The 143,900-nt window shown below is 33.6% G+C and overlaps 2 protein-coding genes across 2 annotated transcripts; both read left to right on the plus strand.

Moving 5' to 3' along the window:
- The first annotated feature begins 10,941 nt into the window (after positions 1–10,941).
- Positions 10,942–113,797, plus strand: LOC126979061 (DNA-binding protein D-ETS-3). The gene is made up of 9 exons (XM_050828250.1): positions 10,942–11,261; positions 13,461–13,825; positions 22,369–22,449; positions 59,718–59,771; positions 71,032–71,103; positions 96,848–96,895; positions 109,680–109,869; positions 110,007–110,215; positions 112,869–113,797. The coding sequence occupies exons 1-9, from the start codon at positions 11,179–11,181 to the stop codon at positions 112,991–112,993; spliced, it is 1,227 nt and encodes a 408-aa protein (XP_050684207.1). The 5' UTR covers positions 10,942–11,178; the 3' UTR covers positions 112,994–113,797.
- On the plus strand, positions 32,503–35,470 carry LOC126979029 (dynein regulatory complex protein 11-like). Its single transcript, XM_050828186.1, has one exon. The coding sequence runs from the start codon at positions 32,652–32,654 to the stop codon at positions 35,358–35,360; it is 2,709 nt and encodes a 902-aa protein (XP_050684143.1). The 5' UTR covers positions 32,503–32,651; the 3' UTR covers positions 35,361–35,470.
- Positions 113,798–143,900: the final 30,103 nt, after the last annotated feature.

Consider the following 143,900-nt stretch of genomic DNA (forward strand, 5'->3'; position numbering starts at 1 on the left):
TTTTGGGTATTTTTTTGATTTTTAGTGAATCTGAAGTACTTTAACTAATAATTTGTCTAATTATGTGTAGACCTCCTAAATTTTGCAATACAGCAATGTACGTAAGTGCATTGCACTTTGATTACAGACAGTTAGAAATTCTGCCACAGATCGCACCGTTACTGTAAGTCTTTTAGGATTTCCATTGATCATCATATTCGACAGCGACAATTATTTGACCATAACGACGTTACGGTAGGTGACTCAAATATCCGGCTAGCGTAAAACAATTCGGCCGAGTATCGTTAATTTGCTCCTAAGAATGGAAGAGTTCCGTTACTTTGTCATAGATCACACAATCAGAACCTTACTAACTCTCACCAACTTACCTGTAAAGCATACCCTTTTCAATAAAAAAAGAATTATCAAAATCGGTTCGCCCAGTCGAAAGTTCTGAGGTAACAAACATAAAAAACAAGTTAATTTCGTTCGTTCTTCAAAGTCACGAGGCATTACTCTTATACGTTCTTGATTATAAGTTTCAATAAGCGAACTCTAAATACAACATTTTACTTTGTATATCAGTTTAACAGCATTATATTAATAACTGTGATATTAAGTTCACCAACATTAAACATAACGCATGTAGCATCGGTAAATACATTCAAACAATAATTAACTCAACATGATTTAGGTGAATATTATTCTGAGTGCTGTCTTGCGGGGCGGATTTATGTGTGTATGTTAATGCATGCTGATGTCTAGAATATATTTGCGTATCAAAGACGTTAATGGTTCATGGGGGTTCCTTTGCAGTTTGCTGTCCCAAAGGTAAGGGACGATTTTATTCGTTTTACATTAATTAATAGGTTATCTGTATCTGTACGAACAGCGTGATACACAAGTAGAAGTAAGTACTTAACCGTTATCATAAAAAATATACATATTTCACCTGAATCAATCAATTTTCCATAATATCATTTCGGAACAACCTGTAAGAAATCTAGGAGCCGCGTGCCAGCATAGGCACTGACGCCTACTTCGTGCCATCTCGAGCGACCAAGTAAGGGTGATAAAATTGTGTTTCCTAAATATTTAATATGTTTGTTTGAAATTTTCAACTATTAACTTTAACTTTATCCGAGTGTATATGGCGTCGTGCTACTAGAGCGATTTTGCAACAAACCACCAGTAGATGCTTTATAGTTAATTTTACTAACGAAAAACGATGTTTAATATATGCTTTTGCAAGATGCTCCCAAAACATGTCCAAAGCAAATGTTTTACGAAAATAAAAAGAACTGATTTAAAGACGTTTATATGTTTAATGTTACTGTAACAATTAAATATTTTCTTAATGATACCAGAGACAGGGAATGGAGCTTTGATCGTGTATACCGTCAGGTTATTTAAATTATAAATTTGATAGAACTGAAATTTTATTTAAAATAAGAGCCGATGAGTTTCTTGCGGCCGTTCTTCTTATGTCTTAGCAGTGAACGCATTGTTTTATATGCGTTTTCTGTGTCTGAGGCACTTTTAACAGTGGGAGGCTGCTTTGCACAGGATGCCACCTAGATTTTGGGTACCACAACGGCGCCTATTTCTGCCGTGAAGTAGTAATGTGTAAACATTACTGTGTTTCGGTCTGAAGGGCGCCGTATCTAGTGAAATTACTGGTCAAATGTGACTTGACATCTTATGTCTCAAGGGTGACGAGCGCATTTGTAGTGCCACTCAGAATTTTTGGGTTTTTCACGAATCCTGAGCCGCACTGCATTGTAATGGGCAATTATCATCAGTTTAACGTTCTGCTCTTTTCGGCCCTTATTATCATTTAAAAAAAATATATTCGGATGGGTGGTAGTTTTTGAGTTACAGTAAGTGATTTCATATCCTATTTTGAATGGTCATGTTATATACTGAATGAAACAAACACTAGATGTAATGTGGAGCTAAGCGCAATGCTTCAGTGAAAACTCATACACGCTACAAATTTAAATAAGATTTAAATTGTAAAAACTACAAGAGCGCCTAACAATAGTATTTCCTGCATAATTGGTATTATAAGGTGATACATAAAAAATAATCTTAGAACGAGAGGAGATTCGCGGTGATATAATTAGATTTAACATGAGACTAGACCCAAGATATGTCAGGGAAAGGATACAGGTGAACAGAAATATATGATAGGTAAGGCGGATATGATCCGTTTCCAAGGTATCACAAGTTTTAATAATGGGTTCATTCTTCTTAACTCATTGAGAGCTGCATTGAGGATACAGGCCACGTCACGCATCCGTTATTCGTTTCCACATTGAGACAATGAAGCGCAGTTGGTCGAATAGTATCGCAATCTATCTACCTATTGAGCAGTTTTAGGCTGGAACAGTTATGTTGTATGGGAATGGAAAAAAAGTAATCAACACAAATGTAAAGAAAAGAAAAGAAATATATTTTGTTGTTACTTATATTATTATATAGTGACAATTTCTTTCGTAGTTTTTCATGAAACGATAGTCAAACTTATCTCTGACGTCGTTTTTGAATAAAGTGGCATTGACCATCGAAGGATTGCCATTAATTGTGAAGTTTTTTTTCGTAAATCCCTTCTAGCCACATGCAGGATGCTATGCTAAACTATCTATAATGTGCATAGTTTTGATAATGTTATGTAACGTATTGTATTATTCTCAGAATCACGAAACAAAATTGACGGCTTCTTAAAAGAGTTGCATTCATTTATTGCATGATGTTATGTTAAATATGTATATCTCAACGTTATATTTACTCTAAATATAGGCTGATCCGTTGACCGAAATAGCTGCCAGCACTTGGCTATCAAGTATTGAGACGCATAGATAGCGTACGCGTACTTTTTTATGTTCTTCGGGCCTCCGGGACCCAAGTGCCAGGTATCGCAACACCAAACGTCACAGAGATGTTAGATACACTGAGACCGATGTACTTGCGACGCGTCGTACTTCGGCAGTCGTAGCAGCCCCAGTACCAACTGTTGTAGCCTGTACATGAGAAAAGCCAGAAGGTCTACGCAAATCGCACCCTTTGCTGTGAAGAAGTCACTAGATCTATTGCATTAGATTTTTCGTTTTGAACGTTTCTATTGTGAAGAGTTTATACCATTTGTCGTTAAATTAGCTATGAGAGTGTCACATTGGCAAATGCCTTTCGGATAACTTCATTAATGTCGTCGTGATACATATAGCCGATTTAAGGCTTGCAACGCCCGTAATCTCCTACAGCATCTGACTGCATGCCCGTCGACATTGATGTGGTTCATTTAATTTTATTTCTATCCGTTGTTATAACATGTATATTGACAATATCATATAATCAAGCAGCGTTCCAAATGGCGCAGAAGGCAACGCTTGTAACCAAAAACACGACTCATTTCTTGTCACGGCCTATAGACGAGCATGAAAAGCGAATAGAAAAGCTATTATGTAGTTTTGCCCTGTAATTTTCCCGGGGTGTAAAAAGATTAGGAGAGTCCCACGCCCATGGGTGTCGTAAGAGGCGACTAAATGCTTTTTAGAAGTGGGAGAGTCACGCTGCCGTCTTATGACGTCCGTGACGGGTTAAATCCCACACTCGCACAGAATACCGGCGTGAAGTAGCGGCCTAGTGCCTCTATGTTTCGCATAGGTTGGTGTCGAGGTCCGTCGGCTATTCCCATTGGTTGAGTCGCCAACGCGGTTCCCGGATGTGGATAGCCACATGCCGTCCTTATTAGATCTTCTGCTAACCACACATCCCAATGGTTACCAGCTGTCTGTCGACGCCCCTCTCGGAATGCCCCACCATTACCTGGTCAGATACCGGATCAGAGGTCAGTGCCTCCAGATTTTATTTTTTAAGCAGCAAATCGCCCGTGCAATATCGAAGCACGTCGTCAAAATCGGCGAGCAGCTTTCCATTTACCCGACCGAAACACGCAAGTTCTGGTCGTTGTCGAAAGCTGCTCTTGGTAACTTCAACCAGCCGTCCCTGCCGCCGTTGCACACGAGGTATGACACCCTGGCCCATACGGCAAAAGACAAAGCCGATCTTCTGTGCGCTCTTTTTGCCTCCAACTAGACTCGTGACGACAACGGAAAAACACCGCCGACCATCCCGCGGTGTCAGAGCTCTACGCTTGAACTACAGTTCAGACAGAAAACTGTTAGGCGAGCTCTGTTTTCATTGGACGTCAGGAAATCGAGCCCGCCGGATGTCATTTCTCCAATCGTGCTTAAAAGGTGCGCCCCTGAGTTGATGCCTGTGCTAACGCGTTTATCCCGGCACTCATATACAAAAGGTCTAGTCCCTGACCCATGGAAGTCAGCCATTGTCCATCCGATCCAAAAAAAGGAGACAGTTCGAATCCGGCAAACCACAGGCCTATAACTATTACACAAGGCGCTCCTTTCATAAATTCCATCGTTTGGGCTTCCCGAGAGCTTATGCAAGTGGACCTCCAGCTTCCTCAATGGGCGCAACATACATGTCGTTATCGACGGTTATTGCTCGAATCTCAAGCCCATGAACGTTGGAGTGCCCCAAGGCTGTGTGCTATTTCCCACTCCCATTTCTACATATCAATGATATTATATTGGACACCTCCAACATAGATTGCTATGCAGACGACAGCATGGGCGATGCTGTATACACGGGCCATGCAGGTCTCTCTAGGTAAATCGTCGACCAGAGCTATCTCGAGCGATTGCCAATTCCACGGCCATCTGGAGAGCAAAGCCAAATCAAGGCTTCGAAGAAACTGGGCGTCATAAACAGAGCACGGCAATACTTGAAGCCAGCCCACATTCTAGTGCTGTACAAATCGCAGGTCTGGCCACATATGGAGTATTGCTGTCATCTCTGGTCTGGCGCACCCCAGTATCAGCTCAATCCATTTGACCGCGTGCAACGCAGAGCAGCTCGAATTCTTAAGTAACGCAACGAATACGTAAAATTCGTAAGACAGTCGGGGAAATTGTGGATGAAAGTTGATTTTTTTGAGAGATAAAAATAATGTAAAATAATTGTAATAGTTTTGAAGTGTAATTTTTTTTTGTAATATAAATTGTCATTTTTGTGTACGATAACGTAGTAATTCAATATTGTATTTAACCAAATAAATGCTAGTACTTTTATACTGAGAAATAAAGCAATTTGAGCGAAATAATTAAACAAAAAAAATATTCAAAAACCATTAATTAACTAATTCAATTAAATTAATTAACCATTCAAAAATATTCAAAAATGCACAACATTAATGTTCAAGTTTTCACTTCTGCCGGCACTCCCGGAGTGCACCCCGTTATTTTTTTATCATTGTACTCACTAATGCCGGTGAATGAGGCAAACATTCTTCTGCTTCTGCCGTTCTCGTTTCAAGTCTTTGTTCATTTCAACCTTTCTTCCGACACCAGGTTGTATAAATAAAGAACAATTGTACCTCAAGATTGGTTATCAATATATAAAGCTGTCTTACCATTATTTATGGAAGGATACGTTCATGTTTTCTGTGTGCCACTGTATTTATTACAGGATAATTACGAATTGAGGTGATTGAAGTATATGTTGTGTTGGGAGGCGATGACGAATATAAACCATACACAAATATGAACGTAACTTCCTTACATCAGTGAGTGCATCTTTCGGCTTCAGTTAGCGAATCACCTATATATATCCGCACCCGTGATCGTTGAACATCGATGGCTTACATTAAAAACAGTGATGACAATTTACAAGACTTTCGCTATTAATTCGGTTAGACAGATTTAAAAAATTCCACTTATGCTAATGCATTATAAATGACAAAATTCATAACAAAATCTAATAAAAAACTAAATAATTTTAATTGTACAAATTGAGCTGACAATTATTATTTAATGGTATTAAGTTTGTCATCGCTGCTAATTTCCAAATAGCAATTATATGTATTAACAACAACTTAAGGTGTATAAGGGTTGAGAAATCGGTTTAGGATAATGTCTATCAACCACGTGATCAAAAAATACCAACCGAGCCGTACATTGTCGTACCATAAAGAAATATACTCCCAATCGCCTATTAAAAGGTCGTCAAAAATGTCCGAGCGGCGTTGTATATACATATACATTAACTTACACATATAACACTAAAACATTCATTCAGATTAACACCTTATTTCGTTGCAGTAATATTTAAAGTCTATTGTATATGCTCATTAGAAGTAGTAACACGACATCACGCGCGAGTCGGACGCGAACACAAGGCATGAACGTTTTGTTTTAGCAGTTGAAATGTAATTGTTAAGCAAAATGATTAAAAACGTAAAGTTAGTTACACAATTTTAATTGCTATTCAGGAGACAGCATTGGTGATGCCATATACACGGGCCATTCAGGTCTTGTATCTTCTATCAACTCCTCTCTTGAGAAGGTCGCGGAATGGGGTAAATTGAACCTTGTCAAATTTAACCCCTAGAAAAGCCAAATTGGCTTCGAAGAAACTGGTCATCATAAATAGAGCACGACAATACTTCAAGCCATCCCACATTCGTGGAAAGCGCAGGTCCGGCCACATACGGAGTATGGCTATCGTCCCTGGTCTGGCGCACCCCATTGCTCGAATTGTCGGGGACCCAGTGCTCTGTGAACGGCTGAATTACTTGGCGTTGCGTAGAGACGTCGCTTCATTGTGTATCTTCTACCGCATTTATCATGGCGAGCGTTCCGAAGAACTGTTTCACCTGATTCCTGCCGTCGAATTCCACCTTCGCACGACACGCCACACACGTGTGGCGGTCGTCCACAGTGCGGTTTTCAAGGAGCTTTCTTCCACGCTGTGGAATGAGCTTCCCTGTGCGATGGTACCTTCAAAAAGCGCGTATTAGTATCAGCCCTTCTTATGATTCCTCTGGTGTTGCAAGAGAATGTGGGCGGCGGTGATCACTGACTACCAGGTGACTCATAGGCTCGTTTTTCCTCCTTTTCCATAAAAAAAGATTGCTGTTATTTGGACAGTTTTTCACTGAACACTTTGTCATTACGTGGCGTTGTATTTAAAGCGCGGTCCATACACAATCGAACGAAAATTTGTTTGTTTTTTTCCGTTTGTTTGTTTCCGAGTCATGGATGTTTAAATGTATTTATGTATATATGTATGTTTATATGAATTTATGTATGTTTAAGTAAGCATATTGTATTAAATATATCATTGTCTTGTAACACATAACACAGGCTATATATGCTTAACTTGGGGCAAGATAATTTGTGTGAAAAGTGTGGCAATATTAAGTGTGTCAAAATATTATACTCGAATATAGTTATAAGCTATTATTACTGCAATGGGCCATCCTGTGTGGCCGTATTTAGATATTCCATAAAATTTACTCAATGTTGTGATCAAGTGTGTTTTGTCACTGTTTTCACTAAGGGCTATTTCGAACTAGTAAGCTAGTAGTTTTCACTGCTATCAAGTTACCTCTACACACAGTTTGTTTTATATAAGAAGTGACGGTAGATTAATCCTGGTGTTCACCCATATGATGGTGACGGTCACGTTGAAGTATCTACTGCGATGATGTTGAACTTCAGGAATAGGACAAACGGTGCTTGCGCTTTGACAGCAAAAAATCCGGCGCTATACTATCTAGAAGAGTCCTATGCAAGCGGTAGAAACCGCCTTCACAAATTTTTAATATTTCTATGATTATTTAGTTTGCCTCAACATTATTTTTTGTGTTTACACACAGAAAATATATTTTACAATTTTACTTATATCTAAGCACAAACATAAAGATATTCGGGCTATACTGTGAACTGCAATCGTCGACCGTTATAAATGATTAATAAAGAGAAAATTTAATATATACTAAACTTAAAAATATATAATATATTTCTTTTATCGCAAAATTGAGAAAACCAGAAAGGACCAAATTAAAAAGCAAACCAGCTCAAAAATTGTATATTTGTTTGATATTATCATAATAGACAGTTCTACGGATATATAATTGTGCAATTTATATTATTTTTTATGAGATTTGGGATGGATCGAGTTCACGGGTCTTTTACGGCCGTTTTCAATAATCAATCTATCCTTAGTTTAACTTACTTGAAGTAGAAATATCTATCCTTTTATGCTTACTTACATTTCAATGACCTATTGACAAATAGCATTGGAATTGGACTATAACTAATAACAAACTAATATTGAACCTAACTATGGATAGCTAAGATTTTGTCATTAAACCGTGATAGAATTGATCCGTAACTAGCGATACGGTATTGAAAACGGCCGATAATGATAAGTAATATCAATATGTCTCAAAATACCAATCTATTTTGCAAAACCACAAGGATTTTAAGAGCTCTTGCCGAATTTATTTTATACATAACAAAGTTGTTCTTGTTCTGGTAAAAGTCATATTTTATGTCTTCGGTATCTCCAACTCAGTGAACAGAAAAGCAGTGCAAGGTTATTTTTAAACGACATTGACCACCGGATGAAACTTTTTGTAGGATATAATAAGGTAATGTACAGAGCACAGACTTCCTGCGCTAAAGTGGCAAGAGAGGCGCCCACGCTTGAGCCATCTGCATACGAAACAAATCATTTGACTGCGCGTATCGTACATATTGTGGTTCAGAATCGCTCAGCACACTTTCAGGAAGTTGAAATGACACAAATCGGTTTAGTCTATACTTCCATCCTATCGTGATACTACTTTGATGAAGTTACCTTTAGTTTTTCAGAGATTCAAAGCATCACATTTGCTTTTGTGCTTTGGTTGTCCAAAGGTAGCTCCCATTACATCGTCCTTTCTAGCTAGTTTGGCAAGCGAGGACAAATTTACGTTTGTTTAAAGTCGAAGTCAAATAAACTTTTTTCAACTAAGCGCTTTTGAATTGTCACTACAAATATTTCTTATAAAATACTGATATTATTATGTGCCTAAAAAGTTGAGCTCGTGAGAAGAACACAGAAGAAACTCAACGGCCACTCTTTTCAATCAAATAGAGTATCTTACAATGGCTGTAATATACATGATAAATGAGTTTTGTAAGGTGCTACAGCTGCATTAAATATTTGAACATGCATCACTAGGATGTTATTATCAATAAATAAACAACGATTATTTTTTTCCGTATTATTGATTGATGTAAAGGTGTTGTGTTGTGATGCTTATTATTATTATGATGTTGATGAAAAATCAATGAAAGAATCTGGGTTACATACAATAAGTATTTATTTTTCTATCATATATATTATTATAACTATAATAGCCACATAGAACAACAGAAACTACAGAAGGATTAACAATAAATATCAGAACGTAACAATAAAAAACAAAGCAGTGATAGCACGAAAATATCAAGACATGTACCTACCGGTAATGAAACCGTACTGACACAACAGGACGAGCTCGAGGGGGTGAAAGAGGAACGGGGGGGGTGTCACGATACAGCGAGGTCCAGAGATAATGTGGCCGTGTAGAATAAACAGCCTTTCCTATTTAAAACCTACCAACCATCTGTTTTTGATATTTTAACAGACTCGTGAGATTGAGAGGTCGTATTCCTGATAAAGATTTAATGAGCTTAGAGAATTAATAGATATTTAAAAAAAAAAAAAATCCGAAGCCGCTCCTCATTCTAGTTTCTGACATGTAGATAGTAAAATAATAATTATAAACACACAAATTATTTAGCACCACATAGGGAATATTTAAAAAAATTGGCAGACAAATTGACAAACAATTTAATTATTAATTTCAATTTATTTTTTAAACTTATTGTCAATAATATATAAAATCAAACAAAAACACTATTTCAACAATGCCCAATTTATATACACATTGAACTTTTCACTAAATCCATTCAACTTCACTTAAAATAAATTTATACTAACACTAATGTTGCACTGTGCAACTTGCACAATACGTCAGCTGTATAGCAACAGATATACTGCTATAAGTATATCAGTGACGCGAACTTACGAGATTTTACCCATCCAACAAGTATCTTTAGATATTTATATTTATTTTAGTAATTATAATGATGATGTCATGAGAATGTCGGTGACGCCAACCCAATAGATTTTCCCTTAAAGCCACTGTTACTATTGTTTACCGTACATTATGTTGCCAAAAAGCACAGTTGTTTTGGTACCACATCTAAATCTCGGTAAATAATGGTAGGTTCATATAAATATTGGATAATACTAAGTACTTAAACATTTTAATATCCACCTAAGAAAAAACACTTGTTAATATAATTTGCTAAGATGCTGGTATATTCTGTAATTTTCACATTTTCCGCGTTGGCTGTATGGGTGTACCTTTGCCATTCGTTGAAGGAAAAAGGAAACCATTGCCCAGAGATTCGATTCCCGCCTATTTAAGCGGCAACTCGAAAACTTGTGGTATTTGTAAGAAAGAAAAATATTTGTTTGTTTAATTTTTGTTTTAATTAAAATTACCTAGTTGTAGAAAAAATATTATGCGACACGTTGTATAATCAGGTCAAAAAACGGTCGTGGCGTCATCTATTGTGATGAGAGCCGCAGGCGAACCATGCCAGTCGTGTTTTTTGATCCTCTTTATACAAATGTGCATTAAATACTATTTCACCCTCGCTTAGTGCTACTGGACTCAGCCAATATGAAATGGTACCTTCATAAAATACGGCTTTCGCACTTTAGAGCTCTGACGGCTGTGAATCTTCACCTGATGACTTGTACGCTTGATTGCTGATAAAAAATTGTCAGCGATTTAATCTCAATTAATTGAAATACAGTACTTGAGTAAATATTAGTATTATAGTGTATAAAGACTGTGGTCAAATCGACCAGCAAATAAATTGGTTATACGACACATTTCCCTTGTGCCGGATGCAATCAATTTGAACATTGCGCATGAACGGTGTCTGTAGCCGTAGTTGTTCGCAGTATACTGTTTTGTTACTATCATAGACATCGAAAACGGCTAAACGGTCGCAGTAAAGTTAAAAATGTGATTACTAGTGACGTGAATTCTCGCTAAGCCTTGCATAACTAAATTATACATTTAAATTTTGCAATACTCAACTGGGTTGTATTCATTGTAGACATAATGACGACATATAATAAAATATATATTTTTATTAGGAGTTGATAATTTTTAAGTGTTCGGTCGGGGATTTCAATTAAAGTGGGTGGTATCACTGATATGTGATGCCACACTTCTCGATAGGCAAGACGGATAGAGATAAGAAGAACGAAAAGCGACAAAAAAGGAAACGAATATCAGATATGAGGTGAGGCAAATAGTATTAATTATTTAAATGAAACTCAAATTCTAATTCTAATATTTTAATTCAAAATAGGATGTGATTTCACTTATTGAAAGTCAAAAACTACCACTCATTCCAAAGAGTTTGCCTCAGACCTGAGAAGAACGAGCGCACAAACTAGACGGGCCTCTTTTTTTTTTCATAAAAATTAATGTTACGAAGTAATATTGTACAATTAAATTTAGTATTTGATAGCGTGAGGGCGGTCGCTCCATTCCCATTCTGTGGTATCATTAAGAAAGTCATGTTAAAGTAAAATTTACCACATAATGTTTTTTTTTAATTTCGCAATATACTTGTTTCGAATTTTTTCTGGGCCATGTTGTAAAAACATAATGTACCTACATCGCCCCACAAAAGACATAACTAACTCGACTTAGCCGAGTAGTAGGCATTATAAGGTTATGTCTGTTGCTGGTGTTAACATTATGGCTATGACATTCACTTGTGTGCCTATGTACATAAATAACATTATCAAGAATATATTGAGAAGCAACAGTCAAGATGTTAATTTCTTTAAATTATTATTCTCTCTATGATTCTTTAAGACCTAGGTTATAAATAGCGCGAATAGCCCTAATCTGCAGCACAAATTATTAAATTATTGTATTAATATCGGCAGCGCTGCCCCATACCAATATACCTCGTCTATTTTTTTAACCTGTATGCTGCAGAGCTAAGTCTGTTCGCCAATCCTTCACTATAGGGGCCCGATTGTAATTTGTAATCCAGAGTAATGCCAAGAAATATAGCAGATTCTACCGGTTTTATCACTTCTCCGAATCTTCTCTTCTAAAACAATTGGTGAAGTGCTGGTGAGCTTGACTGTTACAATTTGATTGAAATAAATATCATCACACCATAGCAGTTATAAAAATATTGATCCCTAATTTTTATCCGTATCAACTATAATTTTAATTGGGTTTTACTAGCTGTCGCTTGGACCACCAAAACGTCATTATTTGTGTAAACTTTTGGATGATTTAATAGGTGATAAGAATGAAAAATAATATATTAATAAATTATAGATTTTTACGCAGAATAAATAATCAAATTTTGTAAGTGTAATTAACTGTCCACATTTTCATGTCTTTAGACCAACTTATCCAAAATCAAATAATAAAAACAATAGCCCTAATGACTTAAATAATTATATCAGTAAATAAATACTTATTTCATGTCAGTATAATGAAATAACCTGTATAATAGCCCATCTAATTAATTCCATTAACTGACTGTATTGACAACAATGCTATGATTGCTGATTTTTATGTGTATGTGACCTATTTTATCTCAAGGACGGCTTAACCGACCATGATGAAAATAGATACCGACGAAGTAAGAACATGTGATTTCACAAGTGATAAGATGTATAATATATTATCAGTTTACCTGCCGTTTGGTGTACTTAGAACAAAAAATTATGCATATGAAAGACTAGATATAACATGATATTCTGAGCACCTTGTGGCACCATAAGATATATGAATGCCTTAGGATTGAGTAAATAACTTGTGGTCATTTGTTATTATAATTCCAGAGCGAATGGCGGATAAGCTAATGTTATATTATATTCTATTGTAAAACAGTAATTAAGTTTGACCAGTGGGAGTACCACAACGGCGCCTATTTCTGCCGTGAAGCAGTGATGTGTGCCTCACTGTGTTTCGGTCTGAAGGGCGCCGTAGCTAGCGAAATTACTGGGCAAATGGGACTTAACGTCTTATGTCTCAAGGTGACGAGCGCATTTGTAATGCCGCTCAGAATTTTTGGGGTTTTTCAAGAATCCAGAGCAGCACTGCATTTTAATGGGCAGGGCGTATCAATTACCACAAGCTGAACGTCCTGCTCGTCTTGTCCCTTATTTTCATAAAAAAGGCTTACTTAACTTTTTAAAGAATAACCAGGAACCAGGTTATGATATTTAAGCAATTACTGACGTAATGTAATTAAAAACAATAACTTTGAGAGGTTCTTGCGCTGTTTCTTTTCTCTCAGCTTTTTTCTGTAGCTGTGGTAGTGATTTCATCAACAATAATAAGTTATCTCCAAGAAGCCTTTTGAAAAAATATATTTAAGACTTAATCTCTGTATGTTGCGGTAATCTTACTCGAATATCATCCTGTCCCAAAAATGGAAAATAATTATTCTCTTTTCCCACAGGGTCGATATTCGCGGCCTAAAGTGCGCAAAAGCACTCAGAGCTGTAAAAGTTGCCATGTACGAAAGCAGTTGCTCCTACACCGGAGCCCTAGAATTCAAGAGAAGTGCTTTGAAAGAAGAACCCTGGCCGGCCACAGAATGGCCACCTTATCGCATTCACCAGTCGACTTTCGAGCAATTAAAACAGAGTGTGGAGAAAGCCAAAGCTGCGTTACAGGATCGATCTGGATTTTTGGGAACTGCTTCTGCTTTCGGTGACTTTTATGGAGGTCAGTTGGCACAGGATGGGTCAAACACAATTGGTTTTGGAAGGACATCGAGAACGGAAGACTCAATGCTGGGAATCGATAAGAGCAAAAGTATAGGTAAGATATTTGCTTTACAATTAAGTATTATTTATATAGAAAATGTTTACATGCATGTATGTTTTACTCATTAATCTAACTACCAAGTAGATTTAATAAACTGATTCTTAAGAATGGTACAAGCCTTAAATCTAGCTAAGTGAATGTGTAAACATGTTATTAAAATCCAAGTGATAAATTATCAAACATTCCGAAAGATTTTCACATACATTTGGTGGGTATGCTCCGCCACACACGTAACGAATCCCACAAAACAATTACGCAATATATTTATTGATATATTTTTTTTAAATCAAAACACCCAGATTTTTAGTATCGTGTGGCTTCATTAAATTAAACGTAGTTCACCAGCAACACTTTACTTCTAAAAGACACAAAAGCTGTTGTCAAAAAATTATTTTCGGTGGTTCAAACAAGTTGTATTTTTTTAAGGAGGAATTATGAGAAAACACAACAACATAAGTGATACTGATAGTAAAGTTTGTGAGTTTATCTACTGAACCGATTTCGAAAATTCTTTACCAATAGAAGGCCATATGATTTGTGAGTGTCATAGGCAATTTATATATTTATGTATCTATTTGGATTGTACTAGATATTCTGGAATGATTTAGAGATTTCTAGAATAACTTGAAGACTTTTCAAATGTAAGCCTATATTGTAATCAGATGAATATGCTTTAGAAAATTTCATAAAGATTTAATAATTTCTTGAATAATCTAGAACACCTCAGAATAATTTGGAAATCACTGAAATGTATTTCAAGGCTGTGATATCGAGCTCTGATATTTGAAAGGTTAGAAAAAATTCTAGAAAGACTTAGAAATTTGTCTATCTAGAATATTTGAGAATGATTTAGAAAGCTGTAAAATAGGTGCCACGGTACTGAACGATCAAGAATATGTTAGAAATTTTGTGCAATTGTGTCATTGAAGGAAATTAAAGGTCAGTTACAGTTTGAACAAAAGTCATCATGATATTAGTGCGTGCGTGTTTAAACAGAAACAAGTAAAATTAATTTATGCAATTGTGAAGAGTTGTATTTAGTTAGTTTTTTCGGATAAATCATAGCTGGATGTTTACCAGTGGCAAAAGAGAGGGTTGCCACATACTCACAATTAAATTTGGATGAAAAAAAAATTCACTCAAATCAAATCGATGGCACTACCAAAGCAGAATTCCCAAATCCGGTTGATAATCTATAATATGAAATAAACGTGAAAAAAATTTTTGAAACTTGTAGATTGACCATCAATAAGACGCAAGGAATGACATCCTGATTTTGTAGAGGTATTTTAATAAAAAAACTGTTTTTCACATGGTCAAGCTACATGGAGTAGCTTTTTCACGCGTACGGGACAGATAGAAAATTTATTTGTTTATCCACCAGAATGCGAAACTGTAAACGTAATATATAACAATGTATTTAAACAAAAAGTTTGTTTAGTATATCAGTAAATATTAGATGATTTAAGATATTAATGTCTAGTCATAAGATATTTATGAAAAAACATGTCTTTTATACGAAAAGTTGTGAAGTAAGTTGTGATAGATTATAAACATTAACAAAATATAACTATACAATTAAAAGTGACCTAGCGAAGCGAGAATAAAGTCGGAGAAAAAACGGTCCAATGAAAACTTTTTCTTACGAACGCTGCTTCAACTATAATATTTTGTATAAAATGTGTATATTATATTATTTTTTTTGTAAATATACGTGTGGCACAGTCGCAGTGGCACATATGGTTACACTGGTAAATGCGATTGAAGTCGCGGGTACCAGCTAGTAATTAAATTGTACTATATCAGGGTTAGTTCGGATACAAAATAATTTCAGATAGTTCAGTTTTTGAGTCACACCACACACAACCAGCGCAACGCATTGATAGACAGGGAACATAAGTGAGAGGCATAACGAAACCACGTTTCGTGCTATGTTGCCAGATAAAAAAAATATAAAAGGTGGAGTTATCCAGACCTTCCCTGTATCCGAACTTACCGTAATACAACTTATTCCACCGTTATTATGCACAAAAATAAATTGCTTTTTTATATAATTACTCGCTTATGAAATATAATTGGGTTATCTAAAGGAAAAACGTTGAATCTATAAAACTTTATACCCAGTTGTGAAATTTATCGACTCTTAATTCCAATTTAACAACTCAGATAAAGTAACAATTATTATTCATAGTCAGCCGAACCCCTTTGCTTATATACAGAAGCTGTAGGTATCGTAAGGTGGGGTGTTTCTTCGGATAACAATCTCTGAAAGGGAGAAAATTCTGGGCGTGTGAGTTACCCTACATCCCCACCGTTGCCATGGAAACACAACCGCCCAAGCCCGCCCTAGCTGGATCATCACAGCTCTAAATACTGTCTGAGAGAATAAAATTTTATTATCTCAGTGGAGTTCATTATTACGAAAGTTGCCCCGGGATGCCGTTTCCCGAAGCTTAACGAGGACGCCGATTGTCGAGGCAAATGCATTTCAATTGAAATTTCCAACTGCATTTTTAATGTTGACAGTTAAGTCGTTACTGAAACAAAATTGGAGGTAACATTCAGGAGCAGTTGGAATTTGTGGTTAAAAAGAGAAAATGTGATTGTAAGATTATCTATTTGTCAGATTCCAGCTGAGTTTTGTATTCAAAAATTCAAAAATTTCATTCCACCGCTTCTATAATAAATAGGCTTTATTCAGATCAACAGAAATATTACTTAACTGATATTTGATTCTTTTGAAATCTCCTTAATTAACCCTACTTTATTGAAATCTTTCTTTGACTTACTTTACTGAATACAATAATAGTATTATATCCACATATTTTTATTAATTAAATTTACATAAAATAAGATTTGGCACGATTTATTCTGTGTAACAGTTGCAAAGCGAAGTGAAAAGAAATATGAAAAATCTCTCATTACTCTTAAGTTATCTTGTATTAAAAGTATATCGCTATTTGTCTCATGAAAATATGTTTACACTCTTAAGACAATTTATTTAATCAGGCGTTATTTTATTTCTATAATTGTCTAAATATTATTTTAGTGTCAGTGTATGTGTGGGCCGGAGTTAAGTATATTCCTCTTATAAAAATCCTTAAAATAATTAACACGAAACTCATAATATTGAGACACTTCCAAGACGTTACCTTATAGGAAAATTGATAAAGGGTAGGCAAATATAATATATAATATTATATTCAAATATAATATTCACACTATAAATATGTGCATATATACTACAAGTCGCGCGAATAAGTTGATATTGTAACGGGGACAATACCACTACAATCTAAAATGCATAACGAAAACATATTATCATCCACCAAAAAATTCCTATATACATTCCTTGAGAGGAGTGCTACTCCACAAAACACATAGTCATATATGCCATTTTTAGTGATTCGCCGAATGGTGTTGGAGTTACACGAATCATGTAGCATACTAGCTGCGAGTGCCCGGTGCGTTCATTCACCTAAAAAAATGCATAATATGTATAAAATTTCGACCGCTAAAATGGTTCGAAAGATAAAAATCACTGTCAGCGACGTCCACTATCCTTTATGTGTGGTAAAGTTTTATTTCAATTTAGGTGAACATACGTACATTCTCTTTTATATTATAGCTCAAAAAGCACTGCACCGATCTTCATGCTTTTTTCACCAATGTATAGATAGCATGGTTCTCGAGGAAGGTTAAGATATACATATTTGTATACGTTAACGATATTTGTTGGAGGTGTCGGAAAAAAATAAGCCGTCTGGGAGCTTTCAACGAAAACGCTGTCTTAGCCCTTTGAGATATAACAAAATAATGTATGGTGGAATTGTGTATCTTATATACAGTAAAGTCATGTCACTAAGTCATAAGGATTACATAATATATCCACTTTAATACTTAACAAAAATGGCAATTATAATCTGCTATAAAAACCTGTTTACACAAATAAGATATTGATCCTTATCAATTTATCACTACATCTATTATATAAAATTCTCGTGTCATGGTGTTAAACTTTGAACTCCTCCGATACGGCTTGACCGATTCTCATGAAATTTTGAGTGCATATTGGGTAGGTCTGAGAATTGGACAACATCTATTTTTCATCTCCCTAAATGTTAAGGGTGGTCCACACGAAATTTTTTTTACATTTTTTTTAAGTTTGTTTGATTATGAGTCAGCATTCAAAATACATGCAACTTCAAATTTTCACCCATCTACGATCAACAGCTACTTTTGTATCGCGATTTTAATATCGGCAATGCAACGTTGACTTGCAATGCTGACTCATAATCAAACAAATTAAAAAAAAATGTCAAAAAAATAAAAATAAAATTTGGCGTGGACCACCGTTAATATTGAGGGGAATGAAAAATAGATGTTGTCCGATTCTCAGACCTACCCAATATGCACTCAAAATTTCATGAGAATCGGTCAAGCCCTTTCGAAGGAGTTTAACTACAAACACCGCGACATGAGAATTTTATATATTAGATGTACCCGAGGCTGCAACTAACTTAACCATTATAACATCTAGTTTTTATTTGTCAAATTGTATATATATATATATCTGTGGCTCTTTGTCACATTTGGTGTTTCTTTTTCAATTTCATTTATAATTAAGAAATCTACGTAAATATATTGGTTGGCTGATTGTAAAAAATATAAATATATAAAATCAAATGTTCACTACCGATTGTTTTGAAATTTCTACACAACATTGTGTTCATATCGGAGCATGTTTTATCGACTTATGAACGAATATATATAAAAATTCAGAAAATGTGTCTTCCCCTAAGATTAAGGAATGGTCTCTGCTGCGCTCCAACTGATACCGCACTACTTAAGAGCAATAGCTTTTTTATTGCGGCAACTAATAGATGCTTGTGTGCGTGGCATCTTGACACTCAACGGCATCTTTCAAATTTTGTAACATACGCTTCGTGTTACTGTAAAATACTTACTGATGATATATCCAAGTGTCCAATTTTTACAAAATTTTACTACACAACCCGGCTTTTCGGTTTCAATTATAAGCAAAGTTAACAGAACATGTGGCACGTCAATGTCACACATTGTTCGAGACTTGTTCGTGTACGCCCACTTGGGCGTAGTAATAGTTGCCACACTTTGCGACTACGCCTGCGATATCTAGAGAACGAAGAACGGAGTCTTCCCTTTATGTTTGAGAAACTGTCAACATGAAATGAGAATATTCAACAAGAAATCAAAATGAATACAAACGAACACATTTACATAAAACTCAAATTAGCACAAAAATCCACGTGCCGTTTTAAAGGGAGCTACTACCCCACTTTTGAGATGTTATCATTTCTCCTTATAAATATTATGTTCCTCTTAAAAAGTTTTTATTTTCACATGCTTAAATGCATGGGAGTGCAGTAATATTTGCGAAAATAGTGGATAACTCAGAAATTACGGAATTACTCTTGAAATAATTTTTAAAATTAGTTAAGTATACAAATAAATACCTAACTCAAACCCTAAAAATCTTAACTCTTTCTTATACATAGGAATTCATAGATGAGTAAGTGTTTTGTGCGAGTTTCGATATTATATTATTACTAGCTGACCCAGCAAACGTTGTATTGCCGATTTTAATATCGCGATACTAAAGTAACTGTTGATCGTAGATAGGTAAAAATTTGAAGTTGTATGTATTTTTAATGTTGACGCATAATCAAACAACTTTAAAAAAAAAGTCAAAAAAATAAAAATTTGGCGTGGACCACCCTTAACATTTTGGGGGATGAAAAATAGATGTTGTCCGATTCTCAGACATACCCAATATGCACTCAAACTTTCATGAGAATCGGTCAAGCCTTTTCGAAGGAGTTTAACTACAAACACCGCGACATGAGAATTTTATATATTATATGATCAAGTGTTATTTATCTCTAATTTGTTGTCATTTATCTTAATAGTGATTTTCATTACTATAACAATAGAAATAAGGGATTGCTTGTAATTCTAGTTGGCTTCATAAGATACGTTAAATAGCTTTAAGGGTAAATGCATATAAACACTTTTATAATAAAGTCCCAGCCATTGTTAAGGCACTATCTAGAAATAAATTTAAATGTTTTACTAAAAAATGGCTCTGTTGTAAATCCTACTACTTCACAGCTGAATATCTAAGCGATCGGACAGCCTGGGGCTAGATTATGATTATTTTGATTGCAATGACAATACAAAAATAATGCTGGGAGAGTTTCGGAATAAGCATCATGTTACTTCATATTTTGTCAAGCGTAAATCGGAAATTTCCTATGAAAGTGGGAATTTTGAATATAGTTTGAAGGCCTATTCTATGAAAAAATTTAAAGACTAGCAGTGAGACTAGTAACCATATAAGTTGGTGATCTAAAGCTGCCACTACCTATACATTTATATAATATACAGAACAATCATAATAATATATCTCCCATCGCTAAGGCAGAGTTCGTAAGAAACGTTTTCGTTTAACTGGTTTTTCTCCGAATTAATTTACAAATACCAATCACGAAAAAGACTCATCTGTTTTGGGATTAATACGTAGCCACAAACAATGTGCTTTCAATTGGTAATAGAATTTTCAAAATCGGTTCAACAGATCCAGAGATTACCTCCTACAATCTCACAAACTTTACCTCTTTGTGATATTGGTATAGATTGGGTGGTCGGTACTTTAGATATAATCACGATAAAATATACCAATAAATAACCCGTACGATGTGAATATTGATTTTTTAATGTTTATTGCGTAAGGGCTGGGGTTGTTTCATAATTCATATTCATTAGTGGATCTGGTTTGAATGCGGCGGACTTAATCAAAATCAATGGAACACACTTTTTTGCTATAACCGAATTCATTTAATTATCTCTATTGATCGCAATCGTTTACCATAGTATGCTTTATTTTACAACTTTTAAACCCAAACGAACAGTTTGTTCATATTATCTTGTGTTTTCACTTATTAATTTACATTTATTTTACGACTTAGGTACTCGTGTAAGCTTGTAAGGCATTGAGTGTTTTACACCTTGTTTGATAATAATTTGTACAACGATGAAGCTATTGATTTAAAAGAAAAGTAATGAGTTTCTTGCGACTTCTTCTCATAAAAGCACATCCTATTCCGAAGTGGTGGTAAACGCTAAAAAAGACTTTTAACATTCGTAATTGTCAGCCATCCATCTATTATGAAACCGGAGCAAAAAGTTTAGTTTTCATGTAACTAAGTATAAGTACTAGCACCAAAGTCTCCATTCTCCAAGAACTTGGCATAAAACAAAGCCTTTCGGTGTTAATACAGAGTCGCTTTCGTAAGTTCTTCGGATACGTCTCCTGGCGCGAGAGTGAGTCCATTGAGCGCCTTGTCGTGCAGGGCAAAGTGGAGGGCACGAGATGGCGAGGAAGGTCGCCCATGTGATGGTACGACAAAATTAAGTCTGCTGTGGGTGTTCAATTGAACGAGTGTACCAGACTGTCGGCTAGCAGGAAAAAGTGGGGAACGCTCGTGGGGCGAATCACATCTGCCCCAAAAGATTTCACTTCGTGATGACCACGGCCGCTCTGTCAAGATTGTAACGAAGAAGAAGTATAAGTAGATAACTGTACTTTGATATTTTAAAGCAGGAATTGAACACTTACGCCAATAAGGCAATCCGCAACCACCACTCAACCCTCGAATAACAAACAAACAATTATATCACAATCATTGCGCACTCGAGCGAAATGTATAAATCAGGGATGATAATGGGGTTAGATAGTGACATCGTTCTTAACGCGTATCAGTAACAATAGATGGCGCGCGTCGCAATTGCGCAGGCGCACGCCGTTGATGTTTTGGTGCCATTTCATGGGAACCATGGCGAATACAATGAACACTTAATTGTGCGAATGGAATACCAGTAATGATGCGACCCCTCTCGATGTTCCCGAGCCGTTAAGTGTTTCGGCATATTTATACAATATAAATAGCAGAAAACATATTGCACTTCATGCAATTTTGTGCTCGGACTGACGCGTAACTTTTTAGCGTGGGATACTTACGATTAATTGTCAGTCTGTAGGGAGTTTACTGACACTTATTGCAGTTCAACGTATTAGTGTAAAACTGATACATTTACGGCCGTTCCCAATATACTATCTACAGATAGAGATAAATTACTACCTTCTACTGTCAGTAATTAGCTGTCAATAATCTGAAGCTGTACCAATATATCCGATAAGTCATTCTTATCGCCTTATAATGGGACGCGTGAATCGCAATTTTCATACAAACTTCTATCGCTGGTAAGCTATACGTATTGACAGACATAGTGTACGGATGAGTTCCCGTCGCTAAGTTTATTGGGGCAGAACAGTCAACGATAGTTACGATTTTTATCTCAAGTAGGCGACAACCGTAGATAGACTGAATATTGTGAACGGCCGCTAAAACTCTTTATAAATCGACACATCATTGCTCAAGATACCTAGTGTGTGTTTTATAAATTGCAATAAAATATAATGCTAGTATTGTTTTCAGGTACAGATAAACTTAGCGGGCTAAGTAAAGGTTATTCGTCAAGCAGCCTCACAGAATCATTGCGTTCAACGAAATGTACGGGTAAGTATTAACATGTGACTTACAGAACTAAAAAGGAAACATTAGCAGCGTGCTTCTATACAATTATCTCGATTATTTCCTAGGTTTGGACGCTAGATCAATATTCCTTTTAAATAAGATTAATATCATCATTATCTGTAAGTTTCTTGATGTTTTTATTTTTGTAAGCGCAAAATTACTTCAAAAAGTATTTAAAACGGATTAATCTTATAGGCTGTAAAGGAAGTCTCTAAACTCTACTGAAAAATTCAAACGGTCCATCACACAATATGTCCTTCAAAAATATTGTTAAGATTGGTCTTGTTATATTAAGCATGTTTTATAGTTTTTTTTACAAACGTACACATAAAAACACAAATGATTCCTCTTTATAATATTACTTTAGATAGACAATGAAGTATTTATATCTGGAACCGGCTTAAACATAAAAAGCACGACTCGAGTTCAACTTGTTACATGATTGATAGAACACATTTACTAACACACACAACACCAACTATTGTTTTACATTAAAAATATTCGTCGAAGAAATATATATAGCAATGTAGTTTTCTAATATTCTGTTTTACTAAATTAAGCCAGATTTTCTCTTGTTTTACGCAAAAGTTTTGGTACAACCTTAGATTTGAACCCGTTACTTCAAAGATATTGTTATACCTCCCAACTACCCATCTCGTTATAAGAAATACCATGATACGACACGTAAATGTCCCACTATCTAATATCCCCTAGGATTTATAATATCGACACCACGACAAGGCGACTATATCGAGCTACATTCACTGGTGTGTCTTTAGAATAAATAACTTTTCACTTATCTCACCCCTATGACGTCACCGGAGTAGGCTGATTAATGACGTCACGCCCCTCGCCTCATAGCAACGTAGGTATACTGCAGTTATCACAACAACCTTCATATTAATGGCCCATTCGCGTTCATGTTCATATATTTATAACAGTTTATTTGTATATGTAAGCTAAGAGCTTAGGATGATATCCATATAAGGCGATAGATACACTATTTATATAAGAAAGAATATATAATGTACTGAGAACCTCCGATTACATTTATTAACAGCTTTATAGCTAGTCTAATATATAAAATTTTCGTGTACCGGTGTTTGTTACCAAACTCCTCCGAAACGGCTGAAACGATTTGTATGAATTTTTCTGTGCATATCGGGTAGGTCTGAGAATCGGACAACATCTATATTTTCCCACGTGACCCACGCCTAAATATATTTTTTATTTTATTTTATTATGATTCAGCATTGAAAGATACAGATAACTTCAAATTTCCGCCATTCTATGATCTACAACTATTTTTGTATCGCGATTTATATATTATTCTGTTCCATCCACAGATCCGCTATAGGATTGCAAGATGGCAGTCGAATACATACATATATGTAATAAATACATACAATAATTGTAGTACGATATATTTGGTACGTCTGAGAATCTGTTGCATCTATTTTTTATACCCCAAAAAAATTATAGCACTTGGAGGACATTTTTTTAATTGAACATCTTCATTTTTATTATTTGTTATTTTAGTAGCAAAAAATTAAGCATTTTAACTGTTGCCGTTAATTAGATGCAACCCACCGATAGACGCTAAGTACGAAACCCATACATATGTACTTAAACACATTAAAACACAGTCAAATTGTAGAATCACTAGTTGCTAATAATAGAACCCACATCTTCAAAGATCTAACCAGTATCGGCTCCGATTTACATCAAGAATGCTCACTGCTCAAATTGGCCAAGATGCAATTATTATTGTTGAAATAATTAGTTCACCACAAAAGCATTAAAAGATTCAACGGAGCGTTACTTCAAAGCGGCAATTAGAAGTATTAAGCTCAGAACTGACAAAGAAACGCTTAGTTCGCTTCGTGAAGCGATGACACCAGTCTAAGGGTTAGATGTCTCATGTTAGTAAGTTACAGTGAAGGGCATTCACTTAAATCAAATCTTACAACAAACTAGGTACGAGCTTTTAGTTGCACTTAAGGCGCAGTCACACCTCAATATCCACAAAAATTGGTTTCTTTGAGAGTCGATTATAACATAGCATATTAAAAATTTTCCGACGCAAAAAAAACAGTGCCCAAAGAAGGACTTAAAGAACATCTTGAACCATATAGAATATTTATATGTAATTTGAAATATCCAATAAAAAATTTAGAAGTTGCTCCCCAAAAATAAACTTTGGAGTCGAAAATGTCTGAATTTTCAGCTATAACAACATTCTTTTTTTACAGTATTTAATAGAATTAGTACTTTTCTAAAACATAAACCGAACGATTTTTCAATTTAATATGTAAATTTTGAGTAAACAAATGAAAATCAGTAAACTAAATGCCCATTTGCAGCTTAGCCACGTGATCAACACAAATATTGTAGGCTTTGTTGTAGCGCTTACAATACTAGTCAGTCCGCGCCTTAACTGCACTTGTTTAGGTATTTTTGAATATAGCTTAGCTTTATTTAATTCCTCAATAATAAAATAATATCTGGACGACCGAGCCTTGCTCGGATTTTTAATAATATACAAAACTTGAACAAAAGAAAATCTAATCCGGGGTCTTCTGCTTTCCTGATCACCCAACGTCCCATCTGAGCTATTATAGTCTTGTATATAGTGGCGAAATTTACCTTCATTCATTAAAACACGTATAAAAGTACATTTATTCAAAAACCTAGCTAGATCTATTTCTCGCCCCCAAAACTACCTGGATACTCAATATCAGTAAAATCATCGGAGCCGTTTCCGAGTTTCAGAATATATATACCTATATTTATACAGGAATAGCTCGTTAAAAAGATATAAGATAAGATAAATTTACTTCGGGGATCCAGTTCTCTTAAAACGGCACAATCGTTTGACGTGCAAAAGTTATTGCTTCGTTTAAGTTTTTCTGCTATGATGATGAATAAACAAGTCATTAATGTTATAGTTTAATATATATATATATACTAGCTGACCCGATAGACGTTGTTCTGTAGATGATAAAAACAATACTGTTTTATAGGAATTTGTCAATAATATTTCAAAGCATCAAGAATTATTTCGTAAAAAATGCTCCCTGTTGTTATAATAAAATTCTTTCACAGCAGAACTGTCAAACCGTGCGCCAATAAATTTTCTCACAGAAAATATGTACATACAAAACAAATATTGGAAATAAAAATAATTATGGATCCCAAATCGAAACAAAAACTATCCTATCTCTCAAGTTGGACTAAACTGCCCTCCATGAAGTAATCCCCATTGAAATCCGTTCATTACTTTAGGAGTACATTGCGGACAAAAAACGTGTCACGTAATTTATATATATTATTAGATATTATAGTCAAATTAAGACATATAGTACAAATATACCTAATCTATTAATAACAAAATGTTAAAATACACACGTGACCTCACTCGAAAGTTCTTCGCAGCTCTTAATTAGAGTATGCCTATCACATTGTGGTGCCACGTGGCTCAATTTAGTTACAGCCATCATGTAAGGACTGGTACCTACGACGTCGACATTTGTATTATACAGGGTGTTGCAAAAGTAATGTTTAACAATGACATCATTAATTTGAAAAAACATTAAGGTAAAAATGTGGACATTTGGCCACTTCCCGTTCACATTTCTGGTCATTTTACAGTATTTTTAATTGTTCCTGGTTTATGCAGGGCCACGCTTATCTTTGAATATTTTTGGAAGTCTATCTACAACATACCACAGACCTCGCAAACTTTGAATATAACCTTAAAAAAGAAATTGGCCCCTTTTTTCAGATCATTAAAATATGTTTTGCGAGCAGAAATTCAAAATGTATTTAAACAATATGTTCATCAAGAACAAATCGAAATTATTTATTTACATCAACATAAAATTCAGAAAAGAATGAGTAGTCAGCATAACCGAGAGCTACTGAGATAAAATCAGAGTACATCGTACATTTTTAAAGTTTTTTTGACATTATTATAAAATAAAGGAAATGGAGGTCTAACCTACATCAAGATTATTTTGCTCATAAACCTAACGAGGGTTTTTCCAGGAATCGAGTACATTAACAAATGGTTGAAATATTTATGACGACCTGTATAGCCGAGTGGTTAGCGATCCTACCTACTAAGCTAGAGGTCCCGGGTTCGAATCCCGGAAGGTGCAAACATTTATATGATGAATATGGATGTTTGTTTCTGAGCCATGGATGTTTAAATGTATTTATGTATGTTAATATGTATGTATTTATGTTGTCTTGCAACCCATAACACAGACTAAATATGCTTAATTTGGGGCAAGATAATTTGTGTAAAAACTGTGTCAATATTATATTATATTATATTCATCTATATTACGTTTTGGATTGAATCTGATGTTTTTTGACATTACCATAGACAATGACATAGTGGGACAGTTACTGTAAGTATGTTTAGAATCCAACCTGAATGAAGTAGTTACTTTAAATAGAGTACATAAAATAACAAACATGTTATAAGATAATAAGGGTCAGATTGAACCACCAAGCGTGTCGAATGCCGGCGCGTGTTTCATCGCATCGATTCTTCACAAATTTGCGGTGACAGCCGTGATTCATCCTCGTTTTTTCTCGTAGGGTACAAAGGACCCCAATTAAGTGATATTGTGTATTTTTAATTGCACCTATGTCTTTCCTATCATGATATTAGCACTGGAACAGAAAGGAACACTGTTTGTCTTAAACAAATTAAATTTTAATCATTTTCCACTGATTTTTATTACACTCCGACGATGCCAATCTCCAGAATTATTCTATCATGTACAACGAAACAATGAAATAATAGTTTTTGGAGTGTTTCCAGGCCCTGTTAAAAAATTGAGGTGTCAATACGAGTATCTAAAATATTAAAAAAATTCTATTCAATTCAAAACAAAAGTGACGCTCTCCCATTATTTATAGAGGTTATATTGTCTTCAATTATTAATATAATTTTGTCGTTCATATTTTAAATAAGACATGATTACATTTCTTATAATTTTATTGTTTTGTTTTTCTTATTCTATTTTCAACATAATAAATAATTTTAACACATCCTCTGATATTCCTGCTTACTTTAATTTTAGAAGTAAAGTTGTAAGTAAGTATAGTAAAGTAAAGTTGTAAGTTATAAGTAAAAAAGTGCAAAATCTATGGGAATATTCCTGTGGGATTAGTTATAGTCAGAAAAAGACAATTTGTCAAACGTTTATTTCGCAAAACTTTTTTACAAAGCAATGAGGATGTAAATACTACGTAATATTACAAAGTATGTCCAAAGTATATTTTACCAGTGGGAGGCTCTTTTGCCCAGGATGCTGGCTAGATTAAGGGTACCACAACGGCGCCTATTTCTGCCTTGAAGTAGTAACGTGTAAATTTATGTCTCAAGGTGACGAGCGCGATTGTAGTGGATTTTACGAAATTCCAAGTTTTTTTTTATTATGATCAGAACAACGTCGGTCGGGTCAACTAGGAATTTATACGTCTAAAGAGCCTCTTGCTATTAGGTATGACAACAGGTCAGGTTTATTACTTTGTTTTAGTGTGCTTAGGATTGCTGAAAATAGAGGCTAACAGTTTGCCGCTATATTTCTCACCATGTTTACACTTGTCACATCTATTAATTATTTACTATCTACTATGACTACAGTCTCTCTACTCATTATCTCAGAAATAAACAATGAAAAATATGAAAACATTCTGAGTACGAAGTATCGCATGAGAATGTATTCAAGATGTTAAAACAAAGACAATTGCTAGTACAATGACGTTCCAAAAACGAATCTTAAATACATGACATTGTGTTGTACGTTTCCTTTTAAATTAATGACGTATCGTACGCATGAGAATAATTATTTGAACACGAGGGTGAAGAGACAGTACTGTAGATATGATCATTTGGTACGGTTCCGGAGTGAATGTTCGCTAACTGAATGGGTGGAGTGGCTAATTCGTAACGCTGCCAGATTTAACATTAATGAAGATAGTACCGTGGGAAAAATAATAATAAATTTGGCATTACAGTGATAAAGCCATTCCGAAACGCATAAAATATTCTTAAAAAAAAGACCATTCGTAAGTTGAAGAAATTTAAGTTTGCATATCAGTTGGAAGACGTCCACTGCTGGACAAAGGCCTCCTCCAAAGATTTCCACGATGATCGGTCCTGCGCTGCCCTCATATTACATATTGCCGTGATTTTGACCAGATCATCGGTCCATCTTGCAGGGGGCCTACCAACACTGCGTCTTCTGGTACGTGGTCGCCACTCACCATTCGAGGATTTTACTGCCCCAATGGCCTAAATATGCCCGAAATATGGTCCCTGCCCACTGCCACTTCAGTTTGGCAATCATTTGGGCTATGTCATTGACTTTCGTTCTCCTACGGATCTCCTCATTTCTGATTTTATCTCGCGGGTAAATCACGAGCATAGCCCTCTCCATTACCCTCTCTCTGAGCCACCAAGAGCTTTCTCATCAGGCCCAAATTTTCTGCAGATCTTCAATCACCTATTATTTATTTGGAAATGGTACTTTTTATTGTAATGAAAACATTTAATTGCAGAACCGTCGAATTGAATCTATACTAATAAATTGAGAACCGTTGTTTTCTGCGGTCGTGCGAACCGATCGGAATCATACTTACACAATAAGATGCAGCGTGTTTCGGAGAAGACTTTAGTATATATTTGCTGGTGTTTACCTATATTTTCGCAATACAAATAATTCAGTAAATGACATATTATTATGACAGTTCATACAATGATCGGGCGCGGGGTACCTAATTTATGTGGCAAAACATCGTTTGCCGTAAGGTTTGCCGGGTTAGCATTTGTAACGAATATAATGTCTTAAGTTTTTATTCTTATAAAACATTACGGCCTATCACTACAAGTATACAATCGCAATCCTAAATTGGTGGGCTGAGCTTGATATTTTAATCTAATTCCTACTATTGCTACTGCTATTCTTTTTTTGTTTTGTGCTTGTCATTCTCTCTCTCTCAGCAGAAGGTTCTTATGATAGAAAAAACTAATAAAATTGTGGAAACCTTGAAAATATCCCGTCTTATCATAGGATTGATTGTCCGATAAGGTTGTAAAAGTGTATACTTAAAAAGCTTCGCAAAAATAACTAAATTGGCACAAATATCAATTTTTTTAGAATTATTTCAACCTTTTTCAAACACTTATAAATCGGTTTGTATTGGATTATTCATATATATTAATAGCATACGTTTTATATAAAAATACATCTAAAGGGTATTTGCCAACAAATTTCATCGATAATATCTAATGAATCTATTATATTTTTACTTATCGTTCAAATCAAATTACAACCCGTTCGGTTAATAAGAAAATAATCTCTCAAAATGTCTAAACTAAATACGACCCCTTGCACCCCAAGCAAGTTTTATTGACCGAAACAGAGTTAACAAAATTAATGGCTTAAATTTCTACACCAGTAATGAATACATAGGAGGGACTGAATAAATCATTGTTACGTTGCATTTTGGACGATGCTGTTTTTTGGTTGAGGTCCCAGTTATAAGACTAGGCGATTATTGTTAGAATCATATTAACATAGTGTAAGGCCTAGTTATACTAGTTCTTACAATAAGATATTAAAAGTACGATTAGAGATCACCTTGTACAAGATTTCAATTCACATTAGCTCTGTATATTTGTACAATAAATCTACTTTCATACGTTCCCTTTACCAGTGGGCTTCTTTGTGGCTAGATGCGGGATAGGTGGGTAATACAGGAGTGAAATTTTTTGCCGTCCAGCAGAAACTACAGGTATTATTGCGTTTTGTTTTGAAAGGTACCGTAGCTAGTGAAATCACTAGACCAAAGAGAATTTAAACATTACGTTGTTACTACTACTACTGCACTGGACTAATGAGGCCTAACGTCAGATGTCTCAAAATGACGCACGCAGTCGCAGTGGCACTCAGATTTTTGTTTTTTTTCAAGAAACCTGAGTAGCAAGTCAATTCTACTCTTTTTTCTCATAAAAAGTCCTCTGTATATGACCACAAAACCTCACTTATAATATTATAATATGTGTAATAAACATAGTAGTACATAAACACTAGTAGACTTCACAATTTATATATTGTTTCAAGTTCTATACACAAAAATAGTGACCTGCATATTGGATTTTTTTTATCTATCAACAGGTCCTGTGAGGAATGTGATTCAAGAGCAAGTCAGGTAGCCGTCTGTTTTCACTGAGTTATTGTTTGACTGTTGCTAAGTTGCGTTTTGATATTCCAAAATCTATATTGGAACAAGTTTCCTTAAAAAAATAAATCGCTTCCGCTTATGACAAAGTTCAAACACGGAAAATCGACACGCGTACCGGATACGAGCTACGAACGCGTGCGTCGATTCTAATGTTCAATGAAACGTACGGAGGCGCACTTGAAACATTTTTATTGTAAGCAGCGCTCAGGGCAGAGCCATCATTGTTCAGCCCCCCTGATACACGTAAATATATAACATAATAATATGTATCATTATGTTATGTAACAAATACATACTATATTCTTATTATATTGAGCTATAAAAAACTTAAATTATCATAATAATTAAACAATGAAATGTTATCAAAACATGATTTGCATCCTTGACTGTCTTTAAGCTGAATTTATATTTTGATGCTTGGCATTTTATGATAATTATGGTATTAGTATAAACTTTAAGATAGGACTTAAATAATTTAACTTTGAAATTACCTTCTGAAGGTCAAGACTTTTCTAGGATATCCTCAAGAGCTTATTTATATTTTAACTTATAACAAATTATATTAACAATATCACAGTTCTTGAATAAACCATAAACTCATTCGAGTTTTACAGTGTACCTACGAGGGTCGTCAAAATATACAATATTATTAAAATTTAAAGTGTAATACTACATAGTAATATTAATTATGTAAGAAACAACAAAATCATAAATATTATTTTTATTATTATATATTTTGAAGGTATTGAAAGAAACCGTAGGCTTGGCTTTGATACGCTCGATAAAGGCGACCTCAAGTCAGAGCAAAATTTTTAAAAGTAATACATACCTTTTACCTTTAAATGTTTTCTAAATAGTTTTTATTCATATTATCAGCCTCATCATGATGAATTTTTCACTTCTGTCGTGTGCCGTAGCGTAATTAGTAATCACACGCCGTTTTTTTTACGGAAGATCACCGCTGTTTCGCGAAACGCAAGTCACCATTCGCATTCGGAGAACGGAACACAATTTTGCTTTAATATTCAGTGACGTCATACTCTATTAGAAAAATCGTTGATACTATACTATAACATAATACTAGTATGAAAAACAAACAATTTCAATACAAAAATCTTCAAGTATGATTGTTGTAGGTACACATAAAAATTTCTTCTGTGATTTTTTTTATGAGAAATAGTTAAGAGATGAAGAACCCGTTACTAATGGTAAAGCATACGCCCTGCGTGAACATTGCCGTAAATTCATTTCATTAAAATCCCGCTAAGTATATCAGTGAAAGTGAAACTTATGCTTCTTACTTTTTGCTTACTTACTAACTTGTGAAGATTTGATATCATTTAAGGTAATTTTTTTTAATTTTGTTTCTAGTAGCTTCTTTACCTATTTTCAAAATGTTCTACATTTTTCTGAATTAGGTCATATTGGAAGCAATGTGTAATATCCGGACCAGAAGGTGTCACAATACGTAATTCATGATTAAGTATTTTTACTTATGCAGACATTGCAAAACGGAACACGTACTCTTCAAATTAATATACAAAACATTCATACGATGTTATAACTGTGTCTCTTTCTAGGAAGTTATCCGATTTACCTATCTCCTTAATATAAAATACCCATAGAAAAGTAATATCATCTTTCAACAATACTTAGAAAAACTGTTTCGTTAACTTTCATCTTTGCTATTTTCTTAACTGACGTAATGCTGACATATTTCTTATAATCATCAATCGAAATATTTGATATTATTTTTCAGATTGCTTTTGATTTATGTAGCTTCAAGAAATTTATATTTTTATAATAAGCAAAGTTTACTGTGATTTTAAACAATAGTAAATCTATAACCTTGTAATATCTTACATGATAGAATCAGTACTAATCGTTTCAGAACAATAAGTTTAAATTAAATTTATAAAATGTCCAGTAAAGATTATTATGAGCAATGGCTAAAAATAAAAAAAGAGATAGAAGCTGCTTTAGCTGAAGATAAGCAATTGCAAGAACTTGCAGTTGGTATGGTTGGTATAAAGCCTCAGCTAACTGCAGTCGAAATTGTAGCAAGAGTTTATTGTAAGTACTGTAAACTTTATAATCAATTATGCGAGTGCTATGACCAAATGGCACAAGTTCAGCGGCGACCTTCTATACTTAAAATAATTGATGCAATAACATGTCGGCTAATGGAACTCAAAGTATCTCTTCAAAATGTTGAATCTTTTGAATACACCTACCCAGATAATGCACTACAACAAATGATCATTGTCCCACAAGATATTGAGGTTCTGTGTCCTTTTCATTATCCATTTGAAATTCGTCAAAAAGAAATGCAATATATAATAGATGAAATCTTTTCTAGCAATAGAATTGGGGATCCGGAACCTACACCGTCTGAAATTGAAAGGAAAGAACAAGAGAGACTAGAAGAAGAAGAAAGACTAAGAGCTGAAAAAGAAGATGAAATTAAAAGAAAGATGGCAATGGGTGAAGATATATCCACAGAAGAATCAGTTGAGAAACTCTCCCCAAAGGAGTTAGAAGCAAGAAGATTGCTAGCAGAATACCTTGAACATGTTTTAAATATTCAAAGAATGGAACGGTCTCGATCTATGATTCTCGAAAAAACACACAAAGAAAATAAAGATGCCGATTTGTATCTAGAGCTTGCTGGGTTAAAAAAACCTTTACCAAGCGAACATCTGCAGATCAAAGCTGCATCGTTCATACAAAAATTATATAGACAGTTTATGAAACTTAAACGTGAACATTTGCGTCTTTATAAGCTGAAAGCTAAGTTAGGAATGATTGTTCCTTCTTGGTCACCACCATCTGCAAAACAAGCATTAGAAAAAGTAAAAGAACATAGAAGAAAATTTAGGCATGATTATTATAAAAAGTGGATAGAAGAGTCCATCAAAGAGAAGGCTCGTGTGCTAAGATTAAGGGAAGGTAATATAATGGAGGACATTTCAGATCAAATTCGATTTTGGTTTCAACAATGGTATCGTAATTTCCGGGTTTTTGATGAGTTTCCTTGGCCTGAAGAAGGGGGTTCTATATTGATTGTGAAGGGTGAAACTATGTCGATAGAAGAATATGTTGATTGGAGAACTGAAGAAGAGAAGAGACTTAAAGCAGCGGCAGGAACAACAAAAACAAAAGAACAAATCAAAGCTGAAAAAATTGCTGCTCGTGAAGAAGCGAAGCGATTAGCTCTTGATGCAAAATTAAAGCATCAAAAATGGCTTTTAGATTATAAAAAAGCCCGCTTGAATCCGGATAATGATCCAGGTATATATTATTTAGTTGGTACCAAATTAGAGGCTTTTAATGAGGCTTGGAATGACTATCAAATTCAATGGAAACTAATTGATAATGCGCCTTGTCCAAATGAGGATGTTTTCAAGGGATTCATAACCTCTATCGTTACGGAAGATGCATATTTTGATGCACAATTGAAATTGCGGAGTGTTGTAGACGATATGATGCGATTGGAATTAAATCTGTTGAAAAATGCCTTAAAAAAAGATTATGCGTATGTAAATGCCAAAATTCCGATAACTATGAAAAGGATAAGACCTAAAAAGGTCAAAGCACCTAAACCTGATAAGATGAAACCTGAAGAGATGTTTCAGATATTAGCAGATGAGGGTATCGTGCGAAAATATCCTCGCGTTGTACTTGATGATTATTGGGGAGACAGAAATTATGGTGCTGCTGATTTAAGAGGTGTTCCATGGACACCAAGCTTTCCACCTCCCGGTATAGGTGATGTTAAAGAACAGATTAGGCTCAAATGTATTCTGGCGATGGGATCTTCATGTGAAAATGCTGAAAGATCGCATTTATTAGTTGGGCCTAAGGGATCTGGAAAACGCACTTTGGTTTACGCTATCGCAACTGAGACAAATGCACTTCTTGTAGACTTGTCACCCAAAAATGTATATAATAAATTTCCAGGACCTAAAAATCTAAAGGAAATGTTTAGAATGATTAACATTATAAGTAGACTAATGCAACCTACAGTTATATTTGTGGAAAACGCGGACAAAATGTTTTATAAATCAGTGCCAAAAGAAGAGAAAGTATTCGATCCCCAAAGATTGCAAAAAGATTTTTTCAAAGACATTGTAAAACCAATAGACTCAGAAAAAGATAAGATATTGGTATTAGGAACTGCGTCAGAACCATGGCTTTGCCGAAATGGACCAATGTTTAAAGCATTCCCTTCAACAATATTGATACCGAGAACAGATTTTGGAAGCATATCATATATTTTGAATAAGGTATTAATGCAGTATCATGGAATGGATAGAGATTTTGACGTGCAATGTGTTGCGCAAACATTACGTGGTTTTGATATAAATTCAATAAGAAAAGCCTTGAACTTACTGTTAAATGGAAAACGAGTTGCTGCGCTGTATCATAAACCCTTGCAACCAATGGAAGTACTGAACAGCGTCATGGAATACGAGGACAAGGTGTTTACTTCACTTCAGGACTACGATATGTACTGGCAATGGTATATAGTTTATTCGGCATGGGGAGCAAGGTACACGGATTTAATGCAGATATTGCAGTCTCAGCTTGCTTATAAATTAAAAGCCGATAAGAAGAAGAAAAAATAATATCATTCGTCCTTTACAAAATTACTACAGACCAGTGTTGTAAAATTTTTACTCGACTTATTGGTTAGTAATAAATTAAATCTTTGAGTCTGCCATCTATGTAAAAAACATTCTGTTGTTTTATTTACCAGGGGAAGTGCCAAGAATCAACCCCATAGACATCAGCCAACAGGGTTCATATAAACACTTTTTATTCAAGGAACAATCCAAGTTCACGATACCAAAAATAGATGGCGTGCTATTAAAAGTTTCAATGCATTTGTTGTAGTACAATATTTATTATTTATACCCTACACTTGCCATTTTAATTATTTTTAAAGTATCAAAAGTTGTGATTTTCTTTTTAAATTGTACAAAATATACAGATACATACTGGCTTTAGGATCTTTCTTAGCTTGTAGTATCGTAGTAGTTCAAACATGTACAACTATTATGGGTAAAACCCATAATTAGTTTTGGATTCTATATAAAATATCAGTTTAATATATTGCTTGATAATTGAAAATTTTGCTTACTAGCAAATGAATATGTAAGTGGTCGCTTTCCCTACTCAAACTCAATCGATCGAAAAAGTAGTAATTCATTTCAGTTACAAATAGCTACTTATAAATATCAAAAGTTACATTTACACAAGCTTGGAAAATGATGAGGTTTAAGGCCTGTATTGACTCTGAACACCAAAAATTCGCACTAGATACAACCGTTTTACTCCAAATAAATAATAATATTAACTAATAAAATATACCTACAAGTTCTACAAATAGTATATGTATATTATAGGGTATGTATATATACATATTATATATATATGGTTATTGAACTTTTAATTTTTTTCAAATATCTTGTTATTACTAAAAATTAATAAATTAAACTTGGTATATTTAGTTTAAACCTAAACATAACAATATCATAATTTTGTTACCAAAAATGTAAAAAATAAAAATTCATCGGGTGGTTGTCTTAATTTGATTCAAAAATTACTATTAATTAATAATTATTTTAACCTTTAATCCGACTCATACATCTTGGTCTCCAGCCCTTGCCCAATGAGCAAGATCACTAGCATGTATTAAAGCCCTAATGAGAAGAAGTGGCAAGAAATCCACATACAGAAGAGTTCATTAAAAAAACTATTTACAGCTTCAGCTTTTTCCGTTGTATTGATATAATGTATGCTAAGTGCTGCAACAATAATGTTTCAACATACTTCAGTAAGTGTAAAAAAGATGATGTAAATAAATCATCAGTGGGGGTTTTCAAGGTACTTCTTCCACGTACAACCAAGCTGTGAAATGAGCTTCTCTTTTCTATATGACTACTTAGGAAAAAAGATTTGTAATATAGTTTGCCAAGATGCTGGTCGGTATATTCTGTTATTTTCACATTTGCCGTGTTGGCTGTATGGGTGTACCTGTGCCATTTATTGATGTAAAAAAAACACTCACCAGAGATAAGTATGTATTCAATCTAATTTAATTTGTATACTTGAAACTTTAAGAAGGATAGATAAAATTTTTAGACGCGTCATTGTAATTTTTAACAAATTACGTTTTTCTTGAATATACTCATAATATCATAATATGTATCAATGAGAGTATTCTATCTTTTCGGCACAAGCAATTATGGATATTCTTTATTTTCGACGCGTAAAGGTAGTTTTAAGCTCATTATAGCCAGATTAGCGGTGTGAGGGTATAAAGGAGGTAAATGTAGACCCTCGGAAACCCCCAGTAACCCCTTACAGCCGGGGCTTACGGAAATAGCGGTGGGGAGCGGAGACACTGGGTTCCGGAGCCCCGTTAGAACGAGCACACCATTGTTCAGACACCAACGACACACTTTGGAACTTACCTCAACTTAGTTTGAGAGCTGTTATCCAAATCTGCATTTGTATTTTATTGATTTTGTTTCGCTTTCTATTGGGACCAAGTTGTCTGTGTATATTCCGGCCAATGAAAAACAGATCTATATGCTACAGAGCTCGATACAATACATCAGTAATAGGTACATTCAAAAAAATTAAAACGTTTCTGAGAGAAACGTGTAAAAAGAAAATGAGAAACAAACAATCAGAAAATAATTCTGAAAACTATTTTTAGCTTCAGGAAATTTAAAAGAACTATTAAGAATAGTTTGTGTGTGAAATGTTATTATAACATGAAACGACTTTCTCAATGATACCTCAGACTGGGAAGGAAGCAAACACCCTCAGGTTTTTTATGTATACATGTTTATTGGAACGAAGTTCCTTATTGCGCGCTGCGAAGGGGAGCTAGACTGAAAAAATTAAGACTAAAAGTTCTAACGACATATAAAGATATATATATATATATATATAATATATAAAATTCTCGTGTCATGGCGTTAAACATTGAACTCCTCTAAAACGGCTTGACCGATTCACAAGAAATTTTGAGTGCATATTGGGTAGGTCTGAGAATCGGACAACATCCATTCTTCATCCCCCTAAATGTTGATCCACACGAATTTTTTTTTATTTTTTAGACATTTTTTTTTAATTTGTTTGATTATGAGTCAGCATTAAAAAATACATACAACTTCAAATTTTCACCCATCTACGATCAACAGTTACTTTTGTATCGCGATTTTAATATCGGCAATACAACGTTTGTTGGGTCAGCTAGTATAATATATATAAATTAAGTGACACGTTGTTTGTCCGCGATGGACTCCTAAACTAATGAACGGGTTTTAATGGGGAGTACTTTATGGAGAGCAGTTTGGTCCAACTTGAGAGATAGGATAGTTTTTATTTCGATTTGAGACCCATAATTATTTATATTTTCAATATTTGTTTTGTATGGACATATTTTTTATGAGAGAATTTAGTGACGCACGGTTTGACAGTTCCGCTGTGAAACAATTTCATTATAACAACAGGGAGCATTTTTTACGAAATAATTCTTGATGTTTTGATATATTATTGGCAAATTCCTTTAAAACAGTGTTTTTTTTATTATCTACAGAACAACGTTTGTCGACTCAGCTAGTAATTATATAAAATTTACGTTTCCTATTTTCCCAACTGATATCGGTACAAACAAACATGGTATAATAAATAAAATGGGTATAAATATTTTGTCTATATGTATCTGCACACTTATCTCTTAAACGGCTAAGCCGATTTGAATGCGGTTTTCAACGAATTATGGCAAGCTATCCGTAATATAATATAGTGTTCCTTCTTCCAATCGGTTTAAAAAATACGCGCATACTAACTAATAGTCTGAATTAGCTAAAATGTATATCATCTATAGGTTTATAATTCTTTGATCGAAAGTGCATTCATGACATTTGCTAGTATCTTTTCGTTACGGTTTATTTTGACATTAAAGAAAAACATTATGACGTTTACAGTACCTTTTTGATGTCATTGAAGATAAACTTCTTTGACCATTACATTGCGCGCGCACAACGACATCTAAAAATAAGAGTTTTCAGAAATTTTCTGACGTTTGCCACATTAATTATTATTATTTTTTGGTTTCTTCGTCCGTTATAAGGGCAGGCAAAGGTTTCAAGTCAATACAACCGTATTCGTTAATACGAGGGCGGCACTGAAAATTACGGGAATCAAGGAAGTGACACAACATTACTATTTAAAAATGTATTTATTGCTTTTCGAACTATACACCGCGAAATTTGACACATTTTTCCATACGATGGAACCAATCATTGAAGCAACCATTCCATTCGGAAGTTGCGGTCTTCAAAATGGCGTTTTGTAGGCGCTTTTTGTAGGTTTTGTAGCTTCTTCATGTGATGAAAATCTTTGACCACGCAATTTATTCTTTATTTAAGGGAAAGTATAGAAATCACTAGGGCTTAGGTCGGGGCTGTACGACGGATGGTCTAATAATTCTAATGTTTTCTTGCTCTAAAAACTCTTTTGTTCTGTGCGCAGTGTGAGAACTCGCATTGTCGTGATGGAAGATGATGCGGCGGTTGCAGTTCTCTTTACGGAGTTCAGAAACGACCTGTGGCAAACAAATGCTAGCATACCATTCTGCACTAACCGTTCTATATCCCTCAAAAGGAATAGTCGCAACATGGTTTTGGAGACAAAAGTAGCCACCATTTTTTTTGCAACACTCCGTGAACGAACAATTTTTGTTGGCTTTAACTCATTTTCGAACACCCAAACTCGTGGCTGGTTTTTTGTTTCGGGTTCGTACGCATATATCCAGGATTCGTCACCTGATACGATGTTGTATACAGCATTTGAGGGTCTTGCGTGGAATCTTTCGAGAGTTCTGACGCACCAAGTAACGCGAGCCGCTTTTTGCTCTTCACAGATCAAATGCGGTATCCATCGGGAAAACAACTTTTTTACACCTAATTTTTCATGCAAGATTAATTGTATTTGACTCATGCCAATGTCTAAAGTTGTCTGTATTTAGCGGTATGTCACATGTCGATCTTCCTCAATCAGTTTACGCACAGCATAAACGTTTTCTTTGGTGACTGCAGTTTTTGGACGACCTTGACGAGGGTCATCACTGAGCTTGACACGTCCACGTTGAAATTCAGCAAACCAGCTATAAATTTTGGTTTTGGATGGTGCTTCATCACCAAATGCAGAAATCATCCGGTCAACACACACTGTTTTTGTGTTAAACCACTTCGAAAGTCATAATAAATCATCGCTCTAGAATTTTCTCGAGTCAATTCCATTTTCTCAACGACTAAACAAGTTTGACAAGACCTTGTGACAAGACCGAGAATCTTTTTTTTAAATAAATAAATGGTATTCGATTTTTAAAACCAAGGAGTTTTCAATTAAAAAGATTTTAATATGACAGGAACAGTGGAAATATTCCATTCCCGATACTTTTAGTGCAGCCTATGTATTCAATAATTTATTTCACGATTTTTACAATATTGTTCTTTCTACAAACGTAGAATAGCACGACGAATAATAAATTTTGAGGATTTGTTTTGTTACGCCAAAGAAGTATAACTTCTTGCGTGCATATTTAAGTATACATACACTTTTTTTTTATTTTAGAAAGTGGATTCAGTGGAATCCATTTTTTTTACTAAATCTGTAAAATTAATACTTTTATAATAAGGAACTTCGTTCCTATCTGGTGTCCCACGACGGTTTTTTTTGTACAATATTACATTGTAATCCATATTTTTGTATAAAAAATAATAGTTAAAAAAAAACTAAAAAGCACGCTTTAATAAAATTCGACGTAGATAGACGATAGACGACGATTGTAGTTCACGACGAACACATCATTTAATTAAAAAAATTTGTCTGGGACCATAGCATCATGCAACTTAACTATAAGCTTGCTTTAAATTATATTTTCGGCTAAATATTTACGGCCCTAAATCCTGTTTTATTATGCTTTTCTATAATCTGAATAGAAGGGCATTTAACAGTGGGAGGCTCCTTTGTACGGGATGCCGGCTATAGTATGGGTACCTCAACTGCGCGTTTTTCTGCCGTGATGTAGTGACAACAAGTTTCAAAAGACGAGACTTATGCAGTACCGCTCATGATTCTTGAAAAACCCAAAAATTCTGAGCGGCACTATAATTGCGCTCGTCACCTTGAGACATAAGATGTTAAGTCTCATTTGCCCAGTAATTTCACTAGCTACGGCGCCCTTCAGACCGAAACACAGTAATGTTTATATATTACTACATCACGGCAGAAAAACGCGCAGTTGTGGTACCCATAATTTAGCCGGCATCCCGTACAAAGGAGCCTACCACTGTTAAATGCCCTTCTATTCAGATTATAGAAAAGCATAATAAAACAGGATTTAGGGCCGTAAATATTTAGCCGAGTTAATAATATTTGTGAATAAAGCAAGCTTATAGTTAAGTTGCCTGATGCTATGGTCCCAGACTAAAATTTTTAATTAAATGATGTGTTCGTCGTGAACTACTAGCCTGTTTGTCTTTCAGTTTGTTTGCCAACGTGGGGAGACTACCCCTTAACTAATTTACACCAGCGAGCTCAAAGTTTTTTAATAAAACTTTATCCTTCGACGTATCATTGTTCACATTTCTCGAAGAGTCGCTACTTATAATAGAAATATGTATTACTATAAGTTCTTTGTTTATATATTTTCTTTAATATCTGCATTTTATTGCGTCCAGCTATAAAATGCAGATAAACAAATAAGTAAAAAGAAATGAATCTACTAAATATTATTTTTCTAATTTATAAATAAAACCATCTGGATGTGTAGCGGTCCTCCACAGTGCGGTTTTCAAGGAGCTTTCTTCCACGTACTACAAAGCTGTGGAATAAACTTCCTTGTGCGGTATTTCCGGGTCGATACGACATGGGTACCTTTAAAAAAAGCGCGTACACCTACGTTCCCTCAAGGCCGGCAACGGTCCTGTGATTCCTTTGGTGTTGCAAGAAAATGTGTGCGGCGGTGATCACTTAACATCAGATGCCCCGTACGTTCGTTTGTCCTCCTTTTCCATAAAAAATTAAAAAGAATAAGATAGAGGTATGAAAAGTAAATAAGTATCTGCTACGTTACATTGGAATATTAGTTAATATTTTCATGATGATCTATTTAGTACCTACACAATCTGCCTGTAGCCGAAACATTCATGCGCCCCTCAGGCAGTTAGATTTGGTTCATTGCCTGGGCTGTTTTTCATTTAAATTTCTACCAAATAATAATAGGTTAAAAACGGGTCTCTCTGGGAACGCCCGACAGAAGTGATAACTTAAACTAATCTCACTTAAACAATATAATATTGGGAAAAGTTTAGGTTATATAAGATAATGTAATTAAAGGTTATTTATTAATGAAATCTTTAATTGATTCTTAAATATATTTCATTTTTACTTGAATATGTACATTAGAATTTTGTACATTTTTAGTATCATTATTTAATCCTATAGAAGTAACAATTGGTTAGAGTGAGAGAGGAGAGCCTGCATACCGCTGCCGTATGTTTGAGAGAAAGGGAAGCCAGACAGAATGGCGCCGTAACGCGTTACGTTACGATGCGACTTACCCTCCAATAAGAAGATATCACTTCAAAAAGCATCAAGACACATATAACTACTACCTACTATCGTAAACACGAGTGTGACATACATATTCGAGCTTTGTAGTTTCATATTATGGCGTGAAAACTAAAAAAGAGGCACTCATAGGGACTACCGAGAAAACTTATTAAATATATTCTACTAAATTAAACTACTGAAAATATTACTAAATATTTTCAGTTCCTTATAGCGATAAAGTAACGTTATTTCGGAAGTTCTTGCTTTTATACGAAATAGACACGACGTGGTAGACAATGAAAGTTTGATAAAAATCTGTGCATCGCAATTTTGCTCAAGAAGACATCGATGAAGCTAAGAAATTCTTATTTATTTCTACGAAGACTAACCATAATACATAAAAGAAACAAGTGTCAAGACGTAAAAAAAAAAACAGAAAGAATTGGAGGATATGATTACTGTGTTCAAGACCATAGATCCCGAACAAATACCAATGTTTGTGGCATATGACCTCCACAAATTGCCACCAGTTTGTTTTGATCATGTAGATGTGACGAAATTTTTGAAGGATTTGTTGGTTCTACAGTCTGGTGTTAACGCTATCAAAAGCGATTATGTTACTAAAGAACAGTTGAAAGACATGAAATTAGATGAAAGAAAATCCAAATCAATAATCTCGAATAATTATATTAATACAAAAAGGGGAGGGTATATCGAAAAAGACTGTTCAATAGTGGATGTAACGTCTAATGTAGCCTAATGTACGACCTTTGTAGTTTCATACTGTGGCGTGAAAACTAAAAAAGTGGCACTCATAGGGACTACCGAGGAAACTTATTAAATATATTCTACTAACTTAAACTACTGAAAACATTACTAAATATTTTCAGTTTCTTATAGCGATAAAGTAACCATTATTTATTTAAATTTTATTAATTCCTTGTTATTAGTCAGTCGCGCGCGCACTGTTGAGTGTTGAGCGGTCGCGGATTGAGCGCTATAGTGAATATGTCTGTGTCTAGTGCAAAAGCGGTTAAGTGTACGAGCTGTAATATAGTTATTTCGGAAGTTCTTGCTTTTATACGAAATACACACGACGTGGTAGACAGTGAAAGTTTGAAGAAAATCTGTGCATCGGCTTTTGCTCAAGGAGAGATCGATGAAGCTAAGGAATTGTTATTCATTTATACGAAGAGTAACAAGAAACAAGTGTCAAGACATAAAAATAAAAAACATAAAGACTTGGAGGATATGATAACTGTGCTCAAGACCATAGATTCCGAACAAATACCAATGTTTGTGGCATATGACCTCCACAAATTGCCAGTTTGTTTTGATCAGATTGATGTAGATGTGACGAAATTAGACGAATTAGATGAAAAATCCAAACCAATAAACTCAAATAATTATATTAATACCAAAAGGGGAGGGTATATTGAAAAAGAATGTTCTGTAGTGGATGTAACGCCAGATGTAGCCTGTGCATCGGTTCAGAGTGAACCGAGTGCCATCACTGTCGCGGCCGGGTCAGAACGTCCGGCCAGTTTCGCGTCGACAGGTAAAATACCGGGTTGCGTAATAAACCTTTCTAAAAATAAACTGGAAGAAATAAAAAAGAAATTGGGATCACATATGATCAGTAAGTATTTTGTATTTTATTAATTTCAATGTAAAATAACATGAAGCGTATGTTACAAAATTTGAAAGGTGTCATTGAGTGTCAAGATGCCACGCACACAAGCATCTAATAGTTGCCGTAATAAAAAAGCGATTGTTCGTAGGTGGTGCGGTATCTAGTTAGAGCACAGCAGATCTAAGATTATATCAGTTATCATGCTTGACGCAATGCGATGTCTGTAACGTACTTTAAAAACTACAACTTTAATGCGTTTATAGAAGTTTTAATTTCAATAGATTAGGTCGGTGGCATATTACGATATGAAATAAGTTATCTAAAATAAATTACTCATTCAATTCGAGCTCACGAGCATTACGTATGATAGGCGTGACGGCTCAGCCTCATTCATAATCACAAAATAAAGAGATCTGCAAACCTAAACATCTAAACGGGAGAAATTGCGGGCGTCCGCTTATTTACTAATAAACGAATATTAAATTTCAGTAATTTGAATGCTCCATTATATATCAAACTAATTATCAGCCAATGACCATTTACCTACCGAACAACTAATTCACTCCAACCCAGAAGTTACGAATGAAATTCCCCCATTTACCGTGCCCGGGGTGGGCCTCCTGTACCTCCCTCGGCTGCTCTCTGAGCTTATTTCCGGTGCGCCGCCTGTTTGTATTAATTTTAATTTAAATACGATTTAACCTTCTACACGTTGCTTCGCAAGAATCAATTCAGTCTCGCACTCGAGATTTTCTATTTAATCGTAGATTGTGTTATACAATTCTAAGCGGTGATTGCGATTCAACGGTTACTAACTCTTCTGTACACTTTATCGACTCTCGGATATTCTTTTTATTATTTATAGAATATTGTGTTACAAAAACTTTCTTTAATCTTATTAGATTTTCCGGCGACTGTCTTTGAATCAGCTCAATAGATTGAATGAAGTCTTTTGATGTAAGCTAAAGGTGTGTTTGTTTTGTTTCCATCTCTTCATTATTAAAAATGATTTTTCAAACTAGATAATTACCTCTAATCATTCTTTATTTTGTAACTGGATTATTTTTATTGGATACTATACTAATGGATAATATAGTGAAATTACTGGGCAAATGAGACTTAACATCCTATGTCTGAAGATGACGAGCGCAATTGTTGAACCGCTCAGAATTGTTGGGATTTTCAAGAATCCTGTACCGGCACTTCATTGTTATGGGTAGGGCGTATCAATTACCATCAGCTGAACGCCCTGTTCGCCTCATCCCTTATTTTCATAAAAAAAAATGTCACCGAAAACTTGTTTCAGGCATAGGTATGTTTTAGAATTTACATTTTAGTTGTTGAATATTGGAATAGAGTTTACACTTTCAAAACGTGATCAGAGTTTGTTATTTCAATAATAATTAAACAAAATTTATTTTTTTTATTTATTATTGAATTTAAAAACACATTTCTCCAACTTATTTTATATTTTGTTAAATCTTCACAATGCTATTTATAGTATGGCATTAATAAATGTGATATATATTCAAAGCTACATTTTAAAAATATTTTATATTTATTCTTTGTAGAATAATATTTAAATCGGATTTTATGTTAAAAGAAGTTTATCTTTTACTAAAGAAATACACTATGTTTTGCTTAACTTCGTATATTGATGAAGTTTATTTCACTATTGACAATATTTATTTATAAAACTTATAACGTTGTCTGAAACGAAAAATAATATTGTGCGCATATTGACAAGATGAAGCGAGTTTCATTTGAACTACCTACACAAAAATATGCCATTTTATAAAAGCCCGTATGTAACGATTATTGACAAAATCTTTTATTCAATAGTTTTTATTTCAGATTTAAATAAAATATATGTAAATTCTTTTGTATTAATTTTTAAAATCACCTTAGTTCATTGAAACACTTATCGCTTATTTATTGTGCCATAATATAGCTGTGAAGTAATTGTTACATACACTTTATTTAAATAGAATGGATTGTATAAATTATTAATATCTGGACGACCGAGCCTTGCTCGGATTTTTAAGAATGTACCTAACTTGAAAAAAAAAATACTATAGGACATCTGGATTCGAACCAGGGTCTTCTGCTTTCCAGATCACCCAATGTCCTATCTGAGCTATTATAGTCTTGTGTATATAATATATATATATATATAAAACACGGATAAATTACATTTTTTAATATTGAAACCTAGCTAGGTCGAATTCTCGCCCCCGAAACTACCTGTATACTAAATTTTATTAAAATCGTTGGAGCCGTTTCCGAGATTCAGAATATATATATACACAAGAATTGCTCCTTTAAATATATTAGATATATTATTATTATTATTGCACTTATTCTTTTGAATTATCAAGAATCCATTGTTATATCAGCGGCGGCTCGACACCTTAGCGTAGCGTAGAATCGTTGTTTTATTATATTATATAATAAATTTATGCAGCAAGTGAATTAGATTTGATTACTGAAGTAGATTTCGAGTATGCATCACATGCGTCATAAACATAAATGTATATATATATATATATCTGGATTCTAGCAAAAACTGGTTCTACCACGATTAATTATATCACTATTATGATATATTGTGTCACGTTAAAAAACATTACCTGTACTTATCAATCTTCTAGCAGCTATTAGACAAATATACTTAACTATAGTACGAATAAAAAGTAACAGAAAAGACGCGAGGAACATCGTTCCTGACGGGGTCACCCAACGCATATTTCTATCTATGTATTATATTACCTTTTGGCGATCATTCGTTCTATTTAATCGCTACATCTTAAGCTTATCGCCTCGCTATTATGCATCTATGTGGCGTATAGGCGGGGTGGCAACATTACGGAAAACCGGCGCGGCAACCGCGCGACATAATCGATCACCACGCACACATACAACCTTATTACACAGACACAACCACTTACACACACAACTACAGCAAGTCTTAGAGTCCACAGTTTCTGTGAAAAGAGCTATTCATCTGTGTTATGATTGTTTTTATATTGTATAAAAGAACATGTAGACTAATGATAGCTAATTCCCACTAATTTCAATTCTATTTTGGTATAACAATTATGCGAGTGGAAAATCGAGTAATTACATCATATTTAGAACATAATTATTATGAACGAAGCCTCACAGTGAGATTCTATTTTCAGAATATTATTTAATTGATCGTTGCATTGCGTGATTTTTCTTTCCTTTTGTGTTGAAAGAGCTGTTATTTGCTAACGTATGGATAACCGATAAAATAGCTATAAACAGAATAGATCTTTCATTTTCCTACGATATTGTCAATTAAACAGACAATTTCAGCATCTCTACTGAAAAAAGTGAGGACCAAAAGCATTCAGCGCAGCACTGGCCTTCTGAAAGTTTAATCGAAAATCGTGGCTCAAATCAGATTTTTCATTAAAAATTCTTCGTTCTCGCCTCGAGGGCTGCGCCAGATGGCCTTTGACTTGTTTTAAAAAAAATATCCATTTTCATTACGATAGCGTTGGCTTTATATCTTCGATATCGAGTTAAAGGTTATTTTTGTGTATTATATTTGGTATTATAAAATCTGTATTTTTACCAAGTGAATTATTATTTAGAAGAATGTGATTTTGGTCGGGTCAATAGTTACGTTATTGCCATATAGTTATCTATAATTTATAACTTACAATATTCTCTTATATTATAAGTTACATACATATTTATATTTATACTAGCTGACCCAGCAAACGTTGTATTGCCGATATTAAAATCGCGATACAAAAGTAACTGTTGATCGTAGATGGGTCAAAATTTAAAGTTATATGTATTTTTTAATGCTGACTCATAATCAAACAAATTAAAAAAAATGTAAAAAAAATAAAAAAATAAAATCGTGTGGACCACCCGTAACATTTAGGGGGATGAAAAATAGATGTTGGCCGATTCTCAGACCTACTCAATATGCTCACAAAATTTCATGAGAATCGGTCGAGCCGTTTCGGAGGAGTACGGGAACGAACATTGTGACACGAGAATTTTATATATAAGATTACACATTTATCTACTACTATTACGTTCTCGTTCCGAATAGTTAAATCTTCTCTCATTGGTAAATATTGCATTAATTTTGCTATTAAATCTAAAATTGCAGTCAAATCATACAACAAATTCGTGTCAAAGTCATTAATTTTCCACACAACTTCGAAAATGTTGAGCTGGAGCAGCAAGATCTCAGTCATTCGTGTAAATCGCCAAATATTTTAAAAAACGTACCCTAATTGATCTGTCCAGGCTTTTTGATACGAAGACAAAGAGCAACCGGACAAAGGAAATACGTTCAGGTGTAATTAATCGACAAATACATTTGTTCACTTGGGAACATTGTCCTATTGTACAAGGGTGGCAATAAAAAAAGTCGCGGCTTCACAAAAGACTGTGAAAACAGATGAATTCAACGATAATTTCCCATACAATATGTTGTCATAATTGGTAAAGCGCAGATTTCTGCGTTCGACTAATTCATTTCTACTTTATATGGCAATTGACTGACGATTTTCTGTATTCAGTTGATAATATAATAAAATAAAAAAATCATTACTTATAGCATCAAACAAAGCACTAGGGAGAATTGTACATTGATACACGAATGCAATACAAAACTTGCATTCCGCATTGCTCGGCACTAAATAATTTGAAACATTCTTTCATTGTAATGTAAATAAAGGCTTGGAAGAGTGGATTGTAGGTTTCGGTCTAAGGCTGTCATAGAGCGTTCTTAGACTCTGCCCAGATTTTACTAACGTAAGTGTTATAAAACGCTAACTTGACTTTTGTATTGAGCTGTCTTAACTTAAGCTCAACATAGTTTCAGCTGTCATCAAATGACTACAAAAACGAAACTAAACATAATGTTTGGTTTTGTTTTCGATTAGGCTTACACTCTGCTAAGTTTTACATAAGTAAAGTCTGACCAAAGTCTAAGTGAGCACTATAGATCTCAGCCTTAGTTTACGACAGGTCCGGTGTCAGTTATTAATTATTGTTCAAATAAGTGGAGGCGTTTGACTATCAGTAGGTTGCGCTTGTATAGATAGGAGGTACTTCCAAAACAACTGCGTACAACACAACTATACTACATTAATATATAGATTTACCTTGGTGATTCTTCTTTACTTTTCAGAAAAGCTTTTCACATTATTATACGTGTGATTTCCTTGACCTAAATGACTAACGTGATTTGATTTTGATTTATATTAAATAATATGATAGTGATAGGCATTTCCTGACTGTAATGATGTTTTTTTTTAACTTATTGTACTCATAACGAAATATAGTTTTAGAATTTTTGCCTGTTTATCAGAAATACCTCCGATTTTCACTGTTGTATTATAGCTAGTTTCGACGTTACATTTAGTGTTTGTTCAATTAGGTGCAGTCGGTTCACAATCAAATAGGATAAGTTATTTAAAATTCAGCACCTTAAAAATTAATTTGTTATTTGACATTATAGTTCACGATATATGATTGCTTTTTGCTTAAACGCTTCAAACATATCTGTGTTATGTGTATTAATATATATTAATTTAAAATAGTGGTCATTGAGTTTCTTGTATGTTCTTCACACGATCTCGATATTTTCCGAACATATGGTAGATTCAGTAATTTAAAAGAAATGTTTATTGTGACGATTCAATGATTGAAAAAAGTTTATCTGACTTTCAGTCTCAACAAATACGCCGAACTTCTAAGTCTATTTATGTAAGTACCTAAATACCAACTAGCGAAAAAACATTCGCAATTGGTAAGAATATCTATTAAAATAGCAAAATAGGTAATTCAAACTATAATAATATATCTTGGTGTAAAAACGACTCAATAGTGTTCTTTCTACAGGCTTACGTAGATAAACATAAATATGTCTCGGCAGTCGACAGATAGGTACTAAGTTAAAATTATATTTAAAATCATCATTAATTATTGTGCCTAAGATACATATATTATCGAAGTACCTACCCAACCATATTTCGTTGTTATAAAGTTTTGATATTGTACAAAAAGTATTGAAAGAGGCACAAAGCATTCAATTTTCGCCAAACCGTAGTCGGATAAGCTCGCTAACAGGCTGTCGCGGCCCACAAAGCCTCCTGATTACCAACACCAGAGTGTCGTCATTCTTCTAGTCATTACCTCCCCCCCGTTTATTTTTCTCAGATAAAGATTAGCCGGAGTGTTTTGCTATTGGTTGCTTGTGTTGGTAATATTGGTGGGGGTCGCATGGGCGTGTTTCTGAGTGAACCGCCCCCGAACTGCGAATATAGTCGGGTGCAGATGTTAGTCAGGTGTGTGACACCGCGATGCGTACCAAACGCACCCACAATATCATGTCTGTTGAAACTTACTAATATCGCCATGCTCGACATCAAAGGGTCTGCCGACTACCTAAGTCGGTCGGGGACTTTTACCAACTTCTCCATGCTCTTCGGTGAATATAATAATTCTTTATTTGTGATTGTGTTGTGAATTGTGTATGTATTGTAGTTACTCAGTGCTTGACAATCTCGGGTTTTCCTTATGATTATTACGGTAGCAGATTATGTTTTACTGGCTTGGTGATGTATTTAGAATATTTGATTATATCACTATAATCAATTGAGCTTTAAAATGGCATTAGAATTATGATAAAATAGATTATGCATTTAGTAAAATAGTAGCTCCAGGTTAGAATGAGATAAGGTATAATTGTTTCAATTTTAATTTCTCTTTTAACATTTTTACTAACAAAAAATTAAGTCGAGCCCGTTTGTCGCAAGATAATTATAAATAAATCATTTATTATTGTTAAAATAAACATACGAACATAAATAAACATTAAATTAACTATTGCTAACAAATATAAAATTATAATCAATTTTAAATTGATTATTTAATAAAATAAAGTTAAATATAAAATTGAAATAATGTGAAAGGTATAATTCACTTACATAAAATTTGTATTCAATAAAAATTCATAAAATGGGTTGTAACAAATGCCATATTTAAAACAGATATGCAGTTAAAGTGTATTTATTTATCTTATTAACAAAAAACATATTTCTATCTGATAAAATTAGCTATTTACCTCATAAGCTTTTAAGATGAAAAAAAAAAGTGTTGGTATAACTTTCTACTATATGAATTTACAATGAACCTATAGCAGTATTGATAATAATAAAATAATATCATAGAATTAATGCTAGAAGGATCCATATAACCAATACATATTGATTTCCTAACTGGCAATGATACCACACGTTGTAAAATATAACTATTTAATTACGAATTTGGAAACTAAATGTTATTTTAGTTAAATGACTGCAGAATTGTGTAACTGGTTAACGCGTTAATCCCCGTTGGGAACATTTAATGTTATTCCCCGTCTCAATATTCAAGTTACCGATCCTGAGTTGTTATAATATTTATTTAAGTTCCAATGGTACAATAAACCACAGCACCATGAGCCTTCAGAACTCACCAGACTTCACCCATCCAAAAAGTGTCTAACTATATATATTTATTATTTGAATTATTAATTTATCGCGTGCTCTAGCCATGAGCATTTTGGTGACGCGAACCCATAAGATTTTCCGCTATCAAAGAGTGTTCACTTTAAAATATACCTGATCATTATAATACAGTTAATTTGAAGTTGAATTCTCGATGGTAAGGATCAAGCTCAAAAACACCTCTATCTTTCATTAATTAACATCATAAAATGGTATAATAAACATAATAAGTACCTTTATTTATTTACAGTGTGTCATCCATCTTGTGGTTTTTTCTTATTAATTTTATTTTACTTTCTCGTGTTGGCATAAGGCATTCTGCATTGAGTATTGGACGTTTGAGTATTTTTGTTGCATCGCTTTTCATATATTGTAATTGAAATGATTCGTGAAACGATGAAGCTGTTAATGTTGATTTGATAAAGTAATTGCCGCTTCTTCTCATTTAAGCTCAACCTATTCCAAAGTGATGGTACCTACATGTAAAAAGAAAAAAACTTTTGACACTCATATGTGTCATTTCCTTGACCTACTCGTACATGAATAAAATGATTTTGATTTGATTCGATTTCATCCATAAAAAGAAACACCAAATTATTCATTACGCGATGTTTTTTATTACTACCCACACGCTAAATATTTACAAGAAGGTATTTTCTCGTAATAACGATAAGTTATATTACTTATACAAATAAAATTTGAAATACAAAAAATTTATGAACGATGCGGGACATGCTCAGTCGGTTAGAGCACCGGCACGGAACGCCGGAGGTCGTCGTGGGTTCGTGTCATTTTGTTTTTCAAATTTTATTTGTGTATTAATCCTAGAACTGAGGGTTGTTACTTTAAGAAAACATAACATTTTACTTATTATTATTGAAAAAATAGTAAACTTCGCTTACGGAAATTGTTTTTTGGCAGTTTTAGTCACTGGTATTTTTTTGGTATATTTTATAAATAATTAAAAATTCGAGCGACGGTGCTTCATTGATGGCAATTAGGTACATCCCTATGCGAGCATAAATTAAAGATACATATTTAAAAAAATCACATAAAAATACCAACATCAATACATATCTCTCAAATGAATAAATTATGCTAATACTCAGTAATATTTTAGATAAAAATATGAGTTTGCATGTTTAATATTCTTACCCGCCTTCGCTACTAAACCGATATTTATGAAATTTTGCACACACACAGGTATAGAAAAGAATGTCGGATACAAGTTCACTTCCAAACTGAATTTTATTCAAAATAGGATTTAAAATCACTTATCGAACGTCAAAAATTAAAACTCCTATTTGAAAATTTATGCTTTAGACCTGAGAAGAATGGCTTCATCTTCTTTTTTAGACTTCTAGAGGGAGCGATAAATAAATTTTATATTACTTCCACATAGTTAATAAATGACGGCGAAAGAAAGAGTGTGTGTAACGAGGATAGTGTAAGAGAAGAGATATCTTCATCGGGCTATCGAATACAATTTTCTTTTATTCAATCTTTTACGAATCTTGTATCATTTTTGAAATCCAAGATGGCCGCCGTTCTCGGGGTGGTTGCAGAGAACGAATATACTACACGGCCACATTATCTGTGGACTTCGCTGGAGCGTAAAGCCCCTCCCGTTCCCCTTTCCCTCTCTCGCGCTCGTCCTGTTGCGGCAGTACAGTTTGCAGTTTCATTACTGTTAGGTACAAGTCGTGCTATTTTCGTGCTATCACTGCTTTGTTTTTGAAGTGCTCACTTTTGTTGTTAAATAGTACTATAGTTTTTGTCGTTCTGTGTCGCTATAATAGTACTGTCAGAAAAATAAGTACTCTTTGTACTTTGGTATTAGAATAATAATAATCAGAATCGCAACACACCACCTTTAAATCAATAATAAAGAAAGAATATATTATAGTTTATTTATATACTAGCTGACCCGGCAAACGTTGTTTTGCCATATAAAGTATAATTCACGCGATAGTTTTATAAGTAATAAAATATTGCCTATATTATAGCCTGTACATCATTTTGTTCTATTGTCAATAGATTTTGCAGCGCACGCAAAAATAGGTTTTCGATTTTACACCTTGTGTTACATAATAGCAATTTTATTACGGATCCCTATAGCCTTCCTCGATAAATGGACTACCCAACACTGAAAGAATCATTCAAATCGGACCAGTAGTACCAGAGATTAGCGCGTTCAAACAAACAAACAAACAAACAAACACTGCAGCTTTATAATATTAGTATAGATAATAATATTCTAGTGATGTTTGTTTTGCACACCGTAACAAAGCGACGATGTGACGTTATTGACGTCAGGTGGAGAGAAAATGTAACCGGATAGTACCTACATGTATATTGTTTCCAAGAATCTCCGTTGCGCAGAGAACAAAAAGAACATAATAACTATTATAATTACAGCTACAAATTTGTTTAATGAAAATAAGAGACGAGACGAGCAGAGCGTTCAGCTGTTGGTAATTGATACGCCTGCCCATTACAATGCAGTGCCGCTTAGGATTATTGAGAGACCCAAAAATCTGAGCGGCACCGCTCGTCACCTTTTGAGACATAACATGTCAAGTCTCATTTGTAATTTCACTACCTACGGTGCCCTTCAGACCGGAACACAGTAATACTTCCACATTACTGCTTCACGGCAGAAATAGGCGCCGTGGTGGTACCCATACTATATAGTCCGGCATCCGGTGCAAAGGAGCCTCCCACTGGTATGATATGATATTCTTGATTTAAAAAATGTACAACATAGGATTTAAACTTTCAAATGTTCATTCCGCTTTAAAACGAAAGATTGACGCATTTAAAATTAGTTATTCATTGCCTCTGTTATTTATTACACAAACATTTTTCTTGTTTAAAAACAAAGATTTCTTCAACTTGGCAATCTGACCACCGAATCTGATTTGGGTCACGATTTTATAGGTTTTAATGTTCTTTGACGAAATACTTATAGCTCATACCTTATGGACAAGTAGTTTTACTTCTTTAGACTCTTTGCGATAGTTGAAGTACTGTCAATCTAGCTATGAAATCTTTTTAAAACTAAACACCATATTAGTGTATGTAGTACCAGTATCCTATCCAAAGAAGCCTCCCACTACTAAACAGAACCTTTTGTATTCTTATTCATCTAAATGCGTTATTACACTAAATAAAGCTGATATGTAAGCAAACACTTATGTTTCATTTAACGTATAGTAAAGATATTTAGATAGAAACATTTAATACAGGCATTTAAATTTAAATATACATAAAGCTATTTAAATAATACGATAACAACTACGGCAGACAGACTTGGGCACCTGATGTTTGTATACATATAATAATCCCGCCGGTTAATACGGGTCAAATTACATTAAAGTGTAATAACTTTTTCTTCATATTTGGAGAGAAAAGTGAAAGAGGGTAGTTTGAAAAATCAGCCAATAAACTTATTTACTACTCTCACTTTAGCCGTACGCATAGATAGGCAGTCCGTGATGAACAAGTTTGCAATATCGGCAAACAATAAAATTTTTATTTAAAATTGTATCTTATATGATTCAATTAAAACTAGAATCGGAAGAGGAAGCCCGAGATAACAAAGAGCTCAGCGGGACCTTTTTCTTAAATATTCAAATTATAATAGAAATAAATATATTCAATAAATATTAACAATCACGTCATCTACAATTGGCTTGATTCTTTGACGTAGAGGTAGTATCACGAGGAGTGCTTAGAGGAGTTATACCAACACCCGAATCCCACCAACGGACATTACCTCAAAATGCGAATTTCCACCCACAGTGTCTTTGTGGAATCAATAACCGGCTGCGGCTTTTCCCGAACCGATATAACTTAAGGATCTTCAAGCTCAATACTCCCAATTTAAGGGCATCGCAAGTATCTCTTGACCCTTGGTGTTCCGGATGTCCATGGGCGGTTGCCTCACTCCTTCCCATTACTCCTCTTGCCCGTTTACCTCCTCTTATATAAAAGAAATAGACTCTTGTCTTCTCAGCCGTTCACTCTTGACACGGTGGTTCTTCTTCTTGTTACTGTTGATGTATTTTCTTTGTCGATTTGTGGCCTTGTATGATCATTGTTACTCGTCAGTTTTAGATAATCTAATACTTACAAGTATTGACGTTGTTCTGCCATTTAAATTAAGTACCCCATGCCAGCTCATTGTATGAATTGTCATATGTAATGCAATAAGGATATAGGGGTAAGTAATCCAAACAAACATATCATATACAAAAACCTACTCTGAAATATGGTAGAAGTATTATTCTGATCTATTCAGTAGTTTTTGCAGTATAACCGAAGGTAACAACCGACTCTCCATTTATTAGTATAGATTTTTATTTTGCTTCTTATAAAATTTAAAGCTTCTCTTTAAAGGACAGGCAATAAATTTAAAGTTGGATTTTGTTTAAAAATATTACAAATAACATATTGGTAATGTCTTCTCATTGGAGACTAATTCCGATTTAGAAATGACTCTAAGAAATCATAGATTACATGAATAAAGAAAATTTAAGTTCAATGTGTTAAATGCTGTGTTATTAGGCACATTTCTAGCTGTGTGTAAGCATCTAACTAGAGTGTTAGTGTGAAACGGCGCGGAGATCGCATGAAAGGCGCTAAATGGCAGATATTCGCAGGCTTAAGACCAATTTTACTCTTGAGACACCCTACTGACACTTTCCATATTAAGCGATCTGCTTTTAATTGTTACTGTTTTTGAGTGTTACTTATTTATTTCGCCTTACAGTGCCTATTTACTTTTGTTGATGTTATATTTTTATCATACCGCTAATAAAATCATTATTCATTAATAACAGAGATAAATGACCTCAATTATCACTCATTAATGTCATACATTCAGATATTTTGATGTTGTAACTTGTAAGAAATTATGTCAATAACAATTGATATATGTTACAATATTTTTAATTTTAGCTTTCTGCATTCATTCTCTATGTGATCAGGAGGGATCCAAAGTTTTTGCGTCATGTTTTAATTACTAGATTATGTGGAGTATGATTGCACGTAAATTTTAAATCAAAATCAAATGCTACTCATCTATAGCACAATCATATCTCCCGATTTTTTATGCATGTTATAAGTATCTACGTTGCACTTTTATGATGTAAATGTGTATTTTACTTTGAGATTTTTCACCATTGTGACTGAAATGACATGTTCTTTTGATTTTTTATGGAAATTAGAGGATAATGATGCGTACATGTCACCTAATTTTAAGTGATCACTCACTTTCCTGCTCTTTTGCAACACCATCGGTATCACAGGGCTTTCGCTGATCTTTTAGGTAGGTGAACACGCTTTCCTATTGGTTTTGAAATGAGTGAAAGTACATACATATGCATATATTCCGTGCAAATTGTTAGATCTTCCTTCCAATACCAGAGATACAAAATAGAGGAGCTTTTGCTGTATTTTTTAAAAATACGTTAAATATAACTGAAAAATAGTTTCATGGAATGTATATATGTATACTGCAATGTCTAACGGTTGTCCATACACCAAAAACAATGTTTTGTACAATAAAGTATTAATATCAAAGTAAAATAATAGGCTAGTTATCCGTTCTATGCAACAGCAAAAAATAAACATCATAAAAAGAATATAAAAGCTATGAATCATATCCATTGAGTTGTTCACACTGAAAAATAGCGTGACCATAGATTTAACTCTGGGGTCGACTTTTGACCACGCGCCGTCACGGAACAAACGCACCCCAGACACTAACTAGAGGGGGTTCAACTGATTTACGTAACTCCGTCTATAAATATACTTGACTAGTTGATACCCGCGACGACGTCCGCGTACACACATGATTAAGCACGTAGTACTTATAAAAATCTTTATTTCTAATGACAAAAATTAAGATTTATCGTTCATAAAACTTTTGTTATCATATTTTATTTGATCTAAAATTACGTTTATATTTTACTTGCTGAGAAATTTGGAAATATATTAAAATTCTTATTAATTATTCATTTTAAACTATTCTTACTGATTACTGAACGACAGGGAACATCAAAGGAAAAACAAAAATATTGTTTTTATTTAATTCCAAGCATTTTTATATTTATTCACCTTTTAAACCTTCCCTGGACTTCCACAAATAGTTCAAGACCAAAATTAGCCAAATCGGTCCAGCCGTTCTCGAGTTTTAGCGAGACTAACGAACAGCAATTCATTTTTATATATATAGATATACTACGATAACTATTCTCTCTAATTTCAAATAGTTTAAATAGTTTTTATGTGTATTTCTATTTACACGACGTAACCATCTCAGTGGAGTGACACGTAATCTCTTACTCGATATATTTTTTGACAAAAAATACAAATACAAAACAATTTTGTTATTTCACATACTAACTATTATAATTCAAATTTTGACAATTTAAATTTCAAAAGCATAATAATGCAAATAATACTAGGCTTAATGCAAATAATGACAATGAGATACAAAGAATTGAACATTTTGACTATGATCAATTTGTTTATGGATTCGACTAATTACACAAACGTTACAATTTTTATCAAGAAACGTTTGTATGGTAAAGGTTACTATAACATAAATGACTTTCTTAATAATACCACTGATTGCTTTGCTTCTCTCGATCATAATGAAATGAAATTTATTTGCAGGAAACATTGTACTTAAGATGTTAACAAAATATTATTGATAATTCAATATGTCTCGTCAATTCACATGACAAAAAAATGTTATAATATTGTCTAAATACAAACACACTACTGTTATACAGAAACATGTCGGATTTCACAACGCTATCATTAATATTTATAAAATTAAAATTTCAAGATATTATAATATAAGACGTAAATAATTTAATAATAATAAGAGTATAATGTTAACAAATTCAATCTAATAAAAGTATATAATTTACTTATATTATTATCAAATAGCCTAATTCATAATAATAATTCATTTTGTATTGAGAAATTCATTTAAACTATAGAAGCACTTATTTAATCCTATTATACCACTGATACAGTCTTCTTTTAAAAACTTTCAAACGTAAATATTTCAATTCATTAGATTAGTTTGTTATATACTAGCTGATACCCGCGACTTCGTGCGCGTACACACATTACTTAGCACGTAATACTTATAAAAATCTTTATTTCTTTAAACATTTTTAACTTTATCTTAAATGAAGATATCGCCATATTTTATCAATTTATATAGAAATAATCTTATAGATAGTTAACAACTTTAAGTAATCTACCAACTATAGTTAGCTACATTTAAGTTTATTTTTTACCTTTTGAGAAAGTTGGAAAGATATAAAAATTCTCATTAGTTATTCATTTTAAACTAATCTTTCAATTTGTTTTCGGACCGACATACATCAAAGGAAAAATGAGATTGTTGTTTTTATTTGATTCCGAGCATTTTCATATTTATTCACCTTTTAAACCTCCTCCGGACTTCCACAATTAATTCAAGACCAAAATTAGCCGAATCGGTCCAGCCGTTCTCGAGTTTAAGCGAGACTAACGAACAGCAATTCATTTTTATGATGTATGTTTGTAAAGTGTTTGACGATCAGTTTTAGATATCATTCATCATCAATAACCATAATTTACTAGAAATAAGGGATTGCTTGTAACTAATTCTAGTAGGCTTCATAAGATACATAATAGCTTTATGGGTAAATGTATACACTTCTATAATAAAGTCCCAGCCACTGTTCAGGCATTATCTATAAATAAATTTAAATGTTTTATAAAAAAATGGCTCTGTCGTAAATCGTATTACTCCATTGCTGAATATCTAAATGATCGGACAGCCTGGAACTAGATTGTGATTATTTTATAGCGTTAGAAATGACTGTACAATATTGTATATTTTTATTGAAAAGACCGCAAAAAAAATGCTGGGTTAGTTTCTTGCGCCGCTTCTTCTCTCTCAGAGCGCCATTTGTTTCTGAAGCGGTAGTAGTATCTAGTAGTTATTAGAAATGACATCAAAGAGAATTCTGAAGGAATCAATTTTGAGAAAATAAATGCCTTTTTAATGACGACCACTGTGCGAATAGTTCTTCTTATAAATGTCGTAAGAGTGTCGTAGACTTGAACAATGAAGTTGATTTTGATTTGGTTTTCAGATGCGTCCTACAAGAGCTCGTGGTCTACACATGCGTCGTCACAGGGTACACAAGGTTAGTTATAAATATACATTATATAACTATACAAGATGACCAGCTGTGCGACCCAGGGGCGTGCATTGGTTTTCTAGTAAGGTAGGCACTGGGGATCTAAGTAGTCATAGTTGAGTTTTTTTATCTAGCGTAAGGAACAATTTTATGAGTGGGTGTTCAACAGAAGTTTGGTAATAAAAAACGGAACGAAGTTAAACTAAACTAACTTTAACACTAGTACTATATTTATTTAGGTTCATAAGGAGGTAGGCACTGCCTAATTACCTAATTGATACGCAAGCCCCTGGAGCGACCTTAACACAAACATCGCAGATCAGCTGGTGCTGTTCCATGTATCTCAAGAGCTGGCGGTTGATAATGGACTCCATGACTTTGGAGGAAATAGAGCTGTTGGCAATGGGGTGGTAGTTCGGATGCATTAAGGATTTAAAATGACTTATTTAACGTAAAAAAATTACCATTCATTCGAAATAGTATGTCTCAGACCTGAGAAGAACGGGCGCAACAAACTCAAATAAATAGACTGAGCGCGTTCGCTCCATTCCCAGTCAGTGGTATCAATAAGAAAATCATGTATGTTATTTAAATATATATTTTTTTTGTTACCACTTAAACGTTTTTCAGGATTTCTTGGAATTTGGTAACATATATTTTGTTTCGTACATTTTCTGGGATCATGTTGTAAAAGCATATAAAATAAAAAAATTAATAAAAAATTCCAATAAAAGACTTACCAACCCGACTTAACCGAGTAATAGGCATAAGAACTTTATATTTATTCATCGTGGTAACAATATGATTGTCACAGTTTCTAGCAAATTCGTCACACTCACATTATTTCAGGCCTACGCTTGATGAGCCGGATGTAGATATATTTTGTAAATTATTTTTTGGAAAAATTCGTCGCGATTATTAACAATGTCGTGTTGATTCACTTTGAATATTGTTGACCTTACACTTTCATCATTAGATTATTAACATCTCTCTATATATAAGATATTATCCATAAATTACGTGAGGTGTGTTTTTGAATTTTCTGTACACTTATTTACACGACGATTCATAGCAAACCTCAGAGGAAATTTTTTTGATTACCCATAATCAACAACACAACAAAAACTCGAACAAAGTTAAGGAAAATACCGAATATTTGATATTCACAACCTTATAATTTTTTTGATAAAACTGAATGTTTATTCTCCTATCGTGTTTTATATTATGAAGTATTTGATTTGTTTATTTGTGCACGTACGTATTAAATATAAATTCAGAATATTTTGTCTATATATTATGTTTAACGTGCAGTGACGTACCAACTCAATTGTGATATTATGATGAAGCACAGGAATTCTGAAAATGGACCCATGTGCAATATTTTGGATTATGACTCTAACCGCGACATTATATGGCATAATAGGCATTTATTTTCTCAAAATTCACTCATTTATTATTCTTTTTGATGTCAGTTCAAACACTACCACTGCTTACGAAACAAATGGCGCTCTGAGAGAGAAAAAACAACGCAAGAAACTCTCCCAGCATTCTTTTTCTGCGCTCTTTTTAATAAAATATTAGTACAATATCATTGTTATTGCTATAAAATAATCATATCAGCGCTTTCTGGAGGACAGTCCTCCAGCGCTGGGTGTACTCTTACTCAATGAGGCGAAAGTGGTATGGTGGCTGTCTGATAACTTCCATATTCAGCTGTAGAGTAGTAGCATGTACGACCGAGCCATTTTTTAATAAAACATTTAACATGAATTCCACATAGCGAGCAAGTGTATAGAAAAACAATTTACAATTCAATCCAACACATTTACGAACAGTTTAAGTATTCAAGTTGCATGTACATTACGTTTTACGCTTTTAACGCCGAAATCATAACAGCTACCCTACACCGTATCACGCAAGAGAAGACAGGCGCGTGTCGAACACCCGCCGACCAATGCGAACAATGAAACTTTAATTCTTTGATTGACGTTTACAATATTTCGGTAAGTGATGCAATATTGCGATTATCGTTGGGGTGATGTGTTATCGTTGATGTCTCTCGTTTTGGTCCGCTTGACTCTTTTGTTAGAGACTTGTGACTAATTTGACTCATTTTTGAAACGGCGTTTCAGTATAGTTTCAAACAAAAATATTAATTGTCATTTTTGTGTACGATAGCGCAATAAATGAATATTGTATTTAACCACATAAATGCTAGTACTTTTATACTGATAAAAAAAGCAATTCGTGCGAAATTATTCCCTAACCATTCAAAAAATATTCAAAAATGCACAAAGTTAAAGTTCAAGTTTTCACTTCTGACGGCACTCTCGGAGTGGCATCCCCTGACTTTGTTAGAGTGTGAGGAAATAAAGAAAAAATGTAAATAATAAGTATTTTATTAAATCACTTATAGAATTATAATTACTAAGAACTTTCGCATTATTACTATCGCAGTACATCAACATTTTTGTAGCTTATACTATCAGTATAAATAGATTAAACAATGGACCAATACCAAATACCCAATAATGGGAAATCTTAAGAAACTTGTGACCAATTTGACTCAATTTTGAAACGACGTTTCAGTATAGTTTCAAACTAAAATGAAAATTGGTACTCGAGTTATGAATGCATCTTAATTTTTTACTGTCTAGAATCTATATTACATTGAGTTACTATTTCGAGAGTAACCAAAAATTCTCGCGTCGCTATATATTATCCTACTATTATGCAAAATATGTGAATGTACAAACGCAAACCAAAATAAAAATAATTTCAGTGACAAATTGTAAGGTTAAAATTTTGATGATACACATAATTTTCAATAACAAACTTATGTTTTTCACGGAAAAATAATTAGGTTTGCCTTTATAATTTTGGTATTACACTCATAATTTCAAAAATAAACTTATGTTATATTTTTGTTTTGTTTTGTATTTATGCATAACCGGCCTAAGCTACTTTGATTGTTTAATAATTTAAATTTTAAATTTCCAAAAAACATATAAAAATAGTTTCAAGCCTTTTCTCTCTACAATCAATCAAAAATATCCAAAACAAAAAGCTTAAGCCCGTTATATCTAGATTCCAAGCATCAGCTACTAGACTCATTTGTTTTGCTTGGATGATATAATCTGATAAAATTTTTATAAGTATTGATCAATATCTGAACGTAGAGGTACTTATAACACAGTCGAAAATGTCGTATATTATATCCACGTCGCGTTGAACCGTAACGATTTATGCCCTCGTACAATAGCTACAAACGATTCTGTGTCGCCCTAGGGAGCGATTATTATATCTCCTATTACGAAATCAGTCGATAACTAACGATCGAAAAGGGGTGAAATTTTGTCACTTGTCTTTATAGTTCGAAGTGAAATACATTCCTGATATATTCCTGAATTCTTAGCTCTTTTATGAGTGAATAAAAACTTGGATGAAGAAAATGAGCTTTTTGATACATTAATAATTTAATATTTTTTCTTATATTATATTAGATTTGTTTGCGGGATATGATTTAGGTTTGTTAATTGTATCACAATTAAAAATAACGCTAGAAACGTGAAATGAGCCATAAATATCAATATTATTTAAGTTATACTTTTTATAATTTTTTGTAAGAATATGTCAAACAGTGTCAATATTTTCATTCGAATATCTTGCGACTAAAGATAAAAAAAACAATTAATTGTTTTTTGCCGATCTTATTTTGATTTAAGAGAATTTTTGTATCTAATACTACTAGCTGTGAATAAAATTTCCCGGAGCGTAGAAGTTTGATAATAGGACCCCAAAACGTTCACACTGCACTCACTATCCCTCAGAGGTATACGATATGAATAATAAGTAGAGGCGACATTATTTAAACTAAACGTTATTCATTATCTGAGATTTGTTAGTCGACGCCCCTAATGACTAAATTCACTAACAACTAAATAGTTATTAATAGCTGCCATTATATTACAGTTGAGTGAAATGTTGCTTAATTAGGAAATCACTGTTAGACTATGGTTATTATAGTGAAGTGAAAACTTCAGATAATATCGTCTTCTGCGGAGATCTTTGCGGGATGGGCCTTTGTTCAGCAGTGGACGTCTTCCGGCTGATGATGATGATGATAGAATAAGATTGAACCATCACGCACGGCTATATATTCGGGTAAGGTTGGTTCGAGGCGACTAGAGAGATTTGCTGGGTGACTTAAAGGAACTTTCACTTCTAACGTGTTGTCTTTAGTAAAAACCCTGACAATGTACTTTTAATTACTATATTTATGAATAGATTTAGCCTGTCCTGTTAGTTTTTTGGTCTACTTCAGTAAAAGATATTTTACCGCTTTTCTGTTAACAGATTTATCTATCTGAAATTTGGTACACACCTTTAGTTCTGATTAAATTGAATATATTCATATTAAGATTCGGAATTGTTCTAAATCCAATATGGCCGCCGTCACAAAATTGAATTTATTTAGTAGGAAACAGTACACCATGAAATCTGGTAATTAGGCAATAAATAAACTAATTAGAATACAATATAATAACCAAAACATTCATATAAATAGCTAAAAACTTTCAGTTTTTATTGAAAAGTAAGATAATAATGATATTTCAAAAGTACTAAAAGCTTAGTAACGTAGTTCCTAGTAGACCTTCACCCTACAGCAAACAACTTCCCAATATAGAGCATTGATTAGATTCATAAATAAAATTGTGGAACGAGTGAAATTTCTATCAACAATAATGAGAAATTTAAAATTTAAGAGTGGTAGAAAACCGACTGAAATATTTATTTAACCAAGAAGAGTGAGAGATATACTCCGATGTTTCAACCCTTAATATTGTCTCGCTCTTTCCATATCTTATTGCAAGAATAAATTAGAAATATCTCTGGGATTGGAACATTGGTGTAACAGAATAAGATCTTGAAAACGAAACGGAGCTTTGTTGCAGACGAGGCGAGCAGTGGCAAGGAAAATTAACTAAAAGTAGAACACGGTTCCAGTCTGTATTCCTCGCTCTTACCTAGTTTAGGGGAGTGTGAACGGGATAGGCTGTGAAGGAAAATGCTTTAGGCGTTGAGGGAAACCATAAGCGCCCCTATTGTTTTGCGTGCCGTGAAGCGAAAATGAGTGTTGTACATTTTCTGGGGTATATTAGGCGGATTGTTATTTAAAATAAAAATCGAAATTTCCGCATTGTACTTATTTAGAAGGACAGTAAGACTTATTTAAAGCTTACTGAAAAGGAAAAGCTATAAAGAAATTGTGAATAAGTTACACTTATTGATTATTTTATTTTGTATGAAGTAAAATAACTGTGTTAGGGAGTTTAAATGACACTATTCTAAACAATTTGCTATTTTTTAAAGTCATAAACGTCACTTCGGGATTAATTACACAAAATATAAAAATCTAAAAAAAAATATGAAGGATGCGAATTGTTAAGCAAAATTTGAAAGAGCTACATCTTAAGTAAATTTTCTAATATGCAAATATAAGTGTAGAGCAGGTAAAGTAGATCCTGTATACTGATACTTTATTTGACGAACCAACAATATTCACGAAGAATAAGATTAAGGTGAAGCCACAACCTCAGATTTGAACAAGAAATACAAGATTTATCATCGATACGTGACTCTAACGGTTGACGCACGGAACGCAAGAGGTAGCGGGTTAGAGTCCCGCATCGTTCATAAATTTTGTTTACAAATTTAAAAATTGTGTGACACTATTCTGAATATTTTGAGTAGGTATACAAATCTCAGAGTGCACACATAGTATACACTCACAGTATAAGTAAAAATATATACGCATAATAGAAGATTGAGATACCACGTTGCTAACGTTGTATTTATACACATTATTTCATCATAAGTATTTTCGAATAGATGCCATGTTCAAAAAACAATGTAACGTATTTGTCTGTAATACAATCGAGAACTAAGTAGACGATATGTATTTAAATAATCCAAACACAGTTTCAGCAAAAATACTTATTGAACATAAACTAAATATTCTACAATAAATCTAATCTAATACACAATATCTTTCTTTTTACATCTTCTTAAGCGTTGCTCAAATTATTTAACTATTTATTGGCAGATAATAATTTCCACTTTTTAAATACCCCTTGCAGCGCTCGAGCCGAATGATCAGCTTATCTGTATGCAAATTTTGACTAAGTTGTACGGAAAGATACTTCCTGGTACAAATATGATGCACACGAAAATTAATCAACTGCCAGCATTATGATGTCTTTCAATGTGAAATTGAAGAATTTTGATGTGAATGTTCACATACAACTAATAATAACTGTGAAAATTAAGAACAATAAAAACAAAAACGAGTCTCAATGTGTTTAATCGAAAAGTAAACATTTATACATGAGAGTGCTATCCGAACAAAACAAAAAGATACATTTTCACTCGACATATGTAGAAGTAAATATAAATATTGTTGAGTTTCTTTTAAGCCACCTGCCGCATATATACATAGTGAATCTAAAATTAATAATTATAGACTGAAGAAAAAAACCATATGTATATATTATAATCATTTAATTTCAATTAATTTAAGTACATTTTTATATATATTTGCAATTAATAATCACGAATGATGTCAATGAATCATGGAGCAAAAATGGTGAAGATTGATTCATGAGTCGGGGCTGTTCCACTGCTAGTTTTGCTATCATTGTTCAGGGTTCCGCACACTAGACATCTGCTATTATTGCTTGACCAGATTGGAGAATGCTATAGTGATTAACACCACGCTGAGTATACCAAACAGTTACAATTACCTCTTAATTGGTAAGCTTTGCTTTAGGACACTGTTGCGGCGTTCGACCTGGGGACAGCCATTGCATCTTTCGCTTACGGTTATCGTAAAAAATCTATTGTTCATCGCATGTCACAATTTGATCTAATATTCTTTCATTTCTGTATCGATTCAACAAGGCAACACAAGTTTCAACACTCGTTTTTTTCTGCAGATGAGTCAAACCATGAAGTTATTTTTTTATTTTATTGATTTGACGCAAATGAGTCAATATTGTTGCTAAGGTAATCTTAAACCATGCCGCCATTTCCTGGGTATTTTGGCTCGGATCGGCTTCCATCATCTCTTTTAATTCATTATTATTCACCTGTGTGGGCGGTCTTCCACGTGGATCGTTCTTCAAATCAAAGTTTCCATCATGAAAGCGTTTAAACCAAAATCGCACGGTGTGTTTATTAGCAGTCCACTCTCCAAACGCAAACACAAACGCGAACCTGTTCCTGCCACATTATTTCCTCGTCGGAACTCGTATTCAAACCTCACTCGAATTTTCGAACAATCCATCTTTCTTGTCTAAGCTGAATAAAAAAAACAACTAAAATTCGATTATCGAATATTGCACATTTTTTAAAAGCAGAACTACAATATCTAACATGTGAAAAAGTTTCACTCAAAAATCTCAAACCATGAAGGTTCTATGTCAATTCAAAGTAACAGTTACAATAAAACGGCAATGTCATACTTTAATACCTTTTATATTATTGATACAACGTCAACTTTATATTTTTTTTATTTAGATGCGCGGCCACATTTGTTTTAACAGTTAAACGTAGGTCTTGCTTTTTTACAAAGGTAACATGGGTTTGAATATAGAGATTGTAACAATGATTGAAAAGAGGTTACTGAACTAAAACATAATATGATTAATTTAAATTATTTATTGTCATTGAATCTTTAGCTTTATTAAGAGCAGTATTACGTGTACTTGTTGTAATTTTTGTAATATTATCGTAGCAATGTATCAGTGTCTCACTAGCAATTCAGATTATTGTTCGATTATCCGCTGCTTTTTTTACATGCTTTTTATTAGCTTCACCTGTATGTATATTTGTTTGTAGCCGACTCATTTGGGCGTGATTTTGAACCACTTTAAAAGGCCAGATTTAGTTCAGACGTCGTAGATTTATCGAGGACCGATGACAATACATTAATTTGATAAAATTATTCAATTTTTCGATTTGCAACATTGATTTTTGTTAATTTATATAATTTTCATCATTGTTCTGTTTGATGTTAATTTTAAATTTCAAAATAAATTAATAATTTTCCGTTCGTTTTCTGTAAAACCGTGTTTTTTGGTTTATTTTTAACTACTATTTATAAGATTCCGGATGTCTAATGCTTATTCCTTTTCGCTCCAAAGCTAAACATATAAAAAATGCACGTTTAGACAGTAATAAATAAAATTGTAATGTGGTAATTTACTAATAAAGCAATTGTGTTACGTTCACAAGATCTAGAAAGACTGTCATACAGTTTTCTCAAACCCATTAGAACATTAAAGTTCCTTGGCAAATTTTATCACAGAAATACTGCTATTCGAGCATTATAGTGTACGATAATAGAGTATTGTGTTACATGATTGATGTCACATAGTGCGGCGAAAGGCAAACACACATCCCCTAATAATAAACCGTAGCTTTTACGTTTAGATTTCTGTGCACAATTTATATTAATAGTATCTCTTCTCGCGACTTCGGGTGCGTGGATTCCAGAATTGATAACATCCGGCAAGACATGTTATTTAATAGAGTAAAGAGTTTGTAAATCAAGAATATATTTACTACACCTTTTCAGCACATTTCCTTGCACGCGCCTGTTTTTAATTTGAAGCAATAAAGTATGTATTAGGTAGTAGGTATATCATAGGAAGTATCATTGTATTTAGGCTTGACGACTTAATAATTTACATTTCAAAGTAACGAGCGAAATTGCGATGCAGAATTCTGGGTTTTACAAGAACACATAGCATCATTGTTTAATAATTGGTTTGCTTGTCTAGGTACTTTTTCTCATTTAGAGTCAGGTACTTTACCCAATCAAAATATCCAAATCTGTTTAACCGTTTTTACTCTAATAGATAAATGCTTCCACTGTTTAAAATAATACTATAGTCATAAATGCTAATATTTTACATTATTAATTTGAGAGTTGCACTTACAAACTTTATAATGTGTTAATAACGTAGAAATATATATAATTTAATATTGTCAATCAAATATTTGTATCCCGATTTATTGGCGAGTAGTGCTGTGAACTACTATTTGGATTGCAAAATAAGTCTGAGAACACTAGTTCGAACGAATACGTTACACTGGTAAATTCGGACGAAGTCGCAGGTAACAGCGAGTATTTTATATATTTTATATTTTATTGTAGCTACTGTCAAATAGCCAAAATACCATCAGCTACCCTTTAGAGAGGATTGTTGTAGCTTTGGCATATAAATTTAAATCACGAATCCAAAATGTTACACGATTCAGTGGAAGATGCATTGTACTTGATAATAATATCAAATTATAGAGGCTGCAATGTTGCAGCCACACTCATAGTCACAGCTACTGTTAATACACTACTCACACGACATGCATCTCGATTTTCATTGGACAAATTTAAATATTTAACAAGTAACTTTGAACACACATATAATATTCACGTTTAATTTGAAGGCCGTTTTAAGGGTTACGCATAAAAATAATAACCAACGGCATCATTTCATCAAGGCTTAGGGCTCCCGGTTTGCCTCTGAAAACAATATTCCGTATGTGAGTCAAAACAATATTCCGTATGTGAGGCCGAATTTGCGCTGTAATATATAGTTGCAGTCGGTGGCTTCAAGTGGAGTATTATTTCGCCTTAATGAGTACGGTAGTTTTTAGAGGCCAAAGAGTAATGAAATTTTTTCGCATTATTTTTCGAAAACCATTGAAAAACACGGAATGTACATGGGGTGTATGGGGTAGACCTAGGCGTGTTCACGTCAACATATATACATTCACTTGAAATATTTTTTGGGGAATATATGTCTGTATATCGCTATATATTTTTTAAGTATTCTGTATTTCTTTTAATATTAGAGTAGATTTTTTAACTAGACTTAAAATACTTGGAGATATTTGTAAATTTTGGAATATGTTTTTAAACTGCAGTTAATGGGTCGTTCTTAATACTTGTTATTATTTACTTACTATGTTTTACTGTGATACTTCAGAAACACCTTGGATTCAAATAAAAAATTTGTCACTATTCGAAACCAATGATTCTAATTAGAAGTACATTACTATTGCAAAATAGATTATGTCGTTACCATCCCTTATTGACAATGTACTTTCTGCACTGATGAACATTTTCATTAGCAACACAAAACTACGTATTTTAATCTCCAATTTTTTCAATCTGGGATCACGAGTAATAGCTAGTTTTCTCCTATAAGTTAGATAAACATTCCTTAACAATCACGATCAGCCCTTCAGAATCACGGAGCCATACAACATGGAATCAAAAATACACCGAAATCAAAAGGAGTTTCCAGAGTGATGCTCTAACACTAACAGCGCGTGAAATCTCATTGTGAGCATCAAAGAGACTGCAGTCCTTGATCTCAATGATTCAACAAGAAGTGAGCTTTAAACATTGAATACAGAGTGCGAATTTGAATGGCAGGCATTGTCCATAGCACCGCAGGCGATGTCATCCCCTTTTAGAACATTGGGCCGTATTATCTGTACAGATTGTGTCGCCCGGGGCGCGTTGATGAGGTGGTCGTAATTATAAAACAATTTTCAACGAAATATGGCTTCCTTAGCACTTAATAATTGTGTGCTGTTTGTTTGATTTTAATAAAAACACATAGATAGTATTAGCTGCTAATATACATTTCTGCTGCTTCAACTATCGAAGACAGCAATTGTCGCAAATATGTCGGTCTCAGTGAGTCTTAAATCTTTGTGCCGTTTGGTTTTGAGGCACTTAGCCAGAGGAGCGGAGAATGTACAAAGTATGATCTTCGCGCCTCAATTAGGCTATTGGAAACCAAAGCGCTAGCAGCTATTTCGGTTAACGGTACTCTTCCCCGTAATGATAGTTAAACGTAATCATAGTATTGTAAATATAGTCATAAGATTTGTTTCATTCCTATCACCGTTTTTCTAGTTAGCTTCTTCTGGATTTTTTGCATTGAATGTCTGAAGTTACATTTAGCAAGGTAAACAAGTCGCAAGGAAAGTACCTAATTTCAAATATCTACGCCTTATGGTTCCAGAGATATCGTGATGGGTCAAGGTGGAAATCTCTTATTAATATTATTGCAAGATAATGTGGGCGGCGGTGATTACTGTAAATTAGGTGACGCGAACACTTTTCCTTAAAAACTAACAGATGTATTGTAAGCTGTTTTAATTAGATAATTTACTTACTTTGTTACAGGATATGGAACCAACTCTTTATCAGCGATGTCGAAATCGACTCTTGACGCCCACACACACTTGCGCCAACCGGGTGAGTAAAGTTCTCCATAACAATATTGAGATAAAGTTTAAATTTCATGTGAAACAGCTCGAAACACAATCATATTATGTGTTTGATTCATTAACGTACAATAAATAACTAGACGTATAATCACCCTCAAAAATTGTCTGAAGCAAAACTCTGCCTACGCGTCTGTTAGGCAGAGTATTCGTTCAATTGTGTTTTGACCGCACTTTTAATACAACGCCACGCAATGACACTGTTCCGTGAAAAACTGTCCAAATAATTTCATATTCAAACTTGAAAAGGAGGGAGTCTCGTATTTAGTTTTTAGGTAAGTGCCCCTTTAATTTAACAAAATTGTTTAACTAACTTGACGTCTTTAATGATTTTGCTAAATAATTACATTTAAATTAAAATACTTCAACGACGAAATTTCGCACCATAATCAATGAGCTGCTTATGAGCGTATACGATAGACTGAGAATATTACTGCAACGAATTAATGAGTATATTTGAATGAATGTTTTAATGTTATCTGTCTAAGTTACTGTATTCGCATATACAACGCCGCTCGGATATTATTAACCACCTTTTAATAGGCTATCGTGAGTCTAGTTTTTTGAAGTACGTCAATGGTTTACATCATCTAGGTGAATAAAAATGTAGGTTAATAGCGCTGTGTGATCTGAATTACACCTTATTACATTGCCGCAAGAGTTCCTATTTCTTTAATTGATTTTGCGGAGTGAGTCTTCTGTACTTGTACTACTACATATTCTTTGGTGATAGGTTAAAACTGGCAAGGTTTTAGTCCCCAAAAATCTATAATTTGTGTATATAATTTCATCAGAATTCATAGAGCCATTTCTGAAATAATTTAAATGTTAACTTATCAGAGCTTGTGAGAGGCATCGTTGCGAGCTAATCCTTGATATACACAATGTTATTATTGTTGTGTAGTCGTATTGAAACGGAAATCATTCAAGCATAAAGAGATACAAGCGTCGTACCTACAGCATACTGTAGGTACTTATATTAATGTCAAATAATTTGTGATAATATCTCTTATAATTCATGAAGTGTAAACATCATAAGCGGCGTTGAGCTGTTCTTGGGATGATGAAAATTCGAAAGACAGTGGTTGAAATTATGGATATATTTGATTTTTCTGAGAGATACATATTACTTATCACTTGGGACATCTTCTTTAGTATTTCTTAGTTTGCAATAAAAGATTTTCAGATTTAATAATTTGTTTTATCTGTTTAGAAAAAGTTAATCTTTACTGTCTATAAAATTGCGTTCATTTAGTTAAAAAGTGACTATTTTTAACACTTTTGTACAAGTATTTTTTACAAATTATATTATTTTAGAATTCGAATTATTATTTAGAATTGAACAATTTAATATAGTTAGACATATCAAGTCCATACAATTATTTTACACAGTAGCCGATCGAACTTTGAACAAAGAATTATGCAAATGGTAAATTTAATAATAAAGTACTGTGAATTCAAAATAACGTGATTTTGCAAAATAATAAGTTAACAGACACACACAAACAAACCCCGACAAAAAAACGGGATCTTTGAAGGATTTTATGGTAATAGCAACCATTCAACGACCGCGAGGTATAATTTTTACCATATTTCAAAAAAGCTCAATAACTCAAAAACTTTTGCCCAACTTTTTTTAGCTTATCTAAAAGCTCATGGACCATTGTCATTTCGATTTGTCCTTATCCCACCTATTCTGGGACGCCCAGTATAATAAGTTTCGTGATATATTACTATGATAACGTCATATTCTAAAGCCTATCATCAGAAGATGCCACTTAATAAGGTGTATCCAAAATTTTTTCCGTCACTTAAAGAACAATCGTTTTTCATTACATTAAATGAATCTAAATAAAAAAAAAAACTTAATGGAAGCTTAATGCAATAATTGGAAGTTGATTTCACTTACAGCCCCAAATTTATAAAAAAAAACATTGCAAGTACAAACACAGCACCGGGATAACGAACTATAAATTTTATTTCATTCATTTTGAAACGGGCACATGTTTGTAGTCCACGGTCAGTTACACTGAACATATTTATTTGTGCCTTCGTCCATTTTAACCAAATATATTCTCTAAGGGTGGCTCCGGTGATTCGAATAAAATATTGCTTCATTCCGAAATGTTCACAGATTATTACTTATTTTGCTTGGCATAACATTTGTAATATCATACTTTTTTTTTCGTAATATACTAGATTTTCCTCGCAGTTTGACCTATTGTGGCTTTTATTACACGCTCTATTATAGCTTCACTTGTATGTATGTTTGTTTGTAACCGACTCATTTGAGCGCGATTTTGACCCACTTTAAACGGCCAGATTTCGTTCAAACTTCGTAGATTTATCAAGGACCGATGACAATATATTAATTTGATGAAATAATTCCATTTTTCAGTTTGATAAATACGATTATTGTTAATTTATGAAATTTTTTCATCCATCGTCGATAAGGCAGGAATTGATATTAATTTCAAATTTCAACCATTATTTTTTCAACTAAAGCGTGTTTTTTAGTTTTTTTAAGCTATTTTTATTATTTTATATCGTTGAATAGAACAATTTTTAGATGAAATAAGCATAAAACATGCAATTTATGAACTTTCACGACACTTTTAAAATACAGTCTGTTTATAACTTTGCTGCCCGCGCTTTTTTTTTAAATAACTTATAAAAGATTACCATGATCTTAAGATCTATAAAATTAAAATTTTATGATAGTTATGTTGTAGTAAGTAGATCACAACTAAATAATATTGCCAATATTTTGCAATTTCACTAACGAAAAGAAAAACAAATCTCATTTGGTAAGGGAGAGTTAGAGATTTAAATACCCTGTGCTTTTAAAACCTTTAAGATTGAGAGGAAAGTTTGGAACCAGAACCTTTTCTTTCTAACCCTCATAACCTAAATAGTGGAAGGCTCATTTGCACAGGATGCTGGCTAGTTTATGGGTACCACGGCGCCTATATCTGCGGTAAAGCAGTAATGTGTAAGCATTACTGTGTTTCGGTTTCAAGGGCGCCGTAGCTAGTTAAATTACTGGGCAAATGAGACTTAACACCTTATGTCTTACGGTGACGTGCGCAATTGTAGTGCCGCTCAAAATTTTTGTGTTTTTCAAGAATCCTGAGCGGCACTGCATTCTAATGGGCAGGGCGTATCAATTACCATCAGCTGAACGTCCTGCTCGTCTCGTCCCTTTTTTTCATAAAATAAAACAAAAATAATAAAGAATTAGAACTTAATTAGCTACAATTCTTTTGTTAAGAGGTGTGTACAAGTATCGATTTAGCGATTCCCCTACTTCATCGTGTATGCTACGTGACTGCTATCTTCATAATCTCCTCTCATTGATAAATGTTCGCTTGTTGTATGCATTATTGTATTCAGAGAAATATCTGGTAACATTTTCTAATCTATATTATACGAATACACGACATAATATATTGAAATTGCGTGACACGTTGTGTGTCCGCGATGGAATCCTAAACTAATGAACGGATTTAAATGGGGATCACTTCAATTGCAAATTAGTCCAACTTGAGATATAGGAAGAATACTTTTTATTTCGATTTGGTACCCATAATTATTTTTATATCCAATATTTGTTTTGTATGGACATAATTTCTGTAAAAGAATTTATTGACGCACGGTTTGACAGTTCTGCTGTCGAACAATTTCATTATAACAACAACGAGCATACGTTACGAAATAATTCTTGATGTTTTGAAATATCATTGGCAAATCCCGATACAACAGTATTTTTTTTATTATGTACAGAACAACGTCTGTCGAGTCAGCTAAAAGTATATATTTTCTTTGATCAACCCGAGCGTTACACATTTAAATAAAATACTTTTAAAGGATTAAAACGCGTGTAGTTAATTCTGTGTTTTCTACATTAGATTTTAACGTAAAAGTTAACCTTTTTATTATTATTTTAGATAACCCGACGTTTCGTGACCATTCCAGATCTCGTTTTTAGGGGCACTTTCGGGTTTATTAAAATAAACAAAAGCAATTGTGTGATTTTATGAAACCACGATGCAAGTGAAACTTTTTTTCACAATAAAAATAAGTATGAATATATCAGCATATAAAATATATATTATGCTTTACATTTCCGTAAAATAGATAAACCTTTATCAAGTGTGTGGGGTTCGAACCTACTCTTCCACCCATACGCAGTTGGATCCAATATGAGAACTATAGGCGCCGCCCGACCGTCACGCGACATGCAACACACAGTCGAAAAAGTTTGAGACGATGTAATAAAAGTTTCACTTTAATAATCAAGAAGAAAGAAGAATTTAGAATCTTGGGTTGACTAATAATAAAAATATAACTTTTACGCAAAAAACACAGTTACAATTGCATGCGTGTTGCGTTATAACCGTGTTAAGCATTTTTTGGTAGGGGAAAATCTTATGGAATTGCGTCACCGACATGCTCATGACTGCCACACGCAATAAATAAATAATTAAAAAAAAATTATATAATTTATATAGTTAGATACTTTTTGGATGGGTGAAATCTCTTGATTTCGCGACACCGAAATACTTATAGCAGTATATCTGTAGCTATGCAGCTGATTGATGTATTGTGCAACATTAGTGCTGAGTATATCTTATAAGTGAAATTGAATGGATTTTGTGAGAAGTACAATGTGTATATACTGTGCATTGTTGAAATAGTGTGTTTGTTTGATTAATAAATTAATGAAAATAAGTTTTAAAAATAAATTGAAGATTATGAAATTTTAAGTTTTAATACCACAAGGTCTAAGTTTTCACTTCGATAGGCAATCTCTACAACTGCCAACTTTTTTTGTTTGCATTTTGTAAAAAAAATTGGTATTTGATTTTGATACTTGGCCCCTATTCTCGTTTAAAAGGCCTCAGAATTTTGATGTTTGTGAATTATATTTGTGTGGTGTGACGTCCTGTCAGATATCCATTTCATTAGACAGTGGGGTGTTTGCGCGTGTTGATCACGTGGCACTCAACATTGGCCAACTCAGATTTCAACCAAGTGAACGTACAATAATGTTAGTTAAGTTTTCAAATGATTTATATTTTGTTTTAAATATATTTAATTAAAATTTGAGATAGTGTATCGAAACTGTGTTTATAGGACTTATCACTAGAAAAATCTTGAACAAATGTTAGAATCTTTCTTTGCATATCGAAACGGGGTTCATTTAAGTGTTATTCCAGAGGTGTGTTAATAGAACACTACTGTCTTTTTCTATACGAACTTTAAGAAGTACTTACCAACATTTTCTTTAATATTCATATTAGTTACACAAATATTTTTCTGTTTTCTGTTTGTTCCGGGTAAACCTGAAACGACTGGGCAATTTTGACGGGACTTTTACTGACACATAATAAGTTTCGTTTAAGTATTTTGAGCTTTTATTTTAGAAAATGTATAATGGCTACGCATGTCAAAATAAAAACAAATGAAATTGTGAAGATCGTTGCCAAAGAGCGGGTGCCTAGAGTTTTCCCGGTTTTACTTTTTAAAACACTCTAATTTTATTAAAGATTGACTTATCAGTTATCATTACAACATATTTATAAGAAAAATAAAATAATACATGTCAATAAAATATCCCACGACAGTAGAAAGTTATTGCAAATTTCCTGCAATTCACAGTTTTATTAATAAATCACTACTTCGTCGGTAGAATTCCACACTTTCATTAATAATTACAGTAATAGTGTCGATAATTTTAGAAAGGATTTTTGAAAACTTTAATATCTACAAATTCTGTTGTTTTGTAGTACAATTGAATTAAAACTGACTGTACATTTACGTTAGCTTTGTATATATAAACATGTTTTGTGTTTGGCGTGATAGTGTAACAAACATAAAAATTTCACGTTTATAATAATGGTGAAGCTGGCTTTTAAAAATCAGTCACTTAGCCGTTGACAGCCAATCAATTACTAGCCGTCAGTCTTTTACGCTGACACGCATTTAATTGTTCGTCCAAAGACAGTGTTATTGCAAGACGTTTGATCGGGCCCGCCCAAACCAACCGCGTTACGTCAACAGTAAACACGCAGCGCAAACAAGGGCTGAGCAAATAAAACTCACACGAAACAACACAAAAGTGTTTTAGGCGTAACATTGAGATTGTGCCGAGATTGGATGCGAATTATTTACAATGTAAATAAGATATTGGTGTTTTCAGGGACTTTTTTATAAGTAACACTGATCAAGATTTATAGTATACTAGCTGCCCGGACAGACTGCGTTCCGTCCAAAGTTTTAAGTAAAAGTTATATAAGTTTATTGTAATTTCCGTGTGATAGCGTTATATATATATCAACAATAAATCACGATAATATACAAAAGTAAATAAAAAACCAACAAAAATAGTAAAATAATAAACTTGAATATACTCATTCTAAGAGCGCCAGCGAACTGGAGCGGCCACGGTTCTACTACGAGCCGGCTGGCCGGATGAGGTCCAGAAAATCATGAATTTTGTAAATAAACGCTGGATGTGACGCGCACGGGGCAGCTGCGACTTGCTGGTCGGTGCGACCCGTATATCATCGCTTTTATCATATATCATAATAAAAAGCGATAAAAGCAATGACTGCCGTTTCCTCGAAATCCATCTCCGGTGCAAGCTCATCAACTGCTGGAGCCGCCACGGCCATCTGATTGCCAGCCAGGCGGACGGCTAGTCGCATTTGGAACAGTAGCCCTGACGAACCATCTGGTCGCGGCTATGGCCGTGGCCGCTCTAATACGCGGGTGGTCTAATGCTAATAAAAATATTATATTCGAAAATATTAATTTAAATTGCATGCTGTAAATGAACAATGTATTTGGGGTAATCATTTATTTATTTATTAAAGATACAATATTAAAACTATTAATAATTAATTTACAATATTTTATATATCATCCCACTGCTGGGCAAAGGCCTCCCCCTTCTTCTTCCATTCGTTCTTATTGTTTGCTGTGCGGGACCACATCACTCCTTCGTAACTTACTAGATCGTCTCTCCATCTAGTACCAGGTCTACATCTTCTTCTTGTGGCGTCTAATGGGTACTGGTTTGTTGCTATATTGCTCCATCTTTCGTAACTGGCCCTTGATATGCCCTTATTTGGATATGGATTTGTATTGCTTAAAATCGTAAAAAAGCCATCATTTCTCGAAAAAAGTAAAAGATAAGACATTACTGCGGGTCTCCTAAGAGATAGACATATATATATATATATATATATATATATAAAAATATATATATATATATATATATATATATATTTGCAAACTTCTTTTTAGACCTTCTTAAGGTGTACAATATTGCAGTATATTATTTTGATCTATCTCGTAGGGGTAAGTAATTAAATGTGTTTATTGAGTCAGTTTTTCTTTCCTATGATTAACCAAACAAAACAATGCGTGCCCAGAAAGAACGACAACCGGTTAGGTATCATTGGGATCACAGAACTGTTATGTCGTTTACCCATTCTGTTATTGGGATCATTGCTACATTGTCACTAAACATACTACACGGCCATATTACCTCTGGATCTCGCTGGAACGTGAAGCCACCTTCTGTTCCCCTTTCACCACCTTGCGCTCGTCCTGTAGCGTCAGTACGGTTTGCAGTTTCATTACCTTTAGGTACATGTCGTGATATTTTCGTGCTATCACAGCTTTATGCTTTGAAGTTTTCATTGCTACGTTTTGACTTTTGCTGTTAATAGTAATTTTTTTATGAAAAAAAGGGATGAGACGATCAAGACGTTCAGCTGATGGTAACTGATATGCCTTGTCTATTACAAAGTAATGATGATTCTTGAAAAACCAAAAATTCTGAGCGGCACTACAAATGCGCTTGTCACCTTGAGACATAAGGTGTTAAGTCTCCTATGCCTAATGTGTACACATTACTGTTTCACGGCAGAAAAAGGCGTCGTTGTGATACCCCTAATCTAGCCGGCATCCTGTTCAAAGGAGCCTCCCACTGGTAATTAATGTAGTTTCTGTTCTTGTGTGTCGCTATAATAGTTCTGCCAGAAAAATAAATACTTCTTTACTTAACCCAGATTCAATCATTGATTTTTAATAACACCTTTACATCTCTCTATAGTACTGATAAATCGTTGTGTATAAATTAAAAATATTAATAGTCCACGTCAAGTCCAGACGTAATCTAACCGACATAACAGAACGATACTGTAGTCATCCCATTCATATATCCTTACATTCATATTTCCACTGTAAATAAAATATGTACGAGTTGCACGTTCTGGCATCAGTACTGATCACCATCTAATAATTGAGCCAACAAGAAACTGGAGAAAAACGAAACAAAACCAGGGAAACTTTAATAGGAAAAAGATTATTGTCCAATAATCGTATGTCTTTACAAATAGAAATGTCAAAATATCTGCAGGGCCTGCCTTATTGAATCCGAGATTGGGGTTCCGTACGGCAATCAAACGACTAATGTGCGTGGGGCCACGATCGCCCCTTATACCGAGTAATGCACTGAAATCAATTAATTATCCTTTTATTATTATTTTATTGCTGTTGCGAATGTAGCTCCATTGTCTCACTGTCGCCATATTTCTTATAAGACAATGAATTTACGCTCGAAGAACCTTTTTGTTCAAAATATTGAAATTTTTATTTTTCCGAGTCTGCCTGTATTGAAATTACTAACTGTTGAAAAGACTTATAAGTTTTTGTTAGAGCTTTCAAAAAAAGTTTGTTTGTCAATAATTTTAATGAAATAATTACTTATTAAGTTCTATTGAATAAGTTTTTTTTGACATTTGGTTAGATATCACCACAACGCATACTCTTTTGCATCTCACATTACGTGAAACCACACGAGTAAACGATGAAAAAACTTATAAAGCCGAAAAGGCGCCCGCCGTTATTCCCACCTATTTTCCGTCTACGTGGTCATCATATTACGATCTCTTTATTACTTTCTAGTTAAAATAGAAATTATATAATATTTTGTATATCATAAATAAATATGACAATAATAATAAAAAAAACGTATATTGACTTGTGACACCGGATATAAACTTATTTCTTTATGCTTTTTCTGAAATAAAATATTTTGTAAATTTTAGTCAAGGTGTTTTGAAATAAATAATTTAATGTTATGACGTAATTCTTGTCTAGACGTCGCGGCAACGCAAATGTTCGCCTTATCGCCACAATGTGGCCGCAGCATTTGAAACAAACTTCATGCAGAACTGTTACGTCTTAGTTACTATAGCTACATGTTTTATATTTAACAACGCCTCTATATTAGAAAAATACATTTTATATAAATATACATACGATAGTAGTGTTAGTTTACGATATCCTGACGTGACTGATTACGATATTGTTGTGTTCGTTAGCTAAATAGCGTGCAGTAGGTATCGACAGTGTCACTGTCTTAAACAGCCTGGCAAAAGTCTGCGCTTCTTTACTTATGTTTGCCTGGTACCAAAAAAATTATCTCAATACCATTTGCAGAGAAATAGCGCTCAACGATTTTTCATAGCGTACGTACTCTTTTTACCGGTGAACTTACTTTCGCCATAACGTGCCAAAAGTACAATCTATAGTTTCTATAAAATTACTGGGTTTGACGCACATTACAATTTAGCTATAGAAGCTGACTTACGCATTGACATTATATAAAAAAATGTCCAATGTTCATTCAGCTAATAATGTTTGTTTGTGTCAAATGTCACTGAGATCCATTCAGCTGTTTTGTCATGTTAGACTAACCAATATCCAACCATATTTTCACATTTATAACGGTATAGATGATTTCATATAGTGGTATGTCTGAGAATCGGTGTCCGGATTCTTGGTATTCTACTGTAGCTGTGAAAGACCGTTATTTTATTTAAGACATGAAATAACCAACACTATTGATCGCTATGGTGTTATAATTGGAATACAAATTTCTTTGCCGGCGCTACTGGAGGGTCGTGATTTGGCCTTTTGTGTGTCACGCATTAACTCCTTCGAGTCTTTACCAGCAATTCCCTCTCAAATATCACTCATAATACGTCGCACCAAGATCTACTTTCCCCTGCGCTTACGCTTGATTGACGAATTTCGATTTACAGCTGTAAGTAATAAGAGCTGTTTCCAGGCTGTAAAAAGCGCACCTACACTTGGAGCCATCGTATTTTACGATGTTTTGCTCCCTATTACAATCTGTTAAGGTACATTTTGTCGTTTTCAGTTCGATGAAAGATTAGTGTTGATAATAGGTGCGTAATTACAGTAGAAAAGCGGACATTACGAGGTTCATTTGGCGAGCAGTGATTGTTGGAAGGGGTTCGAAGTGGCTCAGAATTAGCTTCGCACTGATTTCGTTACTGCAAACATCATACGTGACGCTAGAGACCTCTTCAATCCACTTTACCTGACATGGATAGTGTGAGGGTAATCCTTGAACTAAATAGTGCTGAATTAGTTTTCTTTCCTTGAGAATTTTAGGCATTTGAAGGTCATGGCTTGATTATTTATCTTGTCTAAAAACTTGGTATCTGTCGCATTAACACTTAATCATAAAAGAGTTTATCTATCAGATAACCTTAATTAAATTAGGAATAAAAATTGACTTAAGGTCCTGTACAACCAAGATTTATCTTGCACTGCATGTTTCATATCACCTCACATCTTCCCAAGCCAGCACCTCAGGGCATCTGGATGGCTATTTTTACGTTTTTCTTGAACACTCTAGTCCAACTACTCCAAGACCATGATCCCCTTCATTAACTCCATAATATCTGGTTTTAGTAAAGATATCAATATCACAAATTTATTCAAAATATTTTAATATTATGCAGCTGATATTCATACGACTTTTGTGTTGCAGACGAGGGCTGTTCGTGCAATTTATAACTAATGACCCAAAAAATTTATAAGAGATATTTAGTACAAATATTAATAAAGTTGAAACAGAATAAACATTTTCAGTGTTGCCTAATAATATTACCTTGACAATGTAATATTTAATATTGGCACATTAAAAGGTGAATTTTCGGCAAATTGTGGTTATGCTAAAATTAGTAACAAGAATCTTTTTATGCTAGGGCAGAGCGGGGTCTCTTGAGCCGCGGGGTTGCGTGTGCCATTCACACTTGACACTAACTCACCAGCTCTGTAAGCTAGACGCAAGCAGTGGATGCGGGATGAAGCGGGGAGAGTAGAGAACTAGAGACCCAATCCTCAATTTCTTTAGTACTCTATTCTGTACACGGTCGGTATACCTAAAATTGTTGCAACCACATTGCCACTGGCAATGACATAATGGATAAAAAAAACCGGCATTTACAATAGAGACAATTTTCACTGAAGAAGACTGTATGCCATCATTTGTCGATCAACAGATCGTCCAGAACCATAGTATCTATCTACGTTACAACTGACCACGGAAACCACTGTTGAGTTGCCATCTAACTATGCGATCAACGCAGCCTTTTCCCCGGATTTTGTGCGGCCGTTTCCTAAAGCAGGACTAGCAACAGCCAACACGGGAAAAAAAGATCTTGATCGATTCACCGGAAAATACCAGCTGCTGCAGAGCTGAGTAAACGGAAAGGTAAGGATAAGAAAATTGTTAAGTCCAAGGAAAAGGCAGCAAAGAAAGACATTTTCAAGAGTTCTCTAGAATCTGATGAAGATATAAGACCTGATAAAAAATAGAAATATTCAAAAGAAAAAACTCAACTTCAGAGTCATGTTACAGCTTCTTCATCAGACACCGAGAGGAAGAATACTTTTGCCATGCCTGTCGAAGCCAATTTAGATCAGCCTTCCAGGAGAAGAATGGCTACAGTGCACTAATTGCCATAAATGGGCACATGTTAAGTGTACCTCCACTGTCGGTGCTGTCTATGTTTGCATAAATTGTGACAGCGACTAAGCTTACAAGGTTATAGTTTTTACTTTACTTTTATATAATTGTCACATATCTAGAAGTCATTGATATTTTATAAAATATTTAAGACTGACTGTGTTTGTACTTCATATTTATCGAAAGAAAATAAATCCTTTAACCCACCGGCTCAACGGACTCCGTGACGTGGCTCAGTTGACCCGCCCAATGGGGTCAACTTAGCCAGCTGACTTTTGTGACAGTTATCTAAATTTAGTGTCTAAAAATAAGTAATCTGTGAGGTTTTTTCGATCGCAATGTTGATTGACATTTTTTTAAAGTGATAAGTGATACAAATATTATTTGACATTGAATTTTCATGCAACTGCAGTTTGTAATAAAAGCCCATTAGCACAAAGTCACGGTGTTCCAAAAAAAAAATATTACGGTGTGACGAATAGAAGGAATGTCTTAGATCTTTTATTTATATACAATATTTTTAACGGTAACACAGATTATTAAAACGTTCCTTCCAAGCTATTAAGAAAAAAAACCTACCCTATGTTCTTTTTTTAAATAAAATATTTGCTCAAAGCTAATCAGGGCCGCTAATAATATGCAGCTACTTCCAGGCAGACAAATAATTGTTCTATTATAAATAATATAGTGAAGTTGTAAAGAACACACAAAATTGGGTAGATGAGACTTAAAAAGTCCGTATTTAATTAACGCTGTTTTATTATTATAGATATGCATACAAATAAGTGTTATTGCTTTATAATTTTCAAACTAATTTATTATTCTTTACGTCGCTATACTGAATTTGATAAAAAAAAACATGGCGCGTAACCCAAAATCGTGACGATATTGCTATAAAAATCTCTCATACGTCGATAAAGAAGTTTCTCTTCAAAAATCTATGCGAACAAAGTTGCAGGCGGTTGCTCGTCTAATAAACAGATTAATCTTTATCCAGAAATACGACTATTTGTGAAATTTTAGCAACAGTGGCACAATAAATTTCGTGCGAGGGTGAAGTGTTTGCAGTTGGTATGTTGTGTTGACCGAGAACACGGCGAGGTGGCAAAGCCCGGCTCCGAGGGGTCTCTGTAAATATACGACTAGATGAATATAGAGTTAAATATTACTGAGATGCTTTTATATATATATTAACGTCTTCAAATTCAACAATTTAAACTTTATTTGTAGTTTTTACTTTATTAACATCGTTATTGAGTTGCACATAGACAGACAGATAGACGGAAAAACGTATACGCTAGCAACAACCGAGTTAAGTCAAATAAAGTTCTGTTGTAGACGCTGACATAGCAACAAATATCTTGATATTTTCAGCTAGTGCAGTATGTTTTTTTTTCTACTAACAAAATCATCGTCTTATATTACTATACTTATATACGTACCACAACGACGCCTATTTCTGCCGTGAAACAGCAATGTGTAAAGATTACTATGTTTCGGTCTGAAGGGCGCCGGAGCTCGTGAAATTACTGGGCAAATGAGACTCAATGTAAAAAAATAATGAGTGTCAAGGTAACGAGCGCAATAATTGTAGTGCCGCCTAGAATTTTGGGTTTTTCAAGAATTTTGAGCGGCACAGCATTGTAACGGGCATGGCGTATCAATGACCATGTTCTGCTCGTCTCATCATGTTTAGTAATTAAAAAAATCATAAATAAAATTCTATCTACATTTCAGAGCTTTGTTTCTGAAATTCACAAAACTGATCTTATATTTTGAATGGATTTATGAATTAAGGTTATGAGTATATTTTATAGTCTTGCATTTAGTAGTTTGCAGAGACAGCTTTAATAGTATAATGATATTGCTTGTTTAAAAAACTTGAATGATCCAACTAAATACTACATGGAACTTATTCCTATAAAAACTCACTCGCTCTAGTTTTGCGATCATATGGAAGCGAAAAAACTGCACGTACAAACTCCAAAGGGGCTTGTAATTCTAAGAGGATCTCCAGGTCCACGAATCGCCTGAATTTCATAAAAATATTGTCATATTTTATCAAGCAACAACTGCTAATGAACATAACGAACAAACGGATTCGCCCTCAAACGAGAAAAACAATCATGAAACGTTACAAATCGGGAGCAGAAGTAAGCTCGACCCATCCATTTGGACTCCAAATTGAAAATGTAATCACTTTTGTCAATTCCATTTGCTCTACGCAATGCCGTAATTTCGTTATCGATCCATAGGATACAATTTTTGATTTGACGATTTCTGGCGTTTTTTATTTCAATTTTCCATACACTCTTGATAAAGTTTTAGACATTGTTTTTTAATAACAAGCCACAATTATTACTATCATCATTGAGATTGGGTAGTTCAGATTATTAACGAGATAGATTGTTGGCTAGAATAAAAACGTATAAATCTACCACGCAATGTATTCCTACTCGTAATTTATTGAAATATTTGACTTTAAAGTTACTATATTTCTCTGTATTGACATCTTAGCTTAAGGATTGGCCTGGCTGCGGTCCAACAAAGCGGAGACCAATCCAATATTGACATAGTTTATAATGAAACTCTTAATAATCAGCATCTGTCATCGCATCGCTCTTGTCATTTCTGGTTCGGTTGTAAAAATCTTTTTTACACACTTTTTATTAGCTTCACCTGTATGTATGTTTGTTTTTAACAGACTCATTTGGGCGTTAAATACACCTTAAACGACCAGGTTTCGTTCAAACTTCGTAATTTTATCAAGGACCGATGACAGTACATTAATTTAATAAAATTATTCCATTTTTCAATCTGCAAAATAAGATTTTTGTTAATTTATATAATTTTCATCTATCGTCTACATGGCAGGAATTGATCTTTATTTTAAATTTCAACTATAATCTTTAACTGATTTATATAATATTAGGAGATTTTTCGAATAACAAAAATAATTTTTAATTATCAATGCAAATAACAATTATCAATGCAAATAATCCAAACGAAAAGTAAGAAATATTTTCTAACATTTTAATTTCGGTTTTCTCTAAAAATTCGTTTTTTCTACTATTTATTTATTGAAGCGGAGGACAAACTTGATTACCGATCTACTGATGTTTAGTCATCACCACCAGCTTCACTTTCTTGCAACGCCAAAACACAGGAGCGTTGCCGGCCTTTTAGACAGGTGGACGCGCTTTTTTAAAAACCTAACCATGTCGTTCCGTCCTAGAGATAGTGCACAATGTCGTAATACTAGTACTTATTTTGTTTCTAATATAATTCGCTTTACGTGTTACAATCCCCCGTCCAATGTTTTTTTGGCAGCGGTGATCACTTATCCTTAAGCCTTAGTTACTCTCCTTTCCTTTAACACGGGTTAACCAGTTTTAATTTCGAAGTTTTACATCGCTCTTACTATATCCTCTTATGTAGGAATCAATAATAATTCCCGTTCACACTTATCCACTTCTTTCAAAAGAAACCTGTGAGATTATATTCCGAAATTAGATTGCAAATGGATCAAAATGTTTCCGCGTCATTACATCTGTTTCGCAAGGAGGCAATCATTTCATATTGTTGCCTCGTGCCTTTTGTCCGCTTATCATGTAATCACTGCTTCCGGATACTCAATGTCAGGGTCAGACAGGCTAGTCTAATGCCGGCGTGATTTTATGAAGATTGACGCAAACTTTAAATAAAAGTAAATCGTAAATATCCGGGGTCGTTGTGACGCTGAATCAGCATCAGTCAACGCAAGCGAAGCGCTCTGTATTCGAGTATTCCTTTAAACGTAATTTAATTATTTCTTACTCCTTATTACCCGCGAGTTCGTTTACATTTACCAGTGAAACCATATTATGTGGCGTTCCCATGCTAACACATGTATATATATTAAACAATCATAATATCTTATTGTTCTGTAACGTTTTTGATCGACTGTTTTATCTCCGACTTATTTTGAAAATCCAACAACCAGAAGATCCAGAGATTATCCCAAACTCCTCACAAACTTTGCCTCTTAATAATGTGAGCATAGATTAGCCTAATTTCCTCTCATTTTCGACTTAGTATTTGTCAGAGTTGTGCAGGGAGTTGAGAGATAGCTTAAAATAAGGTAAATATAATCCCTACTAATATTATAAATGTGAATGTAAGTTTGTTTGTTACGCTTTCACGCCTAAGCAACCGAACCGATTTTGATAAAATTTAGTACAGAGATAGACTAGATCTTGTAAAAGGACATAGGCTACCTTTTATTGCAAAAAATAAATAGAGGGGTTGAAATAGGGGATGGCAGTTTGTATGGAAATTCGTTATTATCGAAGATAAAACTATGAAACTTTTATTTATTTATGTAGGGACTTGATAAGAAATAATTAATAGAAATTTGTTCGAGTATTTTTGAACCTACATGGGGATGAAATAGAATATTTAATTTCTCAGGAAAATACTAAATAAGAGACAGACGGAATGTCAAGGTATGTGCGCTTATAGAAGAGCGGAAAAAGCAATTTGTATGCGAATTATTTGAAAAGTAGTAATATAATAAATAATGATACTTTTCTAAGTGCTTCTCGCCTTTATGACAACGCATTTACTGAGAATCAGAGCGTAAGATTAAAGGACTAATAATTTAACAAATTTTTGTAACCCGCGACCCACCATGCCTAAAACATTTTTGACACATGACTTTCATAGTTTTAAAAAACACAAACCTATTTATTATATTACACGCTTTTTATTAGCTTCACCTGTGTGTATATTTGTTTCTAACCGACTCATTTGGGCCAGATTTCTTTCAAACTTCGTAGATTTATCGAGGACCGATGACAATAGATTAATTTGATAAAATTATTCCATTTTTCAATTTGCTAAATAAGATTTCTATTAATTTATATAATATTCATCAATTGTCTACAAGGCAGGAATTAATGTTAATTTTAAATTTCAACCATTATCTTTAAACAATTTATCTAATATTAGGAAATTTTCAATACCAACGAGAATCTTTAATGCAATAATGCAAATAATAGTTTGAAAAAACATGCCCTTTTATATAATCCAAACTAAAAAGTAGGAAATCATTTTTTAGTTCGCTTTTCTATTAAACGAGTTGTTTTTCTTGTTTTTACTGCTATTTATTTATGTTTAATTCGTTCTGATGTAACTCGTGACAAAGTAGAACAGTTTTTTATGTTAAAACTTGAATAGTCATGGGAGGGTCCTGATCATTAATAACATATTATATTTAGTATCGAAATCTCAATCTGTTTATATTTACTCTAAAATTTCAGGAAAATCTTACTAATTCCCTTAGTGGTAATGGAATATTAAAGTCTATTGTGGTATTTTCATGAGTAAATAGATTTTTCCAAAATTATTTGAAAAACTAATTAATTATACCTTTGTTTACTGTCTTAACTTATACCACAGAAATATTAATAAGTAATTAATAGCTCAACAGATCATTTCTTGATGAAATTGATTATTCTTCAAAGAACAAAGTCCAGCTTAGAACAGCTTATACAGACTATTTAAAAGCATTTGAAAAAAAAAATAATCATTCATTTTTAATATTTAAATCTTAAGATTCTCAGAGATCTACACGTTTTTCAATTTGTGATCAAGTACAATGTTGTCAAATATATTCAAAATTCTATTTTTTCTTTTGCAGTAGACACAAAAATATATGAAATAATAAAAGAAAACCAGGACTGCTATAAATTGAAAATATGAAAAATAAATATGAAAATGTATAAAAAATTAAGTACGTAAACTTATAAAAGTATTTGTAAATAGTAATAAAATGTTTACAAAAACAAGTGCGCAAAAGCGTTAAAATGTAATTTACCTTAAAATGTAATTTAGTATAATTTAATTAAAAATAAGTTAGTAATGGATGCTACGTGGTCACAGAGTTTCACGATATGCAAGGAACCGCACGCCTAACCAAATTCTCCTCAATATACGCTTCAATATTACCTATATAATAACCCGTTAATAAACTAATTACCAAGTCATTTGATTCAGTTCGATAATAACTATTTCATGTAGATATCTATTTGTATATAATTGCTTACACCATATTGCTAACCGAGAAAATTAATGCCAGTTTCGTTCAAATATTAAGTTGCGTAGAGACGTCGCTTCATTATGTGTCTTCTACCGCATTTATCACGGGAAGTCTTCCGAAGAGTAATTTCACCTTCGCACGACAAAAACCAAATTAGGATATCATCCCCACCAACCACCACAGTGCGGTTTTCAAGGAGTTTTCTTCCACGTACTACAAAGCTGCGGAATGACCTTCCTTGTGCGGTGTTTCCGGTACGATGCAATCCTTCGAAAAAAGCTTATACACCTTCCTTGAAGGCCGGCAACGCTCCTGTGATTCCTCTGGTGTTGCTAGGGAATGTGGACGGCGGTGATGACTTAACACCACGTGACCCGTACGCTCGTTTGTCCTCCCTCATGTCCGAATCTTTGAAGTAACACCAGCTCCGATAGTATTAAATAGACAATATAATATCGGAAGACGTGGATTTGTATTGAGTTAGGGAAAGATTTCAACAATATACGCTTTCTATAACATTTTGAAGATGCATCGACTTGTTAGAATCCACAAACTGATAAATTTTCTTTTTGAATTTATTTTGTATTAGAGCAACACCAGAGAAATTTTTAATTGATTTTTGTTTGAGAAAGAAATAATGCTTTAAAATGCTATCCTTGAATTGTCAATCAGGAATTTAATGGAACAATAATCATTCCTACATTCATTGAAACTGATGGAAACTCTAGTGGCTTATTTTTATATTGCTACTTATGTACAACCAACGAAAAAAGAAAGAAAGGTTATTGTACTTTATGATCAAAGAAAGTGAAGCTTTAAATATTGAAATTTTAATGAATAAAGTTTTTTCACGACCTCGGGGCTGGCAAAAGTTATATTTAATGCTTGTCCGGTCTTTTTATCTATGGCAATTTCAACTTAAATGGTGTGATCGCAACGTGAATTGAATTTTAAATAGTTTCTAGAAAATATTGCACTCTGTTGAATAAATCGTTGTTGAGAGAATCATTTATCATAATCGTCTCGATTAGATCGCGCCGCGCCCCAGCGGGGTTCCATAACTACCCTCCGTTTAACTGCCGTTCAATTTTTATATTCACAGCCTTTGCTAAGTCATTATCCTCTGATTTTTAAATATTTTTAATTGTAATTCTGTACGCTTCTTCACTTCTTTTATCCTATTAGTGCTGATGGGTTAAAATGATTCTAAAATTTTATAATGAAATAAATTTTAGAAATATTTGGGTGATATTTTTTTTATACAAGAGGTGGCAGATGGCATGTGTAAACCTTATATATTTACAGCAACAAAATATATTATACAGCCCTATAAGGAGTTACTCACCTATTTAAATTAAAATACAAGGAATATCTCATTAATGTCCAAAAATCAATTTAAAATATTTAAAAAATAAGATTGAGTTGTGTGGCAACGGCAAGTTTAAAACTTTATTTCAAGTTGAATTGTATTGTTCCTGAAAAAATAAATTTAATGCTTTAGTTTTAATTTTCGATCCTAGTTCCACTATTTTTTGTGCTCATAGAGAATTAAAAGTTTGTAAGCCTTCGTGTGATAGGACTGCGCGTTAGTAGCGCTCTCTGGGTTTCCACGGAAGACCATCGTGGATTTTTTCGAAACCACAACTATGCTGAGTTGGGAGCCCATTGGCTTCATTAGATTATAATTAGAATAATATAACTTTAAGAACTATAATCAGAATGCATAATGACGTCAATACACATTTTTTCTTTCTTTCTTTCTTTGGTGTCCGTGTGGTTGCGCAACCATATTGGTGACTCGACCAGTTCGGACGCGTCGTGACTCTGGTATCTGTATGATGCCTAGGTTGGTAGCCTACTGACCCTGGTTAAATATAGCTCTTAGACAGCTTAGGTCATAGAGTTGTGTGTCAGCTTGAAGTGAGAGTATGCCCTAATCTTAAAGGTTAGTGGAAGGGAAAGTTGCTGTGCGAGGCAAGAAGTCTCTTGCGAATCAGATTCTTGTCGAATACCAGACGAGTTAGTAATAGAGTTATTTTGCTGACGTTATGACTGGTAAAATATCACTGCTGGTATTAACCTGAAGAATTCCTTCAAACACATTTGTAATTAATAGAGTAGAAATCGCTTTACTTGATTTAGGCTTTTTGATCAAAGTAATGGCAGCATATAAAATTTTAAATGTAAGTCATAAATTGTTTATGTAATTTTATTAGCATTAATTAAAATAAATATTTTTCAATAATTTTATTTTCGTGTGTAATTAATGAATATGCTTCGAAGATGATGTTCACTATGTTCCTTAAAAATTACATAATCACTTCTATTTCATACTATAATTTTCTTACTGTAGAAACTGTTATTTTGTTAAGAACTTACTTGTTTTCATAACCAGTCAATCTGAAGTGTTTACCACGGTAATAAATAAGGAATAAAATAAGGCAATATTTCATTAATTCATAACACGAATGGTGTTATTACCGTGAATTTTCACTTGTTAATCATAGGCGAAAGCGTTTTAACATTCTTAAACAAATTTATTCGCTATTAAATTCAAACTTGTCATTGCATTATAAAATTAAATATCAATGGAAGAGATTTTAAGTGGTTACTGCCGCAATTTTGTTTTCACAAAGTGTGTGTGGTTCATTTTCAGACCCCTTAAAAGCTAGGTATCAGTCGTATGTTCCTATATCGTACCATCGACAAAATTGAATCATGGCCCACTTTGATGTGATTTTCCTACAGTCATAATAAACAAGCTGGTCGAAATTCGCTTGAACATGATCGCTTGACCTAAGTTACTGTTATTATTTTATTAGACATTGACAGTCCACCAATTGTAATACAATATTTTTCGTGCATTTATAAACCGAACTGTTTTTATCATTTTAAAAGAATTGTTAGCAAAGTGGGTCTTGAATCAATTTTGTCGGTGGTACAAGCGATGGATAAACCCACATATTCTCTATCGAATGCTAGTTAGACACACATTTTTCTGCAAGACCAGAGGAATCACAGGAGCGTTGCCGTCCTTTTGGAAAGGTATACGCAGATCCTACACACGCGGGATCTTTATGGCTTTCATTTTAATAACATTAGTATATCGCCTCTTGCAGCTAGACAACCGATGAAAAAAGGTCGGGTTTATTGCTTTAGTGTGCGTGACAAGCTACGTCTTTCACTGGCGATTTATATGTAAGTTTGTGTGTACATTGCTCAAAATATAGTTACCTGTCAACCTCAATTTGTTTCGACGTTTTCACAGATGTCACATTCTATCTAAACGTATAAATTATCTTTTTTTTTATAAAAACAAGGGACGAGACGAGCAAAACGTTCAGCTGATCCACTCAGGATTCTAGAAATACCCCAAAAATTCTGGGCGCCACTATAACTGAGCTGGTCACCTTGAGACATGTTTAGTCTCATTTGCCCAGTAATTTCCCTAGCTGTGGCGCCCTTCAGACCGAAACACAGTAATGCTTATGCATTACTGTTTCACGGCAGAAATAGGCGCCGTTGTGGTACCCATAATCTAGCCGGCATCCTGTGCAAAGGAGCCTCCCACTGGTACGATCTAAGACTATATCATTGACCGCCTGGCCACACTTGATTTATAAAAATAAAGAGAACTTTTTTCTTCAAAACAAATACAGTACATTCGACTGTGGCATAGACCAAGCCTTAATTTCAAGCTTGGAAACTTGAATGACATACTTATCCCTCGCGTTATGCTAATATCAATGCCAATGTCAAAAAACTTTACAAATGTTACAAACCTATGCTTCACCTGTTTGTACTACACGTGTTTGTTTTTACAAACCACATCAACAATTTCACACGAAAGCAAAGTTTTATTGTGAATTACCCTGTACTTATTTCCGTCGCATTGACATTTTTATTTCAATACTAGCTGTTCCCGCCTGCTTCGCTGGGCGAATTTTAAAAGAAAATAAATTAAACAATAAAAAATGAGTAGCTATGAACCATCTAGGATAAATTTCGCATGGCATGCATTTTCATTATATCTTAATATATATAAATTACGTAACACGTTGTTTGTCCGCGATGGACTCATAAACTAATGAACGGATTTTAATGGAGATTAGGTACTTCATGGAGTGCAGTTTGGTTCAACTTGAGATATAGGATGGTTTTTATTTCGATTTGGGACCCATAATTATTTTTATTTTCAATTTTTGTTTTGTATGGACATATTTTCTATGAGAGAATTTAGTGACGCATGGTTTGACAGATCCGCTGTGAAACAATTTCATTATTACAACAGGGAGCATTTTTTACGAAATAATTCTTGATGTTTTAAATATTATTGGAAAATTCCTATAAAACAGTATTTTTTTATTATATACAGATCAACGTCTGTCAGGTCAGCTAGTATATATATATATATATTAAGACAGTAGTTGTCAAATCTCATTTGCCCAGTAATTTTACTAGCTACGGCGCCCTCCAGACCGAAGCACAGTAATACTTCCACCTTACTACTTCACGGCAGAAATAGGCGCCGTACCCATAATCTAGCCGGCATCCGGTGCAAAGGAGCCTCCCACTTGTAAACTGTTACAGTCAGAATTCGCCGAAACCGTGTTTGGATTTTTCATTGCTTATGCTTATCGTTGATATACCTACAGGAAATGCCCAAAAACCAATAAGTTAAAGTGTGTGACTCGATCAAGATGCTTGCATACTTGCATAGTTATAAAGTATTCACAGTTTTTTTTTTGAAATTATACATCTTTAGGCGCATTATGAAAAATTTTTTTTTGAAATTTTAAGATGCACGCGCATCACTGTAATACAAAAGTAATAGCGTGAAGTTGGTTACGAAAAATTTTCTGACGTTTGCAACATTCGTTAGGTATTGAAGTTTCACATCATATTTATACTTGTTTAGGTGCGTTATGAAAAAATGATGAGAGTGAAATTTTAAGATGCGTTCGCATCACTGTAACACAAAAGTAACAGGGTGAAGTTGGTTCCTAAAATTTTCTTACGTTTGCGTCATTCGTTATTTTTTTTTGGTTTCTTCTTTGGTTCTTATTAATTTAATATTCAAAGCCACCTTTGCAAGATTTTTACAAAATTTTCCTTTCTAAAAACGTAGAATAGCACGAGGAATAAATTATTTTAATGATTTTTGCTTCGTTACGCCAAAGAAGTATAACTTCTTGCGTGCTTACATATGTACAAACATACTTTTTATTTTATGGAAGAGAGGACAAACGAGCGTACGGAAGTAATCACCGCCGCCCACATTCTCTAGAAACACCAGAAAAACCCAAGAGCGTTGCCGACCCTTTATAAAAGTGTACGTGCTTTTATTGAAGGTATCCATGTCGTATCGTCCTGGAAAACCGCACAAGGAAGCTGTTCAAATAAATTGGTATTATGAATTGTTTCAAATTTAAGATAAAAAGCACCCCCAGTATGGTTCATTATGAATAATGTTAGAGTTGTAAATGTATATGGAATGAGACTTATTCACAGTCAGTAAAACTTGCCATTGTAATGCTGTGACGAATGCAGACAAGATTTGAGCCGAGGGGACGCTTGAGTTTACAAGCCAATATTTTACGACAAATTGTGACATTTCAGTAGTAGCGGTAGAACTTCTGGGCTTAATTACTCCTTCCAACTTCCTCGCACGGAACGTCCGTCGTGGGTTCGTGTCCCGCATCGTTCATAAATTTTGTTTATAAATTTAATTTTAGTACTCGTAATTATAATGTGCAAACAGTGGTGCTATCGTACTGTTATCTTGCGGTAATATAAGACATATAAGTCTCTGGGTAAGTGCAGAGTCATATGACCGGACTTGCACTGGGCATTAAGAAAGAAGACTCAAGAAACTCAGCCAGTACCTACTTTTTGCATTGAAATCTTCTTTAGCAGCGTTGAGCACTTTTCTTGGGACGGGTATAAAATATTAAACTCGCGTCAGAACACGTGGCCTGATCGAAAATTCGTAACACAGTCGTTGAAATAATGAGTCAAAGTTGATATTTGTGAGCGATAAACTTTTTAAAGTAAAATAATTGTAATAGTTCTGAAGTGTTCATTTAACCACAGAAATGCTAGTACTTTTATACCGTTAAATAAAGTAATTCATGTGAAATTATTCCCTTACCATTCCCAAATATTCAAAAATGCGCAACGTTAATGTTCAAGTTTACACTTCTGCCGGCACTCCCGGAGTGCAATCCGTTATTTTTTTGCGCTGTTTAAGAATTATAATGTATACAATATTGTCAAATGAAAATATTAATGCTTATATAAATGTTAATGTATTGACTTTGAAAGCTATTATGGAGCTAACTAGAATTATCAATCCCTTATCGTAACAACGAAAATCATAATATAATAATAAATAATCAGATCGTATACGGCCTCTTAAACGGGCGGAGATTCCATTTTGACAGCATAGGCTCGGAAATATGGACAAAAAGCAACTAAACAATTGAAACACATAACTAATGTTAGCCTTTGTCTATTATTGTGATACAAGATACGGTTCAAAAAATGGAGGGTGTTTTAAAATTTTGTTTAGCCACGATTAAGTAGCAGGCCGATATCTATGCAAATCCGTGAGGCATGTACCGCTCGATCTCATTAAGGTCACTTAAAATGCAATCTATGCACTGTATCAAGACTGTATCAACATTTTTTCGACGGGTGTTGTCGTACCGTTGTCATAGCAACCGGTCGTTATATAATCGCAGGAATCAAAGATGTTGAAGTGATTTCAAAAATAAATACTTGGTACTGAATGAACCACATCAATGCAGATTTTGCATTCAGGTAGATACTCTTGGGCGTCATGGGCTATCCTGCCTATAATAGGCAGGCCGTATCAGTCGTCATACCAGCAATGAAGTCATCCGCAAAGGATTTGCCGCTCTTAATATACCAGCTGTTTTAGAGCCAAATGGTATTACCCACCGCGGCAAGCGTCCTGATGGTATGACCCTGGTGGCTTGGGCACGGGTAAGGGCGCAGGTGTGGGACGTAACTTGCGCCGACACTCCGACTCCTTCTCATGTCCAAGTTACGTCAGTTGGTGCTGAGGCTGCTGCTTCGACTGCCGAAGACAGCAATCGTCGCCATAAATATGAAAGTCTCAGATAGACATTATTAGCATAAACTTTAAGTTGAGTCTATAAATAATACTCGATACTTGTATACATATACCTGTTCGCACTATTATTTAAATAGTTGAGTTTAAACAAGATGTTTTGGCAATACAAAAATACTCAAACGTCAAATACTCACTCCCGAAAACTAATTTTAATTACTGTTTGTTCGATTCGGCTTTTCTCCGAAACGACTGGATCAATTTTGACGATACTGTCACTGACATAACCTATCCAGTAAGAAGTAATTTATTTTTGTTAAATATATATCATGCCGTTGAAGTCACAGGCAGCCACTCATGACTAAGCTTACTTTTTTTATGAATTTAAGGGACGAGACGAGCACGACGTTCAATTGCGCTCGTCACCTTGAGATGATAAGTCTCATTTGCCCAGTAATTTCACTAGCTACGGCGCCCTTCAGACTGAAACACAGTAATGCTTACACATTACTGCTTCACGGCAGAAATAGGCGCCGTTGTGGTACCCATAATCGAACCGGATTCCTGTGCAAAGGAGCCTCTCACTATTGCCCATTGGTTACCAATCGCCAATCGGACAAATACATAAAACAAAAGTACTTAAATGTAAATTGATATGATTTATTTTTTTTTATTTACAGATCCATATCAGATGTTTGGGCCAACAAGCAGTCGGCTAGCTAATTCAGGTAAAAAAAAAAACAATTTATTCGCTTTGCTATAAAATCAGTGTGTTTGATATATCATACAGCTGAATAATTTGGAAGTATTGGTTCTATGATATTATTTTTACTAGCGTTTTAATATAGTTATAAAAAACAGTGTTACCCCGGAAGTGCTGATGAAGTGAATTTTATTGTGCAGCCAATGACGTTCTATATAACTAAAAGGTCATTCGCAGTCGGAACGGCAAAAGTGTGCTAAAAGACAATGTAAGCACACTTATCTCCTTAGTCGTTTGTCAATTGTCACTGTTTGAAACAAATCTGAACTGAATAAATGATTTACATTGCTGCTTATTGATCAAGAATATGTTAAAACACTAGAGTAAATGCAGCAATGTATAGATATAGCAGTCGAAGCTTAATATTGTGTAATTTATGGCATGTTCCATATTTCGACTTTATTTTTATACGACGTGATTAGATCTGTAAAGAACGTCTTTGTATGCAACAAATACTTTTAAATGAAGTGTTTTTTAAGGGTAACGGTAACAATAAGTCTCAAACAATGCCAACATACATCTGTATGCGTGCGTAAATACACAATCTATGTACACACATACAGAGGTGTTGGTGACGGTAACGATAACAGTGTCGCGGGTTGAATGGTTTTTTCCCATACCAAAATATGCAATCATCATGTGTATCTATGTACGTACATACACAACATATGTACGTATAATTACGTATTATACGTATTAAGAGCCAAAAACCAATTATTTACTCACTATACTATGAAAAATATACTAGTATGACCACATAGTACGGATTGATACTTGGTATATGACATAATAAGACTCTTAAATTCAAAATGTAAATATTGTTTTGAACAATAGATTAGTAAAGTGATTAGTAAATTAATTTGATTTATGATATTTTTTCAGCTTAAGAATAGATTATCTTTCTTCTATCATATCTTATATACTCTGGAATGAAAATGAGTAAACTTATACGGCTTGGTAGATAATGAAAAAAAGTGTCAACCTGAATTATTAATCTAACCCATTCTGCCTAAATATTTCGTAAAGGAATTCAAAGAATGTGAATTAGCAAAGTTAGTTTACATACGAGTTTCTTCATAACAGTCAACACTTATTAATGCTAACGTAATTTGTAAAAAATCACAAAAATGTGAAAAATAACAACAGTGAAACTGTTAAACCTAGCCCTGAAACAAACAAAAAAGCAGAATAGATATTTTCAGAGACGTTAGTTGATTAATTATTAATTAATTATTTGCAAATCAAACTTGAAAGACATTTATTACCTACAGTTAAGATTACTAAAACAATTGTACCAAAACATGTACTAAATAAAAATGAAAAAGTGGCCGCTAAGGCTTACTATAACAGGATAAATCGCAAATGCTACTTACAAAAGTTAATAATAAATAGGAGAAGAAAACTATCAATTACCCAATACCAAATCAAATCAAAATCACTTTATTCATGTAGGTCACGGAAATATGAATGTAAAAAAAAATATTTTCTTATTGAATCTACCGCTACTTCGTAATGGCTTGATCTAATGAGAAGAAGTAGAAAGAAACTCATTGCCACTCTTTTATATCAAGATTTACATTTCCATCGACTTACAAACCATTTCAATTACAATATAATATGTAAAGTGATGCAACAAACATACTCAAACGTCAAATAGTCAATGCCTTACACGAGTAAGTCAAAAAAGTAAATATAAATTAAAACAAAAGTTATTGAGTACAGTAGCTGCATCATCCACACACACCGTAAATAAATAACGTTAACGAACCTTAACAAACTGCTACATGCAAACAGAATTACATAAACGAACTCCTCAAAGAGCTGCAAGAAATGTATATAAATACTACGAAAATCATTAAAAGATACTTCTTGAAAAAATAATAGGTTTTATGGAATGAATGGCTCTCCCAGAGGTTTTCGTGGTAATTATTTCATAAAAATGTTACGTATTGTTCTGTATTGGCCAATACACTAAAAAAAAGTAGAATAACTTTGAGCAATGATCAAAATAATTAACACTGTGACCCGGGAGGTGAAAGTGTTCAAAAGCGAGTGACCCGAGGAAACAAAGGGGTCGAGCGATCACGCGAGATCGCTATAATACTTCATTCACCTCCACATTTGATTGGAGATATCGGCTATTTGTGGCCACAGAGAACACCGGACTCGAGGAAAATTATATAGGTCATCGAATCATGTGAAGTATTTTGGAGTCCATGTATCGCTTTTCGAAAACTCTAGCGGCCTTACTAATAAACTTGGTATTAAGTTATACTTGAGAATAAACCAAGAACATGCATTATGTCTACAAATTGACATTTTGCTTATTTGATTGCTCTATTGGAACCAACATTTCCCGTGCTTATTTGCAAGGCCACCTGACATTCGGAAAATTTCAGAATCGTCATTGTATTCACAGTGTTGTAAGTGATATAGTCAACATTTTGCATATTCTTGGTTTATTATCAGGTATAAATTTATACCAAGTTTATTTATAAGGCCGAGCTGAACAATGGTTATAGTAAATTATGAAATAATTGTCAATACTTTCATCTTTGATTTTTTTATTCTATTTAGTAATATATCTTTTTCTATCATACGAACTTTTGTTTTTAACACAATGCTTAAATGAATGGTGAAATTTTGTGTCAATTCTTCTTTTCAGTTAGTCAGTTACTTCCAAATACCACAGTGTCTGCAGACGAAGGTTTTCAACCAGTTTGTGTTACTAGGATACTTACGGCACGCAGACGTGGTCGCTAACTATGGACCTGATGAGAAAGCTCACGGTCGCTAAGAGGACAATGGAGAGGGCTATGCTCGGAGTTTGCCGGAAATGAGGAGATCCGTAGGAGAACCAAGTCACCGACATAGCCCAAATAATTGCGAAACTGAAATGACAGTTCGACGGATAGATGGCCGGTGGGGCAGAAATGTCCTCAAATGGCGATCACGTACCGAAAAACGCAGTGTTGGTAGCCCCCCCCCCACAAGATGGACCGATGTTCTGGTCAAGATCGCCGGGATACCGCGACCGATCGTCGTGGAGATCTTTGGGGGTGGCCTTTGTACAGCAGTGGACGTCTTCCAGCTGATGATGATATTTACTCTAATACATACATATTTGACTTTAACTCTATCTCATCTTATTCTTGAAAACAAATCTTCTTAAGTACCTTGCGTATGTGTATCTTACAATTCCCGTACTACTTCCTCAGGGAACCATGGGAGGTTCATCAAAATTAACTAACTCCTCGAAATACCAATTTTGTTAGTAGTTGAGCAGACCTTACTATGATAGTGAATTTCATTCGTTATTTTTATTCACATCAATTATTTTGATTTAGTCATAGAGGGTTCGCAAATACAATGTTTAATGTCAAAATATTCTACAAATATTTAATTTATGATTAAAATACTACCGCATTTGCTCCAAACATAAATTCTCTTATATAGGGTTGTCAATTACTAATATATATAAAGTACACGCGAACAACCAGTAGATGGCGTTGATAGCTGCCATGTATCGGAATAGGTACGTGGGTTGGGTTGTATAAATTACGCGCTTTATCTGTCTACAATCGACCCTTGGGAAAGTCGAAATGCTAATAGGTTAACAACTAACTGTGTCGAACTGAATCACGGCACGCACTTTTCACAACACCTGCTTTTTGTTGTATGATAAAATATTATGTCAGTCAGACATGCATTTCTCTTTCAATTTAATATAATAAATAACTACATGTTATACTAAAACACCAATGTGCTGTGTTTAAAATTGAACGGGTTTGTAAATTTATTTAGACTTACAATATTTTTATAAGCTAATTCATTGGATATTTACTTAAATATGTGAATACTTGACCAATGCACAGTTAATGTGGGAGTATAGTAAAATAATTAAATATTGAATAGTACAGTAATTTATTTATGCACAAAATTACTTTTACTTTATACCTACTTTAAATATAAATGAAAAAATAATAACAGATTTCAAGATTTTTAATAAATTTATATTTAATCGAAAGTGCACTTTCATCATTTATTCATTTAACAAAATTTTAATTAAGTAACATTTAAAACGACTAATCAAAACTAAACTGCATGAAACAAATATGTGATAGTCTAGACTCTAGATATCTTTGAGGAGATTACGTAACTGTTTTGATGTATATAATAATTTTTAATAATATTGTAAGTTGCTTAACACATTTTTATTTTAAATTATATTTTGTTATACAGTCTCAAATTTTAACCAAATTCTCCGCTAGCTTATGAAAGGGAGACAGATATAATCTAGTCATAAATATAATACTATTTATTAGCAAAACATGTTAAATTAAAATAATTTGATCTAACCAATGTTGTTTATACAACACACCATGTAATTATGTTCTGTCGTAGGTCGGGCGCCACGGGTGTGGTAATTTGCGTGAGACTATTATAGGCACGTGGCAACCCTGATGGTAATTGCTCCGTACTTTTCACACGACTACCTCAACTATCTTACTGACATTATTCATACGAAGGTGATCCCCCCAATAAATGATCACTTCTGTAGGGGTTACTATAATTGTTAGTCTATAGTGAGGCTACAAGATGTGCTAAGATTTCGGAATTGTACAACAGTAAATTCTAACAAAATGAGTGTATGTAAAATAAACGATATTTTTTATTCTTTCTTTTCTTTTTTACAAACTTAAAGAGTATTTCAAGTAAAGATGCAATTTTTTAATATTCACAAATTATAATATTGCATTATTTGTTTATTTATGTATAACATTAGCCATTAATGAGTTGCTACTTTCACTTCAAAAGAAATTCTCTTTGTCTGCATTATGAGAAAGAATAGATTTCTTAAACCGCATGTTGAATACAGTTAGACAAGGTTGCATCATATTAGCTGTTATAGTTAAGGTCAAAGTCAAATTTAACGTTAACATTAACGCTGACTTAAAACTGCGGAATGAGTTGCACCAATCGTTCCTCATTTTAAACTTTTGATAGGTCGCTATTTAGCTATTTAACATTAACAATACCTTTAACCGACAAAGATTGAACTATTACGGTTAACAGTTGAAGTCATGACGTCAACTAACATTGTCAAATGGTGCAACTCATTTGCATAACCGTTACTTTAACATGTTTGTTATTGCTAAAGCTGGTGCAACCAAGCCTTAGAAATATAAAATATCTATCTCATATTTACCGTTAATAAAAAATAAATGTTTATACGACTTAACCTCAGCAAACGCCAGTTTCGCCGCGTGAATTATAATTTTTAAATCTTCATAATTCGATTATAATGAACAGAATACTCCAGACCTTGTACAAGAGAAATTATTAGGGTCGCGACACATTTAATGTTATTTAAAAACCAACAATAAATGGCAGCGAACAAAATGAACTCTTGAAGTTGTAAGTGGTCTATTGTTCAATTGGGAATTGCAATTGTGTCCAATTTGCCATTGTGCGGAAGAGTTGAAATGTGTAGTAGTGCATATTATGTAGCGTAAAATATTTTATTTTTCTATTAACAATAAATAAATTCACTTTCGTGTGTCCTTTAGTATTATATCTTGAATACGCACCTATCTAACCCTCTCTTTGCGATTACTAAGTTCATTAATTTTGTATCGTAGGTACTGTATTTTATAGACTGTAAAAACAAAAATCACAAGTGTCATTTTAATGCCGATATTTCAGCACATATTTTTATATATTCAAGATTTATTAGTACTTTACAGATCTAATAACAATTTGATCGAATTGTGATGACACAATCATTATAAATGTGAATGATATTTTAAATTTGTCAGGCTTGCACCAACTAGCTTTAGCTATAACAAACATATTAGAGTAACGGTTAAGCAACAAATGAGTTGCACTGTTTGACAATTTTTAGATGACGTCATAACTTCACCTGTTAACATATCAAGTGAATATATAAAAGTCCGATCCGTAGCCGATATTTTCACGGGTACTGATCGGATTCGGATCGGACGTAGTGCGAAAGCGCTCTAACCGCCGATTAAAGCTATTGTTAATGTGAAATAGCTTAATAGCGACCCATCGAAATATGAAAATAAATATTCGATATTGACTTGATATATCACTCTTTAAATTTAAACTTTAACTATGTTAAGAAAAACGCTTGGTGGATTTAAATGAAATCTTACAGGATAGTTTGAACTCGTTCATTTATATTTGGAAATTTATTTTTTATTGAAGTAGTTTGTTTCAGATCGAAAAATAAACATTAAGTAATTACATAAATTAATATGTTAATTTTATTTTCTACTAGCTGACCCGGCAGACTTCGTACACTTGTATATAATAAACTTCAAACAAACAAAAGGAATCCTTTATATAAAAACAAAAAAAAAAAAATGCTCGGTACGAATGAAATTTTATTATTATTTTCGATTTATTACACACGATATATATAAAGATTTATTCATTTTAAAGTATTATTGTAATTTGATTTCCTGAACGACGGGGGACAAATCAGAGAAAAATCAAAATCTTTGTTTTTATTTAATTCCGAGCATTTTCATATTTATTCACTTTTTAAACCTTCTCTCACTCCCACTCATTCATTTTTATAAATATAGATATCCAAACATTCATACTTTTTTTTAAATTTTTTATATTATTATTCTTAACCCAAACTCAATGCCTTTGCGTATTTTTTACGGGCAGATGCAAATAACAAATAACATAATGTACCATTTTGTCATTTCGTTTTAAGTTAAAAGGTCTTTAAAAATGTAAAGGGAGACATACAATTTTTCAAAATCGTTTATATTAAACTTCTTGTTTGAATTTGAAGTAATTTCTTGTCCGTGTTTGAAGTAACATTATTATTGTGTCTCAAGAGTCTAGAAGAGAGTTTAACACTGATCTTAAACATAAGTAGATACAGGTACAGTTGAGATATAGTTATATTTAGAGTTAAAAGGCATAAAAGGCATTTATTTTCTCAAAATCGATTCCTTTAGAATTCTTTTTGATGTCATTTCTTATACTACTAGATACTACTACCGCTTCGGAAACAAATGGCGCTCTGAGAGAGAAGGAGCGGCGCAAGAAACTCTCCCAGCATTCTTTTTTTTGCGCTCTTTTCAATAAAAATATACAATATTGTACAGTCGCTATAAAATAATCACAATCTAGTCCCAGGCTGTCCGATCATTTAGATATTCAGCCATTTTTTTGTAAAACATTTAAATTTATTTATAGATAATGCCTGAACAGTGGCTGGGACTTTATTGTAGAAGTGTATACATTTACCCTTAAAGCTATTATGTATCTTATGAAGCCTACTAGAATTAGTTACAAGCAATCCCTTATTTCTAGTGTTATAATAATGAAAATCACTATTAAGAGCAAAAAGGTTATATTTGTAAGTCGGAGGTATAAGGGGTAGTGGAATCATGTTGGGATATTGGGTGGCTATGTTACCAATACGCACGACTTGTGACGAACTCGCTTGACTAGAAGCAGCTACCGTCAGCAAAAACGTAATTCCTGAAAAATATTAATTTATTTTCAATATTTTTTCGTATAATCATCTTGTTCAATATTTATTTACTTACTTTAATTAAAACGGCTAACACCAATTACATGGATTACAGACAATTCATTATAAATTTAGACATTATTGATATTATGTTGTATAGGTATATTTAATATTCATTTAAACGGATAATTAGTACAAACTTTAACAATGTTAGATTGGAAGTTCGAGCTAGTAAAAAAAATATATAATATACAGATTACAGATACAGAAAAACCACAAACTCTTTACCGTGCACCAGGCCTGTAATTTTTTTTACAAATTAAAAATGAAACTGGATATAAGTGTATATATATTTACATGTTAGAAAAGGCAACATAACAAGTAAAATAACATTATCAAAACTATTTCAGATAATGTAAGAGATGAAATAAGATAAAGGCATATTATAAAACTTTCTTCTAAGCGTCATTCCTTAGAGGTTTTAGAGTTGTTTTATTTATAAATTTCCACCCAATCATAATCTATCAAAATTAATAAATCTATTTACGAGTACACAACACGTCCTTAATTAACAGTTAGAAATTTTTAAAGCACTTTTGTACAATAGACCGTAATAATTATAACATTATGATGTATTATGTGTCCATTTTTACAGTTACTTTTTATTTCCTCTAGTAATAAATAATTTTTTATGCTGTCTGTACTTTAACAAAAAGGCGAGTTCACACGAGCGTGGCATCTCGGTGATTTATACCGTGATCGATTATGTAGAAGTCACAACGTTTTCGTTTGGCTCTCGCCTCTTTCGGCTCATTGTCTGTTCTGCCCCATCAGTTTTACGACTGCCAATTAATGACAATAGTAGGGATTTGATGGGAAAAATCTTTATTTTATAACGTTGCTTGAATGAATACATGTACATTGATAATATATCAAAAGTCAAATACACTTTTTCCAGTGTTTTATTGGAATGAAAAGAATTGATGATAATTTATATATACGACATGTTACCTTAGAAATAGCGCGTTTCTTTTTAAAAGGTCCGGAAAAGCTCTTGTGTATTCTCTGATATTGCAGGAGAATGTGGGCGGCGGTGATCACTTAACATCAGGCAAACCTACGCTCCTTTGTCCTCTCTTCCATAAAAAAATTGAGCGGTCTTAGCTAACACAAGTCCTTCACAAGTTCTTATTCTCACAATAAATTGAGAAAATTTACAAGCAGAATGAGGCACGGAAGAATGCGATTCAAAGAAGATACAAAAAAACGAGCCGTATTGTAGAAGAAACTTGAAAATAAAATATAATTTTTATCAATCCAAAGATAACACGCTACCAAAGATAGAAAGAGATTGTAGCTTTGAAAGCTGAGCTAAAAAAGAATATGAGTGACATGATAGTACTTATGTAGCCATCGCCGCCAATACCACTAATTCCCTAGAAATGTTGCCATAAAATATGGGCGGTGATGATTACCTACTCACTTTTAGGTATAACGTTCGTTTGTCATCCTATTGATAAAAAAAAAGGCGTTTAAAAAAACTGACTTCAAAAACTGAAAAGTATTATATAACTTAAAATATAATTTAATAAAACTCTTATGCAAACCTTTACCTTTAATATTAATACAATACTATTATTTATATGTGAAACTTACTTTTTAGTGTGAGCTAATAATCTAATATATTAAATTCTCATGTCGCGGTGTTTGTAGTTAAACTGCTTCGAAACCGACTCTCATGAAATTTTGAGTGCATATTGGGTAGGTCTGAGAATCGGAAAACATCTATTTTTCATCCCCCTAAATGTTAAGGGTAATCCACGCCAATTTATTTTTTAATTATTTTCATTTTTTTTAAATTTGTTTGATTATGAGTCATCTTTAAAAAATACATACAACTTCAAATTTTCACCCATCTACGATCAACAGTTACTTCTGTATCGCGATTTTAATATCGGCAATACAACGTTTGCTGGGTCAGCTAGTAATATTATATAATCAACCTGAATGAAAACTCCTAAAACAGCCGTACACGTAAAACATTTATACCATCCATGTAGACAAAGATTTTCATAAAATGAAAACTACTGGGCCAAACTATGTAAAACGTTTATGGCATCTATTCGGCATCGAACTAAAGAATAATTACGTAAATCGGATCAGGAGCCCTATTCCGAAAATCGAAATACGAAGTTTCGGTTGACGGATCGTACATTTTTCTATTACGAAAGTGTTTCGAATCCGAAGATCGAAACGAAGTTCGAGATTAGGCATTTTGTCTTTCGTTTAGCTTATTCCTAAATTCACTCGACACATACGTTTTCGTTGTTTGACATTGTTATGGTCGTAACAACAACATCACTTTTAACGACAGACTTATATGTTTCGTTTTAGATAAAACATATTTATTTTATTATAAAATGGCACGTTTTTTAATGTACGAAGAGGTCTTCTTGTACGAAGAAAACCTTGAAAGAGCAAGAGAGCGACGTCGACTCCGGCAATATTTATTAAATAAACAAATTCCCGATGGTTGATTCCCTAAATTGTTATGAATTATCGCCATAATCATACTTTATTTGAAAAACTTTGTGAAGAGATTATACTAATAAAGCCACTATAAATGTTTCTATTCTATTCTAAATAATACTTACTCGCATATATATAACTTTCACTTTACTTCTGAAAAAATTTAAACTAAAAAACCGCGAAAGTATGTTAAACTACCAGAGACTAAATAAAAATATAATGCAATAGATGACTTGATACGTCAAATTTAATTTAACTAATAAAGCATATTTTCTTGCAGTAAAATAGGATTATTTTTTAAATAGATAACTTAAACGGAATATAAAGCAATTCCATTATTTAAATACATGTTAACATAACGAAAAACTTATTTGTAAATTTCTAATTTGTTATCGGTTTTGGCACGATTTACCGGTAATATAAGTATGTACATTCATATCATCTTTGTACAATTTTTTTATGTCTATAGTTCCGAAACGAATTACGTCCGCACTATACGGATCCGAAGTACTTTGGTAATAGGATTTAAATCGAAGTTCGTCGTTCTTTCGTTTCGGACCGAAACTACGTATTTCGATTTTCGTGATAGGTGCCCAGAAATCTCATAGTAATCGTAATCGTGTACATACATAAAAAAACACCCTCCATTTTGAAGTCTGTTAAAATTTAGACACATTTATTCTACTTATATTAATAATCTTAAAAGTAATACTTTATAACTATAATTTAATAACAGTAATGTTAGCGTTTTTATTCCTCCTTAATCGATTCATAGACGCATTGTGTTTTTGAAAGGCGTTACGTGTTGGGTGCGCCCAAACTACAGCATTATGTTCTTTTAATGATAGGGTTGGCAAATAGTCGATAATATTCGAGATTTTAATGTGAAACTTATGTCAGAATGGTGCGAATTGGATTGTATGAAATTAAAACGTGTAACGGATACGAACCAACGTGTACGGGCAGGGCTATTAGTACGTAGACTAGTCAGTCAATACTACACTACTATTCTTAATATACTTTGCCTTGTGCTTCCCCGGGACATTAAAAGATTAGAGAAGTCCCAGGCCCAATAGTGTCGTAAGAAGCGACTTAGGGCATTTAGCAGTGGGAGGCTTCTTTGCTCAGGATGCCGGTAGATTGTGGGTACCACAACGGCGCCTATTTCTGCCATGAAGCAGTATGTGTAAGCAATATTGTGTAAGAATTATTGTGTTTCGGTTGGGGCGCCGTAGCTAGTGAAATTACTGTGCAAATGAGACTTATCATCTTATGTCTCAAGGTTTTTGGCTTTTCAAGAATCATGATAGGCACAGCATTGAAATGGCGTGTCAATTACCATCAGCTGAACTACCTGCATCGCTTCAATTTTGTTTTTCCAACTATCGCATGTCGCATTACAGCCGGCTGCGGTAGGGGTGAATTTGAATCATTAATTTCAACTATTGCTTTCAAGTCAGTTTGACCAGTAGTCTAAGGCGCCGATTTAAACACCTGAAAATGGTTTTTTATTACATTATATTTTTATTTTCTTTCAATTGTTATGCTGATATTAAATAATAAATATGTTATTTTGTATGTCATGTTATGTTTCACTTGGCATCGTGGTATCATAAAACCTAATCAAAAAAAAGGGTTGGTATGTTTAATAATTTAAATATATATATATATATATATATATGTAGGATACTGAGGACTAATTTTTTTGGGTATTTAATGAGACTAAGTTTTAATGCTCGATCGGGAATAGTTGTATTCCATATTTGGATCCTAAGTTTAATGAAATATTCACTTCTTTCATTAGGTTTTACGCTCACACCGTTGTAATGAGATCGTCACAGCTAGATTAAAAAATATGAAATTCATATACTTTTTAAAATTATATTCACGTGATACTTTCTATGTTTAAGTATTAGGATGTCGGGCGCAGCGCGCTGTAAACGGAGTCGTATCGTGCGACGATATGCTATAACTAAATCTACTTAGGACTCAGATGATGCTGCTTTACATCAGGTTCCTCGTTCGGTAATTTTTTACCAAAAAAAATCGTGATGAGATGACATTAACATTATGTTAACGCCTGTCAAAGTCACTTGTACTTAGATACTCTGACCACAGAGTAACATCATTTTACAATTTAATCCTTAAGATTACCAAATCTTAAAATTACCAAGTCTATTGTAGTTTATACTAGTTATAGTTTATATATAACTAGTATTAGTACTAAAATAAAGTTTAGTCAGTCGGCTTTAACATACGCCACGGATGTAGGTATACTCAAAGTTCGAACTGTAGTAGAAAATACTGCTGGAGTCGCACGGCCTACGAGTTGCGATCAAGTACGAGATCTATATCTGTGGTATTAATAAACGCGAAGTAAAGTTATTCCAAGTTTAAGACTACTTGCCTTTATCTAACCTTTGTGACTACAATTACATGACAGGGAGAAATGATTTTAAGCTTGTAGTAACTTTACATTGCGTTTTAATAAGATCTGTCTTATCTCGTGTATAACGTCTTTTGAACAAAACATAATTTATAGTTGCTTTCTAACGCATGGTAGATAGTCTGTCACTGTTTAGTCTAAGCTTGTGGCAATTTCTGCTATAATGGAGTTTAGCCGATGGAACCACACATGAACGTCTGTATGCATCTTCAAGCAATCATAATCACCAAACAAATCTTGTATTTTTTTCAGGATCAGGTCAAATTCAGCTGTGGCAGTTTCTACTTGAGCTACTGAGTGATTCGAGCAACGCTGGTTGTATCACTTGGGAAGGCACCAATGGCGAGTTCAAGCTCACGGACCCTGATGAAGTCGCACGCCGTTGGGGAGAACGGAAGTCGAAGCCAAATATGAACTACGACAAACTAAGCCGAGCGTTAAGGTTTGTGTACACCGATAAAGATGCATTGCGATGTTATGGGTACCCAATATCTGCCGCTCTGCGATGACCAATATAGCGCTTATTTTATCTTAAAATAATTTTGTTTTACAGTTAACTAATTTCTGAATTCTGTACAGATATTACTACGACAAGAACATAATGACGAAAGTGCATGGCAAGCGCTATGCTTACAAGTTTGATTTCCAAGGACTGGCTGCGGCAACTCAACCTGCTGCCACTGATCAGGCATACAAATACCAGAGCGATCTATTCATGAGCTCTTACCATCACTCGGCGAAACTGTCCTCTTTTATGGCTCCGCATGCTGCTATGCCAACGTCCACAGGTAATATATTAAAAAGCACTGCGACTATTTGCTCAGCGGATTTTTGGTGAGAGTTTTCTGCCGAGCAAAGCTTTGGGTTTTATGTCTTAAAATGAAATTAAGACATTAATTTGTTTGTAAAGGTGGCGGTATTTCATTTAGTTTATTAAATACCTCGCATGTTCATCCATTTTTACAAAATACTTCTCATACAAATTATTTAAGTTTTCTTTAGTGTTAATTCCGCCAATATTTGTCTTTAAAACAATTCGACACGTGTGCAAAGTAACGCCTTATTCAATAAATTTTCTAAAATACTTCTCCTCTTTATCTAGTCATAAAAATTGTATTACGAATGAAATAAACAAACCACGATATTTAAAAAAATCGTTTAAATGTGGAAAGTTAGTATTGTTCCTACAAATAGAAATATTTGAGTATAGTATAGGTATATATAATAAATTATATCTTACGTATATCCTCTTCACTAGTATAGTTTTGTTAATTCTTAGTATTGCAAGAAAATAAAAGCAGTAATTGAAAACTCACTAGCAAGTAACCCATGAGTTTTCATGTACATATTGTATAGCAATTTCTTAAAATAATAAAGCACATTTTAATGTTTAAAAAACTTGTCAACAGCCAGTTTTAATATCATGCACCCTTCAGAGTCACTGGGGTGTAATCTGCATTCAGTGCTAATACCCGTACACTCGCTAGCACAAATATTAGCACGCTCCTCAAAGCGGGTTGTCATTGCCACGATCTGCCTTCACACACTTGACTTAATGGAATAAACATTTTGACTGTACCAGATGCCGAATGCCATCGATGAGTTCGTATCGTGAAATGAGATGCACTTTACACATCGAACGGGGTTTTAAATCTATATGATTACAGGACTGTCCAAGTTCTTATTATCGGGCCATAAAACTATTATATTTATTTCACTAGTTGATTTACCTATTACATTCAAAATAGACTGAAGATTGGTACAGTAATCTATATGATTTGAAGACCGTCCAAGCTCTTTCTATCGGGTGTTAAAACTATTATTGATTTTACTATGAGCTTTACCTATTAAAGAGACAGAGATATCTTAGACTCTTTTTGGTTTTTCAAGAGAATGTAGGCGGCGGTGATCACTGAATATGATGCCCGTATGCTCGTTTGTTACAAATAATAGTTAAATAAAAATATAGTTTTGTTAAGTTTTCGCACAGAACAGTCCATGTTCAGTTCACTAATATTATTAATTATATCTATAAAAGCCTGCACTTTTAACAGACCAATTATTGAGAAATAGATAAATAATAACAGTGAACTTAATAACTCTTTTTGTTTTAGTCATGCAGTTTTCCATATCGAAAACGTTATATTTTTATATGTAAATAACTGAAAAATATTCATCTTCCAAAAAAATACCAGGGTATGTAGAAAAACACGAGTGCATTCAAATTTCTTCATTTTTTTCTTTATTTCCTCGAGCCAGTACTAATAGAACCACTTGCTTTCTTGTAGGAGCATGATCGAATAAATTAAATACATTATGACCGCATAAAACCCAAAGCTTTGTTAAAATTTAATATACGCCATAGGCTTCAAGCGAATTTTATAACGCGATCGACATTAAGATTTTACATCAAAGGCCATTTTCACAGCATCTAACTTAATCTTAATATGTGTGATCAAAAGAGTTTCTACATTAAGAATAATATTCAATTTAACTGTGAAACAGACCCTATAATGCATATATAATACAAGAATCATGTTATGATACTTAAAACATTCCTACGGTCGTATTCGGCAACAATGATTGCTTAAACTAAACGATAAAGTAAGGGAATCTATACCTACATCTATTAAAAACTTTGTGGATATATATGCCGGCTAAAATTCACTAAGAGAAAACCTTTTACCTTTTGTAAAGTATATTAATGGATAAATGCTAATGGTAAAAGTAAGTTGCTTGCAATTATTGTGTAAAATAAAAAAAAAAATCGTCAACATGGTCTGTAAATCTTTGTCGTTATCGGCTACGTCAATACAAGTTGTATTTAAAGGTCTAATAGTTCTAGTATAATAGTAACGAGAAAAAGACTGCACTACACATTACTTATGTTCTAGAGATAATCTACCTAATGTCATAAAATTTAATAAAGATTTATGCTAATTGACGTTATATCTTCCTTTTTTTTGTAGAGCACTTCCACAAAAAAGACCTCATTAATTTTTATGTCAGAATTTTAGTTCGAGTTACTCATTGGGATTGTTAATGAATACGACCAAAAAACTAAATGATGATCTACTTATTCAATTTATTAATTTTATATTGAAACAATTGAATTACCCATTTTGTATGTGTTTGTCCGTAATACATGTATTTGTCTGAATACCAATCTATGTACGGCTAAAATTTTATTACGAAATTATTAAGTGTAGCTTAACTTGTAAGAGGTGTTTGTAACTAGTTTTTAGACATATTAATGTCTTTTAAGTTCCATCTTAAAATTAAACTGATTACAATAGTACCTATAACGTAATTTAAAAAACGGATATTTAAAATTATTGAGTTTTGGTATTCAATCAAATTTTAGCCTGTTGCAATTCAAAATCAATTTATGTAGCAATATCCGATTTTATCAACTTAGGTTAGCAATGAACTCTGTTTCAGCTTCAATATTTCCATCAGCTTCGTGGAGTAATTGGGGTGGTGGAGGGGGAAACCTGTATTCCCCCCATTCCATGGCCCCACCCCATGTCGCCTCTCACCTGGGCACCTACCCTCACTACGCATGACCAGCTTTATAGACTCCAAGTTACACTTATATGTAACATCTTTGGCACTGTCCTAATTGGCATTCGTTAGTATGTTCTTGTACCCACATTAATATTAATATGTAATTAAATAAATTCTTTTGATTAACAATAAAGCCTTACAAAAAAACTTGGTTTAAAGTTATACCTGCGAATTAACCAAGAATATGCAAAATGTTGACTATATCTCTGATGACAATGAAAACAACTGACTTTCTGACAACAATAATTCTTGGTTTATTATGATGTTATAACATTATACCAATTTTATTTGTAAGGCCGTTAATGTTTAAATTTTGGTATCGTCATTAAAATTATTTAAATCACTCAGTTACATCGTACAGTTTTCATCGTAATAATCAGTTTGCTACTTCTTTAAAAATGTAACTCTACGCAAACGTCTCCCAAATAGGACAGTAATATTTATGCATAGAGATTTTAATGTCTTCATTGTACGGAGTTTAGTCAAGTTAAGCCGTCAAAGCATTATAATTATTAATCTATTTCGGCTAATTCTTGGTTTTTTCTGAAATTATATCAGATCTCAATTGAATATCGATTTAGTATTATTATTTTTTAGATGAATTTTGCTTAAAGTTCTAATAACCAAAGAAACCTATTTAAGGTATTTAAAACGAATCTTACTTAACTAGTCCAATTTATTAAAATTAAATTTCATTCAAACCAAGTAAAATAAGAACTTTGACAGTTTTTCTACAGAAAGTTAAAAGCGCCACTCTTAACACAACCTATTCAATTGTAAGTTGGCACTTATATGTAACCTTACTGGAGTTATAGAAATTCAACGTATTAAATTATCTTCTATATATATATATACAATATTGTAAGAATGATACCATAAAGATTAAATATGTTTTAAAAAATACTTCAGAAGCTACATAGTTTCATTATGTTATTAAGTAAATATAGTTTTAATATTAATAATAATCAAATGTATTTGTAATAGATAAACTTAAAAACCCCTTAACAGTTTTGAAGATTTCTTTCACATATCGGAAAGAAAGCTAGACTATCAACCACTTGCAATTTTATTTGTCAAAATTTGAAAATTACTGCATTGTTAACTAAGGTATTAAAAAAATTTGCCAATACAAGTGATAGGTATACATATTATAGTGATGTACTGAATATTTATCGATTCTTTTATTATTTGCACCGCTTAAATTCTAATCAGTTGAACTGCTAGTGTTTTGTCTGGCAGATTACGACCTACACTAAACGGTTTGTTTGTAAAGGCCGCTGATAAGAATAAATATCAGCCGAACTTACAAATAAACCTTAGTATAAATGTATACCTGGGAATAAACCAAGAATATGTTAAATTTAATAAATACATAAATACGTAGCTCAGGGCAACGCAGGACCGATCGTCCTTTTCTTGGGGGGAGTCCTTTGTCCAGCAGTGGACGTCTTCCCGCTCATGATAATGATGATTCAAAATTTTGACTATATCGCTGACAACACTGTCAATAGTGGCAAGTTTGAATTGGCCATCTACTATCGGATTCAAGATTCGAATGAAATGTGAATAAGTTAAGTACGAGTAGTAGAATTATAGAAGAGGTTACATTTTAGGGAGCCATTTTAATTGAACTTTATTTATTGACGCTATTCTAATGTCATTTTATTTTTTATTTCAACGTTATTTAATTTATTCGATTGGTATATTCATATAGTACTTCACTTTTAACATAAAAACATATAGCTGTCCTGGAATGTATGCAATTTTTACTTGTTAATTTGTTACTTTACTTTTTACTTATTGTTTTTATACGCTTTATATTAGCTTCACCTGTATGTTTGTATGTTTATAACCAACTTCTTTGGGCACGATTTTGACCCACTTTAAACGGCTAGATTTCGTTCAAACTTTGTAGATTTATCGAGGACCGATGACATTAAACTAATTTGACTAAAAAATGAAAAATAAATAATAGTTAAAAAAAACTAAAAAGCACGCTTTATATAAAATTCAACTAAAAAATAACAACTAGAAAATAAATTATATTTTTTAGTTGAATTTTATATAAAGCGTGCTTTTTAGTTTTTTTTAACTATTATTTTTTTTCGTTTTTTTATTAATATAGACGTAACTTATATTCAGGTTTGTAGAAACTAAATGGATGTATAAATTTAGTCAACTTATATTTATTCTTATTATTTTATCAAATAAGGCGTATATGCCTAAATTGTCGGCACATGTTTTAATAAAACTAGATATTTTGTAATTGTAATCTATTTTTTAAGATGCATTGATCTAATAATATATTTTAAGACCCGTGACTGAAGGTGGATTGGTGGACCTGACTTGAGTCACATCTAAAATAACTTTTTGTGGTAAGATATTTGAAACTTTTAAGGCTCCGTTGAAAAAATGAACACGAAAGGTACATTATTACGAAGAGCCGATAGCCGTACGTAACGGGTTCTCTTCAGTCTCATTTCTCTCTTTTTCATCTCTATTATCTCTTATTTATTCACAAAATATACTCGGCACGCCTAAAGAAGTTTTTTCTTCAATACTTTTATTTACACATAGAGTAATATTACCGTTTGTGAGAGTCAATCCCAACCACTCGTCTTCGAATTCAAGCAAAAATTCTCTACAATCGCCCTCCAAATCGCGGATGTTTTTTTTAAATGAAAATAAGAGACGAGACGAGCAGGACGTTTAGCTGATGGTAATTGATAAGCCCTGCTCATTACAATGCAGTGCCGCTTAGGATTCTTGAAAAACCCAAAAATTCAGTTAAGTGTTGTAACTTACTGAGCAATACTCTATGATCTCCGCTCGATAAATAATTTTTCCACTTATATCTATTTAATACCCCAATGCGTCGGGTCGAACTACGTCTGTCGGGTTAGCTAGTAATATATAAAATGAGCTGATTATCTACCGCCCCTCAACTCCAATATAACAGTGGTCGGGCTACTATCGTATCTATATACCATATATCTATGTCTAACTATCGTATTCTGGGGAGGGCACAGAACTGTGCATGTCCGAGGACAAACGAGGCAGTAACACCATGGCACACCACTCGCTCGTTTGTCCTTCGTTTTCATTAAAAAAAAAAAGGTTTCAAACATTATATTTCATTATTTAGCAGGTGTTTTTAAAATATTATAGATCAATGTATGTTTTTAAATGCCAAATGAATTTTATTTTTGTTGATAATTTAATAATTATGTTCCTTTATTTATTATGGATTATTTAAAGAAGTATTTATTAAACATATTTATTTAAGAAACTGAAGTCATTAATTAACAAGACTAGTCTTTTATCAAAAGATTTATGTAAATAATAGTTTTGTATTCGTAATAAGTAGGGATGATATGATGTTTTTGTTTAGTAAGTTATTGTAATAAAATAGTGTTTAACATGTAATCCAATGTATTTCGTGAGTATTATAGAATAATTTCAACGCACTTATTATAAATGTATTTTTTTTTAAATTGATAATAGAGCTGTTAATATAATACATAATCGATCTTTAAATAAAATACGTTTTAGTAGACATCAAATAAAATAAGAACCAATCGAGATCATTATTAAGACTTTTATTTCATGTTGCAATATAAATGGTAACATATTATATTATAAAATAGTGTAAATAAATTATAGTCTAGTTATTTTGTGCAATCGTAATAGTCCTAAATAGTTATACAACTTCATGTACCTAATTTATATATGTAACTATTAATTTAGATAATGGAAAACAGAACATCTGAATTTTATTTAAAGAATGCGTAATTCACAATATTAAGAAAATATAATATATTAAGTTTTCATTTTTAATACAAAATAAAATACTACCGTCATTTTTTTTTGCTCGCGATCGCATGATATTAGATTATGTTATTCTCCAATAGGATCCTGAGTAAAAAGTAGGTCAATGAAATGTTAAACAGCAAAATCGAAAGTTGCAAGCAGAATGGACTTCTCATCTTATTTTCTATCGTCTAGCTGAAGAATTATATCTCAGAAGGCAACTCAATACGTAGCCAAGTATATGTATTGGTGTTTCTTTTATCAGTAGTTAGGAAAACAGTGACAACAATACTTGTGATAATAGACTGAGAGACGCCTGTCATGCGGACCTTTATGTACTGCCGATCATTTAAGCGTGTGGCCACGAGGCAAATATAAGTAACTTGCTATTAAATAATTGTTTTTGACAGTATTTGAACTGAGATATTGCCACAGTGGTCAGTGGACAGTTCCACACTTAGTGGTCACTACGAAAACTTGGCACGTGTGGACAAGATTTAACTCAGATTATCCTTTAGAACTATCTAAATAAATATTGTCTATTTCTTACCTGAACAAAAAAAGTGCTCACAGTGGATAAGATTCCTAATGCACTCCATGCCCTTTAACGCTTAGTGGTCACTATGCAGACTTCACACGTGTGACCAATATTTTATTGTATCATCCGGTGTAACTACCAAGAGAAATGTTGTCTATTTAATGCCTAAACTTAAATAGTGGATAAAATTCCTAATGCACTCCATGCCCTTTAACGCTGAGTGGTCACTATGCAGACTACACGCGTGTGACCAATATTTAATTGTATGATCCGGTTTAACTACCAAAAGAAATATTGTCCATGTTAATATCTGGTATTAAAGAGTACTCACAATGACTAAGATGCTTAATGTAGATATTTCATGCCCCTTTAACACTTAGTGGTTACTACGGAGAATACATATGTGGGCAAAATTGAACTTGTATCATCCAGCTGAACTACCAAAAGATATGGTGTCTATATAAACATGAACTTAAAGAGAGTTCGCAGTGGATAAGATTCCTAATGCACTCCATGCCCTTTAACGCTTACTGGTCACTATGCAGACTACACGTATGTGGATAATATTTATATGTCTGATCTGGTTCAACTACCAAAAGAAATATGTATTCTATGTTATCTAATCAATTTTTCCCATAATTAACTGCCTAAATTATCAAGAGTCAAGTTGTCTTTGCAAATCAGAACTGAAAATGTGTTCGTAGCAAATGTACAGACAGCATTAGCTACGCGTGATATAGACGTTTCTCTTCGCTAATCTGAACTGAAAATATGTTCGTAGCAAATGCACTGACAGCATTAGCTATGTGTGATAAAGCCGTTTTTCTTCGCTAATCTGAACTGAAAATGTGTTTGTTGCAAATGTACTGACAGCATTCGCTACGCGTGATAATGACGCAGCGAGTAGGCTACGGAAGTGTAATTTACCACTTTGACTATATGCTAAACCTGTAAACAGTGTATTATCATCTATACTGGACAAATCAATGACTGCAAAATCGATGAAAATAGGGGCGCTTTTCTTATGATAACCATTTGTAGCCAACTAACAACTACATTTATACATAAACACGAAACATAATCTAACATAAATAATAAAGATGAAAGCGGTTTGATGGTAACTCTAGGAATTCAATAAAACAGAAGAGAATAAAAAAAAATCTTGAGACAGGATGTATCAACAGTATGCCATTGAGAGAAAAGTCTTGCTCCAAAGTTTTAAACTCGGGCAGGCCGGAGGAGTATCAGTAACTGCTATAGTTCCATAAATTAAAAATCTAATTGAATTTAAATTAATAATTATTATAACTAAATTAAGTTTAAATTAATATTATTTAATCTAATTGAACTAATGTTTAGTTTCAATTGTATCAGAGATTACCACATCATTCCAATAATTTATTTTAGAAAGATATAATAATTTTGTTAGGGTCTTATAATTTATATAGCGTGTTTTATTTATTTTGTATTTGTATAATATAATTGCATGTCTAAAGTCTAATCATTTAGTGGTAGAATATCATTGTATAGATGTTATTGTATTTGGAAATGAATAAAAAAGAAAAACGTCTTTTTATTTATTTTACTTCCCGCAAAAACCTATTTGTGTGTTAATTTATTGAAGTAGTACTTTGCGGAAATCCATAATTATACAAATGATTTGAGTTTTGTTAAGTGTTAATTCCGCTAGGTCTTGTGCCAGATTTTGGCGAGACAACACGTCCTGAGGATGCCTCGTGTAAAGGTGAAACACGTGTCGAATTGTGTAAAAACAAATATTGGCGGAATTAACACTAAAGAAAACTCAAAACATTTGTATATTTGTGTGTCACTACCTCGTATATTTGTGTGTACCTACGTCGTTTAAATTGTGTGTCACTAGGTTTAAAGGAATCAATAAGATTCAACTGGACCCATCAACAAGATTTTTAAAAACTATGTATGATATTAAGAAATTTTGAGTTATTTTTCATAAATAATTTTTAATTTTAAGCTATTGCATAGCTTCTGTCGCGGGCCTTGATCGTGGAGACCGAATCCATAAATTCCGTAACGAAAATAACCTAACACCCCACTTACTAGATATATGTATATAGATATTTAGCCACGGTCATTACAGTTGCCGGGGAACAGCGGTTATCACGTATGCTTTTTGTGCAGAAGGTCCCATTTTCGAGCCTGGGGTACGTCTTGATTTTTTTTAATTTCTTTATTTTTTATTACGTTTTTTAATTTTTATTATTATTTACATTTCTCTGAATCCAAAATTGGACGAGATAGAGCATTTTATTCATCGCACTTTACTGGACCTACACTGAAGTAGGGTCGAAAATACTTGGTACAAATGGTAATAAATTTCCACTTATTTTGGCTGGCGATTTCAACATCAACTTCGCTGATAAAAAATCTGAGCGTTTGACAACTTTTCTTTCGAAAATATTGATTTTGAAAATGAATAATGATCCACAAGAATCCACAACAAAATATAGGACCACCATTTATGTGGATATTTAGAAGATATCAAGTCTGAAACTTATGTTTCTTATTTCAGTTACCATAAACCTATAGTTTCAATAATAAATATTCCTGAATAACCTACACGTATTGTAAGATAATAAAAATATTTTGAACAATATTAACTTCTCATTTATTTAATAAAATATTAAAAATTGTTTTCTTATCGGTCACCACGCTCAAAAAGTGTAACTTGAATTAATATCAAAGAAAAAAAACAAAGAAAACAAAATACTGCATAAATAAAATAAATAAATAATTATAATTGCATAAGGTGATAAAAAATGCTATGCAATAGCTTTACCGCGGCAGTCTCCGAGTGCCACACGTCTTTTCATTTTTTTTTAATCAATTTCCATCTGTTGTTTTCACGAATCGATACGACTTAGGGACCTTCAAGAATAGAGCATACTCCCACCTTAAAGACAGGTAGCGCATCTCTTGACACCTGTTGTTGGGAATGTCGATGGGCAGTTGCCTCACCATTCACCATGCCGTGAGCCTCTTGCTAGTTTGCCACCTCTCATATTAAAAAAATAAAGGCAGTGACGTATATATTAATATTAAATTCCTTAATTGCTCCCAAAGTCAGTTCTCATGAAAAATTCAATATGAAATAATAAAAGAGTTTTGTAAATAGCCAACTCATCATCAGCCGGAAAACGTCCATTGCTGGACAAAGGCCTCCCCCAAAAAATTTCACGACGGTCGGTATTCCGGCAATCTTGACCAAATCATCGGTCCATCTTGTGGGGGGCCTGCCAACACTGCGTCTTCCGGGTAAATGGTCGCCATTCGAGGACTTTACTGCCCCAACGGCCATCTGTCCAACGAACTATGTGCCCTGCCCACTGCCACTTCATTTCGCAGTCGTTTGGACTATGTCGGTTACTTTGGTTCTCCTACGGATCTCCTCATTTCTGATTCGATCTCGTAGGGAAACTCCGAGCATAGCCCTCTCGATTGCCCTCTGAGCGACCATGAGCTTTCTCATAAGGCCCATAATTAGCGACCACGTCTGTGTACCGTAAGTCATCACTGGCAACACACACTGGTTGAAAATATTCGTCTTCAGACACTACGGTATTTGGGACGAGAAGATTTTACGGAGCTTCCCGAACGCTGCCCATCCGAGTTGGATTCGACGAGTGACCTCTTTCTGGAAATTGGACCCTAACTAGATTGTTTGTCCGAGGTACTCGTCAACAATTTCGAGAGTACAGTTCCCAATTTTTACGGGAGTAGGTGCGACATGGACATTTGACATGATCTTCGTCTTGTCCATGTTCATTTTGAGCCCTACTCATTGGGAAGCTATATTTAGGCCATCGAGCATATGGCTTAAGTCTTCCATGCTCTCTGCCATGATTACGATATCGTCTGCGAATCGAAGCTGAGTGATGTATTCGCCGATGATGTTGATGCCCAGTCCGTTCCAGTCCAGAAGCTTAAAGACATCTTCCAACGCAGCGATGAACAGCTTGGGCAATATGACATCGCCTTGTCGGACTCTGCTTCGAGATCTGATCCTGGAGATGGACTGATATGGTGGCGTTTCTATACAAACACTTCGATATATCGGTAATCAATGTGGCACCTCTAGAGAAACTGAAGCACCGCCCAGGTCTCGATCGAATCAAAGGCTTTCTCATAGCCCACGAATGCCAAGCATGTGGTCTATGGTGCTAAAGCCTTTTCGGAATCCGGCTTGTTCGGGAGGCTGGAAGTCGAGCCTGGGCACGAGACGATTCGTAATAACCCTAGAAAACAGCTTATATACATGGCTCAGAAGTGATATGGGCCTATAGTTCTTCAAAAGCTATTTATCGCCCTTTTTGAAGAACAGCACCACTATACTTCTGTGCCATGCTTGCGGCGTTTTGCCCTAGAGGATGACGGAATTAAATAGTTTCTGGAGTGTCTTAAGACCTACTTACTCAAGTACAGGGGTACCACCAGCTCTCAGAAGCTCAGCTGTAATTCCATCATCACCCGGCGCCTTGTTGTTTTTAAGCTGTATTAGGGCCATACTAATCTCGTACAGGCTGACGTCTGGGATATCTTCGGTATAGTGTCGGGTTAATTTGGCTCTTGGGTCGTCAGCTCTTGTTGGTAACAGATGCTCGTGCGTTCGTGTATAACTGTCCGTAGAACTTCTCGACTTCCCTCAAAAGTTCGCGTTTAGACGAAAAAATGCCAACTATGTAAGAAGAATTTCACACATCTTAAGAAGAAATCATATTTAACGTTAGGAAAATTAACGTTAAAAAATAAATAAAGACCTTCATAGTTTTTGACTGAGTTTGTATAAGATTCAGATAAAGAAGCTTTGTGCAGTTATATAACTGCACAAAGGTACAAGCAAGGTATATACAAACAAGGTATATACCTAAATCGGTATTTTATTTTGGTATTCAGAAAGTCCCCTAAGTAGACCTGCATTTTATATAACATATTTTTGCTTCTATATAAGCTAGTTATATATTTAGTTATTCTCCCTGCAATGAAAAAGTTGAAGCTCTTCTTTTAAAGGCCAGAATGGTTCATGTTCATTACCATGCTTGTTCCTTGCACTTACTTCGCACTAGCGAAGCACGAAACAATAATATGATGTTTTAACTGTCATCTTAACTTATTGGGGTTCCTGTAAAGAATCTTATAAATACGTTGGACTTGGCCTTGAGTATTATATATTATAAACACGAGCGTACGGGTCATCTGATGGTAACTGATCAGCGCCCCCTGTGAACGCCCTATAATCTATGTGTAATCTATAATGTAATCTCTACAGAGTAGTGTGACTGGCATTTAGGTATGCAAATTCAGTGCTAGGAATTTCAATATAGTTTGATTTATAAATAAAGTTCATTGAAAACTATTTTGTGAAAGAACGCCACCTGTCTGATGGTAAGGATGATGTTCAAGTTTGCAGCATGGTGGATTTCGGCGCAGAGACAAAAACATCACTTGAGTTCCACACTGTGATGAGCCCCATGCGAGCCGTGTGTCGTGACTCGTGATACTCCCCGTCAGAATACTAGGAGTATACAAGAGATGTCGCTTAACTGTGTGGTTTTAAATCGAAATAATTTATTTGGTTATGCGGTTTTCAATCGAAGTAATTTATTTGGCTTTTGTTAGTTCACCATGTAATTTTTTTATGATTTAAAATGTACCTTAATATAAAATTTAATTTAATTATTGTACAGTTGCGCGCCATCTAGGACTTAGTATCAAAACTGCGTTAGAAGACGTTTTACAGGACAATCCTGTTTACAAAATTTGTAGTAAAGTTTCGGAAATGGAATGGATATTATAATTTTTATGCCAGAGAGTAAACAGAGATCTCTCTAAATGTAACATTTTAAATTTAAGTAATAGGCTATTTGACTAGTTTCTGAAAACCATCTCATTCTATTAAGGCTGGGCGCAAACGTTCGGAATCCGGATTAGGTTTCCTGATCAGGAATTCAGATTCGGAATTCCGTGAGACTGGCACCGACTTCAAAGCTATCAATATGTAGCACATACAAATATTAGTATTTTATTAGTATTAAAGGTAAAGGTGTATTAAGATAAATTTTTAGTTATGTGATACTTTCAGTTTTTGAAGTTGGTTTTTTTAACGTAGTTTTATATATTTTTTACTTTTAAGTGTCAGTTAATAATTATAATATATAATCAACCTGAATGAAAACTCCTAAAAAAGCCGTACACAAAAAACAATTAAATCATCGAGGAAAACAAAAATTTTCATAAGAAATGTTCATAAAATGAAAACTACTGGGCCAAACTAGTATGTAAAATTTTTATGGGACCAAATGGCATCTATTCTGCATCGAACTAAAGTAAAGTAAAAAAAAAATACGTAAATCGGATCATAAAACTCAGAGTAATCGGTGTACATACATAAAAAAAATACCGATTGAATTGGTAACCTTAATGTCGGTTAAAAATACAAATTATAGTTAGACTTTTGGATGGGTGAAATCTCGTGAGTTCGTCACCGAAATGCTTATAGCAGTACATCTGTAGCTACACACATCGAAAAAGTCTAAGCAACATGCATACTCAAAGTGCATAGGTATGTAAACTTTTTTGTTATTGATGAGATACAGCCAGTATGTAAAAAAAAATCGATCAGGTTTTGTTTTTTTCATTAAACTAAATGAAAGGGAATTTGTTAGAATTTAAGTGCGTTTATATAAAATCAAGACTAAACGTAGCTATATAGTTATTATACGTTTAGTCTTGATTTTATAATTTTAACAACCATTTAAATAAAGTTAGCGACAAAATTGAATTGTTAGATATTCTTTACGTCATGGAGCAATGATTTGACGGTAAATGAAATGGAAAGAGCTCGGCTGTCCCAAAAATAAACACAGAAAGGGACATACCCAAAATCAAAATTTTAACAACATGCTACTAACACAGCAATTCCTTACAATATGCAAAGATCCTTTTTTTTAAAAGAGGACGTAGTTTTCAAGTTACAAAATTACAAAACACAGTAAGGGCTGGGACTGACACACGATCCCCAAAACAAAAATACAGCAAGAGACAGTTACCAATATGAATCACAGCAAGTCGCAAGCACTTACTGTGCTTTATGTTGGTAATTGAGACTTCCTGGCTTTTATATTTGGAAATTGTTGTTGCTTATAAACCTACTTGACTAATAAATTCCAAGCATAGCACATGCGCATCAACCTTTGAGACAAGATTTTCGCATTGCAATTTGGTGGGAAACCGCAGAGTCCCCGGAATTTTAAGAGAAGAGTATGGGGAGTCGGCGGAGGAGGGTAGCGAGGGTCTGCCATTCATCATAATCCGCATAAGGCGCGACGTTAAATTCAAGTCTTGTGAGTCTTTAATATGAGTCGAAGCAAAAAGATAGCAGAAGAGAAGCAGCTTTTTGAGATTAAATTCAATTGAATACCAAAATGCTTCTATGGATTCGACCAAAATGTAAGTAACTATTAGATATTTTATTTAATTATGAGTAATTGTAGGTAAGTTATTAGCAATTTAATAAAAAAATAACATTTAAGACGGTTCTTACATTGATTTCTGTAATAATCTAACACTAAATATTAACCTACCTCCTTTCTTTAAAATGTCTCAAAGAGCAGGTTGGTTGTTGCTGCTTATTCTTTTGCACATTTTTTGATTTCTTAAATGCGCTTAGCACAGATTTGCGTCATAACCCAATCATACCCAAGCATAAAGAAGCATACTTCTTTTCAGTTTGGACCAAAGTATGAACCCAAGAGTTCCAGAAATCGAAAATTTAATTATATTATCTGATCTTGAGGAAATTTGTGATGACTCGGTGGTTGATCCAAATTTAATCACAGACATTATTTCTGACACAGACTGTTCTAAAGATAAATATGAAAGCTTAAATTTAAGAAAATTACTTCAAAGAGAACAGGCTACGGGAAAACGAAAGCGTTCAGCTTCAGAATAATTCAGATAGGGATAAAATTCTAAAGCAACAACAGAAAGCAAGTCGAATATAGCTGATTTTATTGCCGTTTATCTGGAACTTATCTTTGCACAGAATTATAACCATGAGAAACGAGTACTGCTGGACCAAGCGACTTGGACATTAGGACCCATGAAGATGCGACAGCAAATAAGCAGAAACTGAAACATCCCATGTTGACAAAAACATGCAAATGTATACGAGAATGCATGAAATTCACTGATTAATTCAATGACTTTCAACTGAGTTCGGTTGTTGAGGTGAAATTTTTAAGAGGTTCACGTAACATGTTCTACAAGACTTCATTCAGTGATGGTCAATTTGCTTCTCTGAATTTCTTTATAAAAAAAAAGTGTTGGACTAAAAACCAAAGATCAACCACATGGTATTAAAAATTCCATGAAAAAGAGATTCTTACCACGCTGGTGCTTCTGATGCCCGAATCAAGTAAAAGAGCAAGAAGTTAAATTTCTTATGTTTTGTTTTTGATTGTTTACAATTTTAATTTAATTTTTTATAAATATGATTATTTTACCTTCTTAAATGAGTTCCACTTATTGCATATTTTGTCAATCTTATTAAAATTTAATAGTGCTTTACCATGTTTCTAATAGAATAAACAAATGAAGGAAATTAAAAAAAACATGTCAAAAAACATGCTGTGTTTTAATTTGGTGGTTAAGAGTAAAACAGACCAAAATAACTATTATGATGTTAGTAGGTCCCATAAAACATGCATAAAGATGCCAATACGAATTCTAAAGTTACGCAAACACAGACAATGACATTATCTTTATCACACAATAGTCACTTTGGTGCAATTTCACGTAATTTTGTACGACTAGTCAAAAATATGGTTTTTTGCTCTCCGGTAAAATAACGTTTATGTCCTATACTGTATTTTATTTTTGGGACAGCCGAGCTGTAGGGATCGGCAAGCGGGAAGTTATCAATCTCAGGTATCACGGCATTTTAGCATTCATAGAAGAGTTATTTGTCGTCTTTCGCAGCGCTACAATAACACAATGGAACCCGCTGAACAGCATTAAGGCGGTAATAGGAGTACAACCACTCGGCAAGATCGGTACATACAACTGACTGCAAGACGCCAGCCGATGTTAACCGCTCGAGAGATAAGTTTGAGGCTACAAAATTCAAGTGGTGCTGATGTAAGTCCCTAAACTGTGCGAAATCGACTGCGTACTCATGCAGTCGAGCACTCGGCCTACGAGCTCAACGCCCAATTAGGTGCCCCTGATACGTCACGGGAATCGCGCTCGCCGAAAGTGCAGAAAACGCAGAACCTGGACCTCGGAACAATGGGGTAAAATTATGTTTTCCGATGAGTCGCGATTCGGGTTTAGGCATGATACAAGAAGGGTGCGAGTGTACTGTCGGCCCGGAAATACTGAAAGGCTCAGGTGCATTCAAAAAGTTCATCCATATAGCGGCTCATCAGTTATGGTATGGGCGGGTATTATGAAAAACAGGCGAACTGAGCTTGTTTTTGTAAATGGAAACATGAACGCTGTAAAATTACGTTGAGGATATTCTCAGACCTTATGTCCATCCATTTGCACAAACCTTTGGCTTCGATTTTACGTTTATGCATGACAATGCGCGTTCACATACAGCTCGGCGAGCCAGTCAATACTTGGCAACGGAGAAGGTCCGGGTATTTCCCTGGCCTGCACTATCGCCAGACCTCAACCCCATCGAGCACACATAACCACATCGACATGCTCCAGAGACGTGTTTTAAAGGACTTGGACGGAGTGACAACAACCCAACAGCAGAAGGATTTGCTACAATTCCATTGGGATCGAATACCGCAATATGACATAAGCAGTCTCATTAATTCAATGAATAATCGTTGCCGGTAATTTCTTAATAGCAGAGGAGGCCATACTTTGTATTAAATTATCCTATTCTTTCACAATAAATTCATTTTCTTTAGAAATTTCATTTTGTTCAGAAAATGTTTAGTTGATTAGACTTTTTTGATGTGTGTATTTATAAAGCTGGCGTCTTGTGCAACATAAGTGCTGTGTATGCAATGATATTATAGTTATAAATATAATGATACTAACTGACCCGGCAGACTTCATACTGCCTAAATCGATAAATAAAAGACCTAAACTTTTGTATAAAATAAACTTAAAATAAACAAAAGGAATCCTTTTTTAAGTGTTACTACCCGTGTTTTAAGGAAGTTTATTTTACCTCCTTAAAAAGTTAGAAAGATATAAAAAATTCTAATTAGTTATTCATTTTAAACTATTATTTTTATTTGATTTCTGAACGACAGGGGACACGTCTAAGGAAAATCAAAATTGTTGTTTTTATTTAAATCAGAGATCATCATAATCATTTTCGTTCGTTATCGTTGTATTGCCGATATTAAAATCGCGATACAAAAGTAACTGTTGACCGTAGATGGGTGAAAATTTGAAGTTGTATGTGTTTTTTAATGTTGACTCATAATCCAACAAATTAAAAAAAAATGTCAAAAAAAAACCCTTAACATTTAGGGGTATGAAAAATAGATATTGGCCGATTCTCAGACCTACTCAATATGCTTACAAAATTTCATGAGAATCGGTCAAGCCATTTCGGAGGAGTACGGGAACGAACATTGTGACACGAGAATTTTATATATAAGACTAGTTGACCCGACAGACGTTGTTCTGTATATAATAAATAAAATAATGTTTTTATATGATTTTGTCAATTATATTACCATAACATCAAAAATTACTTCGTAAAATATGCACCCTGCTGTCGTAATGAAATTGTTTCACAGCAGAACTGTCAAACCGTGCGTCAATAAATTTTCTTATAGAAATTATGTATGGACACATCACAGGAAAAACAAATTTGTTGTTTATATTTAATTTAGCAGCATTTTCCTATTTATTAAACCTTCTCTGGACTTCCACAAATAATTCAAGACCAAAATTAGCCAAATCGGTCCAGCCGTTCTCAAGTTTTAGCTAGACTAACGAACAGCAATTCATTTTTATATAAGTATATAAAGATAATGATGGTGTGTATGTCTTAAAAGTGAAATTAAATGGAAACTTCAATGTGTATAAAAAACGTGTATTGTTGAAATAGCGTTTTTGTTTTATTTAATATATTATTGAAAATAAGTTTTTAATATAAGTGAAATTAATAATTTTATCGTTTCTAACATTATGTTATTTAAAATTTTAATAAGTAGGTACTAAAAGTTTTAAGTTTTCACTTCTATCGGCAGTCACTATAACTGCCAATTTTTTATCATTCGATGACACTGCTGTTTTAAGATGTTCCATGAACTGAACAATTTTAAAAAGTAGGTAGGTATATAATATTATGTATTCTATCTAGCTACTTAATAAAATTGTTAAGTTTGAATCGAGAATTTGAAAACAATAATCGAATTCGTCGCTAGATTTAACATAACACACAAAAACTTTTAATATAATATGTAAAGCAAAGGTTTTCTGTTTTTGATATTTGCTGTGACAAAAAGTAACGTTAATTACCTACTTTAAAAACATTTAAAATGTTATAAATTTCATATTGTGTCATTTACGGGAAACCAACTTTTATATATTTTTGTATCACAACTAGGTATTATGATAATTTTGGCTACGTAATAAAAAAAACCTAGATTACATTATTTTAAATCAATATTATGTCAAGCCAATTAGTTTGTGAGTACTTGCATGTACCTGTGAATAAGGGGTTTATCTAAGTACCTACCTATGGTGTGTGCACCCATGAAAACTAACAAAGAATATGAACTTAAAGGACGGAACGCATTACAGCGGCGCTGCGCTGCTCGTCGCTTCGCGTCGCTAGACGGTACATATCGCACTACAACTGCAGTAAGCGGCAGCTCGCGTCATTTCTTTAGCACTTCGCGTGCGAGCAACATTACAAGATGAGCGAGTATACAGAAGAAGAATTAATGAGGGAAAAAAAAATTTCAAAGTTTAATAAACTTTATACAATTAGGCTTCAACAAAGCGCTTTTGATTTGTCAATATAAAATGTTTTTTTAAATTACTAAATCTACCATTATGTTCGAAAAAATTAGAGCTCTTGAAAAGAACATACAAGAAATACAACGGCCAATTTTTTCAATCAATAGAGTATTTTACAATAACTGTAATATACAAAATAAGTTAGTTTGAAATGGTATGCATCCAATATAAATGAATAAAATAATAATTAAATTAAACTAATAAAATTAATAATTAAATTATTTTTATTTAGAATATTATTATAGAGTACCAAAATTTACTCAAAACAAAGTTCGGGAATCGTGATTTTGTTTCTCGTACGCGTGACGATACGTTTACGATACCAAAGTATAACCACAGAGTTGGAATGGATACTTATAACCTTAAACCGACCTAGGTACTCCAAACTCAATTCTCATTTTTTTGGAAAACTTAGTTCTTTCGACGCACAATACGAGGCGCTGTTACCAGGCTCATATCAATCGATAACGATACGAATACATTAACTATGACGAATACTCTTTCGCAAGACGCCCGACGAGATAGTCCTCGTCCTGTAATCGTTTAACACCACTCACACTCACATCACAAATCACACACCTACAATAACACTACACACAAATAGTCACACACTTACATACACTCACACATACTTACATACATATATCACCGCACTCGCTGGCGAGTGTGAAGTCTCGTCAAACCTAGAGTCCACTGGACTAACAGATATATTAGATCGTTAGTGATCTTCTCTCCATCCAGCCTAGTAAGCAGGCGGTCCGAGGTTCGAGTCTACTTCCGAGACGCCCCGCGCCTGTGAGCTACATTTTCGGCCTCCAAGGCCCCCGCCCGGTTTCGCTGTAAAAGCCTTCAGAGCTATCAGCCCAGAGGAGGCTTTTAGTCGGTAGGGGGTAAATTTATTTTACTCCTCTCGAAAAAAAAACAAGAACAAGCAAAACTTTTAGATATAAAATCATAGATGGCGCGCTTACTTACGTATAATAACGTCCTACTGTTCGTATTGCTATTCGCTACGGATTCATGTAGCAATGTACTAGGTAGGTGGTAAAAACCACATCAAAACTCTGGGTTTTTCATGTAAGATGTAGCATGACCGATTAGTGTTCTGTGAGCATTACGCTATCCTAAAGGCAGGGGCGTGGATACTACATAGGCAATGAGGCAGTGCCTACCTTGTTAAGAACCTACATTAATATAAACCAGACTTTTATTGAGCACCCACACATAAAATTTTACCTTATGCTAGATACTAAATACCTACCGTAGGCAGTCTCCAGATTATATTTACAACTTCGATATTTAGACTTCAAACTACCACTGCCTAAGGGGATACTCGACATTTATTATATTTCATTAATAATTCTATAATTTTAACCGCTCCTTCGCCCCATTATTAGACAGCGCAAAAATATGTGTTGAATACTTTAATCGCTGCGCATCGCTTAACATAAAAATAATATATTAATTATGAATTGGGTGTCGAAATACGAAACTGAAGTGATATATATGTTTTAATGTTAAGGCCAATGACTTTCTATACACAAAAGTATAGGAACAAAATATCATTCGCAGTTTGATAGGGGAACCTCAAAACTGTAAAGACGATATAAATTGTTAGCACACTTTTATCCTTAGCGTTGAGTCAACTGTCACTGTCCGAATCGGGTTCTAAATTGAAAATACGCAAACTAAAGTGAATAAATGCATTAAATACATTACACCGCTGCTTATTGACCAAGAATATTTTGAGGAACTGGAGTAAATGCGGCAATATATAGACATAACTGTCGAAGCTTGCATGGGGCACACTAAAAGTTTTGCACTTTTTGCTAATCGGAACTATTTGAATTTCAAATGTTATATTTTTTGAAACTTTGCAACCTTCTTTGTAATAAAAAAAAACAATTGGCGGGAAACCATTTGTCAATTTTTTTATCACACAAAACGTACGCAACGAAAATGGAATTAAGTCGAAAATATTTTAGAGCTATGATTTTTTTATGATTTTAAAAGTTCTCTCTCTCTGCAAGACTGCGACGTTCGTCTTCAAAATGTTTTTGGGAGAAAAGCACCTTGCTTGAGCACCGTGAGCCGATAGTTTGCTGAATTTGAGAGAGGTCGGGTTTCCTTTCATGACGAATTTCGTGAAGGGCGGCCTTCAACTGCCGTCAACAAAAACAATGTGGCTACTGTTAAGCGGCTAACTGATTACCTACGAGACAATTCGAGGACTATTGTAGATTGGTATGAACCAAATTCAGAAAATTTTACACGAAGAATTGAATGCTTCTAAGTTTGCTTTTATAAATTATGAAGTAGTTTAGAGATAATGGTTGTGAATAAGGAAATAATTAAACAATAATAATGTATGTGTGTTACTTGTTTCACATGTTATGTAATTTGAAAGCGACCTACAAAAAAAGCGTATGGTTATGGTTTGTAAAGTGACTTTGGTCCATTTCAGTGCAGCCCTGTTTCACTGCGACCAATGCGATCTATTGTGATAACCACTGTTAATTATAGCTCACTGCTAAGATTGATTCCTTTTATGAATCTTATTATATCTTTTGCAGTGAGCTGACGCATCTAAGTGGTTGCAGAATTGGACTTCCGAGAGAGATGCTACGTTTACACATTAAAGGACCACATTCAGAGAGAATGTGTTACGGGCTTTCATCTGCACTATTACAGAATCTTCACGCTCTGCAATTTCTGAGACCTAAGATTGAGAGGTGTTTGTTTAATCTGCAGTGCTCCGTTAGTGTCCTGGCTATAATGCGTAAGTTTTCTCTACTTAACTCTAGTGCGTCATGCGTAGCCTTCTTGTTGAAGGCTTGGATTAGGGTTTTGGAATGGGTTAAGCCCGGAGTGTTGCTCCAGAGTTTAATCCACTTTTGTGAACATTATGTATAAAGGGTTGATTTAACAAGACTCCTTAGTACATAGTCACAGCGAATTTGAGAGCTAGTTCGTCCGCATATGGGTTATTACTCTATGCATGCTGGCCCTCGCCTCCTTTTGTAGATAGGGCGGCAGGTTCAGAAGTGCATTTATAGCTGCTTCCGTCGAGGACGTCATGGCTCATTTTTACTTTTTCGGAAGCTAAAAATTACTTAGTTTTGTTGGCCCTGCGTAAAGAAGCTTTGTCATGATGTAGGAAAACGCGGCTTTTTGGTCGTCTTTCGCGAACTTTTTTTAACACCCTGGGTAATCAAATGGTACAGTACTATTCGGCATTGACACTCTTTTGAGTGGAATTGTGCAGATGGGGCCCGTAGCTGAGACAAAAATGCGATAATTTTTTTACCAACGCTTCTTGCCTGCCTGACTTTTGTTGGCCTGTTCTCACTTTCAAACACCCATTCACAAGATTGCTGTTTTATTGGGTTCAAAACAATAAAACCACGTTTGGTCTCCTGTGATAATGTCATAAGCAGCATTAGAATGTTCTTGGTCGTACTTCATCAGCATCTGTGAGCACCATTCCACGCGAGCCCGCTTCAGCTCCGAAATTCCAATCCTTCGTGTAAAATTTTCTGAATTTGGGAAATACCAATCCCCAATAGTCCTCAAATTGTCCCATAGATAATCCGCAGGTTTTCTTCAAGTAGTCGCTTAACAGAAGACACATTATTTTCGTTGACGGCAGTTTTAAGTGTAAAGAAACCCGACATCTCTCAAATTCAGCAAACCATCGCCTCACGGTGCTCAAGCAAGGTGCTTCTCTCCCAAAATCATTTTGAAGACGTGAGGCACTGTCTTGCGGAAAGAGAGAACTTTTAAAATCATAAGAATTCATCGCTCTAAAATCTTTTCGACTTAATTCTATTTTCGTTGCGTATGTAGAACTTTGTGTAGTAAAAAACAATTGACAAATGATTTCCCGCCAATTGTTTTTTTTTTACTAAGAAGGTTGCAACGTTTCAAAAAATATAACATTCGAAATTCAAATAGTTCCAATTAGCTAGAACTGCAAAACTTTTAGAGTGCCCCATTTTTACAAATTTGTATACAAAAACTTAATAAATTATAGTTATATTGAGGACTTTGCTTTATAATATGTAGTGATGTAGTGATTTAATGAAAATCAATGTAATCTCAATTATATAGTTTAAGTTATTGATTGTTGGTAGTTCTATAGGCCAAATGCCTGAAATAAATATTTTTTATTATTATTAATAATAAATTGCGAATACAACTGCAAATATTTTTACGTTATGTACTTAATTTTAATAAAAAATATAGGTATGTATATTTTTATTAAAGTCTCAGCAATAAATAAAAATAATTCTATTCGAAAGTTTTGGCTTAGGTTAGGTTAGGTTAGGTTAGGTTAGTAGCAGGACATATAGGAATTTATTGATTATCTGTCTGACCACTAGAATCTATGGATTAAATCCACTGTTTCCATGGGAACTTTTGTCAGTTTTTTTTAGAGATTTCTTAAGCGACCTGATATTAATTATAGCAAGCAATGACGTTCTATACATATGAACATATCATTCGCAGTCTGATAACGAAACGGCAAAAGTGTGCTTAAAGACAATGTAAGCACACTTTTCTCCTCAGTCGAGTGTCAATCAACAAGCCTAAGTGTGCTATAAAAAGTGCTTAAATATTACATTTACGACTCAAAAAAAGATGGTGTGACTTATCATCGGTAAGGTTATTTAATTTATATAAGATTGATATACAAAAGGCGGAAGTAATTCAATAAAACGAATATTTTTTTCATTAAATATGGTACAATATTATTGACAAGTCCCCAGACCAGACCCCCTTTTCAGAAAGGGACAGATGAAAGGACACGGTCAGAAATGAAAACAATAGAGTCGCTCTTTTTAACACACTTCAAAAAGGAGTAGGTTCTCAATTCATCGGTATGTTTTTTTATTACCTCAGAACTTTCGACTGGGTGAACCGATTTTGATAATTCTTTGAAAGCTCAGATCTGGCAATGGCAACCATGAGAAAACCATAAGTCTTAAATTTGCTATAAGTATGTGCGCAACAAATTTACGAATATTGTGCCAGCCGAATTCGATAATTCGAAAAGATATCGAAGTCTAAAAGACAAATTTTATTTTATTCGAGGAACGTAACAGTTTAACTAATTGTTTTATGTAAATAAAAATATGATATTTGAGTATTAGTTTCTCTTATTATAGGTTACCTTAACGTATTAAATCTAAATCCCTTTAGAACGTTAAGTAGTAAAAAATATAAACACAAGCCAATAAATACACATACAAACTTTCCCCTTTATAATATGAGTGTTACTTTTGATTAAAAACGTGAAAAAGCTCCGACTGAACAGATCTTAATCGGAAAATAGGGACAGACTGACGAACGTAAAACTTAAAGGAACCCTCTTTTTCGTCTGGGTTTAAAAAAATGCCTAACTACTACTCCACTCATGTCACTGCCCAAATCGGGTTCTAAATTCAAAATACGCAGCTGAAACTGAAGTAGTGTTTATATTGCTGCCTCATGACCAAAAATATTTTAAGCAACTAGAGTAAACGCAGATATGTCTTAACATAGCAGTAGAAGGTTATTATGATGTCATTTGTGGCATGTGCCAAATTTCAGCTTTGATTTTGTATGAGGTGCATTGTCTATATGTATAGAACGTCATTGATAGCAAGCCATGTCTTCTAAATCTGATCGTAGGCCAAGGGTTTTAGATCTGGCTAAGGAGAGTGCTTCACTTCATTAAGCCCATATACAGTCCAGAACGTTGAACTCCAGCCAAGCCAATAATAAATATACCCTCTATTTAATTTCATGTGTCATGTGCCATGTGCCATGATCAGTACAGGTTGAATGGGGGTAGTACAGGACAGATCGTCGAGGAGATCTTTGGGTGAGGTATTTGTCCAGCTGTCTTTCGGTTGAAGTGAAGATCAGGTACAATCTTAATGTATAGTCTATTTTAAAAAGCATATTAGTAAGAAGGTTGCGCAACACGATTTAAGAAAATCCCTTTAGATTCACTTTGTTAGAAGACTTCACTTCTTAAAAAAATAAATTTGGTTTAACATAAAGGCTCATGAAAAAGGCAAGTTGATTTTTTTTGCGCCGACACAAAGGGAAAGGACTACCCTCCGGTATAACGACGGAAGGGAGGTGGTGAATGCTCATGTATACAACGCAGCCTAAGTCTGCGTTTGTTATGTGGGACTCAGGTCAAACATAGGTGCCTACCCACTTAACACCACCTGGGGTTGGCTTTGAGTAGGTGCCCGCTAAGCCTTCATCGAAGGCGACCTTCTCTTGGGGACAGAGACGTAAGCGGCACTCCCTATGGAGTATCCGCTAAGATACCAAGTTTATTTCAATTTTAAGTAAGAATCTAATTGTTTTGAATATCTAATAGTATGTTGCATTTTATACGTAAATATCTATCTATACTACCTACTCTGTAGTTACATACTCTTTAAGATGTGTTTCTTTTTCAGTGACATCTAGCGGCTATTTTATAGACTTCTTGGCTACACGGTCATATTACGACGACGACTATTCCGAAGGGTGGATGTATACGGTAAGCATAAAGTTACAACTTGCAATCCAAGCTGACCCTAGATGGCAGTAGCAACCTAACTGAATTCATTCCCATACTGGGTGATCGGACCCATTTGGAAAGGGAAGGTGCTTTCATTTACAGAAATGGTTTATTTAATGGCAGAAGCAATACTTTTCTATCTTTTTAATTAACTAAACTGCGACTTTGCAATAACTATAAGCCTTATCTATCTTGTATTCGATTCTTGTTATGCCTATCTTGGAAACGAACTTTTTATATTGAGGAGAACTCAGTCACCCAGGTCTGATAGTTATAATATAAAGAAACAAATCACGGAAATATCCAACGTAAATCACCGACAGTGAGACTCAAAGGCACGTGAATAAAAAAAATACTACACATCCACATTCTTTCTAGATCTCGCTGGAACGTAATGCCCCCTCTCGTCGCTCGTCCAGTTGCTTTAGTACGGTTTGCAGTTTCATTACCGTTAGGTACATGTCGTGATGTTTTCGTGCTATCACTGCTTTGTTTTTGAAGTTTTCATTGTTACGTTTTGACTTTTGATGTTAATAGCTCTGTAGTTTCTGTTGTTCTCTGTCGCTATAATAGTGATAGGTAATTTCATTGGATTTCCATCCAGAATAATACAGAAAATAAATCGTAGTTTATCTATTAATAATATATATATAATAATTAGGTTATTTTTTATTGATGACACAAAAATATCATCAAAATTGGTCCAGCCGTAAACTCCTAAAGGAGGTAGTTCGATTGTGAATCTAAACCATCCTCGAATCCCCTTGAACTCACACAAAAAATTTCATCAAAATCGGTCCAGCCGTCTGTCTAGGTGGAGTTCAGTGACATACCATGCACACAAGAAATATATATATAAAGATTAGGATATTTTTAATTGATGCTTGTTTTGCACACCGAGGTAACAAAGCGACGATGTAACGTCATCGACGTCAAGATAAGAGATAATATTGTAACCAGGTAGGTTCAGAATGGAAGCCGCTTATAACTGGTGCTAATCATTCTAAGCTATATTCATAGGGGTGTCAATTTATTATAAAAATAAAACACCAGGCAAATTGATTTGGAAGGAACTGTGCTTTGAAAGTTACATCCTTAACATAAATAACGTATGTATGTGAACGGTTTGATGAAAATAAAATATTTTTTCAATTGTTTTATACCAGTAAATAAAGAAGCACGTATCCTCCCTTGTTTTTTTTTATTATAATAGGTAAATCACGTTTTCTTTCTTTATTTTTTGTTCGGGTCATTTTGAAATATACGAAATATGAAAATTTTGGGAAATGGCGCGCAATTGTTTTTTTTGCACGCAACAAAATTTATAAGATAATTGATTACAACAGGGACACATGTATACAATAATTTACTAAATTATATTCTAAAACCGTCCTCAAGAGCCACGATATGTGAAAACAGTATGACAATCGGTTCAGTACTTCTTGAGTTTATCGCGAATAGACAGACAGACAGACACGGCAGAGGACTTTACTTTATAATATCTAGTGCTGTGGTGATTTAATTAAAATCAATGTAATCTCAATAACTATAATATAATGTAAGTCATTGATAGTTGGTAGTTCTATGGGTAAACGGCCAAATGCATGAAACAAATATTTATATAATTAATAAATTGCGAATACAATTATTGCAGTTAATTTAAAAAAAAATTTAGAAGTGTCAGCAATAAATAAAAAGAATTTTACTCGGAATCTTTGGCTTACTTATGTAGGAATTTATTTAATCTGTCTGACCACTATAATCTATGGATTAAATCCACTGTTTCCATGGGAAAGGAGACGAATACTCCTTCATACATTATTAGGCCAAGATGTAAAAGGATGAAATCGGTGTCAATAAATAGCTTATAAATTAAAAAGTATCACTGAGAATTTAAGGATTTTTGGCAATCTGAAAGCTGTGTTATATAATAAATAAACGGTGGTTTTGTAAAATTGAGGATATGCAATTAGCAATATATGGGCAACAATCTATATTAAAACAACTGATTTTTGAAATCCGATTGTTTTTTTTTGTTTTACGATAATGATCATACAAGTTTAGCAATATCAGTAGTCAAATTGAAAGAAAGAAAATATCAATAAAACAACAGGAAACACTCAAATAACAAATCGCGTAGGTAGTTAGGTACGCACAAACGATACATACTACGAAACGAGTGATTGGCAATTAACATTGTAGATAATTCTGTGGCTGTCACTGTCAGCACAGATTAAAAATACAGAACGAGATTCAGAATCGACATTTTCTTCGATCGATTTCTTTATAATATTTAGTTGATATTTATTTTTTTTTAAATAAAGACATAATTTCATTAAATATGGAACAATATTATTGACAAGTCCCCAGACAAGACCCGCTTGTCAGAAAGGGACAGATAAAAGGCGCGGTCAGAAATGAAAACAATAGAGTCGCTCTTTTTAACCGACTTCAAAAAAGGAGGAGTTTCTCAATTCATCGGTATGTTTTTTTATTACCTCAGAACTTTCGACTGGGTGAACCGATTTTGATAATTCTATAATTCAAATTAATTATACTAGGCCGAATCTTTTTTATGCTATCCGGATATTTGAGTCATCTACCGTAACGTCGTTATGGTCAACAAATTGCGTAGTCGAATATGATGATGATCAGTGGAACTCCTAACGACTTACAGTATGGTTGCGATCTGTGGCAGAATTTCTAACTGTCTGTAATAACATTACAATGCGCTTACGTTCATTGCTGCATTGCAAAATGTAGAAGATCTACAGAAATTTAGACAGTGTAGTTCAGATCAATGCAAAAAATAAAAAAATAAAAATAAAATTTAACAAAAAAACAATCCACTTCAAAAACACTATTCCCAAACAATAAATATAATATGCACTAACAATTATAAATACAATTACGTATTTTTATACAATCTAATTAATTTACATTGCAAATATGAAAAAGCTAATATTTTCAGCTTTCCCGTATACGAGATAATGAAAGAGAATTGGCACCAGTTCCACCAATAGAAAGATGTGAAGAAATTTATAAACCAAATAAGCTTATTTTTCTTTCTCCACTAAATAATTTAAGTTTTTAATCACATTTAAAATTTGACAAAAGCTGTCATACCAATATATGTTGATGTCCGCTTACACTACACATACCAAAAAGATACCCTGGAAAAGATATCTAAGTCTAACAGACAAATTTTATTTAATGCGAGGAACTTGACATTTAAATAACCAGTTTAACTAATCATTTGATTTAAATAACAATATTATATTTGAGTATTAGTTTCTCTTACTATAGGTTATCTTTTAAATACCATTGATTTTATACGTAAATATCTATACTACCTATTCTGTAGTTACCTCTTTAAGATGTGTTTCTTTTTCAGTGACATCTAGCGGCTACTGTAAAGACTTCTTGGCTAAACAGTCATGTTGCGACGACGACTATTCGTAAGGGTGGATTATGTATGGTAAGCATAAAGTTGCAACTTGCAAACCAAGCTCACCCTAGATGGCGGTAGCAACCTAACTGAATTCATTCCTATTGTAGTTAATTGAACCGTTTTTATATGTTATATATAAAATTCTCGTGTCACAATGTTAGTTACTCCTCCGAAACGGCTTTACTAATTTTTACCAAATTTATGTTTTATTTTTTCGGGCGTAATTTTTTGTATTTATTTTTTTATGATGCAATATTTAAAAATACATACAACCCTAAATTTTCAACCCTCTACGATCAACCCCTGTTTTTGTATCGCTATTTAGATATTATTCTGTTCCATGAACATATCCGCTATAGGGTTGCAAGATGGCAATGGATCAATACTTACAATAATTCTAGTACGATAAATTTGGTATTGAGAATCGGTTGCATCTACTTTTTACACCCAAATTTTTTTTTTACTTCTTTATATGGCAATACAACGTTTGCTGGGTCAGCTAGTTTTTATAAATTTATGTAAATTATGATCAAATATGTGAACTTCTTAGTGATATTTGTCATATTTTTTAATTAACTTAACTGAGACATTGTATTATAAGTATAGACTTACCTATCTTGTATTCGATTCTTATAAATACATAAGTATAAAAGCATATTATTTGGTTTTACGTTATGCGTATTTCGGAAACGGAGTTTTTATATTAAGGAGATATTCAAGTCTGATATTTATATAAAGATAGCAACAACCAGAGTGTCCAAATTCATGGAAAATCATGGTGAGACTCAAAGGCACGTGAATAAACACATTATTTCTGGACCTCTGGAACGTAATGTCCCCTCCCGTTTCTCTTTCACCCCCTCTAATCGCTCGTCCTGTTACTTCAGTACGGTTTGCAGTTTCATTACCATTGGCACATGTTGTGATATTTTCCTGCCATCACTGTTTTTTTGAAGTTTTCATTGTTACGTTTTGACTTTTGTTGTTAATCGTTCTGTCGGTTGTTCTGTGACGCTTTAATAGTTCTGTCAGAATTTACATATACTCTTTGTACTTAACCTGCGTGCTTTCATTGGTTTTTCAACATTATAATAAAAAAACAGATTCACAACATAACACCTTTACATCGTTCAATTATACAGAAAAAATAAATCGTAGTTTATTCATTAATTAATATTAGAATATTATTTATTGATGCTTGTTTTGCCCACCGTAACAAAGCGACGATGTGACGTCATCGACCGCGACGTCAAGTCTGCTAATAACTGGTGCCAATAATTCTAAGCTATATTCATATGGGTGTAAATTTGTTATAAAAATAAAATACCAGGCAAATTCATTTCGGAAGGAACTGTGCTTTGAAAGTTACATACACCCTTAACATAAATAACGTATATGTATGTAAACGGTTTGGTGAAAATAAAATACTTTTATTACCTAGCTGACTCAGCAGATATTGTATTGCCAATTAAAGTAATAAAAAAAATCAATAATTAAAATTTTTCGATTACCATCTTGCAACCCTTTTGCGGATCTGATGGATGGAACAGAATAATATCAAAACCGTGATTTTAATAAAAAGGGGTTGATCGTAGAAGGGTGAAAATTTGAAGTTGTATGCATTGTTTGCTGAATCATAATAATAAAATAAAATAAAAAATTGTCAAAACAAATAAAAAAAAAATTGGTTTGGGTGACCCTTATCATGTAGGGGTATGAAAAATAGATGTTTGCCGATTCACAGACACCCGATATACACACAAATTTTCAAACAAATCGGTTTAGCCGTTTCGGAGGACTTTGGTAACAAAAACCGGGACACGAGGATTTAATATAAGTATAAGATTTGCGTGTCTAGTGAGAAAGTTACTCACGAGTTTCATACGCACTTCTTCAACACACTTGCAAGGAAAAAACAAACATATATTGCATAAGTACTTCAAACGAAATATGAAAGTTATGGGATATGGCGCGCAATTGTTTTTTTCAGTTATGTACTAACTTTGTAGAGATAATTCTTATCAGCAAACGGGTTAATAAAAGACAATGTGTATGCAATCAAAAAAAAAAGCTCTTAAAAAGCATAAATTAAAATAAAATCATCCACGTAAATAAAAATATTCATAAAATGAAAACTACTTTTATGTAATAAGTAATCGGCGTACATACATGAAAAAACCAATCGAATTGAGAACCTCCTTATTTTCGAAGTTGGTTAAAAAAATAACGGTTTGTATTCCGAGAGTGCTGGCAGAAGTGAAAACTTGTACATTAACGTCGTGCATTTTAAATATTTTGAAATGGTTATGTAATAATTTCACACAAATTGCTTTATTTATGAGTATATAATGACAAATTATATTTCATAAAAAAATAAATACTTCAAAACGATTACAATCGTTTTATATTTAAAAGTTTATCTCTCAGAAAAAACAACTTTCATCCATAATTTCTAAGACTCTTTCACCATCTTCATTACCAGCATCATGTTCGCCAATCTCTAAAACTGATAAAATAGGTTTATGATAGTTAAGTAAGAACAAAAAATAAATTTAAACAAATAATAAGTAACAAAGAAATACAAGTTTATCTATAGCCTTAGGCAGTGTTTTATCTATATATGACAAGTCACAACTGAGATTAGATCCCTCGACCTCGCGGTGTTTCAGCTCTGCAATAACAATGATTCAACCACTGGTCCAATGACCGTATGATCATTAATTTGAAATAGTCGAACTATAATTAGAAGTATACATCTTTCATCCATAATTTCAACGACTGTCTTACGAATTTTCGATCAGGTCACGTGTCCTGACTCGAGATTAACATTTTATATCCATCCTAAGAAAAGTGCTCAACGCCGCTAAAGAAGTTTTCTCTTTATACATAAAATATAACATTGTAATATGTTTCTCATTATAAGTAATTAAATTATGTCAATTAACCGAAAAGGCTTTCATAAAATGCACTCAAAGCGAACAGTGCCAAAAGAAGCGTGAATATCAATACGTTGACAGGAACTTGTGTGTGAAGTTCAGTGTAAAATCAATTTCCACGCTTTGAAGGCTCTGTAAAATTTATAATTGCTTTAATGGCCTTTCCCTTTGATATTTTACGTTACGTGCATTGTCCAGTTTTTCCTTGTTGACGTTTTACGGAAAATATGAAGTGATAATAATTAAATTAATAATAATTTATTTCGGTCTTTTTTGAAAGGGAAAAAGTGTCTGAGTACATTATAAGTATCCTTAGTATTATCTCTGGTCTGAACTCTGTTGTAAAGTGTCGCGTAGCCTTATGAAAATATAATAAAAAATTCATTCCACGATGTTTTGAAATTTTATAAGCCTTCGAGGTATGTGCGTATGTCTGAAAGGTCAACAAAACCAATTATAATCGATCAAACACACGTAATAAATTTGAGATTCATCTTTACAATAATTAATTTACGCTATCCAGATATTGTGAAGTGAAAATTTCTTTAGCTGGATACTTTTAGTTGGTAAGGAAAAATCGGGTTCGCGTCACCGACATGCTCATGATCGGCGCATGCGATGTATAAATAATTAAATATAAATGTATATATAGTTAGACGGTTTTTGGATGGCTCAAACCTCGTGAGTTCCCGTCACCGAAATTCTTACAGCAGTATATCTGTAGCTATACAGCTGCCGTATAGTGCAACATTATAGTGCCATGTATATCTTAATATAAGTGAAATTGATTGAATTAAATTCAATGTGTGTATATTGTGCTTTATTGATGTCGTGTTTTTAATTGAAATTAATTATTTAATTGAATTAAACATTTTGAAATTTCAAATTTTAATAATAAAAGTTCTAAGTTTTTACTTCTATAGGCAGTCTCTACAACTGCTAATATTTTTCATTTACTTGCTGTTTTTGGAATATTATAAATTCGAGTAACACCAGCTCTGCTAAATTAATTTTGTATCAAATCGAAACTCCAATGCTGAAACTAAGTATTAGGTAAATATTAATAAATTGAAAACTGCCCTCTGACAGATCACTCTACAGTTAAAAAATATAAATATGTGTGCCACACTTTTTTTAAGAAGAAAATCTTCCGAAAAGTTCCTAATTAAAATTCCCATTGAAAAGAATTGAAAAAATAAACAGTCGCTTCATGTGAGCTGTAGATTTATAAATACATAAAAAATAATTAGGATTATTGAAAACAATTCAAATTTTATCATATTCAATACTGTTCAATATTTTTAATCAGGGGTAGGCTACGAGAGATTGAGATGGATTTAGAAAAAAAAATGTTTACTATTTTTCATCAAGCTTTTTAAACTTATTTAATATTTTTTTTATGTAAACAATTATATTACAAATTCTGCATCTTTACAAACCTCATATACGTCGCTTGAGGCATATATTATTCCATTTCCATCTCGTAAGCTTTTTAATTAATTGTGGTACTCAAACTTACTATTCACAGTTAATAAGTCGATGCAACCCATGCATTTTAAATGGTGAC

This window comes from Leptidea sinapis, chromosome Z (assembly GCF_905404315.1).
Source record: "Leptidea sinapis chromosome Z, ilLepSina1.1, whole genome shotgun sequence".
NCBI classification, from domain to species: Eukaryota; Metazoa; Arthropoda; class Insecta; order Lepidoptera; family Pieridae; genus Leptidea; species Leptidea sinapis.

Excerpts from the sequence above, each read along its gene's own strand:
- LOC126979061 (XM_050828250.1), top strand. The coding sequence starts at position 11,179 with ATGCCACACTTCTCGATAGGCAAGACGGATAGAGATAAGAAGAACGAA. Across the intron at positions 71,104-96,847 it reads CACACACTTGCGCCAACCGG|ATCCATATCAGATGTTTGGG; the intron begins GTGAGTAAAGTT and ends TTTTATTTACAG. Across the intron at positions 109,870-110,006 it reads AAACTAAGCCGAGCGTTAAG|ATATTACTACGACAAGAACA; the intron begins GTTTGTGTACAC and ends AATTCTGTACAG.
- LOC126979029 (XM_050828186.1), top strand. The coding sequence starts at position 32,652 with ATGTCCAGTAAAGATTATTATGAGCAATGGCTAAAAATAAAAAAAGAG.